Source organism: Protomyctophum parallelum, assembly GCF_964188405.1.
Source record: "Protomyctophum parallelum genome assembly, chromosome: 4".
NCBI classification, from domain to species: Eukaryota; Metazoa; Chordata; class Actinopteri; order Myctophiformes; family Myctophidae; genus Protomyctophum; species Protomyctophum parallelum.
Genome location: NC_139700.1, coordinates 3,709,283 through 3,836,040, shown reverse-complemented (window position 1 = coordinate 3,836,040; position 126,758 = coordinate 3,709,283). Strand labels below are relative to the sequence as shown.

The window sequence follows — 126,758 nt, the reverse complement described above, 5'->3', positions numbered from 1 at the left end:
GCCACCTCCACTGGTGATTCTGCTACCTGTATGGTCACCTTTTCAAAATGTGTCATTTCCATATATGATTTTCTTTTTACTGATATTGTTGTTTAGATAGACTAGTAGACTAGTATGTATGGTATATAGCTGTCGCATATCTGCAGCCCTATCTTTAAATGGTGTTGTAGCAGCATGTTGTGCTTTGTTAAACTAGTTTACGGGAAGTAAGAGTGAAGTGAGGACACCTCGCTTCAGGGCTTATGAAGTGTTTTCGATTTTGTAAGAGAACCTAGGCTTGGGGAAAAAAAGTAAAAACCTAAACATGTACAGTACTCATCTAGCAGACGACAATTAAAAATGGGCTGAACTATATGGGCTTCAAGTGGGCTTGTCAGCGGGCACCAGATGGTTCCCATTTGGGCTTTCCCGTGTGGGCTTGAAGTGGGTTCTACCTCGGCCCTAGGTGGGCCCCAACTAGGCAATTTTATGTGGGACCCTAGGCCTAGTGGGTCCTAACTGGGCTTGCCCATGTGGGCTTTCAGTGGGTTCTACCTGGGTCTGAGGTGGGCCCCACCTTGGCAATTCTGTGGGACCCACCTTTTACCCATATGGGATGTGGATCCCACAGGCAAACCCACTTAGGCTTGAAGTTGGTTCTGACTGGGCACTGGTGGGGGGGGGGAGGGGGGGCTGTAAGGCATCAATTATACTATACCTACTATGCTACCCATAGTTCACCCTGTAGCAATAGAACACATTGCAGATACCAAGTTACAGCAATGACACTACTGGGGTCTAGTCTATCTACTTTGTTATAGCAAATGCTCCACAACAACACAGTGAACTCCAGTGAACGTTGTTCGTATGTCCGTATATATATTTTTTTATATTCGCAATTTTAAATATATAGTGTCAGGATGACATGCTCATTATTATGTTGCAGGAGATTTGTGGTATTGTATGCGATATCGGTACCACATTTGTCATGGTATGTGTGAGTCAAGTCTCAACTGTATGACCACAGTGGAAAAGAACATGGCATGACAATTGTTAAAGAGGGCAGAACTGGACAAGTAAATAGTTGTATTTTTTGTCTGAGAGAAAGTGTTTCAAAGTGTCAAATTACAATAACAACTAAATCATAACACTCAACAAGCATAATTCATGGAAACCCAATTGATCCACAGACCTCCTCCGCTCCTAATCAAACTACTATTGTGACACTGCATTCCTTTAAATCCTGACATGGCCTTCATGAATCACTCATGTACTTAATTATCTGTTTTGAATCTCGGGTATGTTTCCATTGCATAGTTTTCTCATCAACGAAGTACAGTACCACACCTTAACCCTCTAAGACCCAGCGTTGCTTTTTAGCAACAATTTTATTTAATTTAATTACTAAATTATTATTTTTTTCTGTTCTTTTTTCACCTAAACGTCATCAGTGATGTTCATTGCAATGCCATTTCAATGCAATGTCTTAGTCCTAGTAGTACAAAGTAGTAGTAAGGTTGAAATCTATTTTTTGCAAGTAGAAATTAATGCGGGTGTTAGAGGGTTAAGGGACTGCCACCAACTATTTAAGCTACGTTAAACACAAAACTAGTTTAGCTTGTAGAACTTCCTGTCTCATGTCCCCGAAGCCGTCTGCAATAACCTAAGATGAAGTAAACTGCGCACCCATTCACTTTGCAGCTAAGTGTCCCTTTCTCGGACTGCAACTGTACTTACTGTACAAGACCCATTTATTGAAATCCCAAACATGGAATATACTTGGACCATGCATTATGCCACATATAATGCCTGTCTCAGGACGACCACCTACCAGTATACAGTGGATAACTTCCCAGTCTTGCTGGGTAAGTTGGGTAACTATATAGCTAACTACTAACCCTGACATCCCAATTTTGGGCATGTCATTATAGGCTAAGAAGAAAGGACAATTGCTGATCTACAAGGTCACAACATGCCGTAATGTGTTGTGAGCTTGTAGATCGGCTTTTCCCCCCCAAAAAAGGTTTGATAAGTGACTTATTTTAAAATGTGCAGCCCAGTGGAATAGAGTAGACACTATGACATGTCAAGAGTCAGTCTATTAGTAGCCTACTGTAGGCTATACATTTGTGTTCTGGTAATATCATTGATCACTTGTTTTGCATGTCCGTGGCAAAAATAAAACATTAATGGAAATGTCGATCACATTCACAAGCTCCCGGGGCATCACTATCATAATTACAGTCTGCTTGAGGTGCAATGCAGCTTTAAACAAAGTAGCAGACAGTGGCACTGGTACATATCTGAACCAAGGTTATAATATTTAACTAAAAAACGAAAACTAGAATTAAAAAAACATTTTAGTTAACTAAATAAAAACTAAAAATAAATTAAAAACGATAACTAAACTGTATTGTGTGTTCACAAAACTAACTGAAATTATAGAAAAAATACCCTTAGTTATAGTTTTTATCAATATTTATATGCATTTCGGAAATGTATAATATTAACCTGTTTTCAGCACCGTACGGCAGCATGTAGCCACACTTAATTTAAATTTTTCCCATAGGCATTTCTTATTTTTTTTTATGTAAAGACCTTTTAAGCGTCATACGAAGCCAACTCTTGTCGTGACAAATCATGACAACAAACACAATTCTTCGGGCCAAATAAAGAATTAGAAAGAAGAACAAAATGTCAGGTTACAACACTTTTTTTGTTGTTTTCTTCTTTGTAATTATTTGTTTGGTCCAAAATGTTGTGTGTTGTCATGATTTGTCACAACAAGAGTTGGCGCTTAAAAGGTCTTTAAATAAATAATTTAAGAAATGCCTATGGGAAAAATGCATTGTGATTCATTTCCTGGGCCACTCGTTGTTCTGAAAGGGGGAGGGACTGCGACGCTCTATAGGCCTATTATATATATATATGATATAAGGATCAGGCATTTGTGGAATGAGCAACACAGCTAAATGTGTGGGTAGCACACATTTGCCAAAACATTTGCCAAAATGGCAAGTGGTTGGTATTTATTCACCCTTGCCACAACAGCTTGGTTTGGTATGGAACAGTATCTCTCTCACGGGCAAGACAGAACCTGTCATCATTAAAGGCAATCTCAATGCAGTGAGATTCTGGAGCCAGTGGTGATCCCATACCTTCATAATCTGGGACCTAACGCCATCCTCCAGGATGCCAGGATCGCAGAGTACCTCCAAAATGTAGGAGTGGAGAGGATGGAAATGCTGTGAGTCTAGAGTAGACCTCAACCCAATTGAACTCTCTGCCTCCCCCCCCAGACCGGACCGTCCAATCCGTGCCTGCGCGGCATCTATAAATAAAATGTTAACATTTACTTACCCTGTCATTTCAATGCAGTACAGCTCAAACACAGGCTCCGTATCAAAAGGCAAGGGCTCTCCCCCTATTTTCTTTTACCACAAAAATCACATTGCCACATTACCACTGTACTGTACTGTACAGGCTCTATAGATGGAACACAAGAACATTGCATGCTTTGTGTCTATCCTGTATTGCTTGCTCCAGTTGCTTGTACACGGAAGGGCATTGTGAGAATTGGGGCAAAGGGGAAGGTATTTCTGCATGCATAGCGTGGTGCGTAGCCCTTGTTTGAACTTGATATGTTGCCTTCAGCTTGTCGTGGCCTGTGCCTGCAGGATACATTGTACCCCCCTTTAAAAAACACGTACTTAACCAAATTTACAGGTACATGACCTTGATCAAAGGTTTCACTGGGCCTGCCTGGCCATGTTATGTTTTCTGGCATGCCAATTTTGTTTTTGATGAAGTCGTCACATTTAGAAAAGTGGCTGTGGCCGTTTTTAGGCCAAGGAGTGTTTTTCGTGCAAAACATATGCTTGCAATGAAACATAATGAAGCATAATCATGAAACCCCCCTAGTTTGACGCCCTATTTTATTAGTTAATGGTACCCCAACTTTCAGCAGCTGTCACAACGTTTCCAAAGGGGTGGGTTGGAGCAAATTCACAGGGGATGGTGTTCGATATGTTGTAAATGCATTGCATAAAAAGAGAAGGTTAGATTCTTCTAAACCTGCAGCTTTAGTTGCTCCCAGACATGTTTTGGTAACAATAGTGGTTTGTGGTCATTTTCATTGTTTGTGCTTCTGTCCCTTTCTTGGTTCTTGTGCAGGTTACAGCACCAGAGCTGTTGTCGATTGTGTAAGTATCTCTAATCTTTCAGTCTGTCTGTGCTTGTTTGTGTTTTGCGGGTACCTAAAGCTTTTTATAATTATGTCTTTGTCACAATTGCTCAATTAACAGTTATGTTAATGCATAAAATCCATTTTTGTAGCAACCACTGTGACATGATTCCCCCCCCTAACATAAGTTCTTAGAAAAATGCTGATGAACGCCCCAAACTGTTGGTCACAGGTGCGTAGTACAAAAGTGCATATAAAAGTGGATCTCTGAATAAAGGACTTGCACACCGGCAAAAAAATCTTGCTCTTTATTATTTAGACGTTTCCGAATTCCTATATAGTCCAAAGTGGCCAAGCAGTTGCAAAGAATAATAATGCAGATGGAATACATGCCCCACCTGGTTATGCAATACCCTACCCATTGTATCATTGTCAGAGTACCTGTCTGTCCGTGTCCCTTTATGCCCATATGGAGGTCCCTGATACCCATATTCTTATCTCAAGCGATTGATTACCTCTGCAAGCATTATGCTCTCTTGGTGAAACTCCTCATTGTCAGTTGAAACATGTGGCTTGTGCCTTGCATATCCATGTATATGGGGGTTGGCAGCCACGGGGAATTAGACCTGTTAAACCTTTCAATCTTATTTATTCATTTAATTTTACTCTTTCAGAAAACCTACGTTAGGATTTAAAAGGTATTTTTAGAATTGGCCTCAGGTATAAATGGTTAGGACAAAATTGAAAAAAAACAAAAACAATGTACATTTGTCACTTTCGCTTCCCATGGCACTCTTCCCGGCCTTAAAGGATGCTACTTTTCTATTTCAACATCACACATCATCAAATTTTGTATTATGTGATATGTCTGTCAAAGATAATTTATTGCCTGTATCTTTGTTATAGCTTAGTGGACCAGACAGCCTTATCCTTTGATGGGGCCCACTATTATTTGTAGGAGCCGTGAAGGAACTGAGCTGGACAGTAGTGTGTTGTGACTGTAAGCAAATTATAGTAAGATTAGCCAATTCACTGGTGGGACACGTTTGTTTCCATGTCTCTGACATTGTAACCTCTCAAGACAGATCCAGAGCTCCGCAGCTGAATCTGTCAGCAACTCCCGTTTACAAAGTGTAGAATTTACTGTTAGGAATGTAACCAAAGATGCACCACCGGAAGGAGAGGGGTGAAGGGGAGTGAACGGGCCGACATCGGGTCTCTACACATGGACGCGAGCGGTGCCCCCAGGCGGATTCCCAGATTGACGACGTTGTGAGTGCTTAAAGGCCTTTTCACACACGGGAAGCGACTGGTTAATTATTTTTCCAATAAATTGACCCATAACAATTGTTTGGGAAACGGTGCTACAGATCCTATATCCTGCTGCAAAGCCATACTGGTATAGGTGCATTATGATACATCAGGATTTATGAGCAATGTAAATTCTTAGGCTCTGTGTAACCATGCACGTTGTCTAAGAGTAAAAAAAAAACATTATTCACAGCCATGTGGCCTCTGGGGATCAACAGCGCAGGAAGCACATTCACACCAGGAAACAGTCTTCTACTGCTATCTGTCCACTAGGCACTTATACCAGATCAGTTGGGGCTACTTTGGGAGTGGGTGACCTACCCCGCAACTAGTGCTTGCAAGCCTGCAGTATTCTAAACATTAGAACTTCATACTGCAGCTACATGTGATATGACTTCTCATCGTATGTATAAATCTTATGTATAAATTGCACAAGATGATTTTAAATAGCTGTGTCTAGACTGTGTGCGAAAGGGAGCACCCTCTGATGACAGATACACTAATGCATCTTGGGACCCTCTGGAGGCTCAACAGGCCATCATGTAGTCCTGACAGTAGTAGACTACTGTATGTTTCACCTGTCATTGCTTATCCATGTTTTGGTGGAAGGGGAAGAAAGAAAGAGAAAAATACAAAATAGTTCACATGAATCTCGAAGTTGCCTTAAATCAGATCGGCCAAAACTGTTGCATCTTTAAAATAACGTAGTTCATTCATCCTACTCATCTTCGGGGTTTCCCAGTTGAAATCACCAACCTGCCTGGGCGGAAAGATGGTCTTGTGGTCGAGGTTTGGGTGCGAGTGTTTTGGTCGATTTGGGTATGGTCTGCGATAATGGAATCCCCCTTATGCACTTTTAGAAATTGAAAACTTTCCATAATGTAGTCACCACTTTGCATTTGGTTCTGTATAGCCTCCTACGCGCATACGTCAAGGGATGCTTCACCAGACTTATCTCACTATGCTTAAAGGGACATTTCACCGCTGGAAGAAACTGCAGTCACTCAATGTTAATAGTATTTGTAGTACAGTAGATAAAGTGTTTGACGGGATTGCTGAATTCCTACAATGGCCATAATGCACTGCCCCTTCTTGAGGAGAGAGGGAGGCTGCGTGGAGGTGGGACTTGTAGTCCAGGAATGAAGTGAGACCACATTTTGGTCATGAACATGGCGTCATGGCTAAAATATCTAAAAACACATATTACAGACATAAACCCCCAGGAAAGTGTTTGTGTCCTAAACATTAAAATAGCTGGTTGCAATAGGGGTGAAGTGGCCCTTTAAAGGACGACTTCACCCATTTTCAACCTATATTCTTATATAATTGGACCTCACTAATGCTCATGATAAAATGGTAAACAAATCTACTGTCTCATATAGGAGGGCTGTGGACACTTTAAGAGTTTAAATTTGTACCATTAAGAGCAGCTTTACACCAACAATGATTAGCTACACCTGGCCTGCTCCATGGATTTGTCTACTCTATACTGTATGTGCTCATGCAGACAGACATGCAAACACAAAGTAACTTGTAGAAGAGGATGTCACTGCTTCACTTAGGCCTACACTCACTTTAAACATGTCAATGGCCTTGGGATGAAAGGCATGATGAAGTAATTTGTTGTACCGCAATCCAAATCCCTACGGCGACCTGGAGACAGGGGGTCATGCCTATGTTCCCTCAGCCCTATGTTCTCCCATTCCAAAACAGACCCTATGTTCCCTCAGCCCTATGTTCCCCCATTCCAAAACAGACCCTATGTTCCCTCAGCCCTATGTTCCCTCAATCCGATAAGTGCAAGTGTAATAAATGTAATAGTGTAATAAGTATAATAGTGTAATAAGTATAATAGTGTATAGTGTAATACAGACAGCATTTTTTTCCCAATGAAATTGGCTGACAGCTTGTCTCGTCTCGTCATAATAATAGGTTCATAATAATTACTCAAATTAATTAACTTATAATTATATCGGTCAGCCTCATGGTGGCGCTATAACAGCCCACTTTACGTTTTGGCTTATAACTCTTGAACCATATCGTGTGTACGGTTGCAAGTTGGTCATCTCCGTCAACTTTTTGCAAGTTTCTATAACCTGGACGTGGCAGAGCTTGCTATGACTCACGTAGTCCTGGGTGTCGCCTCTAGACGAGGCAGGTCACGTACATAGACTTTTAGGTTCGGGTAACTTATGTGAGTTGACCCTGGTATACCTATAGGGCATACCCCGGAGCATTTAGGTGGACCAGGACTGTCAGCTCAGTTAGCCTTTGGAGCATATGGCGCAAAAGGCCCATTCATAGTCGAATGAAACTGTGTGCCTGTGGCACCCAGGGGTCCCTGGAAGGGCCTCTGCTGTGTTTATATGCTGGTAGAATCTAAAGCAGCAGCATCAAATATTTGCAAGAAAAACTAAATAATTAATAATTAAACAGACTCTTAGGTTAGGTTTAGGTGTGCTTCCCCGTGGGAGGTTAGGGTGAGGGTTTGAGATGGTTAACATCGGTAGACTGTAGACAACTTGACTGCGTGTACTGTACGTGCGTTTGATTTGTGAGTTCTCTTGGCACAGTACCATGGGTGTGTACGCATAACAAAACCATGATGCTTCTATGCAATGATTGGTATGAAAAACATAATTGAAGCTGAGAAGTGTCGGCTATGTGGTTGACACGCACTGTGAGAAGATGAGTTCAGATATGTACCAGTGCCACTGTCTGCTATTTTGTTTAAAGCTGCATTACACCTCAAGCAGACTGAAATTATGAACCCTTTTGGGTGTTATTTTGTCCATAAAGTGATGCTATTCTTGTGTGATCCTGACCTCAACACAGGATTTGATATATCCAGACTAAAATTATTAATATTGCCGCCACCACCAATAACCATGATAATACAGCAGCTATCTGCACCCGGGGAAATCACTTTGCCAGCTTGTGAATGTGATGGACATTTGCATTAATATTTTATTTTTGCCACGGACATGCAAAACAAGTGATCAATGATATTACCAGAACACAAAGGTATAGCCTATAGTACTAATTGACTCTTGACGTGTCATAGCAATGGAAACATACCTGAGATTCAAAACAGATAATTAAGTACATGATGAGTGATTCATGAAGGACATGTCAGGATTTAAAGGAATGTTTCACTGTTCACTGTTTCACTGTGTTGTTGTGGAGCATTTGCTATAACAAAGTAGATAGACTAGACATGCAGTAGTGTCATTGCTGTAACTTGGCATCTGTAATGTGTTCTGTTGCTGCAGGGTGAACTACTGTATGGGTAGCATCATATATAGTATAATTGATGCCTTACAGCCCCCCCCCCCCCCCCCCCCTGTCTGTTTTGGAATGAGGGAACATAGGGCTGAGGGAACATAGGCCTGAGCGAACATAGGGCCGTACCCAAGTTCCCTCAGCCCTATGTTCGCTCAGGCCTATGTTCCAAAGTCCACTTAGTTTGAGGACCACATTTTGTAGAAAGAAGGATAGATCTTGCTAGCCACTTTACCTAAGTACAGTCAAGTGAAGTAAGTCTACAGCGATATCCAACCACATGAGGGCTTCTTTCTGTTTCTGGACAAACCTGACACTTCCACAGTGGCCTCAGTTAGTCGAGAGGTCTGAGGTTGAATTTGCCAGATGTTGAGATTCCCCGCTGCCCCTGGCTGGCTTGCTACTGTGGTTTCTAGTCCAGACTCCAGAAGGATGGGTTTACGTGGGGACTGTGGCCTTTGCGACTGGACTGACACAGCCTGGTGGTAACCTGCACCGCTCACCACCGCAGCCATTCCTAGGTGACAGTAGAGAGAGAGAGAGAGAGAGAGAGAGAGAGTCAGGGAATAATATCAGAAAAATCCAATCTGTGAATAAATTACTTATCAAGAAATGTCTTCACCAATGTGTTTGTAAAGGTGTCTAGTAACACATCTCACAAAGACTGAAATTCATTTTCCCTAGGGGAATCCGTGACAACATTTACATTTTTTATTATTTTTTAAGTAGCATGCAGAGGGGTCAAACTAGGGGTTTTTCATGATTCTGAATCCATTGCAAGTATTTGTTTTGCACGAAAAACAGTCCTTGGGCTAAAAACAGCCATAGCTGTCATCAAAAATGTGATGACCTGGAAAATTGTATAGCCCAAAGTATTTTTCCTGCCAAACAAATCCAAATAGATAGTATAGTATAGTATAGTTTTATTTATGTTACCCCAACTTTCCAACTTTCAGCAGGAAACCGGTGGATTGTGCAGTTCAAGTAGGGAATGAGGCATTACCCCAGGTGAAGGAGTTTAAGTATCTCGGGGTCTTGTTCACGAGTGAGGGGACTCAGGGGAGGACGGAGAAGGAGATCAGCCGACGAATCGGAGCGGCAGGGGCGGTATTGCAGTCGCTGTACCGCACTGTTGTGACGAAAAGAGAGTTGGGCCAGAAGGCAAAGCTCTCTGTCTACCGAGCAGTCTTCGTTCCTACTTTCACCTATGGTCATGAAGTGTGGGTCATGACCGAAAGAATAAGTTCACGAATTCAAGCGGCCGAAATGAGTTTTCTCCGACCGGTGGCTGGCATCTCCCTTAGAGATAGGGTGGGTCACGCGAGGGAGACTAGAGCCGCTGCTTCTTCGCCTGGAAAAGAGAAAGTTTAGGTGGTTCGGGCATCTGGTTAGGATGCCTCTCCCTAGGGAGGTCCTCGATGCACATCCCACTGGGAGGAGACCTCGGGGCAGACCAAGGTGCAGATAGAGGGATTACATCGACTCACTGGCCTTGGAACACCTCGGGATTCCCCAGGAGGAAGTTACTAATGTAGCTCTGGAGAGGAATGTCTGGAGCTCTCTGGTGGAGCTGTTGCCCCCGTGACCCAACTACGGATAAGCGGTTGAAGATGGATAGATGGACCCCAACTTTCCTCAGCTGTCACAGCTATAGGTTCTCCTAGGGAAACTGAATTTCAGACTTTGTGAGATGTGTTTATACTAGGCCTATACCAGACTACCAGAGACACCTTTACAAATGTATTGAAAGTCCCCTGAGAAAGAAAGTCAGTGCACACAGGGGGGAAAAGGCTATCATAACAATTGACAACATGATTGAACTATATAACATGTAAGTATGATGTTCGGCTCCACGTTAGTATTACACTCGGATCCAATTACACAGGTATAGCCAAGCACAATTCTTGTAGGTATAGGTACTACATTAGCAGTAACTAGATTTTGCGATTTCAATAGCAAAAGCTTGATAATTGGGCTTTATTAAGCTATTATATATATTGAAACAAAATCGACTTTGTATGACCGTCTGTGCGTCTGGGACAACAGACTGTGAGTGACGTGTCGAAAGTGAAAGTAAAAATTGTCCAGATATAATTTGGTTTACACCGCAGCATTCAGCACTGTGACGACAGTTTACGTATGTCTATCACCTATTAGGGGAGGAGAGCAGAAAGGCGCTGGAGCCTGGAACCCACAGTGGGCTGTTGCGCACTTGGCGTGAACACAGCAGGGACGGAGCGCACCGCGACAACGTGGGTCGTGGGCAGAGAGACGCACTGCCATTGGACTTTCCTAAATTACTTTTATTTTTTTTATTTTTTTTTACCGAGACCCGGATTCCTTTGCTGCGACGTTTAATGACTTTCCATTAACACACCATCTCTGAACGGATATACTGCTATAAGCCGCCTAGCTGCATCGGCGTGGAACTGAAGTTTAGCTTTATTGTTGGTTCAAGTCTCCTTTTGTCAATGTGTGTGACAGTAGGCTGTACGCGCTGCTGTCTGTTTCTGCGATTCTGCACATTTGCGAGTTAAAAAAAAAGGGCCAACATTCCCTGGAGAAACAGGTATGTAGCCTCATATATATAATATAATTTACTATATTACTATATACTTTGATGTTGGGGGCTTGGGTATATTAGGCTACAGCTCGTGCTTTCACTTCCTCCAGGTGTGCGCTTCTGCTTCAACAGGGGCGCTCGAAAAAACGGTTTGCTTCGCTTGGTAATAAAGGTTTATGGTTTCATTTGTAACGTGTCATAGGTATAGCTCGTGTAATTTCTTAATATATATATAGGCTACAGTACAGCTGTTATATAGTTATTCTGCAATATACGTGAGTTGTTAGCAGATATGAATGTGGCTATATTATGGGAAGAAAGATCCAAAATGAACTCATGCAGCCCCAAGACGTTTTCCCAAGAAGTCTCGCTCTCGCTCTCTCTCTCTCTCTCTCTCTCTCTCTCTCTCTCTGTGTGCGCACGTGTGTCCCGGACAACGAGTTGACCAGATCGAGAGAGTCAATTTAAGAGTTAAAAATATAGATATCAAATTCATAATATATTATGGACCTGTCACTTGAACTCATGTCGACCGTCATGACGGGTCGTGCACGTGGTACGGTGGGGGGTACTTATTCTCACCAGTGCAACCCTAACCCTGCGTGGAGGCCAGGGGAGCCACTGACCTTTGCTGCAAGTTTACTTGAAAATGCAAACATTGATTTCACCCATGAGAGCTAGAGAGAGAGAGAGAGGGGTTGCTTGAGCTCAGTGACCTCATCATTTCACCATCAGGTGCAGCTATACAGATTTCATTTGGTTTACTGTAAATGATAGTATACAGCCTCGTCCGAGCTGCTGAACTCAGCACAATTTCTTTTCTTGGACCAATTGTTCACAGTGCGGTTCAGCAGCCACTTGAACCGGCCGCATGGCACACATTCACAACAAGCGAGAGGTCACAGTCCACCAGACGTCACCCAAATAGGAGCGACTAAAAATAGCCCCACCAATCTCGGTGCTTTCTGCGCTATCCTTCAGTAGCCCTGGCTACTGAAGGATCAGGCTACTAAATGTAATGTATATGTGTACATATGATGACATGCTATGGTGGGCGTACCAGGCATTAGGCCTATATAAAGACCTTCGCTTCGCCTGCTCCGCTCACCACTCAAATGTTACACGCTCCAAAACTCTGCATAGCGCTCAATCTCTCGTGCATATAGAACCTGCAGGCTGCAACGAAACAGCGTTCTCCCTTGGTTATATTGTCGCACTGCTGCACATCAAAAATATTAAAGGCCTATAGGCTAATTAAACGCGGCAGCTGCTTTAGTGTTTTAATAAACAGTTCGGTTGGTCTCCTCTCCTGATATGTTCCCTGTTTTAAGTTGGCATCAGCTATAGAGAGAAAAGCATCCTTCTGATTGAATCAGCCCGCTGGCTAATGGCCATTTAACTTTGATTGAATACTTTGTTAACAGCTAGTTTGCAGGGGGGAAAAAACACAGGAACACAGTTCAATACAACTAATGTCTGCTATAGGATTTAAAACACAAGAAAGCCTATTGCTTGTTTCCATTGTGGTCCTTCATATTCAATTAATCGGAGATACGCAGATATGAAATAAACAGTGTAGCCTAATGGCCTGTCAGATTAGTCTCATAGCAGTCAAGCCTATAATACGCCTATACCGGCTATGACTGTTGACACTATCTTAGTTCAGACAGTGTTTGGTTTAGACTAGTGACTAGTCATTGGTTAGACCAGTCATTAGTCCTACAAATATACAACCAATCTCAAACCCTCACCCTAAATCTAACCTCCCACGGGGCAACACACCTAAACCTAACCCTTAACCCATGTGTCTAACCAATGACTACGGCAGTCTAAACTAAGTATGCACCCCAGTTATCCAACACATTAGTATCACCCTGTTTTTTGTGTCATACTATACTTGAGCATGCAAATTCATACAGGCAATTAATGCTTAATTTGGTGAGCTCATTAATTTGCTAGCTTTATTTCCAAGTAGGCTACATCATGACTCTGAGAGGGTACACTTGGTTCGATTTGAACACTCAAAGACCTGTTGTGGTTATTTAGTATAGCTCTTTGTGTTTCTGGTAATCTTATTGTCTCATTGTGGGGGGGCAAAAAAATGGCATTTTTACCAAAATGTCCAGCACAAGTCCTCACCATCGCCATTAACTAGTGGTGATTCCACCACAGTTCCTCTTCTATGCCCTGGCCTGGATGATGAGAGCTCATACAGAGGAGGGTTGGTCTCTGAACGACCCTCCTTGCTATACGCCTAGCCCCGCCATCCTGGACATAGAACTGGAAAGTGGATTTGAACAACGTCAAGTCAATTTTACATAATTGACTTGACTAAACAAAAATCTAACATTGTATGCATCTTTCATCTTATACACTCCAGTAGTCCATATCTTTGAGAATGTCTTGTGAGAGCGCATTCTCTCCATCTGTATGATTGATTACAGTCATCTCATTAAGCGATTTCTTAAGACAAGGAGTCCCCCCATAAAGTCCATTGTTTTCAACCAATGGTCCAGGGACCACCAGATATCCTTGAGGGGGTTCCAGGTGGTCCACAGCTAAATGATGGAGAGTTCGTAACCAAATGGACCCTTATGTAAAATGAAACCATATTTAAAATGTACACTCTCAAGAGTTAATGCAGAATAAATAATGGACCTTAATACGAAAAGGGTTGAAATAGAATTATTTTCTGTATTGTTGTTCTGTATTGGTGCATGCAGCACTCTGCACTATGGGTGAGGAACTTCAGGAAGTAGTCTTGCCATTCACAAATAGTGTGTGCAGTGGTGAATACTTATAACAGTCCACCTCTTACCACAGATCCAGCCTTTCAAGCCTCACAGCACAGGCTCATGAAAACGATGACTGTTGATGTTGAATGCCCTCGTTAGCGAAAATAATATGAAGTAATTTGTCCACTGATGTTCCGGTGTCGGCAGCATCCATGTATGTGTGTTTAACTCCCATCACTTTGGTAAAATGAGCCAAAACAAGTCAGGGTCACTAATTTCACGTTGCCACTGTAACAGTGCTGCCTGTTTCAGACTGGCTGTCAGATCTTTAGCCCTGGAACATGACTCTCGTATTCATACGAGAGTCATGACGTAACTTCACCCTGGTTTTTGCGAACGCTACATTTACAAATAATTAAAATATATAAACATTCGCATTTCAAATATAAAGTACTCACAAAGTGTCCCACGGGTGTTAGTTAGTAGCAGCGCCAGCGATTAGAATTTCTGCATCCCGCGTTGTTTAATAAAAAGCATTTTTATCCGAGGTGTTATTTTGCCATTGGCTTTCAACTACGCGCCCCTATTGGTCGGGAGGAGGGTGGCACTCGGTGTGTTCGATATAGGTAGGCTGACCGCCCTGCCAATACAGACTAATAGGCGAGTGCGCTCCCGGTGTGCAACTGTGGATTTCCCAAACGAACCCCGTTTGAAAAAAGTAGCCGGGGAGCTCGGACAAAAATGCTTTTTATTAAACAACGCGGGACGCAGCAATTCTAATCGCTGGCGCTGCTACTAACTAACACCCGTGGGACACTTTGTGAGTACTTTATATTTGAAATCTGAATGTTTATATATACGGAAATCTTGTAAATGCAGCGAGCGCAAAAAACAGGGCAAAGTTACTGCATGACTGTCATGATAATCATCATGGCAGTCATGTTCCAGGGCTATCAGATTTTAATCTTTTCTTAACTGACTCATTTTTGCTTTGGGAATCGCATTACTTCTTGGGGCACTGTACTGGATGGAAGACAATGCTGCTATTCATTGCCGTCTGTGACCCCGACTCCCATAGCAGGAGTGCCTCAGATTTGGGATTCGTATCAGTGAATGTCTTTGATATTGATAGTTATTTACATAATTATTACTGTCATTTAGGGGGTGCTGACAAAATGGCACAGTCTTTAGAGGTCTGCATAATAGCCAAAGGCATCACATTACCATGTCCATAAATCAACCACAGAGCTAGTCGAGTGCGCACATTCAGTATGACCCCCAAAGCAAGAAATGTTGTGTGAAACCGCCAGTGTTAATTTATCCATTTGTATTGTAACGATACCTCTGTATACTCTCAGATTTATTTGACAATTGTATTGTATTGTCTAGGCCTCAGTGAAGGTTATATTCTTGCCACAATACTTGTTGAATCAAACTGTGAACTACTGAAATGGTTTGAATGAGTTTATTATTTTTGCTTTCAGGCTCTCCAGGGCAATAAGACGCAGAGGAACAGGGAATACCAACCAGTGGACCTGTGTGAATGAATGGCTTTTCTGCTGATTCAGCAATGTTTGGCAACACTAGGAGAACCTGAGGAATCTCTGAGGTCTGTTTCCATCACCATCCGTTCCCACTGATCACACTGTCGAACCGTGGACTAAAGTGTGTGTCAGTGTGTGTGTGTGTGTGTGTGTGTGTGTGTGTGTGTGTGCGCGCGCACGTGTATACACACGGAGTTCTTCTGACGGCGCTGGGTAACTGAAGGTCGGAGCTCAAGTCAGAATATGATCCAGCCATCCATATCAAGCTGCCTGCTGGGAGGCCTGTTTGGTAAGAGACATGTGTTTGTGTTCTCTGGTGACATCAGTGATGTTATGGTCGTACCCATATGACATCAGCGATGTCACCAGAGGGGGCTTATTTCATTCCTGTGCTAAAATGTTTAATCTCAGACCGCTCTCGCATGTATTTTTGTGTCAAAGTAAAGGATTCACTGTGTGTGCGTGTGTGTGTGTGTGTGCGTGTGTGTGTGTGGGGCATATATATGAGAGATATGAGGGTGAGAGTGAAAAGTGGATATGGAGATGGCATTCGCATTGTGCAAGCACACTTTCCTTTTTAACCCCACTAGCTGGCGCGCGGCTGTAATGACAGAGTTGGTCAGTTGATTGGTCTGTCCATCGGACATGGACAGACAGTGTTGCAACAGTGTCTCAGAAACCACAGGCTGGAATATGCCATGGAACGTCCTGTGCACCTTCATGTCCGTGTGGGTGCAGCAGGTCAACTCATCACAGGCACCACAGACTTCACACTGGGGTGTGATCTTTGAGGGGTGCTAGCCCCTCCTATGCCCAGCTCTGTGTGTTTGTGTGTACCACGGAATGTGGTGATTTGATTGGCTGATGTATGTGTGATTGCATGATGTATGATAAGAGTGCCCCTCACTTCACACACAAGTGTGATTTTTAACTATCATTCACATAAATTGTAGATTGAACATTGCAGCACTAAAACGTGGTTTCCAACTGCCATTATGTATTCACTGTGACAAAGCCTGCATGGTCCCGGATATTTTACAGTGACTTTGAATGTGACTTAGCCACTCATAATAAAGGGCCGGAAATATCTGTTTTATAATGGTCAACTTCATTTTTAAGTTCAAGCTCAAGTTGTTCTAGTTGGAATGCGGGGAAAGATCACTCCTCCAAACTTAGGAACAATCTTAACCAATCAGGGATATGAGCAATTTGATCACATGACTATAGAGACACTGTGTACCGATTTGCGTGATGTTTGGACAAAATCCAGTTTTTTTGCATAGAACTGGCCTCCAGGTGGCGCTATAACAGTCTGATGTGAAAACATGGGGGCAGAGGTTCTGCTCTGGCATGCAGGGAGTGTGTGTGCACAGTTTTGAGGTTAACGGGGAGGTTAACAGGGAAACATGGACGTCTAAATGACCCATGCTTGCACTTTCTTGAGCAATGAAACCACTTACGAGCTATGCTTCGCACACACGCACGCACGTACGCGCACACACACACACACACACACACACACACACACACACACACACACACACACACACACACACACACACACACACACACACACACACACACACACACACAATTTTGACCGTAACATCTGTTTCTCTTGAATACATGTTAATAGAATATTGCAATATATATGACGCACACACCAGTGTTGTTTTTGGCAGCACATTTTTATTTTAGTTTTAGTCTTCAATAGTTTTCATTTAGTTTCAGTCACATTTGAGTCACCTGGAATGTCTTAGTGTTAGTCTAGTTTTAGTCGACTAAAATGTGTTTTGGCAGGCCTTGATGCCGTCGTATTGACTGTTTTTACACTTGCTGAAAATAGCCGATCTACAAGCTCGCCACAGCACGACACGTTGTGATCTTGTAGATCTGCTATTTTCAGCATGCAACAAAGTGTAAAATGACTTATACTGGATCTCTTGTACACTAGTCCCTTCCTAACATTTTAGTCTAGTTTTTATTTGTTGACGAAATTGTCAGTATATTTAGTCTTAGTTTTAGTCATCATAGCTTAGTTTTCATTTAGTTTTCGTCTAGTTTTAGTTGATGAAATCAACACTGACACACACACACACACACGCACGCATGCACACAAGCAGAGTGGATGTGAGAGCATTGGAACAATATGCATGTGAGGATTTTTAGCATATATCATCTCAGTTAATTTTCTTTTTTTTTAAGATATTTTTTTGCGGCTTACGCCTTTTATTGATTTTTGAAGGGACAGACAGTAGGCTGACAGGAAACGGGAGAGAGATGGGGGGATGACATGCAGTAAAGGCCGTGTCGGGTCCGGGAGTCGAACCCGCGGCACACTGCGACTGGATTACCAGTCCGGTGCCCAGACCGTTACGCTACGGCCTGGGCCTCAGTTCATTTATTCAGCCATTTCTTCTGTTCTAGAGACTGAATACTCATTTTGACCAAACATGGCAGATAGGTCCAGTCTTAGCTGCTACTCAGGTTCTCTCTCACTTGGCCTCTTGAACGCTTGTTATAAACAAGCAACTTTGTATTTTGGGCTATAATGTATGATCCTTAGGTCGTAATTCCATCTCCACTAGACTCCTTGGATGCCTTGTCGAAGGTCTAGAAGTATTGCAACAGTCTGTGTTGGCTTCAACCTCCAAATTGCAGCTTTGTGGACTGGATATATTTCCTTGTGTTTGTATTGGGGTTTTAAATTAATGTTTCAACCATTTTATGACCAAATCCCTTCAAGGTCAAAGTCAAAGGAAAAGGAAAGGGAATTTGTCTTGGGCTTTCACCCCAGCTGCAGCCACACATAAAACATCAGTGACAACCAAAAATACATAACACACACACACACACACACAGTGTGGTTAATCTAATCTTTCACAGTCACTACTGTTTTAGAGCCTTCAGGAGTATTCTATTCTATATTCTAGTCAGGCTTTTAGGCTGAGGACGGCACCTCATCGAAGAATGAAAAGTTATCTTTCCACACTAATTACCAAAGGTGCACATTGTTTATCCGTGTCTCTTCTAGCTCTAGTCTAGCACATCATTATGCCATAGGAAATCCAACGCACTACATTTTATATTTTCACATTTCAGATTTACCGTACAGTTTGTATTTTATGATAATATGTTATGCACCGTCCTTTCTTTTGGAAAAAGCCTCCTTGCTGTTATGCGAAATACATCTACAAGCTAACACAGCGTCTCTACTCGACACGTTTTTAGCTTGAAGATCTGTTATTTTTCCATGCTTTCAACGGCCCCTCCCCTTTTCACTGCACACAGCATTTCTTTCGTGATAGATAGAGTTCTTCTCACATCCCTGCAGCTTATATATTTCCATTGAGATCCAAAAACATTGCCAAACAGAAGGACATACTGAGCGGGCGTGCACGAGAGAGGACGTATTTATTTGTTAGGAGTTGCATTGCATATGAGGGAAGGGAAAGTGTTTATATTGCTCGAGAACGAATGAGAGAGGGAGAGAGACCGCAACAAAAATGAAATGTTTATATATAAGTAAGTCACAGTGGTTTATTGTTGCTATCTTGGACATAATAGTATCTATGCTCTTTACAATGCACTATAGGGTGACTGAACACATAGCATCAGCTCCCAGTACACATGACTTAGTTAATGGGTTGATGGTGACCGGGATGATGGGATCCAAAACCAGAAAGAAGAAAGACAAGTGCCCTACCGACTGAGCTACCCAAACACCCGTATAAGTAGCCTTCCATTTCTGTTGTAATGATACAGTACTGTATATTGTGGATAAATGTTGAATTACAGCGAGCCACGTTAAAAACAATATGTACCCAGAAATAGCAGGATGGAGTCTGTGATTACAGATGGCATGAGAGGACAGAAAGAAAAACAATAGAAAGATGATCAGAGCAGAAGGGGTATAGTGGTAGCGAAATGGAAGTGGAATGGTACAGTGGATCCGTTGGGGGTACGGCAGTCAATTGGCTGAACAAAACATACACACATTGGTATTGGAAGGTGTTGAGAGTCCAGTTCAAACAATGGCCTTTCACATCACACAGCGTGGGTGCTCATGCATTCTCATGTTCAGAGCTCCGTGCCACACAATATATACTAGATTTTTGAGTGTCATACTTCCAAGGAGGAAGCCCAGCTCATGTTCAAATTACAGGACACTTTTCTTCTTGATGTAGCAATGATTAAACATAGGCTACATGTTTAATAGGCAATACAGGACACTTTTACTTTCATTTTACTCAGACAATGTCAATGAACCGACATGAAAGTTCACAAACAATTAGCAAATGAATAGCCAACTAAAATCACCCAAGCTTCATAACATGGCAGATTACATACCAGTAATTATTAATTATAGTTAAGAATCTACTGATGCACAAACTTGGACACATCATCAGTGTTGTTTCCTGGAATCTTTGGGTGTTTCGGGTCTTGCAACAGACACCCTCCTCCAGGCGACCCGACCAGTTAAGGCTGATCAGACCCCGGCCTGTGTCCAAGTGGCATTCTACAGCCCCCATTGTCTCGTGGGCGCATAGAGACAGCCATTGGGGAAGATGGCTGATGAGACGTTGTCTCCGGGCCTGGCTCCTCCTTCGTCTGACCAGAAGTTTGCAGAACCCTTCTGTTGCGTCGTGTCGTCGCTGCCGCTGAACAGCACACATCTCAGCTTCGGTACACCTCGAGTTACAGCATCTCCAGTTGCACCGAGGCTGATTTTCAACCCTCCTTGCAGTCTGTAGCTTTAGTGTTTCCCCTCACGGAAGAAGTATGGCTTGGGCTGCCAACGCTCTCCACCCATGGTCGCTGTCTCTCCGGCCCTCCTCTGTCTCTTCAGTTGTCACCACTATCTTCGTAGTCGTCACCCAGTCTATTCCTGGTTGTCAATGATACTCTCAGACTCACTCCCAGAAGTTTTCAGTTTGCGACATTTGTCCTGTTACCCCACATCATGACAGGAGACCGGACATGGACCTACAGTACTTGGAAAAGCTGAGATTGTCTTCCACTCCAGCCTCTAGAAGAAAAAAAAAACTGTTCTGTCTTACATACTTCATAATTAAATTACCACTCCAACTTCTGGCCACCATCTTCCCAGAATAGCTTAGGGTTTTTCAAATCAAATCAGCCTAAAGTGTACAATAAATGTTATTGTACACGCTGACCTGAGGGTTCCTTTATTTGATGAATAAAACATAACATTGAATTCATTTTCAACATCATTCAGGTCACATACATTGCTTTATCGTTACTCAAAATGGCTCTGAGGTTATAGCATTCTGCTACCGTCCAGTCACCCCCTTGTGGTGTGATGATGGGATGATGCATACATTCCAGTCGTCTGAAGCATTTGCGTCATCTGAAATTAGACTGACTGATGTGGATGTGGCATTCGCCCTGTTCTTTGCCTGTTCTAAAGCATGGTCCGGATCTTGGTGGTAGAAGTACTGTAAGAAGAAAAGGATTGGGATTGGAGAAAATGGAACGGAGAAATAGTAAATAAAGCAACCCGGCAAAACAAGTACAGGCAATCTACTCAAGTGGCACTTAGTCACGGCAGCCACGGCTGATGTGCAGTGTTGCCAACTGTCGTTAGGGAAATTAGCCAAACCCACCTCCAAAAACAAAACAAGCCAATAATGTGGCTATATATTCCTAATCAAATATATTAGATGCATATATCATTATAATGACCATGTAGGTCTATAATAATTAGTTTTGTTTATTTATTATAACATTATATGCATATGAACAGAAAAAAAACATCGCTAGGATGCAACTGGGAGGTGTCCTCAGTGATGTCATCGGGGTTTCGGGTCTTCCAACATCATGCCCCTCACTCGGGTGACCCAGCCGGGGGTGATCAAGTCCCGACTTACGTCCCAGTAGCTGCCCTCGATCGGTCCCTTAGGGAAAAACCAGGGACACACAATCCACTGCTCCAGAACTACTCTGCCGGTACTGGACGGGCCATCTGGCGGGGTACCGGGCGGTGGAGGGACTATAGGCAATGTGGGTGGACTCCTGGCCGGGCACCTCCTACGCTTCACCAGGTCCTCTCCTGCTCTCACCAGGTGCGCCAAAGGACCAGACACCTCATTCGGGAATGGTGGATTCCGCAGGCTCCACCGGCATATTATGAATAATAACTAGAGACACTGTCTGTCACTCATGTGATCCACACTCCCCCAAACCTATGGGGAATTATACATCAAAAAATGTTGGCTTTTTTGTTAGATTTGCCAAAGAACCCACAGCATTTTTAAAACCATCCCACTGCTGACGTGCCTTCACAGTGCAGCCTTTTCACATGCAATGCTCATTCTAGACAGCTGCTGCTGCTGCTTACAATAATGCTCCCTGCTGTTTTTGAATGCTACTGCAAATGGGCTATTTGTTCTCTTTTAACACACCCTGTCACTGCTCTTGTTTGACTGCACTTTTAGATGAGCAAAAAGTGAGCAATCTGACCCATGAGATCTTAAACAGCTGGCCAGCATGTCTGTTATAATAATTATAGTTTGAACGCCATGAACGCCAATGTAGTGTTGCATTCTGTGTGCTATAAGGGTGGACAGACATGCACATCCACACCCAAAGTTGGGCAGGTGCTAAGCGGAAAAATATAGCATGATAACTAAAAGAGAATGCTCGCACACTGTAGGCTCCAGTTGTGGGATATATATTATTTTTTGTGTGTAGTGGTGTCTCCATGTATGTCCGCTTCAGTCCGGAAAGACCACTACTGACCTATAAGATCAGTCACTGTTGAGCAGCCTAACACATTGACCACTGCACGCGCACACACACACACACACACACACACACACACACACACACACACACACACACACACACACACACACACGCACACGCACACGCACACGCACACGCACACACACAGCACCACTCAGTTCAGATGGGTCTGATTGTTTTCATTTTGTGTGCTAAATATATCCCATAAGAGCTTGACTTTACAGTTTAACTTGAACACGTCATCATACCCAAATGTTTAATTGCATGGCTTCCAAGCATACGTACGTACAGTACACACAGTAGGTAATATTCACTCGAATTTAATTTGAGAAATCATCACAAAACACACGTATAATCATTGCACGTCCCCAGACGTACAGTATGTACAGGACACATGCAAGGCTATAATTATATGTTAACACTATTTTGTCCGTTTGTTGGTCTTATTACACGTTGATGACTATTAGTTGAATCACACACAAACAAGAATCAAAATAACACTACAGACTTGCTCTTCACGAAATCATCCACAATGCACCCTATATTTTATATATAACCCTATATATGTTCACCGGGTTATTTTCTTCTTCTGTTGTTATCATTTTCAGTTGATAACATGGTCAATGCACTCAGTCTCTCCTGTCTCATTGTCACATGAGTCTTTAATTAGTTTTAACTTTCAGATTGAGCACTCAACAGTAATGGAATGATAGTCAGAAATAACAGAAAGGCCTCACAAACAGAATTATATTTTGTAATCATCTACTAAAAGTAGTTATTATGGGCATTTTAGATACTGTATTGGCTCCACATATTCTCTCATTAATTAACTGCCATTGACGTCCCCAGACGTCAGTACCGTGTCTTCAGTGATTAAAGTATATTACTGTAGTTCTATTGATCCAAGCCGGAGCAACATTGATTGATTGATCATTAAAATAAACATTCTCTTAAATGGCTCCCGTGTGGACCCTGAACCAGAAAAGCACTGACTGCATGCTGTGACTTACTGCCAAAAGATACACTACATACTGTAGGTATTTATGAACAATCATTTGCAGTGAATGCTTGGCTAAAAATGACCAATGAAGCTAGCTACCATTTCTGTCTGTGTGCGTGTGTCTACACACACACACACACACACACACACACACACACACACACACACACACAGACAGACAGACAGACGCATGCAAGCACTGACACGCTCGCACACAAACACAAATACATTACACGCAAAGAAAACGTTTATCATCCTAAAGTGAATTATACATGTCTTTCTGTCTATACATTGCTTGTGTGGTTCCAAAATCATGAAAAGTGTGTTAATTGGTGGAGATTGTGCAACATTTGAATATCACAAGAGCTTATTTAATAATATTTATCCAAAATTCGATGGTAACTTCAGAGATGGCCTACAAAACTATGTGATCCCTCTGGCACTCAGCTAACATACTGTCATGTGTCATCTATTTGTAATTAATATGAACCCAACCTCAAAATGGAGCGTCTTAATCTTCTTCTTTTTTCATTGCCGTGTTGCCATTGTGCATGATTGTCTGGTGTTTTCCTTTAGCTGGAGGCTATGCTGACTGACAGCGAGAAAGCTACCAGTTGTGCGTTAGAGGGCATGCAATATGCATGCAGCATGCATAAAGTGAGTGGCAGATAGGACTCAGATAGGACTTTTCTGTTTGAAATTGGATGTACGGGCTGTCAAGGCCAGAAAGTACTTTTTGTTGCCACTCCGTATGCATTCCCGCATAACTTCTGGGTATGATGATGATGATGTCACACACATACCCACTATTGTGCCCTGGGCAAACCTTATTCATACCTTCATGGGCGATATCCCCCCCTTCAGCCAAACCCGTATTCCTCGTCTAAATGTGCAATTGAGTATGATCTGGATGTGGCAGACATTCTTTAGAAGCAGTGGCCAAGTTAAGTGGCAGACATAGGTGACTTCTACAAAAGTGCTGAGGCCAGCAGCAGGACCTCTCCGTGGCCTCTATTGACGTCTCTAAGGCCTTTCAGGGAACATTTTGTGGAGCATCTCAAGTTTCCCTTTCCTCCTTAAAGTACCACTATAGGGTTTTTTTTTTCAAAACGTCCTCGGGGAGACGTTCGGTGGTTAGCAGCGGAATACCGTAGTAATATCAGGCAAAGTCCCAGGCTTGACCATGAGTAGCTGTTTGCATGTGAAAGAGGGTGTTGCTGAGAGGAGGAAGTGTGCCCAGCGAAGACCTGAGTCAATGTGACAACTTGTAGATGGATGTGTTAGCTTGGGACAAAATTCTTCATTTCTCACAGATGCTGTGTTGAAAGCGATTAACAACAGTGCAACATCACTTAAATTTCGGGTTCATGAGAATATACTTTTTTCCCCCCATGCCTATTTTATAAGTTGGCTAATATAAACACACACTTCACAAGCTGTCCTTGGGGTGGGTAGATCTTTTTGCTGTATAGTTGTACCCTTAACAATAGCAAACTGCTTAGTCTCAGCAAACATATATATGAACTGAATATGTATTTCACCAAATTGGATGAAATGTCAAAAAAGTACATAAACCCTACCATATCCCACATGTGGGCATGTCATAATAGGTTTTTTAGCTGTATCCGCAAACATTTTAACCCATTCTGACCGGGCACCCATTTTGGTGTTGGCATCATGTCATGCTTTAGCTATTGAGAAATAGCAGATCTACAAGCTCATATCGCGCCACCGAGTGGCGCGATACGAGCTTGTAGGTCTGCTATTTTTGAAAAAAATCGAAGAACGACTGACATTTTTAGAATCTGATCTCAGGTCAGAATGGGTTCGTCAGACCAGCGTGTGTCCAGTGGAAACCTCGTATGAATCTGATCTCAGGTCAGAATTGGTTAATCATATTGCCGTTTCCGCCACAGAGAGCCTGCTGTGGGTGAAGACAGGGAGTGACTAATGGGAGTGGTACTAGGGGTTAACTGATTGGCAGGTGTTTGTCTCGTGCTCCTGGCTTTACAGTAGCATGATGTGCACTACCTACCTGGGCTCAAGGCTATACACACACACACACAACTAATAGTTTTAGGTGCACGCGTGACGCTTCCCTAGATAATGACTACTGTAGTACAGTAGTATGTCAAGTATGAATGTAGGGATCCTTGTCTAACTGGAGTGACTAGTTAAGGGGCATTGGTTACATTCTCTTACAAAAGACCCTGAGTTGTTCAAATCGAGCCTTTTTTTAGAAGGTTCATGACAGAATGCAATCTTTCCCGATTGCATTCTGTCATATTATATTAAGTGTGCCAAAAAGGATGAGAAGAAATAGATACTTGCACACATGGATTCTTTACTGTAACACTCGGTGGGTGGTGTGCACCGTGGATCCCCCTGATCGGGTTGAAAAGTTTAGTGAGAATTCCTTTTCCCATGACTCCGGAAGGCATAGAAATGTAATCCAGAACACATGGTAGGGTATACTGAGCACCAACAAGATACTGTAGACTGATGTGCTGGTCAACAGATGTGTGGCTAAACAGACCACATGCACAGACAGAATGAAGCATGATTCAATGTACTAGTAGTAGGCTAGTAGCACATGATTTTCACATGTCTATTTGTGTGTTCATTGTTCAAATTAAAGGGTAGCTACAGGGAGCTTACATACTGTGAAGTTGAACTTATTAATCTGTTGTACATAAAATATACTGTGAAGTTGTTTTGAAAGAATAATAATAATAAGCTGGTAAGAATCATCAACTTTATTGTCACATAGTTTTACAAGTAAAAAAGTGTATATAAAAATATACAGAGATTATATGCACAACACATGTACATTTGACGATGCTCTTGGCCCGGAGTCTATTTTATTCTCTCTTTGCTCTTATTTTGCACTCTCTTTCTTTCTTAAAAACTTACATTTTTGTCTCCACCAGCCGAAGTCATGGGGAGAGTATGTTTTGCACTCTGTCCATCCGTGTGTCTGTCTGTCTGTCTGTCCGTCTGTTACCAGCTACTCTCCGGCATCGATGAACCTCTGCCCCAAATCTTCCAGAACGGCCTGTTATAGCGCCACCATGAGGCAGCTTTTCACCTTTTTTTTTTTACCTATAACTGCACCAATCTGCGTGAAACGTTGCAATGCACACTCCCTAAACCTTTGACCTGCATTTTTCACCTGTGCCTTTTATAGCGCCACCAGGAGGCCGACTTTTGTAAAACACATTTTTTGATATTACTCCCCCAGATTCTGTCCAAAAATCCTGCAAATCGTTACACAGTATCTCTATAGTCATGTGCTCAAGACGGATCTGTCCGATATTTCATATTCCATCCTAATTGGCTAACATTGGCTTTCAAAGTTTGCAGGACTGGCCCGTTTTGAATAAAAATCAATCAATCAAATCATGAACAACCTGTTCATGATTTGAGGGCCGAGGGCCACTTTTTCTAGTTACCTACTGTATGCTGCTGCATTGTCTGAAGGAAGCCAGACAAAAATACGTTTTATCTGTACCTGTACACAAGATAATAAAGTACAACCTTGAATCTTGTCTCCCCTGAAATAGACGAGATCCCCAGAAAGACTAATTTGAGAAATGTAGGGAGTGCCCTGAAATATATCATATTTCTGGTGCCACTGGAACACACACATTGAAGTTTACACATTTTTTTAACAAACAAGATGATGTTTTGATCCATATTGGTTACATTTTGGATATTTGTCAAGTCATGTTCGTATTTGTCATGGGATGCAATTGCAACCTAATATTCCACCGTACATTTATTGTTTCTTTGCAGAGATTGATTAAGAAAAAAAAAAGCAAAAGCATTCGTTAGGTTTCTTTATTGTCCCATGCTAAATATTCTCTGTATGAATGAATTGAAATGTAAGATGTATGTGTGCATACAGTGCATCCCACCCCCCCCGAAAAATACGGCTCCCCTGAAAGTCATGGTGTAATTCAACCAGTATGTTGGTTTCCTTTGCAGAAACGCACAGTAGCCTATGCGGTTGTATGCACGCTCTTGGCCCCTCAGAGTTGTTCAAATACTGAATGGTCAGCTGTTTCACCAGCTGTCTAGTCTTTGCTGGGAGTGAATCTATGATTCTATAAACAACACAAAATGTCTTGATCTATTTTAGGGTCCGCCGACCATCGCCTTCCTGTCTTCATTTGCCCATTATTTTGTAGAGTGAATGGTAAACCATGAATATTACCACATGTAATGTGCTGTATAATTGAAAGTGTCTTAACTGGCTGTATCACAGTGTGGTACGTTAACACGACCGCTCAGGATTGCAAGAGGTTGCAGAGGACCATTAAAACAGCAGCTAAAATCATCGGCACTACAGAATTACCCAGTCTCCATAACATCTACACCACTCGCTGTATGAAAAAAGCCCATAACATCATGGAAGACACCAGCCACCCCGCAAATACCCTGTTCAAACTACTCCCTTCCAAAAAACGCTACCAGAGCATCAAATCTCGTACCAGTACCACCCGTCTCAGTAACAGTTTTTACCCCCAGGCAGTCAGGCTGCTGAACAGCTGACCTTGAACTGTATTGCACTTCACTTGCACTTTTCTTTTCCTGTTTTTGTCTTTTCTTGCACTATAGATGTTTGTTTATGTCCTGTGTACGTAAGACTGAGAGTGCTCTGAGCAAAATAAATTTCATTGTATGTATACTCTGTATCTATACAAATGACAAATAAACCTGAACCTGAACCTGAACCTGAACCTGTAAGATAAAGAGACACATACAATTTGTGTTTAAAACTTGTCGACTTAACTCCTTGGATAACGAGATCAATGTAATAATGCACAGGTAGCGTTAGACGATAATACGAGATGCTAAATGAGCATTAATCCAGAAGGATTAAAAACCTTTTTGTTTTTACCAATTTTTTGCCTCCGTTGCTAGCCACCGCCACCATGGAAGTAACAGCCAAAAAGTGTGACTTAGTAGAACATAGGCGATTCAAACATAACAACAAGAGTCGAAGCAGTCGTTTCTACACTATTCCGGGCAGCGCAAATATCTCTATTTTTTCAAAGATAGATAGAAATATACCGTGTAGCGAATATTAGAACCTATACGCCCCCCCCCCCCCCCCATAGGCTACATGCACCTAATTCCATTAAAATAGCAATATCTATTTCTCTGTTGTTGTTTTTTTCTTTCTTCAAAGAAAGATGGAAAAGTACTGTGTAGCTAATATTAGAGGTTATATCCCCCCAATGTTGCACAACAAATTAATAATAATAATAATAAAACTTTATTTGTATAGCACCTTTCATGACATGAAATGCAGCTCTACAAGTGCTTTACAGAGCAATGGAGAAAAAAGAAAAGCAAGGCATTAACAAGCAGTAATGCAATACAGTGAGGACATGAATAACAAAAAATAAAAGATCAATTAAAAGCAATGTTGTAGAAGTTGGTCTTGAGCTGTGCTTTAAAAATGTCTACAGAGGCTGCCTGACGAAGGTACAGTGGGAGCTTGTTCCATGCCGTCGGCCCGTAGAAGCAAAAAGCTGCTTCCCCGTATTTTTTAGTTGCCATTTTTTTAGGCAAAGCGAGCAGGCCAGTGGAAGACCTTAGGGGGCGGTTTGGGACATATTTAGGCAGGCAGTCATGTAGGTAGGAAGGTGCAAGACCATTGAGAGCTTTATACACAAGTAAAATCATTTTAAAATCAATCCTAAAAACAACCGGAAGCCAGTGCAGTGAAGCCAAAACTGGAGTAATATGTTCTCTCATCTTAGTTCTAGTTAAAACTCTGGCTGCTGCATTTTGGACAAGTTGTAATCTGTCAGTTGTTTTCTTAGGCAGTCCAGAAAAAAGTGCACAATATGCACGTGTGTGTGTGTGTGTGTGTGTGTGTGTGTGTGTGTGTGTGTGTGTGTGTGTGTGTGTGTGTGGGGACTGGACAGAAGAGCGGGAGGCGGAGGGGCAGGGGGGCGCGCTGCCCGGAATAGTGTTGAAACGAGTGGTTCGCCAACAAGGGCTCTTCTTATCTGCCGATGTCGTAAATTTCACTGGCACTGGCCACCTATACCGCCCCCTATGGGGACGGGTTTTTAGATGTTAACATCCCCCGGAGTTCAAGAGCCTCCTACCTAAAGAGGGTCTGAGCTTTGACGCTGGCTCGGCAGCTTCGGCTTCAAAGAGTCAGACACTGTGTCCACTCGCACCTACTGAAGAGCGGAGGCACTGTCCCCGCTCCACTGTCCCCCTCTCCGCACTGTCCCCCTCCACTGTCCCCCTCCACTGTCCCCCTCCACTGTCCCCCTCCACTGTCCCCCTCTCCGCACTGTCCCTGCCCCGCTATTGTCCCCGCTATACTCTCCTCACCCTGCCTATCGCAGGAACCTTTCCCTGGCCCGCTGGGCTTCGTCCTGTAACGTGGACTCCTGACACAAATGTCAGTTACTGAGCATATAGGGTTTCTTCCTCTCTACAATCATGTCCAGCCGCAAATGATCAGCTATCGGTGTCTTTCAGTCACTATCAAGTGAGTTCCATCACTCTATCAGAGTCATTTGTCATCGCACAGTGTGTATGTGCATGTTCACATGCACAATCATTTAACATGTCTCACTGTGAGACAATTATTTTGTCAAGATGTTGGCATTTCCGCTGTGAAGGAAATATGAACTACTTGAATGATTGAATGTCAGTCACTCTAAATGTGCACCATTTGCTAGCTGAAAAGACTTATCCTTTGTCCATTCTGTAGATTCACTTCCAAATTACTGATCCTGTGAACCAGAACTAAACCATTATTATCTCTGTGTGTGTGTGTGTGTGTGTGTGTGTGTGTGTGTGTGTGTGTGTGTGTGTGTGTGTGTGTGTGTGTGTGTGTGTGTGTGTGTGTGTGTGTGTGTGTGCGCGCACCTTTTAGGTCTAATACTGCTAGGGCCTGTCCTGATGGCACCCACGCAACCCGCTCTGTGCACAGCTATGAAGACACTCAACGGCAGCCTAGGTGCTAGGCGACGATTCATGGTGAGTGTGTGTGTGTGTGTGTGTTTATACAATATTCTCTCTCTATATATATTAATGCTGTCCAACGATTATTCTTTTTTAATCGAATGATTTGTGTAGTTAATCGCGTGATGACAGACGAAGGCACGTCTGTCAGTCTCTTTGCCCATCACTGATGTGAGCAATGTTTCAGAGCGTCCCCAAAGCTCTGTGACCCTTGGTAGCCACATATGTTAATCCTTTGGAGTAAGACCCCATATAAGGTCGTAACAGTCCCCAAGCTTTGATAGATGTTTTATTGATGTGCTAAAAAAGGCTAAAAAGGCAACATGATTGTCAAAAGTGAAAGTAGTGGCACGACTGGGAGAGATACGAAAGACTGGCAAGAAATCACAGCTAATGCTTTATAACGCAAATGGTTTGACTTAAAATGAATTTAGTCAAAATTCGTAAATTCTGCGTAAAATCCGCTCAGACGTAAATCAATCACATCCGTTTAATAGCTAAAGATTGGATAGGACTTGTTTTGACTACATCTTTCTCTTCTTTGTATGACAGAAACACAACTTCCCCATCAACTACACCATCAGAGTTCACTATAAGGAAGTCTTCAAACTCTCAAACATCCGCAGACTGGTAGGAGAATCTAGACATTCTGCTTATATTTCTGTCTGTCGACCTGTATGTAGCAATATAATTAGTTAGTTAACCTCCTCTCTAAGATCCTCATGCCTCCAGATTCTTTCATCCCAAATGATGTATGACTCATTGAATCCTTTCCTTTCCTGCTCTGTGTCCAAATGAGAGGAGGCGGTGGTACCTCACAGCCTAAATGTATTATGCAAGGGATAATGTACAATAAACCCCAGGGTCACCCTGTCTAGGTTTATTTCCTATAATGATTGTCTTACTATGATCCTGCTTATTAAATGGCTACTTACAAATAAACTTGGATTATTTTTTAAATTTTGATATACAATAATGCAACAAAAAAACTCCCGTCCTCTCCTCTGCCCCACCCCCTCTTCTCTATTCTTTCCTTTTCCACATTAGAGACAGCAGGTGGACGGATTGGAGGATTTAGTTCTCCAGAGGCTGTGGTTTGCGATCAACCAAGGCGTGTTGAAGAAGGTAGAAACAAACAATCATTTTTATGACGTAAAACACCCTGGGGGGCTGTCTTTTGCGTGTCTTAAGTACCAGGTCTTATTCCCTAACTTGAGTAAACTAAAGACCTGGAGGCGTGATCAATGCCATTTGGCTATTCTGAGTGGCCAAAGAGCATTGATCACGCCTCCAGGTCTTTAGTTTACTCAAGTTAGGGAATAAGACCTGGTACTTAAGACACACAAAATACAGCCCACTAGTAAGTCATATGCAGTGCAGTAAACTAATGTTGAAAGTTTCAACAAGGTTGTATTGCTAGCCTTGCCTGGCCACACCCTAACTGAAATGTACACTAATAGCACCTGTTCCTCATGATTAACGTCTTGATTACTATTGCAATTGATGTGTAAACTGATAATGTTGTCTTATGCAAACTGTCAATGAGTGCAGTCTCAAGTGTCTAGCTGACAAGCTGTTAAGAAACGGAAAAAACAAAAACATATAATTATGTATTGTAAAGTATTCTGTGTTCTGTATTCTTATGATCAATGAGAATGGGCACTGATTAATGAATGCACGTCTAAGGTTCTGAGGGTTATGTCAGATAGACACCCGTCCCGTAAATACACTGCAGAGCTGGAGAGCCGCTTCAGGGACACCGAAGGGGTCTTCGTACAGTCGCACCCATCTGAGGTAAGCTACTGTAAACAAGACTGCTCTGAAAAGTAAAGTAAAGTGAGCACCTTAGAGAATGCTCCCATACCGATTCATTTACTATCACCATGTGATGTTTCAAGTGTGAGCTCTGTTTACTGTACTACAACTGTTTAATGTTGTCGATGAAGTCGTGCTTATGTCATTTTGTGGATAATGTGTACGTCTGTGTCCAGGTATTAGAGAAGGAACTTCCAGAGCATATCCAGGAATTCTGGGACAAATTGACAGAGGAGCCAGAGAGAGTACGTAATTCTAGCTGGCGGACTCCCAAATTCCTGTTGGACAACTTCCTCCGTACCATGCACTGTCTCTTCAAGGACTGCTTCCCAAGCACAGACCCACAACATGACTGTGAGTATAGCCGTTGAATGGGGGAGTATTGTTTGAAACAGTTACAGTGAAGGAAACCCATACAGTACATGTAGGAAAAGCAAAAGCAGGAGTGCTGTTTTTTTTATCGCGGCCCTGCCTGCTTAGACACTTGAGACCAATGGTTAGCTAAGGATGCTCTAACCGTTTTCTGGATGTTATTTCTGGAATGTCATATATGTAGATGTTAAACGGTGAGAGACCCCAGTGTGGAATCTTGATTCTCAGTCTTCCAAGCCTGCTTCACTGCATGGCCCTCACTGGTCTGTAGGATGACAGCATCTCTATGATGACGTTCACCATATGCCCATCTGGGATTGTCCTCATTAGGGAAAATTCGGATTCAGCTTCAACCAGCTGATGACTGCTCAGATCGGTATGATGACTCAGTGCTCTGGGCAATAGTTACAGTAAGGGTTGAGGGGGCTCAGGGGCACTGACTGACAACACAGTCAGGATGCTACCCAATGAGCTGCGGCCACTCCAGAGAGGTCTCTTGGCAGCAGTCATTTATTAATGTGTCTGTGTGACTTATCCATGAGACATGTCTATAAAATGGGTCTGTACTCTCTGAATAATGCTTCTGCACTGGACCACGAAAGGCAGACCATGGTCAGAAGGAGGAGAGGACACTGGAGCAGCACGGACATTTAGAGCCTTTTATTAGGTGCTAGTATACAGAATAACGACTAACATTTCGACTTATGCGGTCTTCATCTTAAACATTACTTTTTTTTCCTTTTTTTTTTTCACTGTTTTGTTTATTTTTAGACTCAGGGTATACAGTAAATCAAACAAAATGACAGTATATGTGACACACCCATACAGAACATATCAAAGAAATAACATGTACATATATAAATGTCGTGAACACCATACACAAAATATTGTGGCAGCATCAAATAAAATAATAAACATTACTTTGAAACAACGTTGTCTCTCCTCTTTTTCAGACTGTGGTGTCTCCCATTGGAGGAAAGGCAGGAAGAAATTGCAGCCGGCCACAACCTTGCAGCCGGCCACAACCTTGCAGCCGGCCACAACCTTGCAGCTGGCCACAACCTTGCAGCCGGCCACAACCTTGCAGCCGGCCACAACCTTGCAGCCGGCCACAACCTTGCAGCCGGCCACAACCTTGCAGCCGGCCACAACCTTGCAGGCAGCCACAACCTTGCAGCCGGCCACAACCTTGCAGTCAGCCACAACCTTGCAGCCGGCCACAACCTTGCAGCCGGAAAGCTGAGAACTCAGAGGGTGTAGTTGTCCGTGTTGAACTCATTAGGGATTAGTTTTATAATTTCCCAAAAATCAAAATGGATAAACGGACAGTCCACCCCTAAAACAAAATTCAAACGATGTTTGACAGTTTTTGTCTAGGTTTCTGAAAATTGAACCAGCCTCTCCCACAGCTACACAAGTTGTATTTAGGATGACATCAAGACACAAATCCTGACACTGCTCATTACCATAGAGAGGATCACTTTGTGGCTACTATTTTCCTTTTACAGAGAAATGGTCTTTTTTAACCTTTTAACCAATATAATGAAATTGGATGACATTTGGATGTAAATGCTAACAACAATTATGATATCCCCAGAAGTCAGGTTATGTCTCTTGATTTCAGTTAAGGTTAACAGGACTTGATTCAGTTTTAAAACTGATTCTGACTTTACAGTAACACGGTATGTGTGTGTGTTTGTGTGTGTGGGGGAAGCTGATTCCCAGACAGCAAAGACTTTATGGTGGAGTGGAAACGTTGCTGTTACTTTGCTCCTTCACAACCCGGAAACCTGTTGTGCTTCAATGGAATCAGGGCTGTAGAAGAAGAGAGTCGCCACACGATTTGATCTCGCCGCAAAGCGGGGTGCTATGGGCTATAGTTCCAAACATTGGAACTATCCCATTGAGATAGAATGAGCACTTCCGCATTCCATTATTACAATGGGAGTCAACGCTAGTGTTGTCACTCTCACACTAGATCACTCTGAATGGAACCAGGATGGTTCACCCCCAAGGACCAAAGAGAGGACTAGACAATGATGTCGTCGTGAAGTTCAGGGACCAGAATTAATTAAAACAAGAGTACTTTTTATTGAAATGAAAAAAGAAGGGCAAAACGGGGTAACTGTTGACTAACAGTGGCTATTGACTTCATCAATATATTCAACTAAACCTTCTTTCTTTAGGTTCAACATTTTTACACCAATTGCATGCACAAATGCATGTACTGTACTGCCGTCTATTGGGCCACATACAAAGTGTTTGTTTTACAGTGTGTGGTGGGCTCAGAGTATAGTTTTGAACGTTTGAATCTGCTTGCATTTGAACCTCCCTGTTCCGGGCCATAGGAAAACACAATCCTCACCCTGTGATAGGTTTCTATTCAAACCACAGATCCTATTTTATTTTATTTTCAGCCAATCACGACAATGACTTATGTATAATTTATTTGGCAACTATATAATTCTAACAGCCCTTTAAGAGAGACTGGCAACATGGCTAGTCAGTTAGCTGTTCTCTGTAAGCAGTTAGATGATGTTGTGCTAGTCTGGGATCAAAATACTTCTTCGGGTTGGGGGGCATATGTTAGTCCGACGTACCAATAGTCTGACATACGTGTGAACCTTTAGCGAGACACGAGACAGTATCACGCTAAAGGTTCACAAAGTTTATTACACACATACAGGAAATATATAGAGCTGGATCCCAATGACGTGACCACAACACTTGAGACATAACAACCGCTAACTGCAGCAAGCTGACCTTGCTGTCTGAGATGTCTCCGTAGCTAACTGTAAAGTATGCTACAGTTCAGGCAGTACACAATACATATCTAGTCCATTGTGTATTCACGTACAAGTACACAGCCATGGGCGATCAGATTACAACACATACGTGGCCGGTTAACCTTGGCTCCGACATACATGGCCGGTTAAGACTCACCCGTGGCTTCTGCGTGTGGTTAGTGTTAGTTTAGGGTTTGGGGTAACGTGTCGGACTATTGCGTGTTGGACCAAATATATGCAACCTTTCGGGTTTCTGATCACTTAATTCCTTGCGATCTCGCGCATCATAATTTTAGGGCCTAACCATTGAAACCCGATCATGCTATAGGCTTTCCTCCGAGGTGGAAAGCCTGTGACGCGAGGTTATCTCTGGTTACATTGCACAAGGTCTGACTCTACACCTTATATTGTGTTTATTGCGTAGAACAGCGGCTGTCTGGCAAACCGGAAAGGGGCGGGGGGGTAGTTGAATGTAGCAGAGTATACCTGCCACAGGAGGATTCCCCTTCGACCCATAGATGATTGGTTTCCCTTGCGGGAGAGACCCTTCAAATCCAGGTGGTAACAATTGCTTTAGCTCTAGAGCAGAAATAGAAACCACAATGAGTTCAAATGTGTTAAAAAAATATGGAAAACCATTAAGGCTTGCTTTTGCATTGTAATAGTGTACAATTGAGTTATTGCGTCATCAAGCCTGTCGAGCTTGTCCCTGTGTGCACGCACAGAGGAATCCACGCCAAATCAGTCCATGTCAAAATTGGTAACTTGACCACTTAAACCTAATACTTTGTTGACTGGGGTCCTCCTTGGGCTCTATACCTGTTCAACTAATTCTTCCTTCTACACCAAGGGCTCTATTTTCGTCCATACTAAACCCCTTAGGCCTATCCCTAAACTTCTTTGCCTTTTTTCTTTCTTAAAAAAAAAATAATATTTTGAAAATAGAATTTGAATAGTTAAAATAGCCAATCTACAAGCTCACAACGTATCGATGTAGATCGCCTAGTTGAACTATTCAAAAAATGTTTTCAAAACAGTAAAAAAGACAAAGACGTTTAGGGATAAGGGGTTTAGCATGGACGAAAATAGAGCCAAATCTCTTCACCAAAAATAATCAATCTACAAGCTTGCATGTAAAGAAAGAAAGGGGTTAAGGAAGAAACAGCTTCAATTTCTTATGAGGCTGACCATGACCATGCATTTTTGTAAGGCATCTGATTACTTCTGGAGCCTTTAAGGTCACCTGGCAAATTTCCAAGAAATAGGCTAAGATTGTCTGGGAAAATGTGTAAAGTTTTTGCATATGCACAGTATAGGTTATGTGACGCCTCTGCTTTTATATTCTGTCAATTCTACTTTGCACTGTAGTTCTGCATACCCACATACCAAGACCAAGGCAAGGGTATGAACATATATGTATGCTATGAATGATATATGGTATATATACACATATAAGTGGCTGGTATGTGATGGATTGACCACATTAATCTGGGAGTCACCAGTATTTGCTTAAGTTCAAAGGTTAATCGCTGGTATATAGGAGATGAAACTCATCTGTGGGCTTTATCATGACAAGATTCTGGAGAAGTGTGTAACTGGACTAATCTTTGAGAGGTTCACGACCGAAGCCAAGTGCATCTTTTATGGATAAAGGGCTTTACAGTTTGGCTGACCGACAGATGTCCACATTTGGAAGTGCATTGGACGTTCAGGATTTCTCCAGGAATCTTTTTTTGGACATTGAAATCGGTTTTCATGGAGGAGATGGATTTCTATGACTGAAGAAATGGACCGCCATTTGGCAAATTAAATCAGACTACTGGGAATATACCACTTGGGAAGAACAGTGTTGTAATATCCATCACAGCACCGGGAAAATGATTACTGTACATTCATTAATCTATGAAGCCATTCATTCGTTCATTCATTCATTCATCCATCCATTCATTCATTCATTCATTCATTCATTCATTCATTTTCAACTAAGGGCTATTTGTAGAATCGGCCTCACGTCTTAATGGGTTAACGTGTGCCTGGGATCAATCATCTACTTTGTGAGCAACGTCCAGAAATAGTGCAGTGTTGCACTGTGGGCTGGGCTGGAAGGATCATGTCACACTAGCTTGCATGCTTTTCCCACACCAGGCTTTTTAGGGAAGAAGGTGGATGTAGATCACCAAGCTGTGGTAGCAAGGGTAGAAACCTTTCAAATGTACTTGTAGTTGCTATTTTTTGAGGGACAGATTCTGATAAGAAGCAACCAACCACACAATGCATTGCTGTCTTTCAGAATACACTGCGCCACTTATGAGAATAACAGTGTTGAAGATCCCTCATTGTGATTACTTCCTCATGTTTTTTCATCTGTCCCCATGGCCCATGGCCCATTTTCTACAGTATAATTTTCCAGTCTGGAAGCATGCCATACTCCTGCACCTGGTCTAATGCCTGCAACTAGTTGTAGCTGACTTGCTGGTTTAGTCAGTTTGTTAAAGTACATTTACACTCTATAATACCTTTATCATTTTTGGGCTAAGCACTAAAAGGTAGTTAATGATTAAAAACTACTGAATGTGAAGTTTGTGAACTTGCATAGGCTTCCCCCACAATGGAGATCATAGTTGGTCGGATTTTCTTCCAAAATGTGGTCATATCGAATATCCAACATATCACTCACAATAATGTGCAGTAAAGTGCAGCTTTACTAAAAGGAATTAAGGAAATTGATTTTACGTTGTTTAGTAGCCTAACACCAAAATGACTTCAAGTGAAATTATCCATCCAGTTTTACATTGTCAAGCATACAGCTGGGCTATATATTATATTTTACCTATAAGGATATAGGAACTGTTTTCCTTCAACAGAAGATGAATAGTCCTTCAACATGAATTAGCAATAACAAATAAACTAAACCTATTTTATGACACTTTATGCAACACAATATTTGTTTACTGAAATCACCATAGTAGTGACTTCCAACATTAGAGACCCAGAACACGACACTGAGCATAGCCCTGCTTTGCATTGGTACTAAAATAGTTTGGGGGGGTTTGTTTCATGCCCGAAAGTTTTCTTGTGGGAACGAGTGCGAGTGCCTGCTATAGCTTGTGGCTTAGTGGTGATTGTTTGTCTTGCAATTGGTTTGATTCAAACAATGACGTGAAAATTAAGTGCATGTACAACTGTAATTTTGTGTCCAAAACAATGGTTCAGTGGAAAAAAGTTTTTAATCACTTATCATATATACACACGCACGCACGCACGCACGCACTCGCACACACACACACACACACACACACACACACACACACACACACACACACACACACACACACACACACACACACACACACACACACACACACACACACACACACACACACACACACACACTTTGTTTTGCTTAAAAACATACTTAATTCACAGTCCATTGTTCTTGGAAGGTCATTATAGCTTTATATGCTCATGGCCCAGTCAGGCAGATAGACAGCTAGACAGATGCTTCACACACAGACAGTCCGGTATTGTTTTTTCTTTTTTTTTACTAAAGAGCAAGGTTATGCAATTTTACTTGTGGGTGGAAATGGTTGACAACACATGAGCATCAGAGGTTGTTGTATTCTATGAGTAAATTACTGTAATGCAATAATATGTTTAACTCCCCCAAAGGAGATAGCATGGTCATGATAACATCTTTCTTTTCATACAGGCCCCTTTTCCACCGGTTGGTTCCCAGTGGGAACCGGTTCAGTTCTTTTTGGTTTTTAGTCCATGAGCCAGAGCTCCAAAATTGAAACGTTAATTATGAATTGAGTGTGCAAAACCATCTATATTAGATTGTTATCACCATTAAACTTCCCCAGTACTTACACGGAAACAATGATTTGTTGTATTACACATTAGTGACATTTTACATTTTTAAATATGCAAATGAGGCATTATGTAGGAAAATATTCAAAATAATCTAAAGCTACTACTGTGGAAGGGTTATCATGTATTAATTTACTTGTATTGATCATATAAACAATTTAATATAGGGTATAATTTGCCCACCAAAAAAACCCCCAAAACCAAAAATAACTGAAGCGGTTCCCATTGGGAACCAAGCGGTTGAAAAGGGGTCACAGAGGAAACGTTCTGAGTGAAACTCCTCCCTATGCACTGGCCCTATAGTGATGGGCCCATGACCCTGCTCTCTGGGGCTAAATGCTGCATGAGGGGGAACTCTGAGACATTAAGTGCACTTTTATTTTCCCCTTTCTGTTTTCAATATTGTACTGTTACTGTAAATGCAATATCACCAGATAAAAGTAATATATTGTAAGTCATATATACACACTTATAAGTGGGCTATACTCATAACCGTTAGAAAATAGCAACTATGCAAAATAAAGGGACACTTTGAATGCGGTTCTGGTGCATTTTAACAGGGAGTTTGATAGTTTTATAGGTTTTAATAGCATCTGAGAATGATGTGTATGTTTTGTAATTACATCTATTACAAACCCAAACCGAAAATCAGGAGAATTTCAGGATAGGGAGCCAATAAGGAAACAGGCTAAAACATTCAGGAGTCTCCTGTCAGGAGTGTTGGAAGGTATGGGTTATATGCTCCAGGCTTGGAAGCCAAGTTGTGCCACTCTTCTGTAAGGATGATGTCGAATTAGTTTGGAATGCTGTACAGTAATGCGACGGATTTACACACACACACACACACACATGGATTTAGCCAAGACTTTTATCTGAATTATTTTCTTTTCTTCTCATTCTCAGTATATGTAAATCTCTCTTGAAATGATCTTTTAACAGAGTTTATTCGAACCCACATTCATCATGCAAAAGCTCTAAAGTGATGTTGAGACAATAATGCTGATAATTTAAGCAATCAATGTACATTATGTGTATTATTCTATAATATTCATATATGTATAGTTTTTTTTTTAAATTAGAAACACAAGGACAGCATTTTATGGAATATTTGAATTCTTATTTTGGACATAACATGCTATTTCTCAAAGTTGACAGAATAACTTATTATTGATGATAATTGCATAAAACTGAAAGGTGGCTATGTTGTCTGACTATACGGTCTGAAGATAGATTTTATGAACAGATTTTTATACAAAAATATTGATATTATTTATTTTTGGAAATATATAATGCTATGTGACAAGGCTTTTTATAATAAAAAAAAGTATAAAAAAAATAAAATCCTCTTTTTTATAAACAAGGTTTGTACAGAGTCCATTCATTTCTATACCACCTCCACCATTCCCTTTCTTTGGATAGATTACATTGGCCTTTTTTATTATCTTACTCAGCTTCTTCTATGAAGAAGTATTATTTTGGTACTATGAATGAATGAATGAATGAATGAATGAAAAACTTTATTCTGAACATAACAAGTCAAAGAATTAACAGAAGTACAATATAGAAGAAAAAAATAAATAATAATAATAATAATATTCCCAAAGTATAAACAACAAGAAAAAATATATAATAATAATAATAAACAAGCCACACTGGCCGCGTAAGTATAATTGTTTTTTTCTCTTCTTTTTATTAATATATATATATATATATATATATATATATATATATATTTTTTTTTAAACTTTTGTATGTTCAGAAAGGAGTAGGTTGAAGTAAAAAACGTATATAACCCTACCCCTTTATAGCTTAATTTCAGCGTCATCGCTTGACGTCATCACATAACTACCAACATGGTATAAACTAAAAAATTCACAGAGAAACCAAGTACATTAAATAGTGTAATAGTTTAAGTCATTGTATAAGCGCTATAATATATTCTATTCTATATATCATATTATGATCAATAAAAAATAATTTATATATTTCATATAATACATACATAAGGTATATTTTATATATATATACATATATATACATACATATAATATATATATATATATATATATATATACACATATACCTTATGTATGTATTATATGAAATATATATATATGTACATATTTTGGTACTATGAAGTTTAGTTATAAAGTATTAGTATAATCATTAACACATTAATTTGATATAGTGTGAAAGTGGTCTCAAGACACTAATTACCAGTGGTGTAATTAACGTAACTACAAGTAAGTAATTTCCAATACACCACATCTGAGATCCAAATAATGTACTTTTACTCCACAACATTTATTCGAAAACTTTCTTTCCTATACTTTTTTTTTTTACTTTTTTTTAATTACAAAACATACATTAACCTTTATACATTTCAGCCATTTGAAAATAGACAATCTACAAGCTCACAATGAATCGCAATGCGAAGAATTGTGAGCTTGTAGTTATGTGCTATTTTCAAAAGATTTTTATACATTTGAAAACTACATTCATTCATTCAGTTCGTTAGTAGTTAGTTAAAGTAGTTAAGTAGTTATACCGGTAAATGGAGCACAAGTTGATATAGCTTCAGGTCCATTCAAGGAAAGCATGATTGTTTAATGTTTATCTATAGTACTTAACTTAATTGAGTTATTTCACAACAAGATGTGCACATGGTAAATGGCACTTTACATAGATTGTGCATTACATTCACACACACATTCATACACTGATGGCAGAAACCATGCAAGGCACCAACCGGCACATCAGGAGCAATTAGGGGTTCAGTCAGTGTCTTGCTCAAGGACACTTTGACACTGACTCTGGGGAGCCCGGGTTCGAACTGGCAACCTTGCGGTTACCATCCAGCCACTCTACCCCTGAGCCACCAGGGGGGCAGTCAGACAGATATTTTGTGAAGCCACAAGGAAATCGGGATTTCCTGAAAGTTCATATAATGGCCTGTTGTGGCGCTGTCATTGGGCCCAAAAAAACCCCATAGCCCCATAGAAGTCCATGTATTTGGGCCCAACTTCACCTAGACTACAGTATTACCTTAATAAACATGGTCATGAATACTTTTTGCTTCCAGTCACTAGTTTAAAGTCTCATTTCTAATGTCATAATATTCTTTTTGGAAAATTATGGTCCCATTTATTTAAAAAAATGACCATAAAGTTGCATGTTCTGAGGGGCGTGGCTACCGTTACAGTCTATGATCGGGATTCCCCACCCACTCGAGTCAAAATAAAGTAAGATGGGCCAATGGGCCAGCTGGGCCCAAACAGATCTAGAAAGATGGCGACTTACAATTCAAGGACTGACAGGCTTCATTTTACGTTCATGTTAGACCCGGGGAACGCTTTGTCCATATTTTTTACAGTCTGTGGGGGGGACATGACAGGCCAACAGCACTCACACCAAGGCCCTCCCCCGCTCGATCATGATTGGCGGAAGGCCCCTCTCTATCCTGATTGGATGAAGGCAGGGCCACCTAGCCAAAAATGAAACCTAACTGGGTTTTTTTTACCCCAGGGGGTTAACTGGTCATATGGTTATGACATATGGTTATATGGTCAGCACACTCTATTATGTAGGGAGGATTATCACAACAAAACAAAAAATACGTGATTTTTGAATTAGGTGAAATCACTGAATATACCTTTAACCCTCTAACACCCGCATTCATTTCTACTTGCAAAAAATAGATGTCAACCTTACTACTACTTTGTACTACTAGGACTGACACTAAAACATATGTTAAAAAAAATAAAAAAATAAAGTTTGATGGAAAATTTATAATAATTATATAATAAATTAATAATTTACATTTGGGGGATATCTTTCACAATAATGAATAAAACATGTTCTAGACATTCTAATGATCACAAAAAAACATATATTACAATTATTGTACCTACTTCTATTAGGGTAAAGGTCAAAAGTCTTAGGTTAAAAAAAAAATCAAAATCGCACAGAGTCCAGACATTTTTAATTTGTGTGAATTTCAGCCTCTGTGGGGGGTATTTATATGCAAATATCATGACCAATGGCATTGAAATGGCATTGCAATGAACATCACTGATGACGTTTAGGTGAAAAAAGAACAGAAAAAATAATAATAATTTAGTAATTAAATAAAATAAAATTGTTGCTAAAAAGCAACGCTGGGTCTTAGAGGGTTAAAGGTCTTTTTTAATACTTTCTGAAACGTCTATGGGAAAAATGAATGGGAAATTCTCTTCCGGGCCATGAAACGGGGCGGGACTGCGTTTCATCCAGTGGCTATGTTTTGGCGTTTCCTGTACAGTTTGTCCTTCCTCGCTTCTCGTCGTAGTTTGCATTGTTTTCCTCTTTGCATGGAGCTGTCAGCCGACATTGGGAGGAAAGTACATTTCGTTCATCTGAGTTGTTGTAACCCCTATGGTAACAATAACAACTCTAACAGGGTTCTGAAATGTTTTCTAACGGTGGAATTCAGATCCCGGGGCGCCTCCCGTTGCTTTTGACCCACGAAGGGGTGCTTTTACCTGGATCCACGATGAGAATCAGCGTGGACACGCCACGAAATATGCAGCTTGTCAAGAGCAGATTGTTGAAGGGGACTTCGCTGAAAAGCACCATCATAGGAGTAATTCCCAACACCAGAGACCCAGAACACGACACAGAGGATCTTCCGACTTTGCATAGGTTTGGGTTGGATATCAAATCTCAAGTTCAAGTTATATTGCTGAAAACTTCTTGCATCTTGTCATAGGACTGATGATAGGACTCGAGCTAATTAATGCAAGGACATGAAAATGAAGTAATGAACTGCATGTAAATAAAAAAATGTCATGAATATTGTAATATTCCAAAACGAAGGCTGTGCTAATATTTACTCTATAATCCAGTCAGCTCTAGAAATCAAAGGAAATTTGGTCTAGAAAGGTCGTTACAGCTAGACAGAGGATTGAGCCTTACAGATGGACTTGAACCTTTGATCAGACCAGTGATTTGCATCGGTTAAAACAACGATACCAATGTTGCAATAGAAGTTTCCAGTAGACCCCTTTCACCTGTTAATACAATTAGTTACTGTGATTCTGAGTGGAGATGATTGATTGATTGATTGAAATATTTATTAACAGTTTGCAGAATTACAGTACATTTCAAGCACAAACTCAATACAAAGACTGTTAACTGTGAGTGGACAACCCAATTAAGCATTACACTTGTTTTCAAGAGGGTCCACCTTGTTCAATTCATCAAAACATTTAGAGACGTACAAATAGACACTTCTATATAGTCAAAGAACAGAACAAGAATTCATCATAAAGGAGGTAAAAATGGAAAAGAAACATACAGTGAGGGGAAAAAGGGGTGGGCGGTGGGGGGGATTCAGATTTTTACGGGGTCCAGTTTCGAATTGCAGCCGTCCATAGGTGCCCTTTGAGAGAGGTTTTGAAGGAGTCAAGGGATTAGCATGTCTTAATGACTGTTGGTAGGGCGTTCCACATTTTGGTGGCATAGGAGTGAAAATAATTTAGTCCCGAATCTGGGTTGTACATGGTTCGTTGCACTCACTCTGGTGTTGTGGGTGTGGACTTTGTTAACATTAAGGTGTAGTATTTAGACAGGTACATGGGATACAGGCAGGGTGTATCGAATCTTGTGGACCAGACTCATTGCAAGATGTCTGTCGTCGACCCTAAGCCATTCCAGCCTGTCAAAGTGGGCAGGGGTGAGGTGGGTTTGGGGGCTGAATCGGCTGATACACAATTCAAATGAACAAACAGTCATATGCATTCATCACATTTAAAGATAAACCGTATTGTAAAACAAAATATTGTCTAACATTTTTTACATCGGCAACGAGCTATGAGCTTGTATATCTGCTATTCTTGTGACACGCACACTCACTCATCTATAACATAGCTACAATCAATGACACAGATGCTTTCCCGGTCTTATTGGATTAAATAATGTGCTTTCATTTTCCAGCTCTTTCTGTTCCTGTCTGTCTTTCCAAATGTCCATGATCCAACGTTCTCTCTCGTGTTAGCATTGGTACAGCAGGGATGGCAGTGCAGGTAGTGGGCAGCAACTGGCCAAAGCCCCACTACACCCTCCTCATCACTGGGGTGTGTCGGTTCCGCGTGTCAGGTCTGCTGAAGGAGCGCCCGTTCCCACTGGCTGAGGTAAACCTCTCTCCATCATTTAGTAGGGGACCACCTGGAACCTCCTCAAGGACCACCGGTGGTCTCCGGACCACTGGTTGAAAACCACTGCTCTACAAGGTTTATTTGCCTAGGATGGCATAATTCCATACAGGCCAAATCTTTTTTTTTTTTTTTGTAATTGTTTGAACAGCTGCAATATTTGCAGAGTTTTGCTCATGTGTTGCGACATTTCCTGTTGTGTGCTGCCTGCCTGCACCAGCCACTCACTGTGCTGCCCGGTGTCAAACACAGCCACATTCACCACTGATTTCACCATTCACTCACTGTGCTGCCCAGTGTCAAACACAGCCACACCACTGATTTCAACAGCCACTCAGAGCTACTGCATGTGTATTACAGTCACAACAGCATTTTATGACATGCAAATTGGAAAGGAAATCTACATATTTCAATCACATTTATTTATTTATTGTGGTAAATATTGTTTTTACAAGTTACGTGTGTGTGTGTGTGTGTGTGTGTGTGTGTGTGTGCATGTCTGTATACTTATATCTTTGTGGTTGTAAATGGAAGGTGGAACAATTGGATCAATTGGAGCAGTATACAGGCACAGAAGACAACACAGCACAGGATGGAGAGCTGGGAGAGCTCTCTCAAAAGTTCTATCAAGCTGCTGTCCAGGTGTGTGTGTGTGTGTGTGTGTGTGTGTGTGTGTGTGTGTGTGTGTGTGTGTGAATCTCTAGTCAGTGAGGCTCTTGGCTCCATTGAGCATACATTTAAAAAATGAGTAAAAAAATTAGAGTACTTTTTCCACCACTGCAAGTTGTACAGTTGACCTAATAATGATCATCACACACTGTGTGTGTAGTTGGTTGGTATGTTGGACATGTCCGTTCCAGTGGTGGCCAAGTTGAGGCGTCTGCTGGACAGCCTGCCCAAGGAGACCCTCCCTGACGTCGTGGCGTCCATGATACGTACCTCAAACAAGGAGAAACTCCAGGTATAGTTTATGCGTGCCACACATCTGGGTATAGATGTGATACGGTACGTAGCTTGCACACCATATACTCGAGGGGTTAATGTTGTAGCGACTACTTCTTCCCATCAAACCAAATAAAAGTATTGCTATGAGGCTGAGCTGTCAGCAGGAACTGAATGACACATTTCAAACAAATCCAGAAAACTTCTTGCTGTTAAGGTGATTTATTGATAGAAAAACAAGGTCCAAAAAACTACTGAAAAGGTTGATAAAATAAACGTAGGTAAACGTGGGTAAACGGGCATCAGAAAATATTGAGCCTAAAGCTCACCCCTATTGTTCTCTCACTGAATGCCACTGCCCAGACACACTGACAGCTGACATACCTAAAGGTAATTAGCAGACACACAGCAGTAGCTCACCAATTGGGTAGGAAAAGTGGAACATCAAAACCAAGAAAAATAAACAAAAAATGTAATATATATTTTGCATATACAGTGGGTGTATGTATACAGTGTTCTGCAAGTCCCATACGTCATACGCTGACATGGCAATCAGCTGACCAATTGGGCAGGATATTTAATGCAACCTAAGTCTGCGTTCTTTTGTCTAATTGTGCTGAGGAGGGAGAAAAATGTAGCCGAGCCGAATGCCAAGGTGAAATATTATATCCACACTTGTAGTCTCATTCTATAACATATTGGTTCAATCTATTCGTGAGTTATCTGACTGAACTGTAAGTTGGGCTTTTCTGCAGGTTTTGCACGTGAATCTGTCTTTAGTACCTTTTAATTAAGTAATTTCCAAACAAAGTAAAATTGGGAGACCCTCGTCATTGGATTCTTCAATATCATAGTTGAATATTTTTTTTAATTAATAGTTAAATAATAGTTCTTATTAGTTATATAATAACGACTTGGTGACTGTCAGGAGGCATAGTGTATGGTTGTCTACCTTCCCCAGGCCAACTGGGAGGATCAGCAGACAGCAAACAACTCAATTGGGGAGAATGAATAAATTGCAATACAATATTCTTTTGGTTGGTTGAAATTATGTAGCACTGCACATAGTAAGGGCATTTTATCAGGTATTTGACCAATCTGGGAACTAAATCGTTACCAAGAAATTTCTTCACCAATGTGTTTCTAAAGGTGTCTAATAACATGTACTAAAAGTTTGAAATTCAACTCCCAGGGGAAATTGAGTTATTAGCATAATATGTGACCATACCCATAACATCCTATATAAAGAAAGGCATGTGACATATGAAACTAGGGGGTTTTCATGATTCTGAATCCATTCCAAGCATTAGTTTTGCACAAAAAACACTCCTTGGGAGGAAAACGGCCATAGCCGTCATCACAAACGTGATGAGGTCAGCAAGTGGATATGGCCTAATTTAGCCCAAGGAGTGTTTTTTGTGCAAAACTAATGCTTGGAATGGATTCAGAATCATTAAAAACCCCTCATTTCATATGTCATATGGCATATGCTACTTAAAGAATGATGAAATTTTGACTTTTTGGCCTTATATAGGGTATTATGGGTATGGTCACATATTTTGCTAATAACACAATTTCCCACAGGAGTTGAATTTCAAACTTTTAGTACATGTTATTAGACACATTTAGAAACACATTGGTGAAGAAATTTCTTGGTAACGATTTAGTTCCCAGATTTTCATAGATTTATCTTACTAACAGTACTATATCCATGGATTTGCGTGTACTGTACAGGTCCTGGATGCAGTGAGCTTGGAAGAACGTTTGAAGCGGACTCTGCCCATGTTGACCAGACAGATAGAGGGGCTGAAGCTGCTGCAGAAAAGCAGGAAACCCAGGCCTGACGATGACAAGAGGGTAACATGCTCACACACACACGCACACACGCACACACGCGCGTGCCAGATGTTACAGATTTATTCTTTAAGGAGAATTCCTGATTAACCATTTTCTTACCTTAACATTCTATTATATTCAATAAAGAGTGCCTGGTACAGGTGATTTCTGGGCTGCCAGTCTGAACATAGCCCCATTCAGACTCCCTCCCTCCCGCCCGCTGTCTCTCTTCCTCTCTCCCTTCCTTTGAATCTCGTGTCTGTCTTCCAGGTGTTATCGGTGCGTAAAGGCGGGGTGTTCCCGGGCCGCCAGTTCTCCCTGGAGGAGGAAGCGGAGGATGATGATGATGGGGATGACACTGTGGCTCTGGAGAGGAAGGTGCGCGGGGCCAACATGCACGAGGCGGCCCTCAAAGTCTGCCTCAAAGAGCTCAAGAGGTACATTTTATTATCCACTCCTAACAGCAAGGGCTTATCAATACAGGCATAAACAGCCAAATTTGACTGTGGCAGGACTTTGCCTTGTCCGTGGGTAATTCTAGATTTTGTTTTTACACACCATTACAATGTTCTTATTTTGATCATCCCAATTTACTGAATGTCCGTCTCCAGATCTTCTTCAGAATATGTATTTTTGCATTCTCAGAGTTACAGACCTATAATTAAGCAATATTACACGTGAGGGTATGCTATACTGTCATTAACACAATTACTTTCTTTCGAAATAGGAGCTCGGGGTGCCGGGCAGATATGGCAGCTTTTACTCTGAAAGCCCCCCCCCCTTCTGTTCCGTACAAAAACCGGAATGCATAATGTTGCTTGCTTATCTCGCGATGATAAAGTCTCTCTAGAACAGGGGTGCACACACTTTTTTGACTTGAGAGTTACTTTCAAAATGACCAGCTCAACAAGATCCACCCACCGAAAACACAATACCATTGCTGAAATGGAATAGGTAGAGTTTTCTTTTGTATTTAATTTGTAATCTACCGACATTTGTGCGCAGCATTATGGGTTTGAGCTGACAGGCCCTTTTTTATGTCAGTCAATCAATCAAGTCAACTTAATTCATGCCAAAAATAGTTTTTAGATTTAAATTTAAATATTCTTTAGGGGCATGTCAATTGTCATGTGATCTACCTGCACAGCCATTGTGATCTACTGGTAGATATCTATCTTTTGGTCACCCCTGCTCTAGAAGCAATACTATTCTAAACGAGAGGCATTTTGAAGTCAGAAATGATGACTGAAGTATGCCCGTGTGGTCAAAACCATGGAGAGCTCCCTAGATTAGGAGAGACGAGCCATTCTTTCTGAGCCGTAAACAAGGAAGTGAACGGCAGCGCTCATGCGCGAAACAGCAACGAGTATGGTGCAGAAGGAGAGGCCAACCAAAAAAAAGAAATACGTCTGAATTATTATTTTTTGTTTGATATCAATGAAAAAGCGCTAGAACTAGTGTACATGTCCTCTGGATCCATCGGTTCAGTTCTCTTGTCCCTAAAATTGCATTTATCTTTTTCTTTTGCATTCAGATTAAAGAAGATGCCTCAGTCCATGCCTGAGTATGCCCTGACCAGGAACTATTTGGACCTGATGGTTGAGCTGCCTTGGAGCAAGAGCACCACAGGTAATTCAAATTAAATCTAACTTTATATTTAGCAACATATTTCATACATTAAATTCAATATGTTGTGATTCACATTAAAGGAAAGTGCACAGATGATGGGTAGGCACTAGGCACAGTACAATAAATGAAGAAAACCAAATGGAATAAACTAAAAACGATAAAACAGGCATGATGAACAACATATTAAATAGGGAGAATATATTATGGTGAATAAAAGGGGAAATCTGAAAAATAAACAGAATACAAGCTCTCATGGATTCAAGCGTCCATTTGTTTTGCGATTTATGATATTTAGTCAACTAAAACACTAACATAAAAAATCTCAGATGACTAAAATTCGACTAAAACTGAATGGAATTTTATTCAAAAGACTATGACTAAATCCACAACAAAATTTGCAACAAACACTATCGCACTGTAATGAGGATTACTCGGCAATAATGTGTACAACCAGGGTTCTTCGACCTTTTCAGCCAGGACTAAAATTGGCTTTTGGTTCGTCCCCCCTCACCATGACCCAGGTCAGTTATTATTACAGCTTATTTATGCGCTGCTCTTGTGTAAGCAACTATCACATGTATATGTCGGCCCCCTCAGCCTATTTTGTGTCATGTTGTAAAAATACTCTGCTATATGGTGTCACGTTTATAATTCTAGCCCTAGAGAGCCGGCACTGACCTCCTCTGTGGTTTCTAGATGGCAGAACATGTCTTTCCTGTCCACTTTGATGGTTAGTTGGGCGGAATATGAAACTTTTGTACGTTTTCTGTGAATGTAATGCTGTCTGCACGGCCGAGGAACCCACCTTGGTAGCCACAGAAATGTCTCTGCTTTTGCATGTGATGTGACAGACAAGCCGGTGCACTTTTCATTTCATAAAAGATGCCATTGCCTGTCCCTGTTTCTCAAATGGTCAAATTAATATAATATTTGATTAAACCTCATCCCCCGCTAACGACTTCTTTAACGTGTTTTTAATGATATCCTGAACCGCCAACGACGCCATTAACGTGTTATTTAGCGTTCTATTTAATGATAAACATTATAATGTCGGCTTACCGCATATCAAAGCTCTCGTCGATCGGCAGCTCCCTGTTCGATTGGCTTTCCCTTCAGCCACAATGCATTGAAAAATCACACCCGTGTGAACTGAGTGGTGCAACTCCCCTCTCCTCTCCCCCCTCTCTCTCTCTCTCTCATTAGCAGGCAACAATGCAGCACTATATCTCTCTCTCTGTTTCTGGCACAACAGCGCCCCTACTGGTACTAATAGTCATACTGGTGCTCATAGTCACATAGGCAGGTTAACGTCACATAGGCGAACACATAGGTAGGTGAACACGGACATTGCTGTTCCTTGGAGTGGTTGCACCACTCCAAAACAGAAAGGTGGTGGATGAGGTCTTTTTATGAGAATTCCAGTTCAGATCGTGCTGGATGAATAAAGCGACTGTTTAGTGGCTCAATAGCAACTCCCGGTGACCGCGCGTCTAAAATATGAATGCTTAAAGACTCTTATTAGTCCGGTTAATTTGTGGTGGTGACTGACTACAGTAGCTGGCAGGTCCACCATATAATGTCATCAAGTCTTATTCACATGGGATGAGCTGTCAGGAAAACATACTATAAAGTTAATTGTTATTATTCGAAAGATAAAAGAAAGAGAGAAAAGCGCTATTCCCACAAATAAATACGGTACATTTATACGGGACTGTTTCGCAGGCCATTTTACAGTACTTAAAAGACGTTGGATACTTTGCTACCACTGGAGCAAGCAGTAGTAAATATTACTGGTCTGGCAGTTTCAGACCCAATTATTACCCCACCAAAAGCTATAAACTAGGGCTTTTATTGAGTGCACTTGCAGTGCTGCATGCACTCATATGCAGTCAATTTTCACAGCTGAAGCATTTGAGAAATAGCGTACTGTGCAGTCTGTGCTTTGCTATAGAAATATTAGCCAGCAGATTTCACCTTCTGTAAGCTGATTTGCAACGGACTGTGTTTTACAGGTCATGTTACAGTAGTTAAAAGATGTTGGATACTTTGCTGGTGCTGGAGCAAGCATTTTGACCCGACCAGGAAGTGCCTGTTTTGTCCATCCAAGATGTATGGTTTTCTCATTAATAGTTCTGAGGATGTCCACAGGGGGCACACCAGAGTGTCTCAAGACAAGTTTTTCAAACTCGTTCATGTCATGGACCCTCTAATTGCCTTTTGACTCCCATTTCAAATGATGCTGTCGTAGGGTTCATCAGTGTCCCTCAACACTGTGTCCCTAAACAGCCGTGACTTTTGTATTTTGTGTTTATGAGGTGACGGTACTTCATTAGACCCCTTTGTGTGGTTGTTATGTGCAATGATGTCCCTTTGTATTTAGGGTTTCTTTCTGGAGGCTGAAACCTTCACAGTCAAACATGCCAATGAAAAAAACAGTGACATCACGATATCATCCCCTCCCCCTTTATCATACAACAACAGCCGTGGGTGCGGCTTCAGTTCAGGTGGATCACCACACCACCCACCAGGCAAACGGGTGTGTCCACATAAAAACAACATTTTAACAAATACTGTTATTGTACACTTTAGAAAAAGATCTTCCGCCTTATATAATAATAATGCCTGATCATGTTTTAAGGTGGAAAAAGATCACAGCACTCCATCTAAAATTGTTCAACTAGCCGATCTACATTGACACATTGTGAGCTTGTAGATCGGCAAATTTGAACTTTTTTTCCAAAATAGTAAAAAGATAAAGGCAAAGAAGTGTAGGGATAAGGGGTAAGGCAGTGACGCAAAATAGGGTCCCTAGATTAGAATCCTCAGGCTACGATCTTATTCTAACAATGTCATGGAACAATTCCCATAGTATGATTCAATTAATAATATTTTTATTTCTATCCTCTTTCTTCTTCTGCTTTTCATCTCTCCTTCACCTTCTCCTTTACTTTCTCCCACTGTGAATTGCTTGAATACTGCCCACTTACATATTACCTTGTATTCCCTCATCGTCCGCACGCACGCACACACACACACACACACACACACACACACACACACACACACACACACACACCAACTTCAGACTGCCTGGATATCCGGGCAGCTCGTGTAGTCCTGGACGATGACCACTATGCTATGGACAAACTGAAGAGACGTGTGTTGGAGTACCTGGCCGTGAGACAACTCAAGACCTCCCTGAAGGTACTTTTTAAGAACACATTTATCACTCATCGCATCATAAAAAAATAAAACGTTTCATAGCCGGTGAATTTGGGAACACTTAGTTAAGCTCACTGTATCAAACTAAAATTAATAATATGTGAGAACAGCGAGTCAAAGCTGTCATGTAATTCTCATCTCATCTCATATCTATCTGAACTTTTGGATGACTATACTCCAGCCATGTGGCTTTGGACCATTCCCCCAAGCTAAGATCCAGAGTAGATGGTGCCTTTGCTGTTGCAGCCCCCCTACGCTCTGGGTGGCTGACTGGGTCGGCAGGTTGCCATTTTTACAGTGCCCAGTCCATTGAGGCGTTGAAGTCTCTTCTCAAGACTCATCTCTTTTCAATGGCCTTTGATCACTCCTGAGGCTTTTACTAATTGCATTTAAATTGTGTTTCTGATGACGTGTGGGGTACACATACCTCACTTTATTTATTTATTTATTATTATTATTATTATTATTATTATTATTATTACTATTATTAATTATTAATTATTAATTATTAATTATTTTATCGGAACAATGCCTTTTGATGCCATGTGGGTGCATGTGCATAATGTTTTTAGATTTTGTTTTTGATGCCTTGATTTTACGGTGTACGGCACTTTGGTCAATCTCGTAAAGTCTGATTTGATTCATCAGGGCCCCATCCTGTGTTTTGTGGGACCCCCAGGAGTTGGCAAGACCAGTGTGGGGCGGTCCATAGCTAGGACTCTGGGCAGAGAATTTCACCGGATCGCACTGGGAGGGGTCTGTGACCAATCGGATATACGAGGACACAGGTATACGAATGTGTGTTTTTGGATACAATATGTACAGAATTGTTGCTAGATTTGTTACTATGACCAGGAGAAGAGAACATAATAATTTGAACGTTACGGGTCTGCTTTTTAAGATTTGACTGATTACCTTTTTTTTTTTTTTTTTACATTCTCAATAATATTTTTATTGATTTTTTACATTTTATGACAATGACAAAGACAAGACAGGAAAAACAAAACAAACAAACAAAAAAAGAGCTCAGGTACGTTGTGGAACAAAGGACACAGTTATACACATGATATACCAAAATAATTTATACAAAAATAATATACAAATATGGACACATTCAGTTTGGTGCTTGAAAGTCTAGATGGGTTAACAACTCCAGAGAAAATTAAAGAAAATAAAAGATATGCATATACATACATACATACATACATACATACATACATACATAACAATAACATACATAACTTTATCCATCAAGGTTAGTGGCATCGCTTCTGTCCAGGAACCCTATGGTCAAGGTGGTAGCTAACTGAGGGCCAACAAATCTCAAATATGGGTCCCATATTTTATAGAAGGTATCTGTGGTGGAGCGTAGCAGGCAGGTTAGGAATTCCAACGGCATGCACTGCATGATTATTTTGTGCCAATCTTTTTTTGTTGGTGGTTTCTCATTAATCCAAGACAACAGAATATTTTTCCTAGCAGCATAAATTAAGAGATTAAACAGACGTGTATGGAACTTGTTAACAATCTTGTCATCAGGCAGCCCAAGAATCAAACACATAGGGTCGGGTTCAAACTCCATATTAAAAACACATTGACTGCCATGTTTTTTTGTTTGTTTGTTTTTTCAGTGCAGACCCTTATTTTGAAGGCCAACGGGTTCTGGGCAGTGAACTGGTAGTAAACTATGTCTGAGTAAAGTATTAAAAAAAAACAGTTCCTGTGATCCCACATCGAACGGATATAGTTGGTGCAGCACTCTAGACATTTGAAGATTATATTTTGGAGACACCTGTCTTCATTTCTTTCTCTCTCTCTCTCTCTCTTTCTGTCACTGTCTCTCTCTCTCTCTCTGGCTATCTGCCAGACGTACGTATGTAGGGAGCATGCCTGGTCGCATCATCAATGGATTGAAGACTGTTGGTGTCAACAATCCTGTGTTCTTATTGGACGAGGTGGACAAGCTTGGGAGAAGCCTGCAGGGAGACCCCGCTGCTGCCCTGCTGGAGGTGCACACACACACACACACACACACACACACACACACACACACACGTTTGTCCAAACTTTCTTTATATTTATATATTTTCTTACCTACATTAATTAACTACGACAAAGCATTAATTGCTGCTTTTGCATTACACAATGAAATCCTTGGGTGTTAACTTAGCATGGCAGGGGGTGGCAGTGGCTCAGGGGTAGAGTGGCCTGATGGGAACCGCAAGGTTCCCAGTTCAATCCCGGGCTCCCCCAGAATTAGTGTCGAAGTGTCCTTGAGCAACACTCTGAAACCCTCCTTCTGTACTCACCACACACGCGCACACACACACACACACACACACACACACACACACACACACACACACACACACACACACACACAAAATGACATGCGTGTATTGTCCTATGTAGGTGCTGGATCCAGAGCAGAACCACAGCTTCACAGACCACTACCTCAACGTGGCCTTTGACCTCTCCCAGGTGATCTTCATCGCCACTGCAAACTCCACGGCAACCATCCCTGCAGCCCTTTTGGACAGGATGGAGTTGCTACAGGTACCAGGTCAGTGACTGTTAATTACTTCATTAACTCTTTTATTGCGGCTAGCTGTTAGCATAAATCCCAGTTCGAAAGCGTTGCATAGCAACCGGATCAATGTTAAAAGCTGCCTGTTAAAAACACTGTTCTTCCCAAACATAACTTTGGGTTACAGTAAGGTCTCCACACGTCGTGTCCAGTGTGTTTAGTGCCAAACTAAACTACTTGACCCGTGCCCTCATGGCGGGTTGTGTTGACAGCTGACGTTGTCGCCTATAAAGTGCCTCATGTTTGTGGGTACAGTGATGACCTCATCACCTATAAAATCACTTACAGTAATCGCTTAATCTGTCAGCACCACTGCCCCCGAACGTGTAGTGTTGTTGTTAGTAGCAGTAAACACAGAGGCACCCCGGAGGAAGTGGACTAAGAAAGGGGAGGAGCCAAGCCGAGTTTCTGTTTCTTCACAAAAAAGGAGGTGGTGCTTCCAGAGGCAAAAGCAGACAGGGAAACATTTAAATATTTATTTATATTTTTACTGAATGGGTTCCTGGATCGACATCACAGTTTATACTAATTCCATCAGGACTAAGATGAATTAGATTAAAAATGAAACTAAATTGTAGGCCATAACTTGCTTGCGTGTGTGTGTGTGTGGATGTGTTTTACACGTGTACGCGTTCCAGGCTATACCCAGGAAGAGAAGGTTGAGATTGCCCACCGTCATCTGATCCCTCACCAGCTAGAGCAGCATGGTTTAACACCTCAGCAATTACAGATCCCTCATGACACCACGCTGGACACCATCACCAGGTAGGTGATCATACCAATACACCCTGGACACCAATACTACTGTATATCCCAGGTAAATACATCAATACACTGGATACCATCACCAGGTAAAGACATCAATACACCCTGGACACTAATACTATCACCAGGTAAAGATATCAATACACCCTGGACACTAATACTATATCCCAGGTACTGTAAATACATCAGTACACTGGATACTATCACCAGGAAAAAAACATCAGTACACTGGATTACTCTCACCCGGTAATCACATCAACACTGATACAATCCTCAGGCATACACGTCAAGCTCCTTTTTAATGTTTAAAGATCATTATGGGAACATTTCTAAACCACACACACGACTCCCATACTGGCCCCGTGGTGCACTCGGCCCGATGTTGCTAGATGACGCCTCTGAGACGCTGCTGGTAATAGGAGCTGAGAGGCTCTCCAAAGGTCTGATGGGGGAAGAGGGTGTGAAACTTTTGACCTACCGTCAGCTAATGTCTGACATGTACAAAAGGTGGCGTTCAACATCCGCTGATGTCAGGGTCATCGACATTCGAAGTGGGCAGAGGGGTATTATATTACTGCAAAGCACAAAATTGGACCCTAGAGCATACGTGAGCAACTGGAGGCCCGGGGGCCACATGCGGCCCCCAACGTCACTTAATGCGGCCTGCAGGTTAATATCAGAACATTTCAGCTAATTACTAGTATTAAAATATTGTCTTTTTTTATGTCCAATGTATTTGAATTTAGTTCATAAAGTTAACATAACTATAACTACCGGTAAATGAATTCGAAATGATTTTTTTTTTTTTTTCAGGATTTCAATTCAAATATAGCAAAAATAGCTGATCTACAAGCGTATCTACAAAACGTGTCGCAATGCCACGCGTTTTGAGCTTGTAGATCGGCTATTTTTTTGCTACGACAGTAATATGCAATGTGGCTCTCTGGAGTTAGTGTGGAAATGTAGGCCCTCTCCATCGTCAAAGTTGCCCACCCCTGCCCTAGAGCATTGTAGGGCTTCAGCAGCTGAGCGCTTATGACTCGACAGTGATTTTGTTCTATGAATCCAGGACTATTCCATCATTCCATGGTACCATTGCCTTCCCAAATAAGGGCCACGCTATAAAATTACATTGGGCTAGTTGGTTAGCACCAACACTAATGCCAAGTACTGATATAGCCCACTGCATGGAAACATTAAAAAGCCACCTAATGGTTATAGATGACCATAGTCTGTGACTGCGCTTCTTCTTTGAAACACCTCTATGAAGTTATTATGTATAATGATTATAAGGTATGTATGTACAGTCAAAAAAATAGGTACAGGTACAGAGAATATGGTGAAACCCTTGCTGTTCATAAACATGATTTTGATTGATTCACACACTGATACGTCCATTTTGCTTACTGACATTCATACACTTATGAGTGGTCATGCAGGCACACACGCGCACGCACACACAACACACCACACACACGCAGCACACACATGCAGCACACACATGCAGCACACACATGCAGCACACCCACGCAGCACACACACGCAACACACACCACACACACGCAGAACACACATGCAGCACACACACGCAGCACACACCACACACACGCGCACGCACATGCAGCACACACACGCAGCACACACATGCAGCACACACATGCAGCACACACACGCAACACACACCACACACATGCAGCACACACACGCAGCAGGCAGCACACACATGCAGCACACACACACACACACACAGTCACACACACACACACACACACACACACTAGATAGCCAAAATAGTGTTGACATGAGCCACTATAATGGTCCAAAATACTGTATACTTTCTGAAATACCCAACGGCTGCCACCCATGCATGATACAAAGTACATGGGTGTGACTGCAATGGCTTATTCTGTGCAACAGCTTAACCTGTGTGTGTGTGTGTGTGTGTGTGTGTGTGTGTGTGTGTGTGTGTGTGTGTGTGTGTGTGTGTGTGTGTGTGTGTGTGTGTGTGTGTGTGTGTGTGTGTGTGCGTGTGCGTGTGCGTGTGCGTGTGCGCGTGTGCGCGCAGTTACACCCGGGAGGCAGGCGTGCGCTCCCTAGAGAGGAAGATCGGAGCGATCTGCCGGGCGGTGGCCGTCAAAGTCGCCGAAGGTCAGAAAGTCCCAAAGGCCGAGGCCGTGACCACCGAGGGCGTGACCACCGAGGGCTCAGGGCAGGAACAGGGGGGTAAGCGTCTCAGCTCAACGTCACGGCAGTTATTTAACATCGTTGCCATTTATTTACGCGGTAAAATCCAGTGTGCCGTAGGGGCGGAAATCTGACAATTTCATTCGATTCGATTGAGAGGGCCACGATTCGCTTATGAATTAAAAACAAAGTGCTTTCTAATGATCCATAATGAAAATACATTAATTGACTTCCATTGTCTTTATTACACTACAAACAAAAACATTAAGCAGCTTTAAAAAATAAATAAAATGTATTTATTTCAGCGTGGCTCCTAGGGAGGCAAGCCTACTAGAAAGGGTGTGTGTGTGTGTGTGTGTGTGTGTGTGTGTGTGTGCACTGCATTCCCTGAGCATGCTGCCGTCATTTATGTATTGTGAAGACAATTCTAGTTCTTATATTTTCAGAATGGACATCAACGGATACTGACTTTCGCTGAAAGTTGCTCAAATATGGAGCTTCTTGATATCCTAGTAGTGAGTGAGACATCCTAGATGTCAAATGTCATACACTGGCTGCATGATGTCAGAGATCCACAGGGAAGCCACGCCGTTAATAGATCACATCTTGTTTACATTTGTGTAACTGAACGCTGCAGCATGTATCGTTGGTGTCGGACAGAAAGCCCCTATCCCCATATTTCAACTTTTGTGCGTGGTAGGCAGCACACTATTGTTCTCGGTCCAAGAATCTTTTGCCAGCAAAGTGAACCTGCATTTTTCGTATTTTTTTTTTTAAACAGAAAAAGTGAAGCTTTTGGTCATTATGTTTTGTCACTGTTCTGTTGTCATGCTTCACATGACATCACAAATTACAATATATGATGCGTGGCTTGCGGAGTTAGTTCAGTCAGACATACTCGAGGGGGTTCATGCCGTGCTCAAAGGCACATACTATTCAAATGTTATATAATTCTACAAATGTCTTCTAAATCATGGCAGTTTTCAGAAAAACCTATGTTTCTATGTCAGTGGTACTCTAGCCTGAGCTAACGTGTTAGGTTTCTGGTCTAGAGGGGCGGGTCGCGGCTGAGATTTGCGCACGCCCTGATTGGATCTCATCGATCTGTCCGTCACCCCCGGCCCCTCCTCTCCCCCCTAGTGCAGCGCTACGTCACATAATTTGGAGGGACGCCCACCCGGAAGGGTTGACTCCCAATTTTAGACCAGAGCGGCCAATGCGTTCCTCCAGGCTTTCAATTTTTGCACCAACAAAAATGAAAGCCTGGTACCGAGGCTAGTGGTACTCAAACTATTTCATGTCAAGGACCCCCAGAATTATATAATTGGCCGTGGACCCCAATCTCAAAGTATGTTGTTCCAGGGACCGTGAAACAATGTAATATTCAAAGATTTCCACACGTTTTCACGATTTTTCAAAAATAGCAGATCTACAAGCTCATAGCACGGTGCCACACGGTGTGTGTGTGTGTGTTAATACTCTACTGTGGTAGGTATTTGGTGTGCTACTGTTATGTCCTTCTATGCTGTGTGTGTGTGTGTGTGTGTGTGTGTGTGTGTGCGCGCGCGCGCGCAGCAGCTGTTCCTCTAGTCTCTGTTGGTGACAGATGTCACATGACTAGGTCGGCACCTGTTGCCCTACAGCCACGCCCCTTCCATCTGTCTGTCCTGCCCTCGCTTCCTGTCTGTCTGTCTGTCTTATTTGATGCCCAGGCTGGTACCCACCTACAGTACAGATCGTCACATACACTCACAAAGACAATGGAAGAACACATTCAAACCACAAAACGTTTTAATGCGACCACACACCAGGAGTTGCTCACTAACGTGCATTTTGTCTATGTTACTATTTCATTTGTTTGTGTGTGTGGGTGGGTGGGTGCTTGAGTACAGACATGGCAGCACCCCCAGAGATGCCGATAGTGATTGATCACGTGGCCCTTAAAGACATCCTGGGACCACCGATGTTTGAAATGGAGGTGAGGAGATGAGAAGGGAACGACGGAGACACTATGGTCCCCGGGTGTGCACTCAGGACCACTTGGCAAATGTTTTGGTAGTACGAACGATGCGTACCGTTCCCGGGAGCGGATCGCCCAACCATCCCCGGGACTGCAATCAATCGAGTCTCGGATATGGATCGCTGCAATGTGAAAGCCATCCGTACTAAAACTAGGAAGTGGACTATAATAATTTATATATTTTTTTATACTGACATTTTTATTATTTTACCTGGGTTGTACTTCTGGTAGTTTTTGTCATATTTTAGCCACCTGAAATGGTTTAGTGTTTACTAAATATACGATTTTAGTCGACTAAATCTACATTTGATTTTGCCTACAAAATTGCATTTTGGTGGGGCTATTAATGCCTTGGCGTCGTAATGTCTGATTTTACACAAGCTCACAGCAGTGTGACGCGCTGTGAGCTTGTACATCTGCTATTTTCAGAATGCAAGACCCGGTCGCAACCAAACCAAATTGTCAATATATTATTTAGTCATAGTTTTTGGCATCATAGCTTAGTTCTTTATTTATTTAGTTTATATTTAGTTTTCATCTGTGATAGTCGACATTGAATATACAGTACAGTAGGCTGTGATAGTTGTCGACAGCTGTTCTGCAGTGGGCATAAGTTAAATGGAACAGAAATGACTGGAAAATGGGGGCACGGTGGCACAGTCGATAGTGCTGTCGCCTCACGCTGTGGACACTGGGGGTGTGTTCCCTCCTCTGCGTCATCAGTGCCCATACCCAAGGCGGGGTTGGCGAAAGGGCCTTTCTGTGTGGAGTTGTTCTCCCCGTGTCCCCTAGGGTAGGTACCCTCACAAAAACATGCAGTAATCCTGGTCTCTAAACCACCTCCCCCTGGCGGAATAACGTGTTCTTTCCACGTGCTACGTCCGGCCGGGGAAACTCTCCCCTGTCAGGTGAAAAGAAGCAGCTTGGACTCCTCATGCATAGAAGGAAGCATGAGGTCAGTCCGCTGCCCCCCCCCTGGTTGGCAGAGGAAGTGTAGCGCCCAGGATTACATTAGATAATTGGCACTGGGTGAAAAAATTGGTTACAAAATTGTAGGATAAAACATTTAAAAAACAAAAATGACTGGAATGCTGGTCAAGTAAAGCCCTACATTTCCAGTTTAGCGCCTAGGATTACATGACACAAAGATTATTTATATAAGTAAAGCCCTAAACACCAAAGGGTCAAGATGGTTTTAGTGTTGCCCCTGCCGTGTGATATGTCTTGTTGCATGTTGACTCACGTTGACCCTAGTGAACGCATGGAATTCAATGGCCTCACCAAAGGGTTGAGACAGTTTTAGCATTAAGTCCTTGCAACCGTTTGGACCCAAGGAGTTACATGGGGACCTTTTGGTGTGGTTAGGGCTTAAGGATGAAGTGCTTGTGAAAGTGTGCAACACCTGAAACACCTGACAGTGTGTGTGTGTGTTGTAGGTGTCTGAGCACCTCACCCTGCCTGGCGTAGCCTTGGGGCTGGCGTGGACTCCACTAGGAGGGGAGATCATGTTCGTGGAGGCCAGTCGAATGGAGGGAGACGGCCAACTCACTATGACTGGCCAGCTGGGAGACGTGATGAAGGAGTCAGCTCAACTGGCTATCACCTGGCTTAGAGCTAACGCCAAGAACTATCAGCTGACAAGTGGTGTGTGTGGACAGTGGACACTCGTCTCATATACAACTATGAACACATTCACACACATGGATTGATACAGAAGATGCAGGCACACCACCTAGACATACAGATACACATATGTGTATGAGGAGGCAGCGGCGCAACACGGACCGAACGCTAGGGGGGGACATATAGCGGCGCCGCGAAGCGGCGCCGCCGAAAAATCCGTCCCCCCCGTCCCCCCCACCACCCTAGGAGAGGGGGGGATGGGGGGGTCTAACCACAAACGTGGGGTTATGGTTAGGGTTTGGGGTCGAACTACAGAGAGGTTGTTCCAGTGACTCAATGTACATACAAAACTGCGTTTTGGCACAGTTATTATTATTATTATGAATTACCTGGCTGTGATTCCTCCTCCTCCCCATTTGTCTCAAAACGTAAAAGTTTAACCACATTATCAGCAGCGCCTCGAACAGGTCAAAACTCACTGACCATCTGATCTGTAAGTTAGCCTATCCTATAAAATGTACAACACCTGGGAGGTTTTCAGGAGAGGATGTTTTAATGTAGTTTAGTTCAACCCATGCAACTCGAGAGGAAAGAAAAACCTGCAGCGCCTTACCTGGTCTTGACAGTTAATAGCGGCGTCGATCTCCTCCTTTCCCCAAATCCCCCAAAATAATAATATAATTCCCAAAGTGGGGTCCGGGGACCCCCAGAGGTACAACTACATGATAGTTTGTGGCATGTCATGTGGACGCTCTCAGTTTTTTTAATTAACATTGATTATCAATTGTAGTCCCACCGCTAGAAATGGTTAAAATAGGGTCTGTCCGAGCTGTATAAATCTTCTCTTATGGGGGTCCTTCTCTTCTCTTCAAATGGGGGGGGGTCCGCAGGCTAATACGTGTCCATTTGGGGGTCCTTGACATGAAAAGGATAAAGTAAATCCATTCATCTATTGATCGTCTGACGGTGCCAAAGTGGTGCGTGACACCAAAAGTGGTGTCCTATTGAATTCTGTTCCTGTATTATTAGAATCATTACAGAGTGCAAAGCACATTGGGTCACTGATTGCGGTGTAACAACTCCCAACTTCCGAAAGTTGAGAGAACGGGTCAAACCATTTTGGGATTTAAACAGGGGTGGATCAAATATATGCTTCAAAATATATCGCGTTTATGAACGCAGGATTTCAAAAGTATTACTCCTAAGATAACTTTGGAGCCAGGGGGGGACCCCCCCAGCCAGGGGGGACCCACTAACACATCTGGGGGGGACCAATGTGAGGCTGGCAGGGGACGAAACCCCTCCGTCCCCTACCCTATTGCGCCCCTGTGAGGAGGACCGATTGGAAAGTTCCAAGAACTTGATCTTCAGAGACTAGTGTAAAAAACATAAAGTAAGTAGAAACACATGTATAGAATGGACATTTCTGTTCGGCCTCCGTGCTGCATACGTATGGTAAATACAACATGTCATGTTCAAAGGCATTGCGTTTAAGCTCACAACACTTGGGAATGTCAGCAGGAGTATTTAATTTGTGCCTAGTGATAGTAAGTAGACAGGAAAGGGGGCAGAGAGATCAGGGGAGGACACACAGCAAAGTTCATCGGGATCGGGGCTCGAACCAGCGACATTCTGTATACTTACCAGCCAAGGGGCCTGGACCGCTAAGCCACACACAGCCCAGGCCTTAAAACATTTATAGTCCTCTTGTATAGTTGTATAATTCAACATATGAACACACCCCTTTATGTATGCAGATACACAGACATTATGCATTGAAAACATCCGTTCAATGTATAAATGCACGCACACACACACACACACACACACACACACGCGCGCACACACACACACAGATTGATCACCTGGTAGGCAGTACAGCTTATTTAGTCTATTGGCTAACTAAGATATACTGTAATACTACCAACTGAGTCAATTAGTGGCATAATTTAGATTCATGCAAATTACAAAAATACAGTATGAAACTTTTACTACCTTAATTTAACCCATTCTGACCGGGCACCCATTTTGGTGTCAGCATCATGTTATGCTTTAGCTATTGAAAAATAGCAGATCTACAAGCTCATATCGCGCCACCGAGTGGCGCGATACGAGCTTGTAGGTCTGCTATTTTTGAAAAATCGAAGAGCGACTGACATTTTTAGAATCTGATCTCAGGTCAGAATGGGTTCATCAGACCAGTGTGTGTCCGGCGGAAACCTCGTATGAATCTGATCTCAGGTCAGAATGGCTTAATTTAAATACACTCATACATTGTATATTTCTGTGTGTATGCGTGTGTATGTGTGTGCACGTGCGTGTAGTGGTGGGGGGTCAAGACCCATTGGAAGGCACAGACATCCATCTCCATTTCCCTGCGGGTGCCGTCACCAAAGATGGCCCCTCTGCCGGAGTCACCATCGTCACATGCCTGGCATCGCTGTTCAGCGGCCGATTGGTCAGGTCCGACGTTGCCATGACAGGAGAGATAACGCTCCGAGGATTGGTGCTACCGGTAAGTTTTCAAATGCAGTATGGTGTACGTATGTATATCTAGGCCTACTAGTAGTTCATATTATAGAAAGATCACACTTGTGTGAAGTGAGGGGCGCTCTTATCATCGTACGTCATCATTTAGTCCTTTGTGTAGGACGAAGATCGCAGATTTGCTCAGACACATATGACGTGAATTCTCCATTCATTGTCAATGGGAATTTAATGTTTGTGTAAGACGAAAATCTACACTAATAGCTGAATATAGGAGGGGCTAATGCCCCTCAAATATCACACCTGTGTGAAGTGATGGGTGCCCACTGTATTTATACCGGCCTCATGGAGTCCTATGTCCTAAGTGCTCTAAACAAACTGGTCAAGGTCTCAGGTTCCAACTCCGATATTTTTTATTTTCACTCCTGGACCCCCCTGGGGTTTAAGAGGTTAAACAAAGAGCCATAGACTTGGCTGCCACATGACGCAATCTTCAAAAGCCATGCATCGGAGGGGCTAGCACGCCCCTTAAAAAGGTCAATCTGAGTCTCGTGAAATATTTATAAAAGACATTATTTTTGTTGAGTGATTGCATTGGTCTGTTCTCAGGTGGGCGGGATCAAGGACAAAGTTCTAGCAGCTCATAGGGCAGGGGTGAAGCACATCATTCTTCCGAAGCGCAACGAGAAGGACCTGGAGGAGATACCGGCCAAAGTTCGAGCGGAACTTCACTTCACAACCGCCAGCAACCTGGACGAGGTGCTGAACGCAGCCTTCGATGGAGGGTTCCCCGGGATAGCCAACAACACGCACGCACACGCGCAGCTGACCAGCAAGCTGTGAAATGCAGCCGGACCCCAGGGCGACAAGCTGGCTGCTGTGGCACCAGCTAATCGGGAACAAAAAAAGAACATTTATATTTTACACATACCTGCAAATACAGTACCGTATATATGCACAGTGTATATACAGGCACTTAAACATTTCGTGCAATGTTGTTCACAGTGGTGGCCTTGACAGGAAGTCCAAAAATAGAAGACAGAGACTTCAGATTCTTCATCTCCCTGACTCCCTCAGCTAATTGTATTTCATCAATATTCTGTTGGTATGTTCATGGTGTGCAGCAAAACGGCACCTTCTCACTGGAATATGGGGTTAGCGGATAATACTGTGCATTAAGACACTGGTGTCCCAAACAGTGGGTCGGGACCCATTTGTGAGTCACGGACACATTCTTATGGGTCCCTTTATTTTTAGTTTCCTGCGTTTTGTTTTTAATTATTTCAAATGCATTTTCCCCCAAAAAGAACATTCCCATAAAAGCGAAACATTTCGTGAGTTAAAAACAAAATTCAATAATCTTTACTATCATTTCATGAAGAAATCAAAGTAAAATCAAAGAAATTCCATTAAAAAAACAAATGTGTAATAAGTAGTGAAAATCAAGCATCAACACAACTTGTTTATGTTATGTGTAATGATTCATTCAGTATCAAGTAAGGAACATTTATTGGGTGTTGTGTCCAGTTGTGAAAGGAGTGGGAGTGAGACTTCCACCCATGTCCTGAAAAATCACAATGGTGAATACCATCATGTCAGCACTCGGCACTCAAGAGTTCTGGAAGTACGTGTTGATGGTGTGTAATAGGAGCTCATTTGACAACTCGCACTCATCACGTGAATCTGTTTCACCACGTGTGTTGTTACATACAGTAGTATGTAGTTTGTTTGATTCTTAAATTGGTGTTAGTTTGCACAGCTGGAATTGATACTGTACACGGCACATATTTGACTTGATTTCATCAGTGTCAGATTAGCAGAGTTGCAGACTGTGCGTCCATGCACACGTTTGGAAGATTAAAGGTCTGTCGACTGGATCCATGATGGCGCCTTGTGGCTCAGTGGTAGATCGGCCGGATGGGAACCGCAAGGTTCCAAGTTCGAACCCGGGCTCCCCCAGAGTTTGTGTCAAAGTGCCCTTGAGCAAGACTGAACCCCTAATTGCTCCCGATGTGCAGGACGGTGCCTTGCATGGTTTCCTCTGTCATCGGTGTATGAATGTTTGGGTGAATGTAATGCACGATCTATGTAAAGCGCCTTGGATATAGGATAAATGCACCATTTACCATTCATGAAGTATTTTTAACAGACTGACCCATAGCATATGGCAACCAGGAACATGTGTGTAATAGGTGTAATTTAATCTCAAACTTAATTTATATCACTAATCATTTTTCCTGTGATTACATGTTAAGATGCAAACTGTTAAGATTATACACTGTTTTATTAGTTAATTTTGTATAAATTAAAAATGTTTAAAATCATTGATATTGTTCCAATTCTTGACTAACCAAGAAGGATATTTTGGTTGTATCCCTATGTGCTAAAATAAATAAATACTAGTACAGTATCATAAACCAGGCATAAACCACATACAGTAGCTCTGGTCCATAGCCAATTATTCTATGATTCTGCCCTGCATGCAGGGCAGAATCATAGAAGCATTGGCTATGGACCAGAGCTACACATACAGTAGGTCTACTGTATTACATATATGATATTTTCAGCCTACTGTTTAGGATCTACTAATTTCTCTTTTTTGTTCAGTCTGTACTCGAGATAATATCCATTTCGTGAGAAACCCTCCTTTTTTCCATCACCGCTAGATGGCGTAGCGGTAGCATTGGAGTGAAAACACCGTCGCCAACAGAACATTGCAATCATTCTCTGAACCTACACACTAGTACAGAGTCACAGATACGTTATTTATGTTAAAGCAAAATGCAATAGTATATATACACATTTTTGAATTGAAAATTTGGAAAACCACGTCACGTCTGTGCAATTCAAATAAGAACAGTAAAAGTGAAAAAAATAACAACAATAACTCGTCCGTCGTCTTTTGATGACGCCATCAACTGGGACTTTCCGGATACGTCGCTCGAGGATCGAAGGCTCTTCGACCACACTGGAGTTTAGCACATTATTGTTACGCGCATATATCTATTCTATTAAAGCGCGCAGGTCGGAGAACGACTGCGCAAATGGAACGATGAAGAAAGGCCAAGACACCCGCGGCGTCGAAAGGTTAAAATATTAAAACAAACGGCTGGGATATTCCAAAAACAGAATGTCAACAACGCGGCCCCTCCTCGGAATGAAGCGAGTCACCGAGCTAGCCTGCTCCGAGCAGCCGCCCAGCAGACTGCCCTCGCCCGCCGCCAGGCAACAACACGAGCCGCCGGCCACCGTGGACGAGTTCACGGTGCTGGAAGACAAGCAGGATGAGCTGAGGTGCGCCAAGCCCCGAGTGGAGCAGGTGTTCAAGGTAGCCTTCACCATTATCGGTCTCCTGGACCAGTGGGACCACACGGGACAGGCTCACCACCACGGCAGCAAGACATCGCGACAGATATGGCTTAAGCTTATAGGAAACACGGACGACGTTTCAAAGGCAAAGGTGAAATACACGTTTTACTGTTATGTGTCTGACGGAATCTTAGTGAATATGCTTTTGTATTGAACCAAGGCCTCTAATAATACACGAGCCTAATTACGTTTAACATAAACTGTAAGCTTTACTATGGTTGCAAGCGTCACGTAAACTTGGATAAATTAAGCTCACCCTGGCCTGGCCTCAGTGGCATGTCAGTGTCACCTATAGCCTTTTTCAAATGAAAATGTGGTTTATGTCAAGCAAGCTAGACATTACTGGAGTGCGGCTGTGGCCAGTAGGTTAAGCTAGTACAATGGTTTTCTAACTCATAAAGTATTTATTTATTATTCACTCACTTGTAACGTGACAATAAAGATTGATTCTGATTTTAAAGTGGGAGGCAGGACTCTATAGGACTATATAGTTATAAGTTATTTAACACTATAAGGTAACAAAAACTAAAAGAAAAAGGAGTAACAGAACATTTAGACCAAAATACTTATTTTGGCTAATGAAACCTACAAAAGTATAAATTCAGGTATAGAACTGCAAATCATAGAATGTGCATTCACTGTATCACAAATATACGATATCTGAAGAGACATTTTATCACGATAACGATATTTATCACGCACTCCTAGGGTGCCCCCAGTTGATTTGCTTAATGTGCTACATTGTTTTGTTACTCAACAGTAAACCAACATACAGTATACGTACACTGGGGACATTTCTTTTAAGACTTTTTTAATGAAAAAAATATATAAAAAGACAATCAAATCATCAAGTAATCAACAAATTATACTATAAAAAATGTATTGCCTAAGGCCCAGGCTATAGACCGATTCCGTACCGGTTTCATGGTTGCAGCCTACGTATTTCCTGTAGGCGGACTCGACATAGCTGCGGGAGTAAAACCCTCACCAGGCGCACCTCTTCCACTACAGTGAACGGCAGAGTGACTGATGTTAGTTTGCCTCAAACTTTACTCCTTTACCTGCTTTTTTACTAACACTAACATTACAAAAATGCCCAGAACATCGAGATGAACCTGTGTAGTTTATGGCTGCTCCAACAGTAGTGGCAACATAAAAAAAACAAAAAAAAACGGAATGTCTAATATCCACCTCGGTGGCGGAGACCAGAGCCACTGAGTAATGGTTGAGACAAAGCAGTGAAGGGTCCTGAAAGATACGTAATTTCCCAATACCCAATCTTTCTGTTTTATGAACACAAGGCTGCTGTATTTTATACCTCATACTAAGCATTTAAAGTATGAGGTATAAAGTACAGCAGCCTTGTGTTAATAAACAGAAAGATTTGGTATTGGGTAAGACTTGCGTTATGTATCTTTCACTGCTTTGTCTCAACCATTACTCAATGGCTCTGGTCTCCGCCACAGCGGTGGATATTAGACATTCCGTTTTTTTTTTTTTTATGTTGCCACTACTGTTGGAGCAGCCATAAACTACACAGGTTCATCTCGATGTTCTGGGCATCTTTGTAATGTTAGTGTTAGTAAAAAAGCAGGTAAAGGAGTAAAGTTTGAGGCAAACTAACAGTCTATCAGTCACTCTGCCGTTCACTGTAGTGGAAGAGGTGCGCCTGGTGAGGGTTTTACTCCCGCAGCTATGTCGAGTCCGCCTACAGGAAATACGTAGGCTGCGACCATGAAACCGGTACGGAATCGGTCTATACATACTCGATCTTTAGCAAAACGGATATTTTCGCGGTGAGCTGGTTTCCCAATAAATACCCCCACGTAACCCGGTAGTACTAAAAACAAAACAAACAAGGCGTGCAGACAGGGCTCCGTCTAGTGAGCAAATTTAGAACGCACCTTCTAATATAAACACAAACCCCATTCTGCCAGCTGCCTCGCTAGCCTAGTGGACTACTACGCCGACTTGTAATATATGCTTCGCTGGTTCGTGCCCCACTGCCTCCACTTATTTTTTACACAGAAACATAATGTGTGTCTGATAGCATCATCGAACCACGTGAATCTCCCGTTCCCGCATTAGGAGAGTTAAATGCTTAATTTGTAGTTTTAGGTGCTATTTACACGAGGATGGTGTTCATAAAAAACGGCAAAATAAAGTACCGTTTAGCGCTGTCATTTAGACGAGAACGGTGTTCTCAGGAGGCGAAAACGCATCGAAGTGAAACCGCCTTCCAGAGTGGAAATCTTTCAGAACACCGTTTCCTATGGTCTCCATATAAACAGGCAAAACGGTGAATCCGCAAAACTTATGACATCATGGCTCATGTTGGCTCACAGTCACAGCGCATATGTTTATTACATTGATGCAGAGCCATATAATTATGATATAATGGAGTTCCTGAACAAGCCTCCCTCCTCGCCTACAAAGTGCTGCTCATCAGCGATGTTGAATGTAAAACCATGATGTAAATAAAAAGCCTTGTGATAGACGGCAGCCGCGGCAGCAGCGTTTATGTAGCCTAATGTATTATAAAATATATACCATCCCGTGGCGCGCCCAGAGCCGTGTTGCGCAGGCTTGCGTGAAGGTTTCTTCTTCTTGTACGTGGGTGACCTGTCTATTTGGCAGCCCGTTATCGCCACCTAGCGACAGTATAGCATAATAGCACATCATATCATAACGTGTGCGTTCTCGTGTAAAGGGTAAGAAAAAATGAGAACGCAACGGGACTTTGACGTGTTATATGGAGATGGTCGCCGTCTAAAAGAGGCCTTAATGTGCAAATGAAACTAACCTAAACATAACCGCAAGCAGGGGAGCAACGCATCCTTCACCAACCTTAATCCAGTCTTTTTAATGCAACCTTAATGCAAAAACTATTAAAAAGTCTGCGGTTGTAAAAACAGTGGCGGCAGTGGGGCGCGAACCAGCGAAGCATATATTACGTATTGCCTAAGGCTCAGGCTATACATACTCGATCTTTAGCAAAACGGACGGTCGGTGTAGTAGTCCACTAGGCTAGCGAGGCAGCTGGCAGAATGGGGTTTGTGTTTATATTAGAAGGTGAGGTTCCTCCCGCGCGGGTGGCGTTAGCTGCCATCGTGTTTGTTGTCGTTTCTATGGTAACCTCGCTTTCACCTCGGAAGTTGTTCGTTTTTCAATCCATGAACTGATGCGCATGCTCAGTGTTAAAAGCAACAACAAGGTGATGTCATCCTTCCTCAAAAACTCTGTTTCGCATGACTACACAGCTCCACCATCCGGATATTTTCGAAAATCTCCACTTATTTATCCATTTCATTAAACCTCCGTTTGAGTGGCCGAAAACGCTGTTTGCATGTGGCTGAAAGGCCCAAACGCACATAGAAATGTGCGTTCGGCTAAAGATCCAGAGACGTGTAGCCTATCCCTAAGAAGAAGACCAATATTGTGAAAACAGCCAATCTGCAATTTCACAATAACTAAATAGTTGATACTGGATCTTGATGCCTACTGGCATCAGGATATGGAAATAAGCTTCCTCCTCATCCTCCCCCCTGCAAACATGTCCAGAACCCTAAAATAAGGTCCATTTGCCACAAAGCTATAGTGTACTACTGTGCTGTATAGCATATTTTGGTGTATTTTCATAGAAAATGCTTTTTCCTGATTCCTGTGGAGTCTTGCCTAATATATTATATTTTGCTAGTCTTGCCCATGTTGAGAAGTGTGTGAAAGATGGGAATTCCCTGCTTATTCAGTCAATGCTTTCATTGCACAAGCAACACCCATTTATTTGTATTCAGTTTCTGTTGCAAAACTGATATCCACACAGCCCCACCACACCCACCCATCTCCAGTGACCTCCTTGAGTCAGTGTTTGTACTATTGAGCCTCTCTCGCGTGCTAATGTTAGAGAAATGTATACACAGCAGCTGCTGTACCGTAATTCTCAGTGACATCACCCACTTCACTGTGATTCATCAACCTGTTCTTCACATCGAGGAGATTCCCTGAATCAGTGACGATGTGTACACCGGTTTGCTATTATAATCAGTGACGATGTGTACACTTGTTTGCTATTGTAATTACTGACGGTAATCTCTGCTAATAACTAGCAACTGACTATCAAGTAGGGCTGTCACGATTAAAGTTGATGCTTAATTAACACAAATAATTGTGCTAAACTCGTTAATATTTTTTTTGCATTGAACATTGGAACGATTTGCCTTAGGCTTTGTAGTCACAAATTGATACTTTGTGACCGCGAAAAGCAAACGTCAGTTTCCCAGTGAATTTATCATCTATGAAGGTTAAACAGTATCAGATATTACCCAACTATATGACAAATAACTTAAATATACAAAGAAATCATTGACACATTTAATCATTTAGAATATTTCTTTCTTACCAAAATATATTTTACATTGTGGAAATAGTTGCCCTACAATGTAGATCTCTTTCTGCTATTTTTGAAAAAAAGTTTAAATTGTAAATAATTGCGATTTAAAGTGATTATGTAAAATATGCACCTGATTTCTTAGGAGCACAAACTGAATGGTTAACCTCATAACCTGTTTATTTACTAGGAGCTTATTGTATCACTGCAATGAGAATGGAAGTGAATGGCAGAGGGAGTATGAACACTGAGTGAACAGAGAATATGGTGAAAGACATAATGGAGATAGCGGTGGTTATCGTCAATATTGCACACTTGTCATGAGAGACTTTTACAGGAAAGGTTTGGGTCACATGGAGAGCACAGTGTTTTACGTTGCAGATGTTCTTTTCCTTCCAACCCTCCAGGAGTATGTGAGGGGTCTTTGTGACCCAGAGCTGCAGGAGGAGGAACGCTACCCGACGGACATGCATTGCATCTTTGCTGGTGCTCGCGGTCTGTTCCTGGACAGGCTCCTGCGAGACACCAGTGCAGAGGTTCTAGTGGCTGAACCCGGCCGCCTGCGACTCTTGGGCCGGGCTGAACCCGTGGTGATGGCTCAGAGCCGAGTCCAGCAGTTTGTTGCACTCTTTCATGTAGGTGACATTTGTAGCCGTTTGTTACAGTAAATGACCACTTCAGCAATACAAAGAAAACGAAAAAAAAAGTTTCACCATGAGTCTTAAAGTCATTACGCACCAGGAGCGACGTGAAGTAACACTACGAAAATGTGGCGCAAATACATTATTTCACAGCTTGTGGCACTGTGCATTGAGTGTGCATATACTCATAACATAAACAGCTGTTAAAATGAATGGGAATTAATCACACCAAATAAATGTTCCCAGTGTGTACAGCTCATACATTCATTTGCTAAACGCAATGAAGTATTAACTATTACACGCAAGTAATTTGGCTATGTTCACACAAGTAGATTGATAGTGTTTTGGGGTAGGCCTATTTGGTGTAATGCAAAAAAAGCAATGCTGGAGTTTATGCTGTCAAAACCCCAGTTAGAAGTCTAGTGCCTACTCAAAAAAGTTGCTGGATTGGTTTGTCAAGACTTAATTAGGCAAATGATTAATTGTGAAATAATTAAGGATGTGCTTGCTTGTGTTATCTAGGAGAAGAGGAGTCTGCCCAGTGACAGGGAATCGACTGTGAAGCGAGCATTCAAATCCTTTGTGGAGGAAAGGGATGATAAGTACACCATGGAACTCCTATTACTGCCCAGTGCCCTAAAAGAAGAGTTATTAGGATTGGCACAGAGCCCTGCTAGCGTCCACACACACACACAGGTTGGTATAAAACCTCTGACATTTGTACGTCCAAAATTGCTGAATTGGTTTTGTAATTCTATACAATGGCATTTGTTCACTTAACAGTTTTATTGCCAGGATTGTGGAACCGTGTTTCAGGCTTCACTGTCTTCAATGTTTTAAGTTAAAACTTTAAAACGGTGTAATCGCTTGTCGTAGTGTCAACAAATATTCCAAAGTGGCGATCACAACAACAGAACGGACAAGGAAGCGTACCGCTCCGCTCCACCCCCTCCATTGTAATGATTAGGGACTCAATTTATCTTAATTAAAATTATGGCAAAGCTTTGGCTAAGCCATGAAATGGTTTATATTAAATGTTAAACAGAATTGCACAAGAGATTCTGCAGCATACTGGTATTACTCTATTTCTAAAGGACTCCCAAGTATTGTGATTGTTGTTGTGATTCCCACACCCAGGCCCAGACTCCAGGTTTGCATACCCAGGGATTGCTTCCCGGGCTGGTGGAGGCTGACCAGGACCGCTCGCAGAGCAGCACCCCTGTGACGGAGCTCTCTAACCGTATCCTGGACACCAGCTTTGAGGAGAAGGCGTCTGGGAGTGCCGGTGCACCAACAGGGGGTGGAGGAAATAGTGGAGCTGGTAGTGGGACAGGCACATGCCATGATATCCTTCTGAATGGGACTCGTCCTTCACAGAAGCGGCGTTCATCTGACAGCGAAACTCGGGACACAAAGAGACAGTACTCACTGGAGCGTAGGGATGACTCGCTGGAGAGTGAGGGTGAACGAGAGAGAATGGAGAGGGAAAGTAGGGGGACCAGTAGCCAGACCAGCTGCCGGTCTAAGACCCCCTGTAGTTCAACATCCCTCTCCTCTTCGAAAGCAAACACAATCGTTGGTGTGATCAAACTGGATGTAGAGGAGGCAGACGATGGGGAGGCAGTGAGCCCAGAAACCAACTTGCGCTGTTTGGTCAATTTCTTCAGGTGTTGTATATGTACAGTATATGATCATATTTTCCAGTTAGTAAAGTCAGTAAAGCTACACTTCACAATCACTTTTTAGTCTTAATGTTTGAATGGTTTGTTTTAGAAAACATTCAAGACTCATGGAAATCTGGTAAAATAATTGAAAATGTATTAATTTTATTATTATTCTATTGTATTGATTGTCTTTTCTAGTGTGCTCTACCATTAGCAATTCAATAACAATTAAACTTGGTTTTGCTCCTGAAATTTAAAAAAGTAAAATATTCTCTTCAGATCAATGGGCTACACAAAGGAAGTGGTGGAGCACGTCCTAAGCCAAACTGGGCAAACGGAAGATACCTTTCTCATCCTGGAGAAAGTCGCCAAGGAAAAGGAGAGAAGAGAAGATGAAAAAGAAAGACTGAACTCTACACACCCCACAGAAACTCCCTCCTCATCTTCCACTTCGACAGTGTCCCGTAGCAGAGAGAAAGAGCGAGTGCTGAACAAAGCATTTTTGCACCCAGGCAGCGTTAATCCCAACCTCCGCGGTGGCTGTAGTAATGGCCTGGGCCACCGGAGGCAGTGCAGTGGCAGCGTGAACAGCACTCAGCAGGTACTATGCCTCCCAATGTCACTGGTTGTCATGGAATTGTGTTTGAATTCTTATAAACTATAACGGTACAGTCGGTAGATATGTAAATATATTGCTTCTGCGTCACGTGAAGGTGGTAGTAGACTAGTTCCAGCAGCAGTGCCTCTGGCTTGGCCACGAACACAATTATTGGCAGCATTGAACTAATTGTCAAATTATATAAGAAAGGGGCATCATTAAATAGTTAGAAAAGTCTCGCAACGCGAGGAATTGTGAGCTTGTAGTTTGGCTATTTTCACAATATTTAAACTTTCAAACAAAATGTATTGCCTCAACTCCTACAGTCCAAGTGCTTGTCAGGGTGGGGGGTCCCCAGTTCAAATATGATTATTTTGGGCGGTCCCCAGTTGAAATTTGATTATTTTTGGGTGGGGGGATTTGACAGCAAAAACTAAGCATTCACAATTAATTAATTGATTGCGTTGATTAGTCCAAAAATTTCAAAGTCGATTATCTTTTTTTTGAGGTGCACTAGCCCCTCCAATGCATGACTTGGAAATTACGTCATATGGCAGCCTGACTTGGAAATTACGTCATATGGCAGCCAAGCCTATGGACTTTTTAATGATTGTTTAGAGCACTTATTTATGACATAATCTGAATGGCAGCCAAGTCTATGGCCTTTTAATGTTTGTTTAAAGGGGGGATGTCACGGCCCGAGATTAACATTGCTGATAAGGTACATCACGTGGTCTGAATGAAAACGATTTCAAACGGCACGTGACTATATCTCAGGCTCTGACGTGACCTAGCATCTAGGCAAGCTGAGTGGCTAGCGCACTAAAGGCTACTAGTTTTGAGGTAACTTTCTGCGTCATAGTATTCATACTAGGTGAAAGTATCATAAAAAATATATATTTTCGCTCGGAAATCTTCGTTACAATGACATTGAGTTGACGTGTAAGTTTTAGGGTAAACTGTTGCATAATCGCAATTTCGCGTGACGAGTTCCATGTTCTCCGTCCTCCTCCCGCTGACATGGCCTCAAACACGGCTAAGTGCTGAACAGGGCTCCGTGCTGCGGAGCTTCACAGGTTACCACTGCCTGTCTAGCGCCACAGCGCCGGGCTAACCTGAGCCCTCTCTCTCGACTCTCTCTCTCTCTCTCTCTCTCTCTCTAGCCAAATTCCAATACCTCAAATCTCGGGCACTCGCTCACTCACACTTGGTCACTCCAGCATGGCAAATTATGGTGAAATTGGTGCCCTGCCGAAATATGTGACCATCTTGTGGACTTCACACAAATTATACATGGAAGTCTTAAATACGTGGCCTAAATACCGCTATAGGTTGAACTCTGATAATGAACAAACTGCAATGATTTATGTTCGGACACTGAAATTACGTGACGTCAACACGATTGTGCCATATTTCAGCAGGTCACCAATTTCAACGTAACACCACCATGCTGGAGTGACCGAGTGTGAGTGAGCGAGTGGCTGAGATTTGGGGTATTGGAATTTGGCTTCTCTCTCACACACACCGATATGGGGGGGCGGTCTCTCTCTCTCTCTCTCTCTCTCACACACACACACACACGCATACGGACTGCCTTACGCACCGCCAGTCTCTCTCTCTCTCTCTCTCTCTCTCTCTCTCTCTCTAATAATAATAATAAAACGCATCACAGCGCGACAACTTGTGAAGATTAGATATATTCGAAGAAACTAGCATTTAGGAACCACTGGAAAAAATAACAAGTATCCGTGCGCAACTTGGAGCTCTCCAATAGCCACATTCAGAAGGCATGTGATGTCTTCGTCACCACCAGAAGTATAATGAAACTTTCATCTCATTAATCATTGACATGGCGTTATTTAGGCTATAATGATCAACTTGTATGGGTGATCATTTTATGTATATCAAATATTATATTAACTCAAGGTAATTAATGCTACAGCTCTGAATATAAATGTCGGAACTGGTGTAAAATGGAGAATAAGCCTGTTGCAGTGTTGCGCACTGAAAACCAGAACAGGTACGCTCGCCCCTTTTCCAACTCACCCCCACGAAAAGTGAAGAACGGTCGCCCTGGGATTTCGAAAAGTGAAGACGGCTTGCCCCAAAGCCATGAATAGCTCGCTCCCAAAGTGTGGTTATCTCGCCCCACAGCGTGGATATCTCGCCCCAAAGCACGGATATCTCGCCCCATGTTTATTTCATGTTTATTTTACCTTATTTCTCATATTAGAACCTTTAGAATCAATGTTGTTTGTCAAAGGAGAACATTTAAAGTTTGTTGTTGTTGGTCAAATGAAAATGATGCATGGTACCCAGGGGGCAAACCACCCTTTTTTTTTTAGGAAACCTCTGCCCTTAGCCCAGATAAAAGATCAATTTCATTGGTCAAATTGTGCGATCCCGATCTGACGTCATAATCCAAGATGTTAATTTGAATAGCCTTATTACCTCCCGAGGGCCGTGTCATCCCCCCTTTAAGGGCAGCAGTTAAACACATTGACGACGTGAGATGTCACGTGGCCAATTATAAATGCCCCTCACTTCACACAAGTGTGATTCTATTATAATAATCAGTTTGATTAACTGTCCCACACCTACCTCAACACCATCACCGTCTTATTCATCACCCAGGCCATCACCATCAAGAGGAGCTCCAGCGCTCAGGGAGGTGCCGGAAACTACGACGTGATCACCATCGATGACGAGAACGACAACGTCTTCTCCACGGACACCGCCATGCCAGGAACCCGGCCGCCCCGCACGCCCATGGCGCCGATGGAGCTTCCGGCCACGCAGTCCGGATCCAGGACGGACTACTTGGCACGGGGCGGCGCCGGGGCCACCCAGAGGGATTACATCACCAGGGGCGGGACTCAGACCTTGGGAGGAGCGGTCAGAGTGGAGAGTGTGACGGCGCTCCGTAGTGCCCCCCAGTGGCTGACGACCACCACCACCTCCTCCTCCTCTTCTACCTCCACCAACGTACGTATCAATAGAAGTTGTCTGTCTGTTGGGGATAAACGGTGATTTCAGTCCTGTTGTAAATTAGTATCTTACCCTAAAAAGAAGTTTGCGGTCATTGCTAGATTTTAACAAATTAAACGAAAAACAAAACAAATGACAGGTGATATATTGTGCACTCCCAAGCTTTGTTTAACCCCACCAAAAATAATATTTGAAACTTATTCTTCTCTCTTAAACTTAATTTCTCTCCAACGCAAATGTTAGATGTTACTGGTATTTTGGTTTAGTTGCCCCGATCATGGGATTTGTGAAAAGATCTTCCATACAAACCTCCAGGACTTCTAGAAATGGGCAACTTGCAAAGGATTTGCTATTAATTAATGGTTAAGTGGTTACGTGTAGTTTACATGTATTATTTACAGCAAGGCTCAGTCAGTAGAACTTACCACTATCGGGTAGAGCGGCCGCTTGGGAATCGGAAGGTTCCCGGTTCGATCCCGGGAGTTGGTGTTGAGAAGTGTCCTTGAGCAAGACACTGATTTCCTGGTTTCATCCTCCACCATTGGTGTGTGAATGGGTGAATGTAATACACAATCTATGTAAAAGAAAGATAAATATAAATGCACCATTTATTATTTATTTATTATATTACCATTGAGGGCTCACATTGTTGTTGGAAACACTTAAAAAAATGTAAGTCATGGAAATTCTGCACCATTGTCACACAACTTTCCATCAGTTGTTGTTATGGTTATGATTTGGCTATTGTTGTTGTTATGGTGACAATTCGACCAAGCTGTTTGTTGTGTGAATTACTTTGCAGTTCGTCCCACTGGATATAACGAGCTCCTTCTCTTCCTCCAGGCCACTGAGCCAACGGCGCGCCCCGGGTCGTCTTCATATCAGCCCTATCAGACAATTAGCCATATGGGCTTCAATGGGGGTGGAGCCAGGGTTCCCCCGGCCGTTGAACCACCAGCACCCCCGATAACGGGCCTAGCCCGTTTCAATCAGTCGCTGAAGATGCCCTACACGCTGACGCTCCCAAACGAGCCAGGACGTCCGGATCTGAGACACATCATCATCGATGGCAGCAATGTCGCCATGGCGTGAGTTCACGCGCATGCGCAGTTGCGCGCACACACACACACACACACACACACACACACACACACACACACAAGCTTTTCTGTCCAGGGCTCCCCGTGTTACAGTCAAAGTGTCCTTGAGCAAGATACTGAACACCTAACTGCTCCCAATGAGCAGGTCAGTGCATGGTTTATTCCGCCATATCGGTGTGCGGATGGGTGAATAATAATGCACATTGTAAAGAACTACATTTTACACACAATTCACAATTTACCATTTTATCTCATATCATTCTGTCTGCCTGTGTACCGTTGTTTATGGCCATATATGGAGATCCCAATATGGACCTTGAATTACCTCTCACTTTCGTAATAGTATTTCCTGCCTGCCCCCCCCCCCTCTCTCTCTCTATCTCTCTCTACCTCTCCAGATATTGAAGTAAACTCCAGTATTGGTCATCCTAACATGTTTCATGACTGCCTGTTCATAGTGTACAGGATGTGTTAATTTCTCCTTACTTTAAATTATTTTATGACTTCTCCTTTACTGGATAACAGATTGTGGTCACATATTGGGAAAGACAGCATTGACGAATAATGATGTGTCATGTGACATACCATAAGTGTATACACGGATTTAGTTTTAGCCCTCCCTTATTGTATGCATGTTTATGCTGTCAATGAATCGTCATTAAAATGTCTTAACCGTGATAGCCCTAACTGCATTAGGGCTATCACGATTGTGACATTTTAATGACGATTCATTGTCGCTCAAATAATTTGCAATTCCTTAGTCCCGTTTCCAATCATCCTTGCTTCGTTAAAAAGTCTTATCACATGGATCTTCTCGGGATCAACATCTTGGACTGGACTCCAATGTGGATCTCTGACTTCATGTGGCGCTGATAGATCTGGCAGCTTGCGAGATTAGCGACGAACACACACACACACACACACACACACACACACTCACACACACACACACACACACACACACACACACACACACACACACACACACTCACACTCTTCTAGATGGCCCTGTCACCTATCGAGACATAAAGACAATTGCTGTACTTGTTGTTGTATAGGCCAGTGAATGTGTTCTTTGTACAGACATACACCAGTTTTAGATTGACTTAATGTGAAAGTGGTCTGTTTCAGAATCAGGGAATAGTCGAGGTTTGTGTGGTAATTTGACTGATTTCATAGAGCTGTTCCCATGTCAGGGTGTGTCCAGGTTTCCTTGATTATTTTACTGATTGCATCATGTCTTCTTCCTGCTGTGAGTGGTGTCAGACTATCAGTCATCACTTTGTCTTTCAACTTTGAATTTGCATATCAATAACTATTATCGCATGCGAAAACAACCTCAGTGTAACTTCTTAGTGCCTAGTATTGCATTATATTCAGGGGACGTGACATTTAGGTAAGTCTTCCACTGGCCATCTGGTCAAGTTGTCACTAGATGGCCACCCTAGTAAGGAGTGGATAGAAGTCTCGGAACATCCTTCCTAAATCCTTATCCTAGTTGCCTCAGACACTTTACATGACGAGCAGCTCAAGAAAGACCATAAACAGAGACCAAACAACAGTAATCTGTTTAATCTCACGTTTTAAGCTGGGCGGCAGAAGCAGTTGGATAGTGTCTCTTGCCGACCCGACATATCTATCAACGGGTTGGGAGGACATTTAGTCGGACGTCGATTGCCAATCGGACTTGTTTGGTCGGGTCCCGTCAGAATGTGCATGTCTCAGTTATGTTTGCACATGGACAGATAATAAATGTAGTCAAGTTAGTCTTGACTACTGCTGTGCTGTGCACCAATACGTTATCAATAAGGCACTGTCTCACTCTTCCCCAATTTCAAATCAACCCAAAAATCCCGAGACATTGATTCTCCCTCCCTACATGTCCATGACACAATAACCTGCATAATGTAAGGATCATGACTGCTGTGACTGAGATAAATGTTTCTCTTTTTGTTGGTGTCAATATTTTTAATATCAATATCATCAAGTAAACCTAACTTAGTCTATTTCTTTACGTGAAATCTGTACGAGATGATGGCATATTAATGTCCGACTGTCAACATTTCTTGATACTGTTCGGGTATGTGACACAGTAGGGCACACAGAACAGAAGTGTATTGAAATACACATTTTAAATATCTCTGTGGTTGGTAGCAGCCAACAGCTTGTTTCCTGTCTGGTGAGCGCGGCTGCTTTCAGGGAGTTTCTCAGCGCTACAGCTGCTTGGTGTTTGTTGTGGATGTTGTCTTGCGGTGGCATGTCTCCTTAGCTGCTGCTCTGGTGCACCGTTTGTCTACTGACGTGCATGTAGTGGATCGAGCACGTCACTGCTTACAGTGCTTAGTGCTAACGGCCATGCACGCGTGCGTCTGTTTGTAAATGAACCTTTAGGTTGTTGTCCTGCGGTTGCGTTTCCTCGCTGCTGCATTGACGTGCATATGGTGGAACTGACTCCACAAGGCTGCTTTTTAACCCATTCTGACCTGAGATCAGATTCATACGAGGTTTCCGCCGGACACACACTGGTCTGACGAACCCATTCTGACCTGAGATCAGATTCTAAAAATGTCAGTCGCTCTTCGATTTTTCAAAAATAGCAGACCTACAAGCTCGTATCGCGCCACACGGTGGCGCGATATGAGCTTGTAGATCTGCTATTTTTAAATAGCTGAAGCATAACATGATGCTGAAACCAAAATGGATGCCCGGTCAGAATGGGTTAAATAGTGTTTTAGAAGCTCTTATGTTAAATGTATACTTATTAGTATTATTTATTATATTTATATTTAGCAGCCAGGAGCAGCATTCAAAGCAACCAAAGGTATGGCTCCCCCATATCTTGCAAGTATGATTAAACCCTCCCGCACACTCAGATCAGCCAACTCAGGGAAGCTGGAAGTACTCTCACTAAAAACGCCGGGACAACGCTCCACACGTCCCAAACTCTTCTCCCTTCTGGCTCCAAAACTGTGGAATGCACTTCCCATTGCAGTCAGAACTGCAGCATCACTCCCAATCTTCCGCCGTAGTCTGAAAACCCACCTTTTCAGACTATCATGGCCCATAGCACTTACCCTACCCCCTTAGATAGCATTTCTGTAGACTTGGATAGCATTTGATACAGACTATAGCATGTTATGTAGACAGCACTATAATTGCATTGTATGTAGTCATAGCACGTCGTAGTACATATATATTAGCATAGTATAGTTAGTATATATGTATAGTTTCATTATATTGATATTCCACTGTTACGTTCTTAGCTTACGCATGTTTCATGATAAATGCTTTTTATTTGATGTATTCCCATGCGGGGCGGCGGTGGCTCAGGGGTAGAGTGCCTGGATGGAAACCGTAAGGTTGCCAGTTCGAACCCGGGCTCCCCCAGAGTTACTGTCGAAGTGTCCTTGAGCAAGACACTGAACCCCTAATTGCTCCCGATGTGCTAGTTGGTGCCTTGCATGGTTTCCGCTGCCATCGGTGTATGAATGTAATGCACAATCTCTGTAAAGCGCCTTGGATAAAGGCGCTATATAAATGCACCATTTACCATGCTTTTTTTGTTCTTGCTTAATGTAAGTCGCTCTGGATTAAGAGCGTCTGCTAAATGCCTAAATTGTAATTGTAAATTTTAAATTGTAGGAGCAAGAATCACACTGTCCCTTCCACTTAAGCTTTCAAGAATAAGGGAGCTTCCCATGCTGCCCAAGTTTCCTCTCACACTCTTAGGAACTTTCCATTTCACCCTCTTTCAGCTGAATAATCTGTTTTCAAGGCAAAACACTGGCACATATTGTCTACTTCTCGATCTGAAGCTGTCCCAGCCCTTCTCTATTATGTGACTTCACACTATCACACGTTCTTAATAAAGCATAGAACAGTTATATTTGTGTTGATGTTTGTTTTTTTTCATTTCTTTCCTCCCCAATTCAGTCATTATGCCAATTCTCCACTGCCAACCCTTGCTATTGTCTTGGGGAAGGTGTGCAGACAAGCACGTTTGCTCCATTACACATGGAGTCGCCAGCTGCTTCTTTTCACCTGACAGTGAGGAGCTTCAATGAAAAGGCGTAATGAATGTGGAGCGACACTGCTCCCTTCTCAACAGGCATCCTCCTGACCAACCTCTAGGTGTTGCTAGTGCAGCAACGTAGAGAACGCCCTGCTTCCCACCCATGAACAGAGCTAATCATGTTCGTTGGAGTGCACGAGGCACTCAGGGGAATCAAAGCCCAGTCTGTACAGCAAGCACAGTCTTATTTCTTTTAGCTTTTTGCCTTTATTGATAGTTATTAGTGAAGACAGACAGGAAAGTGGGAGAGAGAGAAGGGGAGAGACACGCAGCAAAGATCGTCATGAATGGGACTCGAACCCGCAACCCGCTGTCAGGCCAGAGCCTATATGTGGCATGCGCCTAGCGGGTTCCCCAAGCTCGTATTTAGCCATGTGGAATAACTTATTTTCTCACTCTTATCTCTCTCTAGTCACGGCCTTCATCGTGTCTTCTCGTGTCGAGGTATCGCCCTGGCAGTGGAGGCATTTTGGAAGCGGGACCACAGGGAGATTACGGTCTTTGTCCCTCAGTGGCGCCAAAAAAGAGATCGACTCACTATAGGTATATAGATATACCTATAGATATATTTGAGTGATTGAACCAACATGCATCCATTTGTGTATGTAATATGAGTGTGGAGTGTGTTTATGTTTATATAATGCATATGTATTTGAAATTAGACACAAGAATAGCGTGTGTGTGGTGTGAGCGTGCATTGTTTTGTGCCTTGTTTGTTGTCTTGATGATTTATTTTGTGATTTATTTTTTATTTTTTAATTGGACTATTATTAATGCTCACCCTACCTTGTTGTCAGAGCAACACTTCCTCAACCAGTTGGAAGACCTGAGACTGCTCTCCTTCACTCCCTCCAGAGAGGTCTGTGGTCAGAGGATCGCCTCGCACGACGACAGGTACACACACATTTATCTATCTAACAGACAGCCCTAACCTAGAATTGATGGGTTCATTCATTACTAATGAACATGTTGACTCTGTCTCACCGCCAACTCCCTGTCACCCCATCTCCATCCTGACTGTCTCACCACCAACTCCATCCGACACACATGTGCAAACTGACAGGTTCCTGCTCCACCTGGCAGAGAAAACGGGCGGGGTCATCGTAACGAATGACAACCTGAGGGACTTTGTCGACACCTCGGAGGCCTGGCGGAGGATCATCCAAGAGAGGTGATGAAGACTCGCGCACACACACACACACACACACACACACACACACACACACACACACACAGACAGATGTGTCTCTTTATAACACAAACTCTATTTTTGAAATTTAAAGTTGTGGAACTTTTCACCTATAATGAACAAAGACGCCAGGTTGAACGACGGGGTTAAGTCTGAGTTTTATACATATTTATTTAACCAATGAAAAGTATTACCAAGAGCTTGAAGAACTAAATAACTACATTGGATTATTTGGAAAACTAATAATTTCTTTCCCCCACTTAGTAAGTAGTAGTAAGTTTTGGTCACGTAAGGTTTTTGTCCGACAGTAACAATGGTCATTCTGGAACTGGAGAAATTGCGTTTAGGTTTCTGTTGTAGTCAAAGCAACGTATATCAGACTTACACACGTTTTGCCCTGTTTGCTGAAAACATTGTCAACATTCTTGTTATATAGACTTTGGGTGTAAATCACTCTTGCCATGTCCTTTAGCAAGCCTTTTATCATCAGCATTGGTGGTAAACCATTTCAGGATCATGGTGTAGCATTGATGGCACTAGAAAGATGATCACTTGTCCTTTTTTATTTTTGCTTAGCCTCCTGCTCCCTCCTTATAGCATAAGCACAGCAGAAATAATTCACTGATGATATTGGAAGATTCATATATATACTGTATCAGGCCCTGCAGAAAGCCACATTATCAGCTGCTATCACTATGAATTGGTAATGGATATATTTTCAAATAAATCAATCCCCCTTCCCATAGGTTACTCCAGTTCACATTTGTAGAGGACCTATTTATGATCCCTGATGACCCAATGGGGAGACATGGTGCTCCCCTAGATGTCTTCCTGCGCAAAGACAGGTAGGCCGTGTGTGTGTGTGTGTGTGTGTGTGTGTGTGTGTGTGTGTGTGTGTGTGTGTGTGTGAGAGATATGTGGCTCTATAGCCACTCTGCAATGTTGTCGACTCGTTTCCCAAACAGTGAGCTCGAGTACAAATCCAATTTTTCTTTTCTTACGTAAAAATAAATAAATATATATTTCAAATGTTTTTTTGTTGTTTTTTAATTAAAAATAAATAAATACTTTTAAGGAAAAAATAAAATCTAAGAAAGTCCATGAATAAAAGTAAAATAATTAACAAGTAGTAGTAAGTAGCTGATCTACAAGCTTGCAAGCGATGTGTTGCGTGTTTGTACATTGCTATTTCCACTAGTTTGGGTTTCCTGGTCAAACTTCTAAAACGTTTGGGAACCACTGCTCCTGAATAACCATGTCAGCCAGAGGGATATATATTGTTGGTGTGGTGACTGCTGTCTTCCTGACAATGTTGTCCATCCTATTTCTTTCTTCCTTCTCCAGCAGGCGAAACTCTTCCACCCCTCCCCCATCGAGGCCCCTGGACAACCGTCCGTCGTCGCAGCATCACCATCACCAACCCCTCAACTCGGTCCCACGGCCCCAGTCTTCCCTGACTGGTTTGCCCTGGCCCGCTCATTTCGCCAACAGACCCTCCGGCTCCGAACCACACTGGCCTAACTCGGGCCCACCCGAGTGGCCCCGGCGCTCGCCTTCGCCCTCGGCCGCCCCCCCACCCCAGCGTTCCGCAGGAGAGACGTCGGAATTGAAGAGGAAGTTGTACGACATCTTCCCCGACCAGAAGCAGCGCATTGACCGCATCCTGAGTGACAACCCTTACATGAGAGACCTGAATGCACTGTCTGGATTGTTGCTGGGATGAAAGACTGTAGCATGGTGATGAGAGCAAGCACACACACGCACACACACACAGAGGGAGAGATGCGCGACGGGGGCTCACCCGATAAATCCATATGTTTATGGTCATTTATTTTACCACCTATACCAGCCTGAAGAAAAGATGATGGGGTTTCCAGAGGATGACACACATATATATATATATTTTTACATTTAAGACTTTGGTCTTCTTTTAAGCTGCTGCTAATGGCAAAGAGGACTGGTATGGAAGGTTTCATCCTTTTTTATTTTCCATTTTTCCCCTCTGTTTCTATTTGGTCAAGTTCAATAACATTGATGTACACAAAACAAAATGGTGATAGACCAGGGCTTGTATCAACCTAGCTCTCACTAATGCCCTGTCATGAAGAATTTCTCGCCCTCCAGTGACTGGACATTTTTTTCAAGTGATGGACAGTTCTCCATGGTGGCAATGGTCTTTCAACAACTTTTCTGAAGACGGTACGAGCTGTTAAGACAGCCGTAACTAATGCATTGGACCAGAAATATTATCAATCAAGCACTAAGGTCTGTTCTTATTGAAGAGCTTGTACTCACTGCCCTGTTCTCTCTCTCTCTCTCTCTGTGTGTGTGTGTGTGTGTGTGTGTGACGTGTGTGTGTGTGTGTGTGTCTGTGTGTGTGTGTCTGTGTCTGTGTGTGCGGCCTCAGAATGTTCAGCATCTATCACAGCTTAAAAGATGAGTAGATGGACAAGACCATTGCCAGGACCTTTAACCAGATCAATTAAATTCCCTAAAAGTGGAATCACTTATTCATATAACATTATTATTCTTCTGTTAAAGTCCCACCAAAATGTTTCACTAATGCATATTCTTGTTAATTATTGATTTGTTGAAATGACACCTTTAAAAAAAAAAGAAGAAAACAAAGCTCTTAAAGACAGAAACAGCAGGTCAGCTCGAACGATATTGAATTTCGGTTTGAACACTATTCAGTTGAACAAATTTGTGTTTTTCTGTTGGCTAGATATTGCTTGTACAAAACTGATGTTCACAAGAAATGATCTCATAGTAGATGTTCTAAAATGCAATTCGTCAAACTGTGTATGGTTCCAGATGATCTTTTCTTTTGTCGTTTGGGAGAATTTAAGTCCCAGATCTTTGTTTGGGGGGAAAACGTGATTTTGAGAGGATTGGCCCAGTAGCGTAATCCTAGAGCAGTGCCCACAGCCACACTTCTGGCTTGGGTTGGAATAAATAATACAAGCTTTAAATTCATTCAATTCCATTTAGAAAGAAGTTCTTCTAAATCAAAAACTGGTTTTCTGAAAAACCTATGTTTCTATGTCAGTGGTGCTCAACCTTTTTCATGTCAAGGTCCCCCAGAATAACTGTATTTGGCTGCGGACCCCCATCTGAAAATGTGTTGTTCCAGGGACACCTCGGAAAGCAAAGATTTTAGTTAAAAACGTTCACTGTGAAAGAATATACATTCAAAGATTTGTGCCACATTTTCACGGTTCTTCAAAAATAGCAGATCTACAAGCTTGTAGCGTGGCACTCACGCGCTGTGAGCTTGTAGATCTGCTATTTTTCAATAGCTAAAGTATAACATAATGATTAAAACACCAAAAGGCGTTCCTGTCCTGACTGGGTTAAACACTAGAATTTAGGCACAGTTAATAGGCCTTCAAATGTTATGTTCCCATTCATACAAAACAATCTACAAATGAATACTAATGACATTGTCTTACAATACCAGTAAACACTTAATGACTAATATGTAATTGTCACAACATTGAAGACAACTTGTAGTGCTCTTTTTATACAAGCAGAGAATGTGGGCTGCAGCTATTAGCAGTTGGTTGTATTTGATGAGAACTTTTTTTATAAGGTATTGTACAAACGACCCCTCTTGTAAGATACACAATCTGTCTGCACAAACACTTTTACAAAGTTGTCAAACTTACAGTGTGTTCAATATTGCAATGTAAGGACTGCTGAAGGACTTTTTTGCTCAATTCCTTGTATATAGTTTTTCTTTCTTGTGTAAATATTACATTTTTGCCAAAGTGCACATGTTATTTTGTGTATATGGCACAACGGATGGCAACACATACTAAATCACACTTTTGGTGCGTTGACATTGATCCTCATTCTTTACCGACTACTGTTCAGATCTTTGAGACATGGTACAGTGGCAAAAACAATTAGGCCATGTGCATGGGCTTTTTTTAATGAACAGCCATGAGTAACAATATTTTTCAATTATACGTTTCTTTCCCCTCTTTACCCCTCAAGTAGCCTTGCCCAGCCACCGTGACTTCTGGTATAGAGGGGCAGGTACCGCCGGGATCACAGTGTTGGATCATATTGGTTCACCCCCCTCCCCTCCCTGGTATAGAACACAGTGGGCAAACACTGAAGTCACCAAATTTGGTCCGACGCCCCTCTGCACTCCCACTCCTAGATCAGGAAATGTGTCTCGTTTACCCAGGCTTTTCTTTTTGAGCCGAATGCGAACGAAACAAAAGCCTGTCTACCGAGGCTTAAGTGATTTTTTCCCCTGTAATGTTGCCAATGAATGATTGCCTGAATGTGAGGCCAGACTGGAGGTTACAGTCTTTTTGTTCCGTATAACCCTTCCTTTTAATTGCTCCCATCCTCTCCTTCCTCTAGCAAAAGGTTTGAAGGGCCATGGGAAGTGTAAAATATTTATTATTTGTCAAAATATAATTTTAAAACTGTATTCATGCACCCTTGTGTTATTGTCATCTGCTTGGTACTGGAGATCTTTTGTTTTGTTTTGTCTCATTCCTAAGCCAATAATTTGACGACCAACGGAGTCTGAGTAAGAGACTCAATCGACAGTCATCAAATTATAAAAAAGAATTACGAATGATGGTCACTGCTTCAAATTGAGACTCCACTGGTCATCAAATTATTGTCTGAGGAAATGCGACAAAACCAAAGAAATCTCCATTAATTCAAGGCTTCATTAGGTGTGTCTTACTCTTTCTTTCATTGTCTTTGTTTGTTGTGCAATATTCAGGCACGACACAAAGCAAGTCTGCATCATCACTTTAGTGCAGTCTGAACAGCTCTCTTATTTGCACACTAGGGGTCAGTGTGTGCCAAACTGGGAGCAGTGGACTACTAGCACACTTCAATGGATCACTTGCATGAGCATCTCTGTTCCTTGGACACAGATCAACATGGCCCACCCGTGTTAGTGTTAGACGTAGGTATTTCATCAATGGGGTGTGGCATAGAGGTGATCAGCTTGTGGCACTGTTGAGGTGTTATGGAAGCCCAGGTTGCTTTGCTTTGATATATTGATAACAGCCGTAAATTAATTTGTATTCAGTCTTATGTCTCACGCCTTCCTCTTGACAATACAACCTATATTCTCTGGGGTTCAAGTCAGGCCAGTTGGCTGGTCAGTTAAGCACAGTAATAACATGGTCAGTACACCAGTTACTAGTAGTTTTGGCACTGTGGGCAGGTGCCAAATTGAGCTGGAAAGGAAATTTAGCATCTTCATGAAGCTTGTCAACATACTGAAGCACAGTGTACTCTAAAAAGATGGCTGTGTTGAAACCATTGGTAAGTTTTCACTGTCAAGTGTATCAACACCAGCAGCTAAACCAGCTAAATCATCACTGTGTTTTGTCATGTCCAGCCTCATCACAACCATCTATTATGATATTTTACAGCACTGTGTGCCTCTGTACATTGATGAGCTTTATGTTGATGCTAATCTTCCTTTTCCAGCAGCACTTGGCACCTGCCCACAGAGCCAAAACTACTAGTAACTGGAATGCTGACCATGGTATTACTGTGCTTAACTGACCAGCCAACTGGTCAGCAATATAATACAAGTTTGACATTTAAGCATCTTCCATAAACATGAATGGTCACAGAAATTTCATAAACGCAACCTTAATGCCTCAAATCCAGGATGTCTTCAACTGGTTGGCTGCTGTGTCATGTGAGGAACAATGCGTTTATAATTATACCTAAACATCATCATTACTTACATTTATAGTCATCATATTTTATTTAGCTTTATTCCATGTAGAAGTCATGCCCTCTTGGCCATGCACAGGCTAAAGTTCATGGCAAGAAGGATGCCGCAAGGAAATCAATCCAGTCAGTCTGAAACCAGACACTTTTTCCTGGCTTGTGATACTGGTCATTGTATTTTTCATTGATTTTTATTGCCCACACATTCATCAGGTACAACATGTTACATAAGGACCATGTAGCCTACCTTTTGACATGTTTGCCTACATACATATCTTGTGGTTTTTGTTTCCATCAGAGAGGCTATAACTCTGGCTAACGCTCAGACTAGGAATTGATGTGTAAAGATACCATACCGAAAAGCAATATCCAGGAATGCCTGGTCTAAATCATTTTGTTAGTGTAATTCTGTTATTTTGTCAGTACCAAGGAAAGATATATATTGATAATATAACCAACCATCACACACACACACACACACACACACACACACACACTGATGCACTTTGATTGAGCTTGGGTCTAACATCACATACCAGAGCACAAACTGATCATCATTCCCAATGGTCACCCCTTCTAAATAGTCAAGACACTATAGTAGTGCTCAAACTCGCCATCGCCCCCATTACATCATCCCTTCCATTTCCAACTGTGGTGTTTCTAACAAAATGTTAGGCACACTGGGCAGATTTCTATCTTTCTGTCCGTCTTGCTGTTGGATCTCCAATAGCTTACTTTTCACACCAGCCAGGGATGTGCTGGACCTCTAATGGTGCGTTTACACGGGCAGATGAAGCGAAGCAAAGGCGCGTTGTGAGTTGATTTGGAGCAGCTACATACATCCATCTTTGCGCCTTTGCAACGTCATGTCGCTGGCTTCCATTGACAATGAATGGTAGACTGCATCGTTTAATCTGCCCCGTGTGAACGTAACATAATTCAGCCTGGGAAATGGAGTTGGAGAGGCCCTTTTCGGCCACGTGCCGGGAAAGTTATGTGCCCTCCGATGGCGGGACCCAAATACTAACCGATGAACGGTGACAGTGATTTGGCCTTTAATTCAGCCTGGGAAAGGCACGCAGCCGAATGATATAGTCTTATATAAAAAATCACACTTGTGTAATTGTGTAAAAAAACATTTCTATGGATGCACCTGGGACGTATCCTGAGGTCAACAGGGTTTCGGGTCTCAACATCATACCCCTCACTCAGGCGACCCAGCCCGGAGTGATCAAGTCCAGACTTACGTCCCAGTACTAGCTACTCTCAATCAGTCCCACTAGGGAAAAACCAGGGGCACACAATCCGTTGGAACTACTCCAGGACTACTCTGCCAGGGCTGGGAGGTACACTTGGAGGGACTAGGCTCTGTGGGTTGTCTCCTGTCCGTGTCCCTCCTACGTCTCACCAGGTCCACTCCTGCTCTCACCAGGAGTAGAGCGAGGACCCGACCTGTGCGTTGCACCAGAGTCCCAGCACCAGACAGTTCATTCAGGAGTGTTGGGCAATGGTTCCGCAGGGTCATGGTGCTGCGCTTCCGCTTGCTGCTTGCATGGCCCTTCCAAAGGCCTCACGAGGGTTGTTGGGCTTCCTCCTCACGGAGGACACAGGCTGGGGCGCTAACCTACCCGGGTGCCGTCTACATTCCGGCTGTCACCCGTCTCTCCGGTGGTCACCAGACTATACCTGGTTGTCACATAGTCTATTACTATGAGTCACTATAAATAGAATAACTATAACTAAAAAACATTGCATGGATGCACCTGGGACGTATCCTCAGTGATGTATAACCTATCAAAAGTGACTGTTACAAAAGGTTTGTAGCTCTACAAACAAATCACAGAAAGTCAAACTGCTTAACAGTAATCGGACGATCAGTCAACCAAAGGCTGCCCTGAAACTCTTCATTTTAACAGTCTTCTAGCAAGTTCAACATTTACCAAACAAAGCAGAACAGTAAAGTCCAAAACGGTGTGTAGGTCAAGAACATGGTGACACCAAACGAGAGAGAGAGAGAGAGAGAGAGAGAGGATTTTGAGCAACAATAATGTTTTTATTAGCCAGGGTTAGCAATGTGTCAAAACAGGCTTCTCCTTAATGACACCAGACAGCACAAGAAGCACTTGACTATAGGTTGTGTCCGCACAGCCTGTCAAAGTTCAATGAAAAGACTATCACAACGTTGCAAATCATTGCACATCCTGTCATGCTAGGCTGACACTATGCAAATACTATATGTGCGGCTTGTGATTCAAGTGCAGCCATGCCCACATTTTCCAGTGATTGCCCAGATTGTTCTGCAAAATCAGGGGAAATTGTTCAGCTGATCATCATAAATGACCAAGTCTGGTTTCACCAGTCAGTGCTTTTTTTTGTCTTTTTATGGCCTTTTGTCCCTGTCTCAGCTTTTTCTGTTGCCCTTTGCTTGATCATAGTATATCACTCATGATGACTCATTGTCAAGATTATGAACACATCTGTGTGGCACAGATGTGCTTTGATCGTTTCCCATTTCATAATCACAGTGGTAAACTTAAAAGTTATTCAGTGATCGTAAATATATTCTGCACAGGGCTGGTGACTGCAAATAGACAACGTTAAACATCCTAACCGGGTTACGTTTTTGACTTTTCTTAAAATGCTTTTATTCAGCAAGCCCCAAGGACTTTGCAAACTTGAAAACTGCACCCACCATCTTCTGTCCTCTTGTCCTGTTCTCTGCTATTTGAATATGTTCCTACTCCCTTCTTCCACACTGTCTCTCTACCCCCTCTGCCCCGCCCTGTCCCTTATCTGTATTAGCCCTGTCTCATTGTCAACCCTCTCCCATAACCGTTTAAAGTTTTAAACATGTTTTTAACTCTTCCTATGCCTCTTGTCTTTGGAACACATTTCCACTATGTTCTTTTTTGCCTTTAGCCCATTCTCTTCCTCTCTCCTTTTCTCTTCTTCTTCTTTGCCTTGGTTGGTTAGGAGGGGGGCCATGTTATGTCCAAGCAGGAATGTCCAAATTCCTTCAACATTCCAGAACAGCTCAACATTCTCAGGGTTTGGATCTCCCCAGTCCCCACATTCTCTCTCCACCAAACTCTCCTCCCACTGTGCTGTTTTCTTCATCCTCTCTGTTTGTCTTGCTCGTTGAAATCATAGTGCTTTCATCATGCAGTACTCGTCTTTGTCCTTTTAACGTACAGTTAGGCTAGTGGCTTGCCAAAGTTATTTTTGGCCTACAACAGAGAATAAATTAGGCTTTAGAAGTTGTGGTGGCTGGAGATGAAGAGATGCCGTGACCTCACTAATGTCAACCCTGTGTGGAGCAATATAAGACCTGGTACTTAAGACACGCAAAATACAGCCCATATGCCTCATTTAGCCTACTAATCTTATTATTTCTCATGGTCTTGCACAATCATAATTCCGTCTACAAATAATAATTTGTAGACGTCTTTATTGACAATAAAAGTAACTGGGCATGAACAATGCTTGTTTGCCTTTCAACTGAATATGCCTGTTGTAACAAAATGTAATGTTTAACAAAATCAAACCTGTAATAGTAGGCAAAGACCATGCAACTGCATTGATAAAGCAGAAGCAAAACAAAGCATATGTATGTACAGAATGCTTTATTTTATTAAATATTATATTGTAATCATGCCTAAGTTGAAAACTATGGGAGAAAATGGTGAGAATACACCTTTGCCACATTAGCATATAAAGCATACAAAAGTTAGTCTGTCAGTCAGGCCGCTTTTTGCTCTCCATGTCGCTGCTACTGGCTCAAGGTACTTACATAACCAATCCCTCTCTAGCAGTAATCCCTCACTGTGTTAGTCCCACCCTGCTGTCTGTCTGTCTGTCTGTCTGTCTGTCTGTCTGTGTCTCTCTCTCTCTCTCTCTCTCTCTCTCTCTCTCTCTCTCTCTCTCAATTTTGGTCTAGCTTTGTCTAGCTCTTCTCAGCTCTTCTCAGCTCTCCCAAGACTCCCATCTCTCTCCCATCTGTCTCCCTCATCTCATTTCTTGTTGTCTTGCTGCTTTGATGTATGGATAACCACTATTTCTCGATCTTCTCACTCTTTATTTCTGCCTCTGTCTATTTGTCTCCCTCCGTACAAACCGCCTCTCATCAACTAAGCTCTATTCCTGAGGGTGGAAACACCCTTATATCCGGATTACTATGGAAGAAGCGACGTGACCTCTTAATCTCAGCCGATTACATGCATGGTCAACATCATGGGGCTGCCGTGGTTTTTTTTGCAGCTGTTTGGTCAACCCTCTTCACTGCCTATTTTCAGCGTTGACAGATAGATTAGTCCAGCGGCCGAGACAGATTTTGGTACCTCCTAAGCGGTGACCGTACATTTCTTGTATTTTTGTATTCCTACTATGTCTTCCTGTATGTCTCTAGTTTATATTTTGGTATGATAACTCTTCCAATTCAGTAGCTTAATTCCAGTTATTTCATTTTGCATTAACAGAAAAACTGAATCCATTATATTTGGATCAAATAGTAATCTCAATCGCAAGGCAGATGGCTTCTTGGTTAGAGTGGGTGGCAATATTATCACACGAAAAGATGAAATTCCATATCCTGGGGGCAAATTCCGCTGATAAAATGGCCACCAACATAATCCAAAACGTCAACCAAAGAACAAGATTCCTATATAGGATCTCCTCACTGGTCAACAAAAACACCTTGAAGACCCTAACAAGAGCCCTCGTACAAGGTTTCTTAGACTATGCATGCACCTCTTGGACCACAGCACCTCAAAGGCCCTTAAAACAAGGCTCCAGACTTCAAACTGGTCAGGCTACTACTTGGCCTCACTCCTCGAACCCACCTCACCCCTGCCCACTTTGACAGGCTGGAATGGCTTAGGGTTGACGACTGAGTACAGCATCTTGCAATGGGTCTGGTCCACAAGATCCGATACACCATCAAGATATGTACCTGTCTAAATACTTCCTTAATGTCGAATTCCACACCCACAACACCAGAGGCAGTTCAACAAACCATGTGCAACCCAGATTCGGCACAAACAAGGGACTAAATTCATTTAGTTCCTATGCCACCAAAATGTGGAACGCCCTACCAACAGTCATTAAGACATGCAAATCCCTTGACTCCTTCAAAACCGCTCTCAAAGTTCACCTACGGACAGCTGCAATTCGAAACTGGCCCCTGTACAAATGTAATCCCCCACCCTTTTCCCCCTCACTGTATTTTTTCCCTTTTTTCCTACTCTATGATGATTTCCAGTTTTTGGCTATATAGTAGTGTATATTTGTACGTCTCTAAATGTTATGATATGTATGTATATATGATTTTCCAGTGACATCATCATTAGGCAGATTTTTTTTAAACAATATTTATTTACACAAATATTTAACTTTTCAGGACTAGACAGCCTGCGGTTTTTATTAGCTTGTATTCCCCATCGATGATGTCACTGGAAGACGGTTTCTGAACTGCCCACAGCCCTCCCTATGAGACACAGACCGAGTAGTAAAAAAATTCACCATTCTTTCATGATTATTAGTGAGGAGTGGACCTATTATATGAAGATAGGTTGAAAAGTGGTGAAGTGGTCCTTTAATAACTTCAACCCTATACAATTTGTCCATTTAAAATAGCAGATCTCTACTTGTAGCAGTACTATTTTCTGCTATTTTCAAAAGATGTTCGACTCAGCAAACTCAGCAAAATAAGAGAGACCTCTCTCGAGGAATAACCAGAGTGTGCGATCCATGCGAAGCGCGCCCCCGTGACCAACTTCAACAACTGTGCGCGCCCCCGGCCGGCTGGTGGTTCTTTAACGCCAGGCAGCGTCTCGTCTCGTTTCCAAGTGCATCGCTAATGTGGATAACATCGAGCTAATGCATGAAAGACGACAAAGAACACCCATTCAAGGATAACTTTGCACAACACAAACCGCTGTGACAGATTGACGGATATTTAATCCAAGGTAAGGTAATACGCTTCGACTCGAAGAGTGAACGCAGAGGTTTTTGGGTACAGTGTGTGCGTGTTCTGGGAAAACAACAGAGAACAGCTTTAGCAAGTGTTAGCCACGGTAGCTAATGTTGGCTAGCTTCATTAGCGCGGTGCTAATATTGGCTTTAGCCAGTTCTGCTAGTTTGGCATCCTCTATTTTAAGTCAATCGAGTTTTAAGCTCTTGTGTGGTGCAACATGGATAACCAGAGTCTTAAGTTAGCTACTCTCTGTGTTAGCTGGCGTAGGAATTGTGCAGCAAAAGGATTACCCTCCTAGCTGTGCTTGTTATTAGGCTTGCTATGCTAGCAGGCTAGCTGTCCGTCCTGTGTGTTTGGTGTTGTACGGCAGCCAGGGCAAGGCCTCGCTGCCTGCCAGTGCCTGGTCTGTGTGTAACGTTAGGTAAGCTTAGCCCGTTGTCTGTCCTGCCAGACCAGGCCATTTTGCTTTCGAAGCGGGTTAGTTCAGGTCAACACAAACCAGAGATACAGAGAGATTGGTTGCATTGCAAGGTGGGCTATATGAGGCCAAGTTGGTGGTGGTGACAGATGATGTTTGGTTAGTGGTTACACTAACGCTAGTGGTTGCTGACGATAGCTGTGCTGCAGTGTGTGTGTGAGACTGTCTGACTGTATGTGACCTGTCTCAAAAGGGGCATTGCCTGAAGGGGCGTTATATCATAAAGAAGTTTTGAGCATCAACCAGCTCCTTTCTGTAATAACACTTATAACTTGTTTTTTGTATGTCAAGGTTGTACTATCACTTAACAGTTAACTCGTACCCGACTATGGCAGTTTACCACTAGTAGTGGCAGCAGCAGTTATATTTTAGATGGAGGCAAGTTGGGGTAGTGTTTGTTTTGATATTTGTTGCATGATAAGCAGTTTTAATGTTCCTGCTTCAGTTTGTAGTAGGCTACATTGTCAATGCTGTGTTAAAGATATTGAGTGCCATGTGGGTGTGTGCTGTGTTTGTATGTTAACTACTTTCAACCTAGCAGTAATGGCATGTCATAGTTGAAAATGTTTCCACATTCTCAGAGATTTATATTGAACCTCACGGATACTTCCACTATTGCATACGTAAGGCTGTAAGCTTCCAGACAATGTGCAGAAACAGACAAATGTTTGCAGACAGAGAGGCTGTTTCAGGGGTTTGAGATTTGCCATATACACTCACTCTCTCACATTTTGAACTGGGCTTGACAGAAGAAGGCAAAATGGCTTGGCAACTCCAAAGGGAAATATAATATTGACATGCCATTTTCAATTAAATGTCCACACATAGATTAGTTAGTGATTTCTATGTGTTGGTACTGGTAGCTGTTTTATAATGGTCTTCTCATTGACTGGCTGTAACAATCTCTGGCCTGGTGTTTGTTAGTGAAACACACTGCATATGATATATATGTTTTTAGAGAGTCTTCTCTCAATTAATTGTTTTGTACAGGTGAACCAGCATGTGTGCCGTGAATGCATGCATTTAAAAGTGACACAGACAAGTCAACAGACTGCTCTTTTGTCACTGCCCTGACTAAAGTATTGGCTCCATCTCTCCAGGGAATAGAGCTCAGCAGCTGTGCCTTCCAGCCTGCACGGGCACTTTCTATGTAAGGGTTTATAGCTGTGTATGTGATTGTATATAGTTGTGTTTGTACATCCCCAAGTGTACAAGTGTGTGACTGACAGAGAGTGACTCATTGGCTGGTGAAACAGTGAAGTAATTCTAGATGTGTTGAAGGGAGTCCCTGCCCTTTGTGGCTGTGTGTGTGTGTGAACCTCTATACCTCTCTCCCTGCAACTGTGTCCCAGACTAGTTAGACAATTTAAAACATGATACATGTCAGCTGTGTGTGTGGTATAAGCACATGTCTAAGTGTGCAAGTGTGTTGTAAGCACATGGTGGCATTAGGGTTGGGTACTGAAAGGTCTCAAACGATGACTAACACACACACACACGCACTTGGATGTGTGCGGCGCGCCATGTCCCTACATGGCACACATCTAAGTGTGTACGTGTGTTTGCGGTCTTCATGGGTCTATGTCTACCCAAAACGAATATACCCGGAAATGACGGAGACATGTACAGGTTCAGTCAGATCCATTGTTTTATTATAGTCAATTAGTTTTGTTAAAATTCTATTTCCTCTAGTCGAGGCTTGGGTGTAATTGGGCGAGTGGATACAAGACCATATTCAGTGCTGCTGATCTGGAGAGAAATGCATGAAGTGCTGTGTAACTTGTGTGAAGATTTAGGCTGAGGATCACATTACAGCAGCAGAAGAAAAGTTTAGCTTTGCATGCTTGCCAGGTTGCCAGCTGAGTTTCCGTGAGTTGAGACTTGAGAGAGCGCATACATTATCCAAGGCGCTTTACATAGATTGTGCATTACATTCACCCATTCACACACACATTCATACACCGATGGTGGCAGGAACCATGCAAGGCACCAACCAGCACATCAGCAATTAGGGGTTCAGTATCTTGCTCAAGGACACTTCGACACTAACTCTGGGGGAGCCCGGGTTCGAACTGGCAACCTTGCGGTTACCATCCGGTCACTCTACCCCTGAGCCACCGCCATGCATCAAAGGTGTTTGATGATGTGATCATGAATTCCTTGATTGAGGTGAAAACACAAGCCACTCAGTCTCTTGTGAGTGGTAAAGTGGGTTTGATGTTTAATGCAATCAGATGGGACTTTTCTGTGTGGATGTATGGTCTGTCAAGGCCTGAAAGTAGTTTTTTTCCACTCAGTAGGTCGTTCCCGCATAACGTCTGTGTATGATGTATTATAAGGGTTTTCAAATTGTTTTGACCCAGGGAGTCGGGGACCATCCTGACTAAGAGCAACCTGGTGGGGACCACCACTATTGTGTCGGGTGGGCAGTCTCAAAATTGGACCGTCTGTCCAACGCGTCCCGTACAAACAGAACAATGTCTTGCAAATCAAAGATATGGGGGAAGAAATAGCATGTGAACTTACCATAATCTTTTTTTTGTAATGATCTTCTGAATACATGGCCGTCCCACCTGCAATTCTGTCCAAAACATGTCGGAACCTTTGAATGTATTATTCCATCGGTCCATTTACAGTTCGGGACCACCATTTTGGGTTAGGCTTTCTCTCTCAACCCTTTCCCGCATGCCCCCCCCTATCACCCCGTCTCTCCTTTGCACACCCATTGCTGTGATGAAGTGTGGTGTTCTCTCCATTAGTTTGCTGATGAACTGCTGCTGACTCCAGATGGCTCATTGTTGCTCCCTGCTACTGCCCTGCCCCTTTAATAATACACATGGGACATTACCCAGAGTCACCAGTGCTGTTTTATAGCTGTCTGTGTGTGTATCTTTAGAGTTGTTCTATCTGCTTTGCTTTCCCATTGCTTATATTCGTTCGATCCTTGGTGATGATCTTGCCCACTCCCCGTATTTTGTCTGTGTGCGTGATTGTACTGTCCACTATCCAGTGTCCACCCATCGTGTGAAAAGAATGCAGTGTGCAGAAGACATCATACAGCAGAGCATCAAGCCAGCTCCTGAAATAGATGGCCTGTGTGTGCCTTCTCTCTGTCTCTCTCTCTTTGCGTCCTCACTTTTGTCTTCAATGTTTGTGTTTACACACCTCTGTCTTTAACACAATCAGCGCCGGTATTTCTTTCAAAATAGCAGCTCTGGGTGCTACGCAGATATGGCAGCTTTTACTCTGAAAGCCCCCCCCCCCCCCCCCTTCCTTTCCGTGCAAAAAAACGGGAGGAATGATGTTTGCTTACCTCGCCACTCACTTTATGCACGCACATAACCTCTATACAGATATAATTTGGCTATGGTGGGTTCACGGAACATGCATTTTGACAGATCTTTAGTCTAGGTCTGGTCAGGCGAAATCCCTGCTTTGATTGCTCATTAGCACAGACTGTGTGTGTGTGAGATTCTACGATGTATCTTAATATCTATCTACATTTTCTACATTACTGCACATTCATCTTTTTTATTGTTTTTAGAATATTACAATTGACTAGAGGGTGGGTCAACAGTGGGTTGGCGGCAGACGTCGCAAACCTAACATCCAGACTTGTGAGGCGTGCCGTTGCTGGGACTGCCGTGAGAATTGTCACACCAGGGGTCCTGTCAGGCGGCCATAGGTGCACCGTTGCTGGGTCTGCCATGAGAATAGTCACGCCAGGGGTCCTGTCAGAGGGCCATGGGCTCCTATATACAGTTATGCACCAGACACTACTCAGATGTGTGCCATGATGATTGTCCTACCAATAACGTCAAAGTTGCATACAGCTGTTACAGTGATGTAACTTGGTTTTCAATATAATCGGTCCCAGAAAAAGTTTGAGAACCCCCGCAAGCACATTGACGTTGATGTTGTGCGGGAATGTCCCGCATTATACACGTAGTGAATTTGTTCATGACGTAGCAGGATAAAGTTGTTTGCGTCCGTGAACGCTGTGGTGGTTGGTTTAATGCGTACGGAATCCCTGGGTGTTACATCACTCGCTTGACATTTTTAATATTCAAGTCATGTCACAAATCATGTTTTGCCTAATGTTGATATTTGATATCAAACTTAGGACATACCAGCACAAGCCTTTGTGCAGGAACAAAACATGGCAGGGAGGGAGAGGACTGGAAAGTGGGGAGGTATGCAGGAAAGCAGTGAAAGGAGGGGGAGGAGTCGGGAGGAAAGAGAGAAGTGGTAGACTTGTCCCAGAGAGAGGGCTATGACGGCAAAAAGAGGAGAGGAAAAGAAAATATCACCAGAGTGAAGGAGGGCAGTTTGTGTGTCAGCGAGGGCAGCCAGTGGTTCAGCCTGCAGCCAGACAAGGCTGAAAGTTGAAACCTGAGAATAGCTGAGACGGGAGAGAACGCGCAGGCCCCAGGGCAGAGGGAAACAACGCACAAGAAAGACTGTATATGAGGAACACTGCAAATGAAAGAGGCTGGCACTGTGGCACAGCAACATAGCAGGTTAGGCCAAGCCAAAGGCTCTGTAGGAGTGACATGAAACAGATTGTGTGAGAGGGAGAGAAAGTGTTTGGGAGGTGCAGTGGAAGTGTGACGGGGACAAGGGGACAGAGAAAGAAACCGTGTCAGACGGGCTGGGTGGGGGCAGGCTCCGGGCTCTGAGCAAGCATGCTCTGTTAGGAGCATGCTCAGTTCTCTCACAAACATGCACAGTGGCAACGACTTCCACCAAACTGCCTGAAAGATAAATGGAGAAAACAGCAGGATGGAATGGAGCAAAAATACAATTACGTCCAAGTCCCAGACACTGTCAGTCCGGGATTTCCCCTTCCCTTCCCCACCCGAAAGCTACAGACATTTCCTAAACCACTCTCTCTCCTCCTCTCTCTGTTCCCTTCGCCTCCCTTCTACCAGGGAGAATCGGAGAGAGGAGCAGTCAGTTTTTCTTTCTTTTTGCGTCCTGCGTAACGTGAGTTGTGTTCAACATGGATGTATCATGAAAGACCAGTGCCAGCAGTACAGAAGAATCTTTTTATTAATCTGCCATTAAAGATGCTTTGCCTTTCTCTGCAAGCCTTATACAGGGGTGGAGCTCAAACTGGGCCCTGGCAGCCCTGCCTTTCTCTGCAAGCCTTGTACTGGGAGCTCAAACTGGGCCCTGCCTTTCTCTGCAAGCCTTGTACTGGGAGCTCAAACTGGGCCTTGCCTTTCTCTGCAAGCCTTGTACTGGGAGCTCAAACTGGGCCCTGCCTTTCTCTGCAAGCCTTGTACTGGGAGCTCAAACTGGGCCTTGCCTTTCTCTGCAAGCCTTGTACTGGGAGCTCAAACTGGGCCCTGCCTTTCTCTGCAAGCATTGTACTGGGAGCTCAAACCGAACATTTAAAGCGGCCCTCTCGCTGGTCAGTCAGGGAGTGGCAGCTTTGGCTTATAGACTACTTGACCGGCCTGGCAAGGTTTTTACAGTAGCATTGGCTACTCTTAGTCTTTAACTGCTGACCAAGCAACTTATTGCTTGTTTACTGTCACCTTGTCTGGATTTCTGTCTGACTGACTACCTGGATGACTGGTCATCTCACCTTTTCTTTTCTTCACAAGAAGATTGGTTTCCTCACTGCTACTGAGGCTAGGGGGGCTAGGAGGATTTCCATGCACAGCATTCCTGTATAACTATGATATTTTGGCTGTTATAGGTTCTGCATTTGCCCTCGTTTTGTACATATACCGGTATTAATAAATATATATACATTTCCACTTTGTCCAGGCAGAATCACGATCCTTGATTATTTTACCGTAATGGAATTTGTGTCAGGCAGCTCGCTCAATTCTCCCAAATCGATATTTTATAGCCCCCGAGACATGGGACCCCGTTAGTCTCGAGCCCTGCTTCCGAGATGGCGATGCCGATGATGGTACCTTTATTCACAAAGTGGTGTCCAGGGAGCGTCTGTGTTCCTTGAGGGGTTTCCAAATGGACCCTTACAGTCAGAGTGTATAAATGGAACAAAATGCATTATCCATTCCCATTTAGGACTGAGGCTGATTAAAAAAAGAGTCTTCTAAATCTAAAGTCTTCTATGTCAGTGCCTGCTCAAACCTTTTCATGTCAAGGACCCCCAGAATTATCTGTATTTGGCCGTGGACCCCCATCTGAAAATATGTTGTTCCAGGGACCCCCTCCAGAAGTAAAGATTTGAGTTACAAGTGTTAAAATAATATATATTCAAAGATTTGCGCCACATTTTCACGATTTTTCAAGTATAACATAATGCTTAAAAGACAAATGGGTTCCTGTCCTGAATGGGTTGTGAATATGAATAATTTGCATTATGTTCAGAGAGAGAGCTGGAGAAATAGGATAGATGGATGGATCACGTACCTAGATAAGATAACATGGCAAGATAATTAAATCACATAGCTAAATAAACTTTGAACCTGCTGTTGCGTCATGTTGTGACTTTCATTGTGCCGCTGTGGAATAGCCATGTTAAAGTGTTTGTGAATGGGTGACTCGGTGGCGCGCTATGAGCTTGTAGATCTGCTATTTTTCAATAGCTAAATTATAACATAATGTTTAAAACACCAAAAGCGGTTCCAGCCCGGTAACATCGAGTGATCCTAACAGGTTCCAAGACCAATGTTGAATTATTTAGGGACCAACTCCTACATGTGTACTGTATCTGTCCATTTTTGCTGTTTGCTACTGCACGCTGCAAAGAGCAGGCAGCAGGCAGAGGGAACTTTGGATGGATGCATGCATGTGCAAAAAGAACAGCTCTGCAAGCAAGCAATGCGTTGCAACATGTTGCCAGCTTGTAGATCTGTTGTTTTGGCGAACAACAGTCGTATACTACAGAAGTATTAAGTTATGTATAGAACTGCAACTCGATCTAGTGAAAACGCATAACGTGGAGACATTGGAATGGAATCATTCGTGTTTATTTTGTATTGCCGGCGTCATATCGCACATCACACGCTGGCCCCCCTGTGCTCCTTTTAGTGTCTACTCAAGGGGGCCTACTTTTGGGGGAGAAAACGAAAGCCAATGGCCCTGTTTAGTGTTTACGTGTTCTTATGGGCAGTAGCAGAAACAATATTTGGTTGCCATGGAAAGGGCTACAGGAATATACTCGGTGACAGCTTGTGTGTTTTTTCTACCCCTATGTCTGTGGTCCAAGGGAAAGCGATCATCTTGTGGGCAGCTGTGACTCAGGAGGTAGAGCAGGTCGTCCAATGATCCCCGGGTCGGCGGTTCGCATCCCGGCTCCTCCTGTCCACATGTCGAATTGTCCTTGGGCAAGACACTGAACCCTACATTGCCTCCAATGAGTTGGTCGGTGTGAGCTTGCCACCATTGGTGTGTGAATGTGGGATGTGAGGACGTCGACTGTTCGCCGCTTCACCTCCCAATGTATGAATGAATGAACGAATGGAAGAAGCGCTATAAAAATGAACAATTCATTATTATCTATTCCAGCGGGCATCACCATTTTGATCTCAAGGGGTAGCACCTTTTTTCTTAAGAAAGTAGGCGTGCACTCAGTGAAGGCCGTCAGGATCGGGAGTCGAACCCGTGGCACACTACCAGACTGGATTACCAGCCAAGGTGCCTGTACCGCTGAGCCACGGCCCAGGCCAAGGGGTAGCACCTTTCACTGGCCTTTTATTCAAACCCTTTTACTGTGTCACTGAGGACTAAAGATGAGTGGACCTTACATTACAATTGACCCTCACTCGGATGTATATGCTCACATTGGGTCAGTCTCTCTAATTTATCCTACGTTATAAACAATAAAATCCACGTATGAATCGCTGTAGAACCAATTTTGTAAATAATAACAACACTGACGGGCGCCGCCATCTTGCTCAGAGACGAGCGGTGAGCGGAGCGCAGCCTGGAGACCAGAACCGTTTAGAGAGAGATTGACGACAACATACCGTTCAGTGACTCATGCAGCTCCACGAATAAACGGTAAACGAAGTTGTCGCAACTCTCTCATCTAAACGGCGCTGCCTCCGACAGAAAGACGGGGGAACATTTTTGAGCAAGACAAGCAGAGTAGACACGATTCAATGGGAAACGCACAACGTGTGACAAACGCGTACATTGTTGTATGTTGGACCGGTGCCACCACACACATGAAAATGCACCCCCAAAAGGCCAACTGCAGGACAACTGAAAATATTGGCTTTAGCCAAAATAGCCAAATAATATGAAATGTACAGAGCATTTTTTTTTATTCTAATTTATTTTGCTAGCTTTAGTTATAATAATAACTTCTTCTCCGTTTTCTACATGACCACATAACCACATAAAATGAAATGGCAGTTAAATGCTGCAATTAGTAAAAATGGCAAAATATGACACTAACGTCGTTGAAGTGGGACTCATAAAATGTCCCTGGGACTCATCTATAGACCATCCCTGCATCCTGGGACTCATCTAAAGACCATCCCTGCATCCTGGGACTCATCTAAAGACCATCCCTGCATCCCTGGACTCATTACATTGAAAACCTATTCAATCACTGCAAGTCTGCAACTGCAGCCAAGTGCACATGACGGTGCCGTTTTTACACGTGTATTGTGTATTTCTGTTTTGGAAAGTATGAGAGTGTATCTTTGGGCAGGCACCGGGCATTAGTAGGTCTATGAGTCTGACGTTAGTTATAAATAAATACATTCAGTATAAATATCCTGGAGCTGCTGGCAGATTCAGTTGAAGTGGTGTGGACATGAGAACAAAGAATGGAACGTTGTTCTTTTTGAAGCCTGGCTTCTGTTTTATGCCAATCACGCTTTCTTGTTTAGTTATCTCTTTTGTGCATTCTCTCCTGTTATTTCCCACACTCTTTCAACCTTCTCACCTCAATGTTTCTCAAAATGTTCACCACCTAATTTTCCGTCTTCTTCTTTCATTTTGAGTAGCCAATTATTCTCACCCTATATTCTTTTTACATTCTTTATTCCACGATTTTTATAACTCATTTTTTTCACCCAGTGTTAATTATCTAATGTAACTCCCTCTGCCAACCTGGGGAGTGCAACAGGCTGACCTCATGCTTCCTTCAATGCATGAACGTCCAAGCTGCTGCTTTTCACCGGTGGGACGTACGCATGGAAGGAACTCGTTCAACCTATTCCTTTCCCCTCATCACACCGGCTGGCCAGGGGGAGGCAGTTTAGAGACCAGTATTTTATTACTGCATGTTTTTTGTGAGGGCACCTACCCTAGGGGGCATGAGGAGAACATGCAAACTCCACACAGAAAGGCCCTTTCGCCAACCCCACCTAGAGGAGAGAGTGTCCCCAGTGGGAATCGAACCCAGGACCTTCTAGCTGTGAGGCCACAGCGCTACCGACCCTTTTCTCCCCAATTTGGTCATTAGCCGATGTTTACTCCTCACAGACTACTGTCGTCACTGCTGTTGTACCCTACTGGCGTACCTGTCAGTGAGGAGCCCCCACCGGGAGGACATAGTGCCATTAGACTAGACTAGTGCCTCCGTCCTACTCCTCTGACCCAAACACTCCTTGACAGGTGCCGTCCCAGCCTGTGGAAGTATGTGGTGCAGTGACTGACAAATGTCACCCTCCTCCCGGCTTCCTTCCCCTGAACACGGCCAATTGTGTTCGTATAGACACTTTGCAAGCTGCATGCTCCATGATGGATTTGAACATTAGCAGCTTTTTTTTTTGTCCATCTTTTTTACCCATCTCCCTTTTCTGTCTTTCCTCTCCTACCCTTTAATTTGCTCTCTCTCTCTCTCTCTACTTGGCCAATCGTCAATGTAATCTTGAATGGCGCATTTATATAGCGCTTTTAAGTGCTTTACATTGTGCATTACATTCAACCATTCACACACATTCGTATACCGATGGCGGAGCCAACCATGCAAGGCACCAACCTGCACATCTGTACCATTTAGTGGTTCACAGTCTTGCTCAAGGACTCTTCGACACTTAACTCCGGGGAGCCTGGGATCGAACTGGCAACCTTTGGTTCCCATCCGGCCGCTTTACCGTCCACTCTACCCCTGTGCCACTCTAATCTTGACATCCCATACTGTAGTATCTGCCCAGTGCCCACCGTCACGGAGGCTAGAGGTTTGAATGCGCTGCGTTGCATGTGGTTTGGCCGATTGTCTATACCAGCACAATTGGCCGTGTTCGCAGCGTAACCCTACAACATCATCCCTGATTTCCTGTCAAATATTCAAATAAACATAGATTTTTGGTCCAGAAGTTTTGATGGTCAAGGACGCTGTGGCACTCGCTCGCACAGCTCCAGGCCAGCACTTTGTACTTTGTACTGTAACTGTTGGTGTACAGTTACAGTACACAAAGGATACTGGGTCTAGACTGCAGCAGGCCTTATTTCAGTGGGTTAGGTCTATCAGAGGTGCTGAGTTAGACATGGATGGCCATGGCTCCACTGCTTTATGAAATATTCAAATACAGTGTGGGTGGGGGGGGGTGGATGCATGCGTTTGTGTTCTGGTAAGTGTCGTCTAATGTATTTTGCATCAGCAGTGTAATAATCCATGGGGGTGAAAAGTGCTCGGGAGTGAGTTCAATCATGATGATCATGCATATTCTTCTGTCAATGGAATGCCTAGATGGACAGGACTTCCTCAGAGCATGGAATGACTAGATGGACCTCAGAGCATGTACATGGGAGTTCCTTCTATGTCTAGATGGACAGAGGACTTCCTCAGAGCATGTACTAGAAACTAGATGGACAAAGGACTTCCTCAGAGCATGTACTAGAAACTAGATGGACAAAGGACTTCCTCAGAGCATGTACATGGGAGTTCCTTCTATGTCTAGATGGACCTCAGAGCATGTACTAGATCAGTGTTTCCCAACCTTTTTTGTCCCAGGGAACACTTTTCATAGCCTAAAAATCTCGGGGAACACCTAGGGGGGGAAGGGGGGGTGTATATATATATATAAAATATACATGTATATTAAATATATATATATTATAGTAAAAGTAAATATATACGTAAAAGTAATATAATAAAATAAAAACACACATGACGGCACTCATCAAATAACGAGAATGAAAAGGACAGAGACAGTGCCTCAGTTTCAAAAAATTGCTCATATGCAATGTGAAATGCCACCTAATCCTTTTCCTTGTCTTTATTATGGGCCAACTTGTGAAAGCTGCATGCTTTTATTGTGAAGGGTCTCAGTTCTCACAGCCTGCTTATTTTCACGTGCTGAAAATAGCTGATCGACAAGCTCACAACGCGTTGCGTCCGCAACGCGTTGTGAGCTTGTAGATCAGCCATTTTCAGCATGCAAGCATAACACGTGTACGACGAAGAATAAATCAGGCATCACTGCGCTTCTGTGGAGGGAGGGAGATATATTTTGTTGGCCGAACGAGGCGATCATGTTTGGACATCTATGGACAGCTATTTTGGACAGCTATTTTTCGTGGCACATTATGTTTAATCACAACAACGTCACGTTTACTTTACGTGTTTGGGTCGGGACTACGAGAATCTAAATGTTTGGGCTAGGTCGGGACATGTAGGACTGTATGTGTCTGCTGTCTACGTGCATGTGGCTGCGCTCTGCGCGCTCCAGTGCATGCATCTAAGCATTAACATTTTAATGGCCGAGGGTCGTTAGTCTATTGTTCTGTGTTGATGTTATCGCACGTCTAATGGTTAGACGTGTGACAACATGACGCAACTATAAGAAGCCTGCAGCCCAGTAGCTATAATATTGCTTTCGGGGGAGAGTTAGTGTGCCGCCTGATTTGACCGAAAGTAACACTATAACTTAATTTCGGTCAAATTACGCGGAGCACTTGGACACATCAAACGGAGCACCAAAGCTCCGCGACACACAGGTTGGGAAACGCTGTACTAGATGGACAGAGGACTTCCTCAGAGCATGCATGGGAGTTCCTTCTCAAGCTGCCCTGTCTGTGGCACCACTTGTCCCCGTTTGGTGACACGGTCCAAATAGGGGTGGGCGATATGGACAAAAGCTTAACTCTAACCCCTTTTTTTTCTTTTAAGATATTCTTTTGCGGCTTACGCCTTTTATTGGTTTTTGAAGGGACAGACAGTAGGCTGACAGGAAACGGGAGAGAGATGGGGGGGATGACATGCAGTAAAGGCCGTGTCGGGCTCGGGAGTCGAAAAAGCTATGTTTCTATGTCAGTCGTTCTTCGATAAAAAAAAAAAAAGCAAACCTACAAGCTCGTAGCGCGCCACTCGGTGGCGTGCTATGAGCTTGTAGATCTGCTATTTTTCAATAGATAAAACATAATATAACACCAAAAGGGGTTCCCGCCCAAAATAGGTTAAACTTAACAGTACAACGTAAGACATTTTTTAAACAAATACCATTTAGTATACCCTCCAGAAAAACGCGGGCAAAGATCCTTGATTATGCGATGGAATTTATACTGCAAAATTGTGGGTATTTGCTAAAGTTCAAAATATGATCTATAATATAACCACTTTCTAAAAAGTGATTAACCCACATGCTGTATTGGCTGTCAAAATGGGGTCCAGCAGTTCCAGAGGGTCCCCAGCTAAATGTATGAATATCATAAATATCTATTTAACCACTTTAATCATACACATTGGCTATTAATAGCCGATCTACAAGCTCACACAAAATATTTTTCAGATGGGAGTCGGCAGTCAAATACATTAATATACGGGTCCTTGCGTGAGCACAGCAGAGCCATGCAAAACGTCTGCCTTTCATGACTTTCAAGGCAAAAAAAGCAAAGCTTTGTCAACACTCCTTCATTTACTGCACTTCAAGGCAAAACAAATACCTCATGTCACTTGTGAAGTGAAGTGAAACTCCGGTTTATGTTGTGGTTTTACCCTTAAATGGATTTAAAATGTTATGCCTGCAACTTAAGTGTTGATCCCATCTGCTTTCATGGGATACTATAACTTTTCGCTGAGGAGTTGGTTTGCTGGATACATTTTTGAACGTGGCGATGTTTCAAACTCTGTTTACAAGGAGTATGCTACCATCAGTGGACGCACGTCGCATCAAGTAGGATTCAGTTTAAATCGTCATTATGAAAGTTTCTTGAATTTTGGCGGAGCAGATTAATGTAGGCTACATTATAGACTAGTAAGGGAGGAGAACACTGACGGACGGTGTACAGCGCAGTGTACACACACACACACACACACACACACACACACACACACACACACACACACTTTGCAAGTATGAAGTCCCTGTCGGCTAAACTAATAATGTTCCTTGTCACTTCTTAGTTCTTACCGAGAATCCGAAATAGTTCTTTTTGGGAACTAGCCCTCCACTCGCTCGACATCTGAGTATAATTGACCGTCCATTTATTTCGTCTTTCTTTACGTATTATTCTGTGTGTGAGACAAACTGCTGTTTCCCTCTGCCTAGAAGAAAGAGGCGGGCGGGGACTTTGCGAGTGCTCAAAGCACAACCGATCTATAAGCAAACGATGCCTTGCGGTGCAGTAGCGAAGCGACGCATTGTTAGCTTGTAAATTTGTTACCTTTGGTGAACGAAACCGTCGTACTGCAGAAGTATAATGCAGCAATTTGATGCAGCAAATGTACCGTGATGGAAACGATAACTCTAAAAAGCCGTATCGTGGAGACATTGTATCGTCCCGACGATATTTCTCACCATATCGAACACCCCTAGGTCCAAATCCTTTCACTAACCGTTTGTCATTTATCTACACCATGCGGAAAAGCTGGGAGGTGGGGATAATGTTTTTGCCTGTGTGTCTGACTGCAGCTAATCTCGGAAACCACAGGACTGATCAGGATGATCAAACCTTTCGTGCTCACAGCCATTAGGCCAAGGAAGATACTCCACCCCAGTTTTCTAAATCAGTCTGATAGTGGAGCTATATCAGGCTGCATTACGTGTTGGTCTGTGTTGGCCATAGAAATGAAACCCCAGGCTGATTTTGTAGTAAGTTTTCAAGTTCAAAACTACAGCAGATTATAAACATGGAAGACTAGTAGTAAGCAACACAGCTGCACCAAACAAATTCATTTTGTTAGATTTCCACAGGTGCCAATATGCAAGCATGATAAGACAGTATTGACACACCTAAAATCTAACACACCCATTATTAATTTGATTAGCTGCAGCTGTGCTGCTTACATCACTGTGTGTACTATAAGGTCAGTAGTAACACAGTAAGTGTTACATACAGTATTTGGCCCCCTTTACACGAGAACGGTGTTAATAATAAATAAAGTATAAATAATAAATAAAGTATTGTTTCCTGGGTTCCCTTTAAGCACACACCTTTAAACACGCCGTGTGCCTCCGTTATTTTCAATGAACCTATCCCACACCGGCGGCGTCAGACGCGCGTGTTCAAGCCTCACCTGACGCTCTGATACGCTGCTGTTCTATTTTCCAGGCGTTGCCGTACGGCCTCCATCCGGGAATCCGTGGTCGTGGCTGGCCAGCCGCGCGGCAGCGCACCGCGTCCTGTGGCTGTTGCTGTGCGGCAATACTGTGCCGCGTCGCTGCGCACCCGCTTCACAGACGGTGTGTGTTGGGCTTTAGACAAGAACAGTGTTTTCAGGAGGTGAAAACGCAACAAAGTGAAAACACCTTCCAGAGTGGACTGGAAATCTTTGAAAACGCGCTCGTCCCACTCATCCTAATGCTTAGTGCTAACTGTGCCATTCGACACATCATGCATGGTTGTCATATTGTGGTTTGAGAATAGAATAGACCCGTGGTGGGGGGGTGGGCACAACACTGAATGTGCTGTCCCATTGGTCGTGTGCTCGTGTCATGAGCCAATGGCTGCAGCTCTGAGCTTCCCAGATTCACAGCTCAGTGTTGCAATATCGTTTTATTATAAGCGACTTTGGGCTTGCCGCTTGTTTTTCTGTAAAATTGCTTGTAAAAGATTGTAGTTGCAGGTTGCGTTTCTTTTGGGTCTTGTAGTTGTTTATTTGGGCTTAGCCTTTTTTCTAAAGTGTAGTTGCTTATTTCATTTCGGCTTGTTTCCTAATGTTTAAACTAGTGATTCCCACACATTTTCATGTCGAGGACCTCCAGATGAATGTAGTCCTAGATCTAGACATATTTTGTGCCAGGAACCCCCATACAAGATGTGCATTGTTGGTAAAATGTTTCAAAGAATATTCCACATTTTCTAAAAGAAAAAAAAAAAAAAATCCATGATTGATTTGAAAATAGCAGATCTACGCGACGCGTTGTGAGCTTGTAGATCGGCTATTTTCAAATAGACTAGTAGTCGCTTCTTTTTGGATTGTTTTCATAGACCTGAATGCTTATTTCTCCCACAAACGGGCAACTCTCACACAGGCAGTAAAGTAAACTCACTGACGGGTCCGCTCTGCTCTGAGCCGTGGGAGGACTGAGTCAGAGCAGGACAGAGTTGTCAAATAAATCGCACTGTCATTCGTTCCGTATTTATTCCCTGACACGACATTAATACATCGAACAACGTGCGTCCCATAATCCGTATCAGTTCGTTATGGGACTCGTGACAGGCTGCAGACAGACACTTGAGAGTTGTGACATAGTCGATAGCATAGCCAATAGCGCCGCTGCTCCTTCAGTGTTGTTTGTTTACAGTACATGCAGCTGCAGAAGTTGCGTTGCTTAAAGGAATGCATAGTTGCATTCTCTTCAACTGCTGCGCAGCAACAAAGAAAAAAAAAAAAAGAGGGAAAATCGATTTGCCAAATATGTAGCGACTAGCGATGGTGAATGTTAACCATTATGTAAACAAACGGTATGATAGGAAGTGAATGTGTACATGGGTGACCGGTATATCTGGCAGTCTGTCACCGCCACCTAGCTACGTGGCATGCACACTACAGCGTGTGAGAGAACAACGGGACTTTACCGTTTTCTCTGGCGACCGTTCTCTGTAAAGGTGGCCTTTTGTTTGCAGAAACTCACCATATTGGGTACAAATATTTGTGACTATGAGCAGCAAACGTGAGCATCTTGATGTTCCATACTGTCTTGACTGTTGTAGGCTCTGTGCATAACTGTACTCCTGGGTTTCCAAAAAGGTGGCATACCGATTGGCTTGGTGGCCTATATTTCTTACATAATCATGAACACAACGTCCTTCTGTGTTCCACAAATGTGAAAAGTTGAACCGTATGCAGTTAAGTATGAATGCTTCCCTGGGTCCTGGCCTGGCAAGTTGCAACCCAGTCTGTGTCTTGCAACTTGCAAGTTGATATTTTTGTAAGTGCCCCCAAAAACATGGAAAACGATGGTCATGAGCCCCGATTCTATGGTTCCTTGAGCCCGATTAGTTTCACATAACATGAAACGTATGGCCCTCACTTAGTGTTTTGTCTTCAGTGATTCAAAGGCATTTGACCGTACCTCTGCTGTGTCTGGATGTTTCCATGGTAACACGTTCCCAGGCTGACTGCTGCTGCTCAGAATCGTTTTTGAAACTCCTGTTCGTTTACCTTGTGCCTCTCTCTCTCTCTCTCTCTCATTTTCAGAGGTCCCAACATTTCAAAGGAAGAAGAAAGCATCATTTGTGAATCTTATGGACGAAGGTATGTACTTTATGCGTTTCTCAATATGTGATGGACATGGATCAGAACATGTTCTGAATGTAGCCTCCCCTCTACTGTTGGTGTGTGACTACTGTTTATTATGTTTATCAGTACTTTGCCTACACATAATCATTTAGACACAGGTGCTGACAAACTATCTATTCTAAAGCCTGCCCTGTACACTGTGTGTGTGTGTGTGTATTCTGGGCCGTCCTGCGTACATTCCACTAACATGGCACCAATTACACACATGCACCACTGCCACCTCTTTCCTCTGTCTCTCATTCTCTCTCTATTCTATTTCTCTGTTCATCTCTTCCTTCCTAAACACAGGGAAGGCTGTATCCACTCTGTCTGCATTTGTGTGTGCCCACTGCAGTGATGTAACTAGGGTGCATTTTGCGTCCCAAAACGCACTTTATAGTTTTGGGACGCATTACACCATCAACCTCGGCGTCCATGGGATGCACTACTGTACTCTGACCAGAGCGGCCCACAGCAGTTCATTTTACCGTTTTTCCTCTGCACAATTTTCCAGTCATTACGGTAACCTTCCCCAAACGTCTCGCTCAGACTTGTATTGTCTGTATTGTAGTTGTGTTGCCATTTGCCATGGTTTAATTATTTTGCCTCCTCCCTCCTCCTCCGCTCCATGCACGCATGCATGCACTGACAGCTCTCACTCACTGACACTCGGCCCGGCTGGCGCGGTGATTCAGGATTATTATCACACAGAGCCCGTGTGTTAAGACCAACGTGACTCGTCTTCATGGATATAAACTCACAAAACAACACCACGCAACAGCATAGACTGTAGGACTCCTCCACCATTTACCACGCTATCATCTGCTACGTTAGTTGACAGAGTAAATTGTCCGTATTAGCCGTGGCCAGCGTCGCTAGCCAAATGCTATAGTAGCCAAGCACCAGAGCACACAACGCGTCGCTCGCTTAATAATCATTAATTTCTGTATCAATGCGGACATAACGTGGTAAATGTTCATAAGCACACAATTGTACAAAATGCTTTTTACACTTGACTTATCTCCAGAGTCCTCAGTACTGCAGCCCCACCATGCCATATAGGCTATGCCAGTCTAGCCTTAACATCTACATTTATATGTTATTCAATATATTACTTTAGCACAAAATATAGGCTTTTCTAAACCAAGCCCTCATTCAAAAGTTATGTACTGTAAGTGAGTAAAATGTTATTTATAAAGCACCTTTCAAAACAAAGTTAGAAGGTGCTGAACAATTTGCACAGTATAAACAAAAGAAGAAATTTTTAAACAAGGAACATATCACAGTTGTGACAATATCAGAACAAAAACAAACAAGGCAGAACAGAAACATAGGGCTATAAAAATGAATGTAGGCTGTCTGTCATTGTATTTTCTGTGAATTAACTCAGTTTAATCCAGTGATCCTCAGCCATTTTAATTTCAAGGACCCCCAATTTAAATGTATATGAATTAGCCTAGGGTGACAGGGTCCTAGAGGCCATTTCATTATGATTTTCATCTCTGCACTGGGACCCCATGTTACAGACATGTTTACAATATTTTACAACAGTAGCTACTTATATTTTGTTATTTAAAGCTGTGATTATTTATTTAAGAAGCACTATTCTGAACCAATGTTCGCCTTTAAATTAAAAAAAAAGTAATCATCCTTAACCTTTAAGCTAAGGGGACTTAAAATCATTGTTTTAATCGATGGCCTTCATGCCCTGGCAATTGGCCTTGTGCCCCACCCCGCGAACCCCCACACAGAGTTGCACCACTGATTTTTTTTTGGGACTCATTTGAATGACCACCTGTGCATCCCGGGACCCATTACATTGAAAACCTATTTACATCACTGCCACTGCCAATTCTCTCTATCCTCTCTGTCTGACATCACACTTGACATAGAGCGTGCTGTGTGTGATCCCCACATCGCCGTCTTTGCATTTCTCTCTCTCCATCATCTCTCTCCCCTGGCTACTACCCATGGCAAATGTAGTTGAGTGTGTCCACAGTTTCTTTCACACTTTCGTGCAGTTTTATTTTGCTCAGTCACGTTTTGAGCTTGTAGATCTGCTATTGTTTTTTATTTGAATCATGACAGTTTGAGAGAGAGAGATTGCATTTTTTTTTAAACCAAGTCTTTGTTAAGCTAGGCTAGTTACATTAGCCTGCAGCTAAATGACTGTGACCATAGAGTTATAAATAATAGAGACGTCACCGGATTTCTACTCCCATCCACTTGCATTGAGTTGCTCAGCCAGCGCATGAGTCTTGTTTATGACTATCCGGTGTGCTTTTGTACGTTCTTTTTTTAACCCATTCTGACCTGAGATCAGATTCATACGAGGTTTCCGCCGGACACACACTGGTCTGATGAACCCATTCTGACCTGAGATCAGATTCTAAAAATGTCAGTCGCTCTTCAATTTTTCAAAAATAGCAGACCTACAAGCTCGTATCGCGCCACTCGGTGGCGCGATATGAGCTTGTAGATCTGCTATTTTTAAATAGCTAAAGCATAACATGATGCTGACACCAAAATGGGTGCCCGGTCAGAATGGGTTAAACTGACCGGGCCCGACGTTCTTTCTATCCATTCTGGTGTTGGTTCACTATGTTGTCGCCAAGAACCAGCACAATATTTACAAAAACATACCACCGTCACTCTGTCCTGAGTGATGTGGGCTAGAATTTAAATGCACTGATGGGTTAGCAGGGATAGATGTATTCAGGTCCAAAATGAGACGGGGAGCCAGTGGAGTTGGCGCCGGAGTTGGGTGTGATGTTCTTCTCACTTCTCTCTCACTGCCTTCTCAACTATTCATTTTCATCTCTCGCATCTCCTTTTCTACTTCTCTCTCCTGACAATTTTCTTTTTGTGATATATCTGTCCACCACAAAAGTACACCAATCACTGTTCACAGCGAGGCTCACGCTGCTATGCCAATCACAGCTCGTGCTGCTAATAAATGCACACTGCACTACGCTCAGCCTAGCATAGTAGCGCTACAGTAAGACTGAAGAAATGTTTTCATTTTAAAATGTAGGCCATTATATGTAGCGCAATGAAACCAGTTAGCACGGTAACTGCTAATTAATTTAGCAAATTGTCTGAAAGCCTTTAACATAGGGAGGCCATGCCGTTTTTAGACTTTTAGTCATTCCTCTCTCATTTCTCTTGTCTCCATTCCCTTGAGCTGTGTTCAAACCTGGATAGTTAAAGCAGCGCGATTACATACAAAGTCGATGAAAAGTTGCGCAAACTGATGCGGAATCATAATGAAACGGACGGGAACGAAGTGAACGGCCGCCTGGTATCTTTGCCACGGCTGGAAAAATGCAACTGAAACGTCGTCCGCTTCCCCACAACTGGCAGCTAATCAGCGTTGATGTTGTCCGGAACCCTGGAAAGGTTTTCGCTGTTTGGTTTCATTCATCCATTCAACTGAACTGCCGGGACTCTGCAATGGTGGAAAAAACTATACAACCCCTTTGCAAAGACAAAACTAATTTCGCTGCTCCTATAAGCAGGAATTTTGTTAAATATATTGAACCGTCTTGTGTGAACGAACGGGTCCTTTTGCTGCCAAAGTTAAATTTCAGTCTGCCAGGGCAGGAATTTCACGGCGGCCATGGCCGTCGTTGCCCCTCTCTTTGGCCGTGTGCCCCTCGAAAAGGTATATGCCCAGACGGCCACAGTGGCCGCCGTGGTGCCCCGACCGGCACCCACAGCAGTTCATTTTACAGTTTTTCACCTGCGCAATTTTCTGTGTTGTAGTTGTGTTGCCATTTGCCAAGTGGTTTGATTATTTTGCCTTAATAACTTCCCCCGCTGTTCGTCATGTCTCTCTCTCTCTCTCTCTCTCTCTCTCTCTCTCTCTCTCTCTCTCTCTCTCTCTCTCTCACACCAAAACAAACGTAAATGTAGCCTATTACATAAATGTAGCCTATTTTTGCGTCGCAAAATATGGATAGCGACAGAATAATATCATGGATATAATTAAACAATTGTTCCCCTGGCCCTGTGCACAGCACACACTTACTCCAGGTAAGAACAAAAAACTGATCTGAAGCTGCACTTTCACTTATGTGTTGACTTATCGCCAGAGTCCTCAGTCTTGCAGCCTCACAATGGAGAAATTATCTCATCTGTCACTAACCTCTCTACAATGCCATGTTATTCAATATATTAGTTTAACACAAAATATAGGCTTTTCTAAACCAAGCCCTTATTCAAAGGTTATGTAGGCTGTCATTGTATTTTCTGTGAATTAACTCAGTTTAACCCAGTGATCCTCAGCCATTTGAATATCAAGGACCCCCAAATTAAATGTATATGAATTAGCCTAGGGTGACAGGGTCCTAGACCATTTCATTATGATTTTCATCTCTGGACTGGGACCAAAACATGTTTACAATATATTTTACATCAGTAGCTACTTATATTTTGTTATTTAAAGCTGTGATTATTTCTTTAAGAAGCACTGTTCTGAACCAATGTTCGCCTTAAGAAATCATCCTTAAAGGTATATTCAGTGATTTCACTTAATTCAAATATCACTTATTTTTTTGTTTTGTTGTGATAATCCTCCCTACTATAGAGTGTGCTGGCCATATAAGGAGTTCCTCCCTGTCCCCAGTTAACCCCTGGGGGTAAAAAAACCTTAGGTTTCGTTTTTGACTCTCTATCCTGATTGGACGAAAGGCTGGGTCCCACAGCCAAAAACGAAACCTAAGGTTTTTTGAGTGAAATCACTGAATATACCTTTAACCTTTAAGCTAAACTAATTGTTTTAATTGATGGCCTTCATGCCCTGGCACTCGGCCTTGTGCCCTCAAAAAGTTGACCACACTAAAGACCAAGTGGCCTTGCCCCTAAAAGGATGAAATTCCAGGCCTGCAGTCTACTGTCTACAGCCAATGAAGGTGCAACGTGAGCAAAGAGACTTTTCTTTTAATCAACGCTGACCTGCACGACCAAAGTGAAGTGATTCAAGCGACTGGAAACAAATGTATATATTCAGGTTTGAAGTGAACGCACCTTCAGACGTGCTTTCTCTGCCTTCCCTCTTTCACTCCTCTTCTCTGCTCAGGTCTAGCAACAGACATGTTACCTAGGCAACTGCATGGCACGATAGGAAACAGGAGTGCAATAGTCTGTACTTATCACACCACGACCACATCTGAGTTCACTTAACTTTTCAGCTGTTTCATAATGTACTATAGCAGCGGTTCCCAAACCTCCTTCACCATGCACCCCCTGACCTAGCTGACACCCCCCCCCCCCCCCCAAGTATATTCTGCATATACTTGCCATATATTGGCATAATATGTTAATATTATATTTATAATAAAACCCCATAGCACCACCATTAGCCTTTTCATGCCTCTAGAAGGCGCTCATGCACCAGAAGGGGTGCACGCACGCACCACAGTTTGGGAACCACTGTATTCTAGCATAGCCTGTATAAAGTATACACTTTGTATACATAGTATTTATGTGTGCATGACATGACCCTTACAGGTTGAGTTGGAAAACGTGTGTGTGTGTGTGTGTGTGTGTGTGTGTGTGTGTGTGTGTGTGTGTGTGTGTGTGTGTGTGTGTGTGTGTGTGTGTGTGTGTGTGTGTGTGTGTGTGTGTGTGTGTGTGTGTGTGTGTGTGTGTGTGTGTGTGTGTGTGTGTGTGTGTGTGTGTGTGTGTGTGTGTGTCTCAACCTTATTTCTAATGGTTTGAGCCTCAATCACCACTCTGATATAACCAGTCCATGGCTTTTGTTTTCTGTTTTAGCTGCAGTAACACAATGTCCTGAGGTGGTGGGGGCGCTGATATGCAACTTATTTAATATTTGAGTCATAGTACTGGTGCTAGACAAACCCAGGCTTGTTTCCATTCCATGCCAGCTTGGAAAATCACCAATGGCGGACATTGTTTGGCGGACATTGTAAACAAAGTGGAAATGCAAATTTGCAACTGAAGACTGAAGAGGGGGAGGAATTATACATCACGCATATGACCAAATCATTTGAGCTGTTTCTGAGAGCAATTTCCATAAAATCCCATATATGATGATAAAGCCTGATTGTTTAAAATTGTGTATTTGTGGGGATAGAAAATACATGAGGAAGCACAAAAAACAGCACCATTTTTTTAAATGTTGCATTTTATGTTATATGTTCTTTAATAATTAATAATGTCCGCCATTATCGGCTATTGAGAGAACACATTCCTGTAACAAAGGACTGCTCTTCAAACAAAGTTTTGAAATTTCCAGCCAGACTAACTCTTTCTGTTTGTATGAAGTTTTTTTGTTTCTGGCTAGTGGCTTTCTGGATAGTGCTCACCTATTTACAGCCTGCTTTCTGCTTTGTGTGATAAATCCATTGATACGCTCACTGATTTAATGTCATCAGGACACCCCTCTGTCTGGCAGTGGCATCAGACATTCACTTAATCCCAAAAGCAGACAAAGTACACTGACTGAATGTTCTATAATCTAATAATTTAAGCACAAAATCGATTTGCAATCAAGCCCTATTTTGAGCATATAATTATAATATAAAAAATATATATATATATATTTTTAAATGTGAAGCCTACGTAGGCTATTAACATTTTTGAAAGCTCACTTGGTGCCGCACTGCGAGCTTAATGTACATCTGCTATCCTTTCTAACATTTTGTGTGAGAACAACTGATTATAGAATGTATTTGTGGAATCCGCCTAACTCTAACCTCACCGTGACCTTTTCCCCGCCCTCTCTCTCCACCTCGATCAGAAATGAGTCGCCAGACCGCCACCGCGCTGCCCACCGGAACCTCCAAATGCCCCCCCTCCCAGCGCGTGCCCACCTTGTCGGGCACCACGGCCTCCAACAGTGACCTGGCCAGCCTGTTTGAGTGCCCTGTCTGCTTCGACTATGTCCTGCCTCCCATCCTGCAGTGCCAGTCTGGGCACCTGGTACGTAACATTGTTAACTGTTAAAATTATAGTCATATGACAATATGAGTAGTTTCTGTGTTCCAACTGCAAAGAAATTCAGTTTTCTTTTCAGTTGCTTTGGGGTGTTGCTGGATGTTATTGAAACTCTTGATAGAAATCTAAAAGCTTGTTCAGTTCCCTGTAATGTTGCCAATTTACTTGGTGTCTGTGTCTGTGTGTGCGAACGAAATGGGAAAAACGTTGCACATAGCAGAGGGTGCGAGCAGAGATTACAGTGAGATGAGGCACTGTGAATGCCACTGTGGTCATATGTCACTTGATGAGACCTCCATCAGTGTTAGCGCAGAGTAGGTGAGGTGACCCCCCCCCCACGACAGGATCTGCCACCACCTGTACAAAGACCAGCTCATATTGAATATCTCCCCCCCCAGCGATCAATAAAATGAAATCTATACCGTTTCATTTCCAACGGCAGGTGTCAGCAATATATATATAATCTGAAGGTGAAGGATTTTTTTGTTTAACTTGGAATAGATACATTGTATCACATGACGCTTTTTTTATCTACCAAAAAAAAGAAGTAGGAAATGTTGAACCTGTATTATCTGTTAACCCCCCCACCCAGGTTTGCTCCAACTGTCGGCCCAAGCTCACCTGCTGCCCGACATGCAGAGGCCCGCTGGGCTCCATCAGGAACCTGGCCATGGAGAAGGTGGCCAACTCTGTCCTCTTCCCCTGCAAGTACGCCAACTCGGGCTGCGAGGTCACCCTGCCGCACACCGACAAGGCGGAGCACGAGGAGCTGTGCGAGTTCCGGCCGTACTCCTGCCCCTGCCCCGGGGCGTCCTGCAAGTGGCAGGGCTCCCTGGACGCCGTCATGCCCCACTTGATGCACCAGCACAAGTCCATCACAACGCTGCAGGTCAGTGGTCCGCTCGGCTCTGCTGGTCCTACACCAGTGGTTCCCATTAAACACTGGCACCCATTTGTTGGGTCACGGATGAATTGTTATGGGTCCCTTTCAATTTTTTGTCACCCTATGTTTTGTTTTTGAGGGGAGCTAGCTAGCCTCTCCTATATATTCAGCTTGAGGGGAGCTAGCCTCTCCTATATATTCAGCTATTAGTGTAGATATTCGTCTTACACAAACATTACATTCCCATTGACAATGAATGGAGAATTTTATGTCATTGTGTCATTTTACGCCATGATGATGTACGATGATAAGAGCGCCCACACGGGTGTGATGTTTTTTATTATTTCAAAGAAAATTCAAACATTCCCAAAAAGGTTGTCATTAATGATTTAAACTAAGGAATGAAAGAATTGGGTTGGTGAACCGATAGGGAGCCGGCGTCGGCCAAGAAAAGCTCGGGTACTTTCAGGCTATTGCATTAGAGGCGCAGCAGGTCTCGTCACGAGGGGTTAAAATTTGAAGAAAAATAAAAAGAGCGGTAGCACGGTGGCACAGTCAGGTAGTGCAGTCAGGTAATTATAAAAAAGATTTAAAAAAAAAAGAACATAAAAAAAGAAAACATTTGAATGCCGATTTTGCCCCTTTGAATCCCATGCTATCCAACAACTGAAAGTACACTCATCTTTTGTCTAGATTGAATTAACCCATTCAGGACGGGGACCCCTTTTGGTGTTTTAAGGATCTTGTTATACTTTAGCTATTGAACGAGCTTGCAGATCTGCTATTTTTGAAAGATCGTGAAAATGTGGCGCAAATCTTTATTTTCACATGGCCAAATGCAGATAATTCTGGGGGTCCTTGACATGAACAAGTTTGAGACCCACTTATATAGAAACAGGTTTTTCAGAAAACTGTTAGGATTTAAACAACGGCCTCAGGTCTAAATGATCCGCCACACCAAATGTCGACATTGCCGACATGCGGAAACAACGTTCGGACATGCGGTCGAACATGTGCTGCTCCCGTGCTTGCGGTTATGGTTAGGTTGGGGTTTGAGGTAGGTTGTCGGTCTAATGACAGTCAAACCAATAGTATGTCGGAAATAATTAACTTTAATTTGAGCTCTTATTTTGAAAAGCCACAGTTCAAGTCTACCGGAAGTAGATTATCCTAGGACGCTCGACGGAGCCGAGACAGGCTTTGTTTACATGATCGATCTATGCCGGTGCACTGGAGAGCTCCACATCGCCGGCTCTGTGCCGTCAAAGAAACGCTGTTTTGACCAAAATGCCATCTGGGACAAGGAATAGGAGAATACAGGTGATTGAAAAACGGATAGAATGGATTATTATGCCGAAGAAGATCTTAGATGGGCGATCCAGTGCTGTGCTAACAACACAGCTAGCTAACCGGCTAACGTAAGTAGCATTAGGGCTCGATCGATCGAATGCACTATAAAAGTGCAATTGCCATTAATCTTCGGCAATGGCGTTAAGCGTCAGTATCAAAATTAGGCTTCAATTGACAATGGTCTTCGGCAATGGCGCTATAGGAGTTAAGTGTTTTCTGTCTCTCTCTCACACACACCTTTCCTCGTGTGTCTCAGGGCGAGGACATCGTGTTCCTGGCCACGGACATCAACCTGCCCGGCGCCGTGGACTGGGTGATGATGCAGTCGTGCTTCGGCTTCCACTTCATGCTGGTGCTGGAGAAGCAGGAGAAGTACGACGGCCACCAGCAGTTCTTCGCCATCGTGCAGCTCATCGGCACGCGCAAGCAGGCCGAGAACTTCGCCTACCGCCTGGAGCTCAACGGCCACCGGCGCCGGCTCACCTGGGAGGCCACGCCGCGCTCCATCCACGAGGGCATCGCCACGGCCATCATGAACAGCGACTGCCTGGTGTTCGACACGTCCATCGCGCAGCTGTTCGCTGAGAACGGCAACCTGGGCATCAATGTGACCATCTCCATGTGCTAAGGACTTAAAAGATTTTGAAGGGGGTGCAGGGGGAATCAAAAAAACACAATGGCCGAATTAAGGAGGATCTTTTGAAGGGGTCATAGTCGATGTGCATCCCGCGTCCTCCTCTCCCTCAGCCCCCCGCGCACCACCGCCACGCCACCACCACCACCACCCCCCCGAGACAGACTGACTCGAGGTGTAGCAGGACTGTCTATTTGGGCAGCCACGGGGGTGCCTGGGTGGGATGGATAGATGGAGATTAGGATGGATGGATGGTTGGTTGGACGGACACGCATGGACGTTAGTGGTGGTGACTCTCACGTTCATGAGAGACATGCACACGTGCAGTCTCTCCCTCTCTTTTGGTCAGAAAAATGCAGATAAACTTAACAGATGTTTAGTCAAATAGCTGGCATAAAACATTCTCTCTGTCTCCCATCTCTCTCACTTACTCTGACTTTTTTTGTTGTTCTTCAAGCTGTCTCTCAACTCTTAACACTCCAGCTCTTACTTACCTTCTCTCTCTCTCTCTCTCTCTCTCTCTCTTTCTTTCTCTCTCTCTTTCTCTTTCTCTTTCTCTTTCTCTCTCTCTCGTGTCTGTCTCTTTCCATCGCCCCCTTGCTTGCTGTGTCCTCCATCATACATACTGGTACATTCAGACACTACAGCTCATCTGTCTTTGCTAAGAGATCACGTGGTTTCCAGTGAGCAGTTGGACCTCGTTCAACCTTGTTGAACTAGAATTGCTACGTAGCTAGTCTGTAAGCTAGCTTGCCTTCCCAACTCTCGCCCCTTCTTCTGCTTTGTGTCAACAGACCTCATTTACCGATCAGTCCTCCTGGACTGAATGTTTCACTTTACACTTTGGAGCTGAAGACCGACCGGCCTAGGAAAATGGGTGTCTTCGGATAGGATCCGAGACCGTAGAGAAATGGGACTAAAGCTCTCTATGAAATACTTGCCATTAATATAGTAGTTGCAACTCTATTAATTGATTTTGTGGGGGGCACTGGGGGGCCACGCATTAAAAGTTAATGAATTCACAAAACTAGCGTCATTTGTATTGTTGACCTATTTCTACCATATAGTGCAACTTTCGTTCATTTTTGACCCCTCTATCACACAGAACTGTGTGTTATGTGTCCATATCACTATGCCCAAAAATAGTTCCATGTGATAGATATTGTGATATTTTTGTGATATTTTAGAAATGGGTCAACAATACAAATTTACGCTAGGGTCATTTTAATTTCTACTCTGGCTTTTGTGTGCACGCCAGACGGTTTTTAAGTTGCTGATATTTTTATTCGTCCGATACCGCCCCGCCCTCCTCCTATAACAAGCCAATTCAACTACAAACTCTTAACGGTATTCGACTCATTGAAAACGGTAACGGACATTGCTGCTTCCGGTGACGGTTGTCCTTATAATGCATGAGGCCCCCTTCAAGTTTCTTTCTTTTTTTCTAAGAAAACCTTGAATGAAATTAAACGTCAAATTAAACCCCCTTTTTAAGGCTACCTGAACCAATGGCTGTCAGTGAAGTGGACTGACATCTACAGTTAGTGGTAGCTGCCCCCCAGGACGTTAGATATGCATGGCACGTGTCCCTCGAAAGCCTACACGGGTTGTGCTAGGACGCGCAGTGATTGGCCCAGTAGCCACTTTGAGTGGCAGTCTCTGCCTATCGAGTCACAACTCGAACGGCCCCGAGTCGGCTAAGCGAACTTCGTGACGCGGCAACTCGCTCGGTGGGGTCTCGACGTGGCTCAAGTTTGCTTGAGACGGCGGGTCTCCGTCGCAGTCTAGTTATATATTTAGGTGAAGCCCGCAGTACAGAAGCGGGGCATGGCACAACCCGTGTAGGATTTAGAATGTTGCGCATGGCACATGCCCCCATTTATACCCACAGGTATCCCTGAAGCCTGCCCTGAACCCAGGATTCACCACCTATGGATACGTGGCCTGCAGTACATCTGTAAGCGGAACTTGGAACCTTAAAAATCACTTTGGCCCCTGCCCCAGTTTCTCTACGGTCTCATATCCAAAACCAAGCTACAGCCAGGCTAAAGTTTTGGTGTCAGTGGCTCTTTATTAGTTGGTTGACTGTTGTTGTCGGTAGAATTATTATAATTATCATTATTCTTATGGTTCAAACAGACTATTGTACTGTAAGGGTAGGTGTGGATGTGAGATGGCCCCTAATTTACAAATTTTTACACTTTCGTTTCGTTATTATGGGTTTTTCTTTTATGTTTGTGATTTTTCTGTTTTAATTGTCATTAAATAAATATCTTTTTCATATCTGGTGCCAATGCTCCATTGCTTTGTTTTCAGGCCTTAGTCTGAAGCTGGTTTGTACAGAGTCCAGTACACACATTTACCGTAGGCCAAGTCTGAAAATGCACTTTTATCACAGCCTTTTCACCATGTTCTAGCTGGGGGAAGATCCAGCTTGATTGTGATGACAAGTTATTCTAATATCTTGTTTGTTTAAGTTATGCTTTTGTTTTTGTTAAATGGTGTGGCTCTTATGAGGCGAGCCATCCGTGTGTGCGTGTGCGTGTGCGTGTGTGTGTGTGTGTGTGTGTGTGTGTGTGTGTCACAACGTATGTCTGCCTATGTGTGTCTGTCTTTCACAAACTGTACTGATACCAATTTCTTGTGCATGCTGCTATTAGGCCATTGAAATTACTAACCAATGTTTTATTTTAATTTGATTTTTGTTCACTTTTGGTTTATAACTTGTGTTTAAAAAAAAAACACAAAACACAAAACCACACCAAATACAATATAGATTATTTATTTTTTACATTAATGTTATTCTGGATTCAATGGCGGTTGACATCCCAGATCCACAAGGATGCCATGCCGCTATTAATTATACATACTTTTTTTCTCCCCCAGATATGATATTTTACAGTTTACCAGCAGATATGTTGAGGCTCCTGCAGTGGGTTTATGGCTACAAATGTTTAGTTTTGTAAGAATTTGAGACCTATGATCACCTCATTTATGCCTCTTACCTCGGATATAGTAATGTATTTGTATTTAAAGAGGTTATTGAATCTGTTATACATTATGATGCTATAGCTCAAGGCATTACCTCCCAGAATTGGGGATGCTTGGTGAAAAAGTTTATTTTTGACTTAACTGTATTTCAATGTTGTAATAAAAATATAAAAGTAGTCAAGTTACTACAGATGTCTGTAGTAAAGACGACATAGTAAGATGATATTCTGCTGCGAAAATGACTGTTTAAATCTGGATTTTTGACAGCATGTGACGAATTTAACAAATTGTGTTAAATTCGGCAGAGGATGTCAAAACATAATTTTGCCTGACTGACAATCTCACCCAACTGTGTATGGCAATGCCATGTGACTCAGTCCATTGAAGGGTGGCGGTCACAAATGAAGCTAGGTCCAAAGTATACTATAGTGGTGGTTCCAATTCTACCATAAAGCTG

At 42.9% G+C, this 126,758-nt stretch overlaps 4 protein-coding genes across 6 annotated transcripts; all 4 read left to right on the top strand.

The window, feature by feature from the left end:
* Positions 1–10,934: 10,934 nt before the first annotated feature.
* On the top strand, positions 10,935–38,737 carry il34 (interleukin 34). Its single transcript, XM_083763784.1, has 8 exons — positions 10,935–11,324; positions 15,538–15,886; positions 30,276–30,379; positions 30,917–30,994; positions 31,412–31,489; positions 32,051–32,158; positions 32,356–32,533; positions 33,505–38,737. Exons 2-8 carry the CDS (start codon positions 15,841–15,843, stop codon positions 33,792–33,794), a joined length of 882 nt encoding a protein of 293 aa, XP_083619910.1. The 5' UTR covers positions 10,935–11,324; positions 15,538–15,840; the 3' UTR covers positions 33,795–38,737.
* A 4,824-nt stretch (positions 38,738–43,561) lies between these two features.
* On the top strand, positions 43,562–67,017 carry lonp2 (lon peptidase 2, peroxisomal). Its single transcript, XM_083762579.1, has 17 exons — positions 43,562–43,887; positions 45,242–45,377; positions 45,933–46,040; positions 46,228–46,359; positions 48,075–48,197; positions 48,447–48,613; positions 49,711–49,805; positions 52,891–53,009; positions 53,676–53,815; positions 54,895–55,036; positions 55,440–55,590; positions 56,253–56,379; positions 58,445–58,602; positions 60,456–60,541; positions 62,020–62,227; positions 64,531–64,721; positions 65,303–67,017. The coding sequence occupies exons 1-17, from the start codon at positions 43,655–43,657 to the stop codon at positions 65,534–65,536; spliced, it is 2,550 nt and encodes an 849-aa protein (XP_083618705.1). The 5' UTR covers positions 43,562–43,654; the 3' UTR covers positions 65,537–67,017.
* Positions 67,018–67,634: 617 nt separating this feature from the next.
* n4bp1 (nedd4 binding protein 1) lies at positions 67,635–89,606 on the top strand. 3 transcript variants are annotated; one of them, XR_014569136.1, is made up of 13 exons: positions 67,635–68,153; positions 72,857–73,084; positions 73,613–73,786; positions 74,228–74,757; positions 75,034–75,355; positions 77,987–78,337; positions 79,184–79,428; positions 83,925–84,055; positions 84,310–84,406; positions 84,576–84,683; positions 85,448–85,546; positions 86,046–86,966; positions 89,521–89,606. XR_014569136.1 is itself a non-coding variant. In XM_083763143.1 (13 exons), exons 1-12 carry the CDS (start codon positions 67,824–67,826, stop codon positions 86,422–86,424), a joined length of 2,994 nt encoding a protein of 997 aa, XP_083619269.1. In that variant the 5' UTR covers positions 67,635–67,823; the 3' UTR covers positions 86,425–86,438; positions 87,109–89,156. The 3 variants fall into 3 exon arrangements, 2 of the variants coding, with proteins under 2 accessions (XP_083619269.1, XP_083619268.1); XM_083763143.1 differs by lacking the exon at positions 89,521–89,606 and adding an exon at positions 87,109–89,156 and having other exon boundaries at positions 86,046–86,438; XM_083763142.1 differs by lacking the exon at positions 89,521–89,606 and having other exon boundaries at positions 86,046–89,156.
* A 6,640-nt stretch (positions 89,607–96,246) lies between these two features.
* siah1 (siah E3 ubiquitin protein ligase 1) lies at positions 96,247–125,599 on the top strand. Its single transcript, XM_083763891.1, has 5 exons — positions 96,247–96,388; positions 113,403–113,459; positions 120,247–120,428; positions 121,036–121,332; positions 122,933–125,599. The coding sequence occupies exons 2-5, from the start codon at positions 113,450–113,452 to the stop codon at positions 123,302–123,304; spliced, it is 861 nt and encodes a 286-aa protein (XP_083620017.1). The 5' UTR covers positions 96,247–96,388; positions 113,403–113,449; the 3' UTR covers positions 123,305–125,599.
* The last annotated feature ends 1,159 nt before the right edge of the window (positions 125,600–126,758 follow it).

Excerpts from the sequence above, each read along its gene's own strand:
- il34 (XM_083763784.1), top strand. The coding sequence starts at position 15,841 with ATGATCCAGCCATCCATATCAAGCTGCCTGCTGGGAGGCCTGTTTG. Across the intron at positions 15,887-30,275 it reads CCTGCTGGGAGGCCTGTTTG|GTCTAATACTGCTAGGGCCT; the intron begins GTAAGAGACATG and ends CGCACCTTTTAG. Across the intron at positions 30,995-31,411 it reads TCTCAAACATCCGCAGACTG|AGACAGCAGGTGGACGGATT; the intron begins GTAGGAGAATCT and ends TTTCCACATTAG.
- lonp2 (XM_083762579.1), top strand. The coding sequence starts at position 43,655 with ATGTTTTCTAACGGTGGAATTCAGATCCCGGGGCGCCTCCCGTTGCTT. Across the intron at positions 46,041-46,227 it reads TCTATCAAGCTGCTGTCCAG|TTGGTTGGTATGTTGGACAT; the intron begins GTGTGTGTGTGT and ends CTGTGTGTGTAG. Across the intron at positions 55,037-55,439 it reads CCGCTGCTGCCCTGCTGGAG|GTGCTGGATCCAGAGCAGAA; the intron begins GTGCACACACAC and ends TGTCCTATGTAG.
- n4bp1 (XM_083763143.1), top strand. The coding sequence starts at position 67,824 with ATGTCAACAACGCGGCCCCTCCTCGGAATGAAGCGAGTCACCGAGCTA. Across the intron at positions 73,085-73,612 it reads AGTTTGTTGCACTCTTTCAT|GAGAAGAGGAGTCTGCCCAG; the intron begins GTAGGTGACATT and ends TGTGTTATCTAG. Across the intron at positions 84,407-84,575 it reads ATCGCCTCGCACGACGACAG|GTTCCTGCTCCACCTGGCAG; the intron begins GTACACACACAT and ends GCAAACTGACAG.
- siah1 (XM_083763891.1), top strand. Across the intron at positions 120,429-121,035 it reads AGTGCCAGTCTGGGCACCTG|GTTTGCTCCAACTGTCGGCC; the intron begins GTACGTAACATT and ends CCCCCCACCCAG. Across the intron at positions 121,333-122,932 it reads AGTCCATCACAACGCTGCAG|GGCGAGGACATCGTGTTCCT; the intron begins GTCAGTGGTCCG and ends CGTGTGTCTCAG.